Raw genomic sequence first — 144,179 nt, 5'->3', positions numbered from 1 at the left:
TAAGCCTTTAGAAGGGCCAAAATACTTCATATTTATGTACAACTCATACAAACACTCCAGTGAAGAAAAATATAAGGCAAACAAGGCCCCTTCCATCTCACAAACAGGTCACAAAATGTGTAGAAATGTGGGGACTTGGTCTAAGGACAAACAAGCCCCAGGATAGAATGAGAATAAGATCTCAGATCGTCTCACCAGGAATCCAGTGTGTCTTGCATTGGCCATCCTCAAACTAAGGTTTTATTCCTGTATTCAAATGTACCACAACATCCATTCTCTAGTAAATATTTTCATGTTTAAGACAGCATGATAGTAATAAATCAGCTCTGAAAGTCAACTACTATAAGTGTCATATAGTATTAGATCACAAACCAAAGCCAATTTTTCAAAGCATTTCCTGCTGGAATACCCACAACATTTTAACAGATGTCTTTTGGAAAGTTTTGAAGCAAAATAAGCCCCAATCAGCATATAAAATAAAACCAAAAAGAAAGTAAAATGTGGAGGGATGATTTTTTTCTTTTGGCAGTAAGAGAAAGGATGGGGAAAATCTTGAGATCTTTGGAGAAATAGCCACAAAAGTGAAGAAATGAACTTTTCTCACACACACCACTAGAAAGATTGGGATTTGGAAAATATTCTTTTATTATTCACCCCAAAAAAATGTCTTTGATTGCTTTTGAGTAGAATCTCTATTATTTCTTGTTCTGAACACCTGTCATAAGTATAACTCTAGCTTTTGTTGAAGCAGATTTATGGGAAGCAAGGGGAAAGATTTGAGAGTATAACTGATTGGCCAGCAGGGACAGAAATAGGGTGAAAGCATCAAAGAAGCATCTTTTGTCAGGGACAAGATGGGCATGACTGGTAGTGGCTGATTCTAAAATGGTGCAACTTAAAGTCTCAAAATCAGTGATTGGAAGGTCAGAATGGAAGCCTGGAAAAGGAAGGAGAAAAGTGTTTTTCATTTTTCTCCAACATTTTATTATGAAAAATTTCAAAAGTACAAGAAAGTCTAAAGAATTGTACAGTGAATGTGCATATATTCATAAGGGAGATATTATTTTTAATTTATTTGTTCCACTGGGGCTGATTTTTACCCTCATCAAAGAAATGCTCTTGAATGAATGAATGAATGAATGAATGAATGAATGAATGAATGGTCTAACAATCTTCCCACACACTTTCTGGGGAAGCCAAGGTTGTTCACTGCTACTGCTGCATGGAGTGGTAATTCCAAAAGCAGGAGACCTTATGGGTCTGCTTCTATAATCTGTTGTTTGGGATGTTTCTTGCTTATGCTGTCTCCTCCTTGCCTTATCTTTGACTTTGCACTGGATGTTGTACTGAAAAATTATATGTGGACATAATTTCATATTATTCCTCTAGAGAAGATTTTTTTTTGCTTATGCCAGGCACATGGGGTGCTAGCAGTACAACAAATATTTATCAAGCATTGCTGATGCAATAGGAATACAGTTATGAACAAGAAATGGTTCTTACCCTTACAAGTCTTACCCTGAATAAGCAATAGGATTTATTTAAATAGAACCTTTAAAGAATAATTTAGTTCATACAAGTTTGATCAGCATGCAGCCTTTCCTAACTTTATCCATCTGTACCCATTAAGGAGTGGCATGCTGGGCCATGAAGAGATGCCCTGAGGTAGCAGTTCTTTTGCAGTTTTATTTCAATGATAATTTAGAAAAAAATTCTATGAACTGATTATTACATTCACCACATAAAATCTAATCAGAAATAATCAGAATGATTTTACTTTCTTTGACCAAACACCCGGGAAAGATGATGCTTTAAAACACTGCACTAAGGCAGTTACTAATTCATGGCAGAAATAAAACCATACCCCTTTTGAATATTATAAATCAAAATACTCTAAATCAATAGACCATCTGCAGGGACTTAAGTGCTTGTGTCTAGGTGGTAGAACCAAAGAACATACTCCTTCCACACCACACACAAGCTCAAGAGTGCCTAATTTCATCCTTCACAAGCTGGAGATTGGAGTGACTATCAAAATAGTGGAGAGACTGATTAGTTGAAAAGGAATATTCTGTGAAGTGTGACCCACAGAGACCTTGACTTAATGATGATGACCCAAACTGAGCAGTCTGAGCTCTCTGGACTTGCTGTCCTTAGTCATTACCAGGTGTTACCTCATGCTTGTTTAATAGGATGGGGGGTTTCTCAAACAGATGAAAAAACCACTTATCCTTCACTCTTAGAAAAATTACTCAACAGGAGAGCTGACTTAGGAGATTTAAGACAAGTTACCAAAGTTAATATATTAATATCATTAGCATGTTTTCTACCCTGCAGTTTCCTGCTGTTTGATTTTTTGAAATCCTTTCATGAGATACCAAAGTCTTTGGTTTTTTTGGCAACAAATTCCTTTACCACATAGGCTTTGCTGTCATGGTCCATTTTTCCTACTTCCATGAGTTTTATCTCTATTTTTTATACCCCAGTGTCTTACTTGAGACCTGCACATCACTATCTGTGACTGATTCTTATGAGATACCCAGCTTAATTGTCTGAACTCAGGCAATATATACCATATCTATCAAAATTATCACTTTCAGTGGGGAAGCCATAGACCCTACAAAATCATTTGTCTTAATATCTGGATCAAAATTAACTGTGCCTGGGGAGATGGCATTTGCTCTGCTTAAAAATTAATGAGCAACCCAGTTAGTTAAAATTTAGAAACTTAGAATAGTATTAAATTTGTAGTGTTCCCCTCAAAAATGCATGTATGCCATAGGCTTAAGAATAATAAGAACCAGCATACGTCAGTACCATGCCACTGATTTAACCAAGAACTGCTTGTGGTTCCCTCTATTTGTTTTCACCTATTTGCACTAAGATGGTAAGTTCTCTTGGATTCTGTGGTGCCTGTTTCCTCCTGAGATCTTGAGTATGACACTTACTTTATTTGGGTTTCCCATCACTGTTAAAAAACAGAGAGCTGGCAAATTCACAAATAATTTATTAGAGCTCTTTCCATGTTGGCATCATGGAAAACTGAAAGGAAAATGAAATATGGCTCCTGACCTCTAGAAATGTGTAACTTAATAAATGAAAAAGACACATCAGGGATAATTCATGTTACATCAAAGTCATGCTACATGGAAAGTACTGTAATAGAAGCCTAATTGAATCCATCACTGACATGGTTTAGAGTTTAAAAGAGTTTTAATGTCTTTCTCAGTAGATACTGAAAAGGGGATTCTGGTTACCAGATTATTCTCCAAAGAAGACTAACTACATAATTTGTGAGTCCCAGTGAAAAATGAAAATGGAGGGCCTCTTATTCAAAAACTAAGAATTTCAAGACAGTGACAGCTGTAAAACAAGTGTGGAGTCCTTCTCAGTGCGGGGTCCTATGTGACTACAGAGGCCACATGCCCAAAAAACTGGCCCTGTCATCAAATACAGTCTATGAATATGAAGAAGAGACAACTTTTGAACAGTCCAGAGGAGGAATTTATACACAGGAAATTTTCTTACAAGTAGTTCATAGGAAAATAAACTCACTCTAAGGAAAGAAAATAATTCAGTCTTTCTCAAATTAGCAAATGGGATTGGGATCGAAGAGATAGAAAGTTAAAATTTGCAAAAACAATTTCACAGATCTTTCACAGCTACAAAGTAGGGATAATAATAATAGTGATAGTAGTAGCTGACACTAACATATAGAGCTTATTATGTGCCAGGACTCTTCTAAGTCTATTATGATATTTATTCATTTAATCCTCAAAACAGGCCTGGAGAGTAGATACTATTAGTCTATCCTACAGACGAGGGAACTGACCTTAGATAAGTTGAGTAATTGCCCTGGTTACAAAGCAAATAAGTGGTAGAACCAACATTTGAACTCGATCTACCTCTAGAATCTGTGCTCTTAACCACTATTTATGCTACTTCTCATGAAATAAAGATGGAGGGAGGGAGGGAGGGAGGGAGGGAGGGAGGGAGGGAGGGAGGGAGGGAGGGAGGGAGAGAAGAGTTATCTCATTAAATTCATTCATTAATATCATAGATTTGTCTTAACCAGGGTATACTGTGTGTTGTGAGCATGTTTTAATTTTTCCTTTTTTTTTTGCATTTCATGTTCATAGTTTAACAGCACCCGTTCGCCCTCCCCCACTGAGTGTTGCCACATGACCCCATGGAGTAGAAAGGTATTGGTTCTGAAAACATTCCATTGCACCCCATCGCACTCTCTCCAGACACTTTCACTTTCTTCTCTTTTAACTTTATGGCAAACTCTGTTGTTTCCAACTAACTCACAGGTATTCTTTTAAATCAATTAAAAGAGTGGGTGTTTTCCTAACTTGAATTAAATAAATATAATTTAGACAGCCATGCCATTCATTGGCTCTTTTTCCCATTTACTTCCCCACACACATACATACCCCTAAATTGCAAATAAGGCTCTGTTCAACATGAGCCTTACCTAACACTGCTCCTGGACTTTGTAGTTCGGAGGAAAGAAATTCCAACTGCCTTGTATTTATTAAAACTGTAAAGGTTCCGCTTCTCAAATCAAAAAAGACAACAGGACAAAAGGATTCTCTGGCAGTCAATTGTCCCTGTCATCATTAAATAAAAAGTGCTTTTGGCTGCTGGTCTGAGCCTGTAGTCAGGTCACTATTCTTTCTTTGTTTCCCAGTCCATTGTTATTCAAGGAAGGAATCGCTACAAAATGTGGCGTCTGGTGGTGGGGGTTTCTCTCCAGCTCTTGTGCTCTCTCCCTCTCTTTCTGTCTCCCTTTTTGCATGCACCAAACTTTTTTTTCATTTTGGAAGTTACCTAGGAAACAAAGTCTTTTGTGCTCCAACTTTATTTGAGCTATTCGCTTCCCTGGGAATCTGCACAAAAGCTGAAGAGAGAAAGAAGGTTGCAATGTTTTTACTAAAACGTTCATGGCGAACACATTTTTCTCAAGGGGGGGAATCATATCCTGTTGAGTGTGTTGGGGGGCTTTGCAGATACCTCTGACAAGGTAAGCAAATGCTGGGGATTAGTTTAAACAACTGGCTCTGGAATCTTCTCTTTAAGGGCATTTAAGAACAGTTCATTTGACAATATGTGAAATCTTCTGAGTCAACAGGGGATAATACTTCCAAATGTGAGGGTGAGAAAAAAATTTAATGGTCCTGACTTTAGGACAGAATATTATTAAAATCTAATGGAATAAGAGGAAAAAATATTTATTTGCTATAAATACCTGCCTTCCTCCAAATTGTGGAAAGAAATAAAACTAGGCTCAGTAGTGGAAACTAGGTTTTTTGATAATCTGAAATCAAAATTGGGATGGACCCTTTTCAATAACCTGAGCTAGGAAACCAACCCTGAAATCAAAGTCAGACAATATTAATATCTATCAAAGGTTTGGATGGAGAATTTTCAGATGTCATATGGAAGTCAAGGCCTTTAACTACACAGCTGGAAGAAAAGTTCAGTAGTGCAAAGCTGAAAGATAATAGACAAGGACTGTTTTACTCTTCCGAATTTGAAAAAGAAACCCACTGAACCCCACCTCCCAGCACCATTTATATTTTTCACTATAGTTGTGGGGGTATTCCTCACTTTTGCTTTTCCATGTGCATACGGTGTTTTTAAAATGTTATCCACAAACTCCACAGTCCGTCATTAAAATTAACTCCTTGTGTTTTAATCTGGCTTCTCGGATCAGGTTGGTATGCCCTTCAGGTGATGTGTTCTGGAATGCCTCCTGACTCCAGGTTTTCTGGCACGTTTTCCGCAATGTTTCATAGGCATCCAAATCACCTTCTCCCTTTGATCCTAGTCATCTTGAGCTTCAAGATTTTCAATAGGAATTTATGGCAAGATGGGTATCCAGAAAGTAGATCTACCTCTCACTGGATCAGAGACTCACATTTTTCTTCAGCTAGAAGTTTGGGGATTTCTGGCTACCTTGTCTCTTGTCTTAACTCCATTTGACCTGAAAACCATATTTATTTAACCCACTGTTTCCTTTTGTGTCACTTGATTATTGAAATTATAACTTTCAAGTAGTTGTGTTTACTAACTCTTTCTTCCTTTGACCTAAAAGCTTATTTCTGACCAAATCTTTCTTAACTAAACTGAAATTCCTTATATGTGTGTTTATGTATAAACCATGATGGTTGAGTCTGGATGTACTTCATTTGCAGTCCCATCCCCCGGAGGACGAAGATACAGATGTCATGTTAGGGCAGAGGCCGAAAAATCCAGTACACAATATCCCCTCAACACTGGACAAGCAGACGAACTGGAGCAAAGCACTGCCTCTCCCGACACCGGAGGAGAAGATGAAACAAGATGCTCAAGTGATTTCTTCTTGCATTATTCCCATCAATGTCACTGGTATCGTTCTGTTCTTTTCTTAGGGGCAGTTGGGTCAGAATATTCTGTGTAGTAAATATGTTCAAAACCTGTGCTGCTGGGGGTACCAATTAAGAACACTGCTTTGTGAACAAGTAATACCTTTTTATCAGAATACAACCCAGAAGATGTTCAATATGCTTTTGTCAGGCTTTGAACATCAATTTGCATATGTTTCACTGGGACCCTTGTTATGTAAATGATGGACAGTTTCTTTTTTTGGGGGGGAAAAAAAAGTCCCCAAATAGCTCTTTGGCCTTAGCAGACTGAAATAATGGAGAAAGCAGCAGTGATTAATCATATGATAATGATGCGTGTCACCGCAAGAAAGAAAACAGCAAACCCTGGGTTCCTAAAACTGCAAGTAATGATCCTGCAGACCGAGTATAAAATCTGTTTTCATGCTTCCTTGGATGAAGGTAGGCTTGTTTAAAAGATCGTTTAGGATTCTGCAGTGATTTTAGGGATTTTTGACCTAAAAATATATGGATTCATAGACGAAGGCTGAATTCTACATTAAAAGCCAGCAAGCCTGTCTTCTGTACACTCTGCTTTCCTCCTCCTGTGTACTGAGAGTGTGAATATTAGTCTAGGTTGAACGCAAGCCTGTCCGGACTTTTCTGGAAAATTTTATTGGCAGCATTGTAAATTCCAGAATTGGATCTGGTAATCTTTGTAAGTAAAATAATGTTTTAAAGTATTCTAACTTTCAAAGATGGAAATTAAGTGATCTATTTATTGGGCTTTCTTGAAACATCTTTAACAGTTACATTTTAACTTATTTACATATTGAAAATTTCAAAATGGCCATATTATGACTGATTTTCACCCCGATACCACATGACTAAAGATTGCATGTTATGTGAGATGCATTTTAGACACAGCTATTATTAACCCCACTCAGATCTCTCTCACATAAAGTAGGGAGCAAATGATGACCTGATATCTGGCATAGTTATTTCCTTCCTGAAAAAGAGTTCTAGTTGATCAGCTGGTTATGAGCTGGAGGTTAATTTTCCAGATGACCTATTCAACTTGTATAATAAATTATTCTAAGGATGTGTGCTTTATCTGATCCCCATGATCTAAATGGGATGGATTAGGGGAGTTCAGCTGTCAAAATGGATCATTTTGGCATCCTCATAAACTAACTTCAGTTCTGGGGACATCTGATTATTAGCAGCACCTGCTTTCTTCATGGCACTGTAAGTAAAATCTTGTTTTCAAATTTAGTTCTTTGATTTTGGGTCTTCCCAGGAAAAGGGAAGATCTGTACTTCTGCTTTATTTCAGGAACTCTCAGACGAAAGCTTAGATTATCTGTTGATTTCAAGAGCTTTAATGAGCAAGTTGTTGATTATGCTCATATAACACAAAGTGTTTGTGTCTATATGCCATGTGTTCTATAATTATTATGATAAGAATGAAGGATTTTAAAATTTTTGGTTGGAACTAAGAAAGGAAAATTCCATTAGTACGAATTCTCTGATAATATTGTAATTATTCATCATGTGATATCTCATACAGATTTTTCAAAGTGAGCTCTAGAAACTGTTATTACTGTGATGCTAAACAAAACTCAAACTGCTTCATTATATAGCTCAACAAGGTTTAACTTGCCATCCTACCCCATGCTTAACAATCAGGATAAATGATGAGACAACCAAGTTCCAAAGCACTTTGGTATCATGGCTTCCTGAGGCAAAGCTCACTCTGAAAACTCCATGGCACACGCTTGTGCCGGAGGAGTTTAAGTTCTCATCTCCATCCTCAGCGTTCTAGATTGGGCACGACTGAATGTAGTGTATCAATAATGTGGTTATGGAGACAGAAACTAACAGGTATCATGGTTTGCTCCCTGTGTTTACTAAAGGAAACACATACATTGTAAAGACTGGGAATTCCAGCTTTATTTACAGTTGGTACTGAAAGTAGATCCACTTAACTACAGAACTGGTGACTACCTTGAATTTTTATTATATAGTGATAAGACACTGGTGCTAAACCAAAAGGTGTTCAATTTAGTCAGTAGAAGAAAGTAGACAGTTATATGATGATTTCATCTCTAGGCTGTTGTTTCTCCCCAGCATGTGTGTGTTTTGGGGGATGGGCATAGTGGGTACAGGGGAAAAATACAAAGATACTTTTAATGAAGAGATGGGTCAGGAATGTTAGCTGAACTAATTCAGGTTGACATCTTGGCTATGAATCTACTATGCATAGATATCAGCTTCAGAGAGCCCAGAAATAGACCAGTAAATAGGAGTAACTAAAGATTTAATCCTTAAATTGTCATTTCTATGTGAAGGTTATTCTTTGATGTTATTTGTCTCTCTTTTTTTTTTTTTAAAAAGTATATCTTTATTGATTTTAGAGAGAGGAAGAGAGAGGGGAGAGAGAGAGAAACAGTAATGATGAGAGAGTCGTCATTGACCGGCTGCCTCCTGCATCCCCCACTGGGGATCGAGCCCGAAACCCAGGCATGTGCCCTGACCGGGAATCGAACTGCGATCTCCTGGATCCCAGGTCGATGCTCAACCGCTGAGCCACGCCCGGCTGGGCTCTCCTCTTTCTTTTGATTTTTCTTCTTGCTACTTTTGGCAGTTCAAGCTGTTGTGGAGAGCTGCGTTGAGAAGTAAAGCTTAATGTACTGCAGCATAATTTAAATAAGAGCTGAATAAGGGTTCCCTTATATTTGTTTACAGGCTTAATCCAAATTCTTCCTTTACTTCAATAAATATCACTGTGTTCCAAGGAAATGAAAAGGTGTTTGCCATTTCTGAAGGCTAATGAGATTTATTTGTGGGTTGCAGGAGTTGGTTTTGACAGAGAGGCTAGTATACGCTGCTCTCTTGTTCATTCACAATCAGTACTACAGCGGAGACGAAAACTGAGGAGGAGGAAAACCATCTCTGGTATCCCCAGAAGAGTCCAACAAGAAATAGGTGTGGTATAAAACTGTTACTGGTTAACGTTCTGTCGGGTGCCGATTTTAAAGAGATGAAATAGAAGCCAACTTTTAACCAGCTTACTTTGAAAAAGTCAATGCTATAACTTGTAGAGGTTTTAAAATGGTGTATATTTGTTTTGTGTTCAACAAGCCAGGTAGTATGACTTTTTAAGTCTCTGTTCTTGACTGAGAAGGTTTGACCTTATAGATTTAGGCATATACATTCAGGTTTTATTGCTAATTTTTAAAAGTTTTGTTAAGGTGGAAATTATGACTGAAAAGTAACAAGATTCAATGAAAGATTCATTTTTAAAAGTATACTTTTATTTGAAGAGATACATTTTTATGACATTAATAATTGGAAAGGTAAATTCCTAGCATACTCAATTAACATGATATCCTTGATGAGATTTTTCCTATTTTTTCTGTTCAATGTGTTTAAGATATCTCTTTCTGTGTTGTTTACTATTATTATTATTATTATTATTATTGTATCATCTTTTGTAAATAAGACTTTTATTTCCTATAGTGAATTGTAAGATTTTTATTTCATTATGTTTATATTACAAAATAAAAATGAATAGTGGCCAAGAAGATAAAATGGACTTTAGTTTAAAAAAATAGTAGTCACTTATTGGGACAAAGTAATTTGATATTGAAGAAAGAGAGAATTAACAAAAGATGTAAAAGCATATCTTTTCTAAATATATATACATACATATAGAGAGAATGTGTGTATATATTTATATATCTATATCTATCTGTCTGTCTACAGAGAAAAAGAGAGAGGCAGAGACAGAAAGAGATTCTCCAAAGCATTTTAACTCTTCTGTTTCTTTTTTTTAACTTCACCCGAGGATATGTTTTACTGATTTTAGAGAGAGAGAAAGGGAGAGAGAGAGGAAAAAATAGATGTATGAGAGAAACACCAATTGGTTGCCTCCTGTATGCGCCCCCACTGGGAATCAAACCCACAACCTAGCTTTGTGCCCTGACCAGGAATTGAACCTGCAGCCTTTCAGTGCATGGGATGATGCTCCAATCGAGCCACACCAGCTAGGCCTCCTAATTTTTTATGCTGATTTTTTTTTTTTTCTGTAAGTAAAAGCTCCAACATGCTAGCACCCAGATTTGTGGGCATCTCTCAGAATGTTTGTTGGTATGCTGTTGTATAAAATATCTCACTATGCTTTCCATGTACCCTAGATTCGGATGAATCACCTGTGGCCAGGGAAAGGAATGTGATTGTACACACAAATCCAGACCCTTCCAACACTGTCAATAGGAGATCTGGAACCAGGGACTCAGAGTGCCAAACTGAGGACATTTTGATTGCTGCTCCATCCAGAAGGAGAATCAGAGCTCAAAGGGGTCAAAGCATTGCAGCTTCCCTTTCACATTCTGCTGGCAATATTTCTGCGTTGGCAGACAAAGGTGACACCATGTTTAACACTGCAGCGAGCAGCCGCACAAGATCTCGGAGTCTTCCCCGGGAGGGTAATAGAGGTGGAGACACTGAACCCAAAGTTGGTCCTAAACCTTCAGCATATGAAGAGGAGGAGCCTTTTGTGGGTGACCAAGAAAGAACCCCTAATGATTGTAGTGAGGCTCCCAGTAGCCCAAGTGCCCAGGAACACCAGCCTGCGTTGGATCTGGCCTGTTCTCAACATCTGCACAGCCCCCAGCACAAGTTAAGTGAGAGAGGGAGGTCCCGTCTGTCCCGAATGGCTGCTGACTCTGGCAGTTGTGACATCTCCTCCAACTCAGACACCTTTGGGAGCCCCATCCACTGCATCTCCACAGCTGGTGTCCTCCTCAGCAGCCACATGGACCAGAAAGATGACCACCAGTCATCCAGTGGCAACTGGAGTGGGAGCAGCTCCACATGCCCCTCACAGACCTCAGAGACAATCCCTCCTGCAGCTTCTCCTCCCCTCACTGGCTCTTCACACTGTGACTCGGAGTTGTCACTAAATACGGCCCCTCATGCTAATGAGGATGCCAGTGTCTTTGTGACAGAGCAGTACAATGACCACTTGGATAAAGTGAGAGGCCACCGGGCAAACTCCTTTACCTCCACTGTGGCAGATCTTCTGGATGACCCCAATAATAGCAACACAAGTGACAGTGAGTGGAATTACCTACACCATCATCATGATGCCTCCTGCCACCATGATTTTAGTCCTGAGCGCCCCAAGGCAGACAGCTTGGGCTGCCCAAGCTTCACAAGCATGGCCACTTATGACAGCTTTCTGGAAAAGTCTCCATCGGACAAAGCTGACACTAGCTCTCACTTTTCAGTGGACACAGAAGGATACTATACCTCCATGCACTTTGACTGTGGTCTCAAAGGTAGTAAGAATTATGTCTGTCACTATGCATCCCTGGGCCCAGAGAATGGCCAGGGCACTGGAGCTCCTCCTACTCTTCCAGACTGTGCCTGGCAGGACTACTTAGACCACAGAAGGCAGGGGAGACCAAGCATCTCTTTCAGGAAACCAAAGGCAAAGCCGACCCCACCTAAAAGGAGCTCATCGTTGAGGAAGTCCGATGGAAATGCAGAGATTTCTGAGAAGAAAGAACCAAAGATTAGCAGTGGCCAGCTTCTGCCTCACAGTTCCAGGGAAATGAAGCTGCCTCTTGATTTCTCCAACACGCCTTCTCGAATGGAAAATACCAGTCTTTCCACCAAGCAGGAACCTTCCTGGATTAACCAGAATGAACATGGTATTAAAGAACCTCAATTAGACACTTCAGATATTACACCATTCAAAGAGGAAGGTGCTGATTCAACTCACTATGCAGACCTCTGGCTTCTAAATGACTTGAAAACAAATGATCCTTACAGATCTTTATCTAATTCAAGCACTGCTACAGGTACCACAGTTATCGAATGTATCAAATCTCCAGAGAGCTCTGAATCCCAAACATCCCAGTCAGAATCAAGAGCCACCACCCCATCCCTTCCTTCGGTTGACAATGAGTTTAAACTGGCTTCACCAGAAAAGCTAGCTGGCTTGGCATCTCCATCAAGTGGCTACTCAAGCCAGTCTGAAACACCAACATCCTCTTTCCCTACAGCTTTCTTTTCTGGTCCATTGTCTCCTGGAGGTAGCAAAAGAAAACCGAAAGTCCCAGAAAGGAAATCTTCACTGCAGCAACCCTCTTTAAAAGATGGAGCGCTATCACTAAGTAAAGACCTTGAACTTCCAATTATACCTCCTACCCATCTTGACCTAAGTGCTCTTCATGTCTTGAATAAACCATTCCACCACCGTAACCCATTGCATATTTTTAGTCATAATAAGCAGAACACAGTAGGGGAAACACTGAGGTCGAATCCTCCACCGTCCCTTGCAATCACACCAACAGTCCTGAAATCTGTTAACCTTAAGTCCATCAATAAGTCTGAAGAAATTAAGCAAAAAGAAGGCAACAATATGGAACTTCCCTACTTAGAGCAAAGCACTCTCACAATGGCTGCCCTGTCTCCGGGTAAGATTAGGCCACATATAGCTAAGAAATCAATATCACGTCAGCACTCCACTGAGGACAACATATTGTCCTTTTTAGACTCCTCTGCAGTTGAGACGGGATCAGATAAACTACAGTTAGAAAAAAAGCGTGCTTTCGATGTGAAGAATCATTGTGATCCTGAAACAGTAACCTCAGCTGGTAGCAATCTTCTAGATTCAAGTGTTACAAAAGACCAAATACATATGGAGAGTCAGCCTATTCCAGAATACACACCAAGTAAAAATTGTGACTTTCCCACAGAAGGATTTCAGAGGGTCTCTACTGCCCGCCCAAATGATTTGAATGGTAAAATACTACAATATGGAGCTGGTCTAGATGGAACCCTAGCACAGGTCCAAAAGGCATCCTCTGTAGATCGGGAGGAAGTTGTATATCCTGAGTCCGTGGATGTGCTCACATCTCAGTCAAACTCATCAACTAGAGCCACAGACATAAGTAATCAACTTAAGCATCAACTTGGGATGAGCCGCCACCATGACAAAGTGCCTGGGGATATCAGCTATGAAGCAGAGCTATCAACTGTAAATCCATGCCCTGAAAAATGTTCTGAGCAGGAAAATATTGCTTCAGGTATTTCAGCCAAAAGTGCCTCTGATAACAGCGGAGCAGAGGAGACCCAAAGAAGTGTGGATGAGGTTCCACTGAAAGGTCAGTTTGTCACTATGGAAAGGGGTGTCATGGCACTTCCTGAAATTTTTCTTTCTTACATTCCCCATAACATTGTACAGCCCTGGGGTGTTGGGATCCCTCTACTATTTCTTTTCCCTCATTAAAACAACTGAGATAAAAGCTTTTGCTCTTGAGGAACTAACCTGACAGATATCTCTCTCATTTTAAAAATGGCAGAAAGGTAATTTATTTGTCCCCTGAGTCAGTGAAGCACAGCAGTATGCAGGTGACTTCCTCCTAAAGATGCTTTTGTTCTTAATTTAAGAATCGTCACCAAGTGATGACTCTATGATTTCACCACTTAGTGAAGACTCTCAGACTGAAGTGGAAGGTGTGTTTGTGTCTCCAAACAAACCTCGAACAACTGAGGATTTATTTGCAGTCATTCACAGGTGAGGCAACAATACAAAAGGTTTTGCTTCTTGTGGTGCTTCTCGTCAAATGCAAATATAGGAAAGCCCTGTGTACATGTAATACATTCAGCAAAAAGAACAAAATCAAGCAAAGAAAAATTATTTTTCCAAATCAAATTGATAGACCTGTATTCAAGTTGGGAAATATGATTCTTTACATATAGTTAGGTTGACCTCAATTGAGAGACTTTCAAAAGAACTGCTGAGGGAAGATGTTTTTTCCCTAGGAAAGACATTCTGGAACAAGTTTTTATTTGAAAACTATTGTGGTTAAGTAACTTAGAGTGAAAGCTCAAACTCTAGTGGAATTTCTGACTTTTAAATAGCTTCTTGAACCTAAAAAACATGCTTAAAGCTATAATCCTATATTAACAGAGATAAGTGTAAGGTGATTCACTAAACAGAGCCCCAAATTTGAGATGGCAGTTTATTAAAGCCCTGCCCATATCATAGCTCAGAACAAGTCACCACTGCTCCCTTTTTTCATCTCTTCCTAAAACTTAAATTTCTTTAACAACACTGGCCTTCTCTAAAATTAATGTTCCATGTCTCACAAATAGGGGATGTCCTCTGGGCTGCTTTCTAGGATAGTGTGTCAATGCCGCCCTTTCAGATTCTCTCATCCTTCCCCTGCGTCCTTGTGGTCAGTGCCCAGATTGGCAAGAATACTCCTTACAACCTGTGACTGAACAGAGCAGGAACTAGCCCTTGGAAACTGAACCCATATCAGACCGAGCTATCCAAACATGATGTGACTACTCCTTTCATAGCTGTGACTGCTTTCTCCCACTAGTCCTTAGTGACTTAGATGGGACTCCCAAGGGAAAAATCTTGGGGACTTTCTTTTCTACCTCATGAAGTTACACTTTTTGAAACAAGTTCTTGCAAGTAGCTTATAATTATATTTCCCAGAATTCTACTTTTTAAAGGAACTTGGTTTTTCTCTTGGTGTGGTTTTCTTATTTAAAAAGAGCACTGCTGTTCAACACATTTTTGAAAGGAGCCAATCAGAAATGCCTTCTGTGTATACCCTATCAGGCACACTTCTCCATTCAGAGAGTGAAGAATTACTAGTTTATTCTTCTTTGCCCCTTGCATAGTCTAAGCTCCAGTTATATTCCTCTCACCCTACTTTAGTCACTTAGGACAAATGACTAAAATGCTATGTAAGTTAAAGAGCCAAATTCTTACCCCAAAGAACCAAATGCTAGTTTCTGGAATAGTGGATATAACGTAAGTAGTGGAGACAGAAAGTCCCAGAATTGAATCCCAATGCTGCCATTTCTCATCCAGTCTTGAGTCAGTGAAAACCTCTTTACTTATTCCCTTACTGGAAATGGAGAGACTTACAGCTCACGTTCTCAGTTTTGATGATAAAATAACATTTTGGTGTCTAGAATATGGTAGATGCTAAAAATAAATGTTAGCTTGAAACTCCTACCCTATTGGAGTGCTGGACACTGGCATACACAAGATAACCACAAATGTTTCAGTGAACCCAAATCAGCCTGGTCTCTAACTGCAAAGCTGACATTTTCTCTACCCTATGGATTTTTAGAATACTATCAATGAACTGAGTCACGCTGAAGATTCGCTGAATTTATACTGGTTTACTTATCAAGATAAATAATATGATGATGGGTACCTAGGCTTGGTAGACTTACTGAGTTTGTTAATCCAGATTTGCATTTGTATAGTATGTATGTGTGTATGTATGTGCAGCATAGTGACAAGAACAATTTTGTGTTTTTTTTAAAGGGAAAAATATTTGAATCTTTCCTTGTTCTTCTTGCAAATGCAATGCAATTCAAACTTGAATTGTAAGAAATTCAAACTTGAAAGGAGCATTTAACATAGAAAATGGAAATGCAGTCATTCTAAGATAGCTACCATTAAATATGGAGTATATTCCTTTGTATTTTCCCCATGTATTATAAACACATATATTCTAACTTGTATATTTTATATTTATATATTTTTTTCAATTACAGTTAACATTCAATATTCTATTAGTTTCAGGAGTGCAGCATAGTGGTTAGACATTTATATAACTTATGAAGTGATCCCCCTGATGAGCCTCGTACCCACCTGGCACAGCACAGAGTTATTACAGTATTATTGACTATATTCCCTATGCTGTACTTTACATCCCTGTGACTATTCTGAGAGTTTATACTTCATAATCCCTTCACCTTTTTCACTCAGTCCCCCAATCCCCCTCACATCTGGAAATGATCAGTTTGCTGTATCTTTAAGTCTGTTTCTGTTTTGTTTGTTCTTTTATTTTGTTCTTTAGATCCCACATGTAAATGAAATCATACGGTATTTGTCTTTCTGTGTCTGACTTATATCGCTTAGCATAATACCCTCTAGGTCCATCCATGTTGTCATAAACAGTAATGTTTCATTCTTTTTTATGGCCGAATAATATTCTATTGCATATATGTACCACAGCTTTTTTAGCCAGTTGTCTACTGATGGACATTTAGGTTGTTTCCATATCTTGGCTATTGTAAATAACGCTGCAGTGGACATAGGGATGCATACATCTTTTCGAATTCGTTTGTAGATTTCTTCAGATAAATAGCCAGAAGTGGAATTGCTGGATCATAAGGTAGATCTATTTTTAATTCTTTGAGGACCCTCCATACTGTTTTCTGTAGTGGCTACACCAATTTGTAATCCCACCAACAGTACACAAGGGTTCCCTTTTCTCCACACCCTCGCCAACACTTGTTTGTTGATTTATCGATGATGGTCATTCTGACAGGTGTGAGGTGATATCTCATTGTGGTTTTAATTTGCATTGCTCTGATGATTAGTGATGCTGAACAACTTTTCATATGTCTTTTGGCCATCTGTGTGTCCTGTTTGGAGAAATGTCTATTCAGGTCCTCTTCTCATTTTTAAAATTGGATTGTTTATTGGTTTGGTGTTAAGTTGTATGAGTTCCTTATAAATTTTTGATATTAACTCTTTATCAGATATATTATTGGTGAATATCTGCTCCCATTCTGTAGCTTGTCTTGTTTTGTTGATGGTTTCCTTTGAAGAGCAATGTCAAGGAGTTTGGTGTTTAAGTTTTCTTCTAGGAGTTTTATGGTTTGAGGTCTTATATTTAAGTCTTTAATCCATTTTAAGTTTATTCATGTATAAGGTGTAACCACTAAGGTGGTCTAGTTTCATTTTTTTGCATGTATCTGTCCAGTTTTCCCAACACCATTTATTGAAGAGAATGTCTTTACCCCATTGTATATTCTTGCCTCCTTTGTCATGGATTAATTGACCATATATAGGTATGAGAGAGAAGTAGAAAGACATCAATTGGTTGCCTCCCACACATGCCCCAACTGGAGCCAGGGATTGAACCTGCAACCCAGGTATGTTCCCTTAACCAGGAATCGAGCCCGTGACCCTTTGGTGCGCAGGCTGATGCTCTAACCACAGAGCCACACTGGCCAGGGCAAAGATATTTTAATGATGCTAATTCTATCTACCCATGAGCATGGTATATGCTCCCATTTATTTGTATCTTCTTAAGAATGATTTTATTTTCTTGATAGCTTACAGTGTACACAGCTTTAAGTGTTCCAGATGTGGTCTAGGTTTTCAGTTCTTCACAGAAAGTTGGCTTACTGATTAATACACTGTTGATGTTCCTAAGCAGCTATGAACAATGTTATTTGCAGCCCAAAATGGATTGACTTATTTAAAAAGTCACCTAAGAATTTTTTTTTATTTAAAAAGCAGACTGAATAGTATGATAGCACCCCCTCCCAGAGAGACACACACAACTATCATCCAAGCCTATAAACCAGCAACCGATGGCTAATCCTGTCCCATCCGCAGTTCCATCTACTTTGCTCTTCTAGTGTTCATTGGAATACCAGACATCATAGCATTATCTGTATTGCAAAGACAGATTTAATAAAAGAAAGCAACACTCCTTCACCGTCTACACTCTAACTGGGAGTGTAGGATTTTCTTATTCTAAAACATCCCAATAAGTGCTCCTCTGGAACGTCTAATCTCCACATTAGTCATTATTTGAAATGGCCATTTCCAGAATTTAATTTCTATCCGATGGTTATCAGAGAATTTCCCTCCAGCTGTGAGTACTACAAGGGCAAAGGACTGTATCCTACTCCTGATCTCCATGGCTCTAATACTTACTATCCGATCAGATAGGGCGCACCGAAATGCTCTTTAAGGAGATGTGTGAATGTGACTTAACACTTTCAGTTTTATAAAAATGTATCTGGACTGAGATTCTTCCTTTTCTTAAAAGGTCTAAAAGGAAAGTACTTGGAAGAAAAGATTCTGGGGACATGTCTGTTCGAAGCAAATCAAGAGCGTCTCTTGGCAGCAGTAGCAGTGGCAGCACTGGTTCTGTCACTTCACCCAACAGCAATGTGACTACCCCAAACAGCCAGAGGTCTCCTGGCCTTATCTATCGAAATGCTAAAAAGTCCAACACGTCAAATGAAGAGTTTAAGCTGTTACTCCTCAAGAAAGGCAGTCGTTCGGATTCCAGTTACCGCATGTCTGCCACTGAGATCCTGAAGAGTCCCATTCTGCCTAAACCTCCTGGGGAGCTCACAACCGAGTCCCCCCAAAGCACCCATGAAGCCCATCATGGGGCACCTGGGGCCGAGGCATTGTCCCCACTCTCTCCATGCTCCCCACGAGTTAACACAGAAGGGTTTGCCTCAAAGACCTTTGCCACCTCAGCATCAGCAAGGGTTGGACGTTCTCGAGTCCCCCCTGTGGCCAGCAGCAGCCGCTACAGTGTCCGCTGCAGGCTGTACAACGCGCCCATGCAGGCCATCTCCGAGGGAGAGACGGAGAATTCCGACGGGAGCCCGCACGACGACCGATCCTCCCAGAGCTCCACATAGGTGGCCGTGCCAGACTGGCTGTCAAGGCCAAAACCCTCAGTCGGCGAGAGTGGGAGAAGGGAACAGAGGACCAGGGAGAAGCCAGCATATCACGGGGCACCATCACTCGCTACCAATGAATTCCTAAATATTTGCTGGGGAACCAAGGTGGTTTGGTCTTTCTTGATTGTTTTCCATGTTTTTAAGTAGCTGCACTGTCTTTCATATATTTCTTTAGCTTAGTTTGATTTACCCAAGGTCATTCCTTTTGATAATATAGAATTTTAAAATGTCTGCTTTTCATGAAACCTAGAAAAAAAATTTCCCAGAGCTGCCTATTCAGAAAACAAAACCCCCACTGTCATAATTCTTACGAAGATGAAATTACTCTGGAGGTTTGGTATTTTTTTACATTAAAATGAACTAAAGCAAAATTTAGAAGAACTACACACATGTAAATACCATATTTTTGATAAAAATGTGTAAATAGATTTATCAATGACGAGTGGACATGTGGCCAATTATCTACTGCACACCAACTGTTTATAGAACACAACAGATAAAGTGTAATAATTGTATTCTGTGAATACCATTTTCATATCAAATACCATAGTTAAATGTCCACCAATATGATTTCTGAGTGATAAACCTCATATATGAATTTTAAACTGGTGAAATAAAGGAAATCTTGAGGTCATATACTGAAATGTGATTAATTTAAAATAAGGAATTCAGACCTAATCATTTTTGTGACAAATTGCAGCACCAAACAAGCTAATAATCACATGGCTATGATTTGCCATGTGGTGATTTGGACAGAATGAAAAGCATGCTTTTGATTTTTTTAAATCAATGAGAGAAATCATCATTCTCAATACAAAGCCCTGAACAACAGCATTTGACAGTGTCCTTTAAACTTTAATTTTTCAATGGATTGCTTTAAAGAGAATGAGCAGGGAAAACTAGTTAATTTTAGGTTATATTTTATATTAGGCTACTGGAGACATAAGCAGTCATAATCTAATGACTCAGATAATGTTAAAACTCCTTAAACAGTCTAGCAATTAGCTCCAGGTTCTTTAACAGAAATAAAACATAAGCATGCCACAGAGCTGTTGATTTATCAGTAAATACCTGCAATGAGTTTTCAGTGAAGCTTCTCTCTGTGCTGATGAGATTCGTACTACCTAAAAATTAACAGAAATGACACTGTGAACAATGTAGTTGGGAAATAGGTATGTGTATATGCATTATTTATATTCACTGTTAAGCTGGGAATGGGGAACAGCTCTGGTTCACAATGCTACATACAACTGAGTTTTTGTCTGATTTTACTATATCTGCTTGATGGCAAAAGGGGAGGGGTGGTGGGTGGGAAAGGAAATGTCAGGGCAAGCGCTCTGATAAAATGAAGGCAGGGAAACAAGCTGAATTACTTGAAATTACTTGAATTTTCTTGTCTTAAAACTGAAAAAAAAATGTAGTTACAAGTTGAAATCTGCAAATAGTTTTTACACCTCTGATTTTAACATGAACTGATGCTAATGTTTGAAATATGTCAGAAATATGAGCATTTATGTACTGAGAATATGTTTTGAATGGGAGAAGGTAGAAAGTGGAGAGAACTAAGGAGGGATATGGCCTATAAAAGAATATAATGCAATTAGAATGGTAGAACATACCAGAGTTACCAAGAAATTGATATGCAGCTGGCTTTAAGCTTATGCAAGTGGTATTTGGGAAAGTAGGATGTGTGAAAGGGGGGTTGTGGTTTTGATTTCATTCAATATGAAGGAGAAAGCCTGGTCTAAGAAGATGCTATCTTTCAGAAGAAACACTTTCCAAGATGTTACAGATTGAGAATTAGAGAATCTGATTGCTGTTGGGGTTTTTTTTGTTTGTCTGGAAAGAAAAAACAAGTCTGGCTTCTACTATTTGTTTTCACTATAAATTGTATTTCTTAATTTCTTGTCATCCTTGTATGTAAAATGGGTGCTGGGGGTGGTGGGGTAGATGAGGGAGAATGTGTGTGTGCGTGCGCGTGCGCACTCTCGGGCTGGGATAGATAAGCTACCTGGTAAAGGGTACATTTGAACATTTATGAAGTGTTATACTTTTTATTAAAAGAAAAATGTTTTGGGGTTTAAAAAAATGGACCATCATTTCTCATTGGAACCCATCAGTTAAGAAAACCGGCATGGTTTGACACCGCATTGGAACATGAATATCTTTTTCTCATGCTTTGAAAAGTACACTTGGCAAAATTTTAAAAATAAAGTTTTTAGACAAATGCGATAAGAAACAGTCATTACAAAAGGTGATCTTTTGTAATTTTCATAAAGCAGTTCGTTTGCAGTATGGCTTTGTGTAGTTAGGGGTGTTTTAAGTGTAAAGAAAGGTATGTGGGCTTTAAAAGTGATTCTAAATCTTGAATAGAAAACATGAATTGGCTTTAATAAATATGTCACCTTTTTATTATTGACATTAATTTAAGTAATGGTACCATGTATATTTTAAAATGCATATTGACTTGAATTGTGAGGCAATCAGATACCTTCTGTATGTAATGATCACAGAACTAACCCTTATAGTTTTACTTATTTTGTTTACTCTAAAATCTATAGCAGAGTTTCTCTATTTTATATTTCATAGATTTAAAAAACCCAAATAAAGATGGATTTTAAGTTCACTGTGGAAAATAGTATTAACAAACTGAATTTAAAAAAGGAAGGAATTCCTTAGTAATCTGGAATATTCTACATGACTTTATTACATAGTATATAAGACCACGATTTAGAGGACCATCTTCAACATCACTGCCATCTTGAAGCAGGGTACACACATTAGGTATTGCAAAAAACATCAATCCAAACTTTTCTTCTGTTGTTTGCACTGATGCTAATTTTTTGTTTTTTTATGTTTATACAACATGTCTATGTTGTGTGGGGGAAATTTTTTCCTTTTTGATTTTTTATGTTTTGGCTAAGTAGAGGACATGGACTAGTTATAGCAAACAAAACACACTGTTTGCTCTTGCCAAAGGTCAGTGAGTGAGTACATTTGCTGCAGTGGTGACTGGCTTAGAAAACTAGATCATGACAAAGACTTAAAACTATGAAGTGTAACTATTTTGGTACTAGAACCAGTTCATGCTGGCCGAAAAGACAATGGTTTATGGACTTGCATCCATTTTGTATTTTTGTAATATTTGTAAATATGAACTTTTTAAATTGTTGCAAAAATGATTTCTTTTGTAAGATGTTTTCAACGTTTACATTCAATTCAAGCCTTTGTATATTTTAGAGCTGTGCAACACCTTAAGTCTTGTATTTATTTTTAGTAAAAATGGTGACAGTTTCATTGTGAACCCCTCTCAAAAAAATGTACCAGGAAAGTTTGATTACCTAGAAAGTGTGTATAGAAACTGCAAATAAACGTGACTGCGATTAAACAACCGGTTTCTCTCTTTATTGTTATATAATTGGGGTTTCACAGACACAAGCATTATATAGGGAACTGGACATAAAGGAGGGGTAACTGCTATGGCAAAAGTATGAGCAAAATAATAATAATACTGTCTCTACAATGGGCTCTAATCTAGCTTTGTATTTGAGAGGAAGAAACACATTTCCAATGTCAGATATACTTCCCTTGTAGCCCCTATCTGGGCCAGGAAAAGATTTCCTGGCTTTACTTTGTAATATTCACCTTTGTTTCTGATTAAGTACTCAGACTGTGCCACACTGTGTCTCCTTCCCAAGATGGGCAGCCTCGCGATGATATATAGATACAGATATATGTAAGACATCATGCCACTAAATATCATGTACCCTTTATTACATAGCAAATTCATGCACCAGATACTCTTCTAAGTGCTTTACTTACTCTAACTCATGTACTCCCCATATTGTGCCCATTTTACAGGTGGGGAAACTAAAAGCACAGAGCATTACTTGACTTGCCCAGAGCCACAGAGCAACTAATTGTTGGGGCTGGGGTTCCAATCCAGAAAATTGGCTCCAGGGTCGGAATTTGTACCTAACCGCGATAGCTAAAGCCCTACCCCTCTCCCGCTCAAATTCAAACACTGAAGGGCACAACTAGGGTCCACGCAACCTCGACTTCTGTGGCGCATTATTGGGAGGGGGAGGGGCGGAATTACGTTAAAAAGAAAGCTTCCAAGCACCAACCACTGACAGAGTGGACGCCACGCGCCTGAATGCCACACCCCCGCGAGCTGCCTCGGGGAACCCTCCCAGCCACCGAACTGTTGCGCGCGCATGCGCACGTCGCTCCTGCGCAGCAGCCCCAGAAACCCCTCTCAGCTATGGAGGATCGCGCCTGCGGTCTAGCACCGGGTTCCAATCCCACCAGCCTCCGCGAACCGAAATCTGGGATGTCGGCCCAGCAGCTGCGCAGTGGGAAGCAAAGCCCCTTCCCTAGGCTGTCTCCTTAGCAACGTCCTGCTCCCCAAGGGCTACGCATGCGCCCTCGGGGTTGCTTGATAAACTGCTGCTGTGCGTCGAGGGCGGTCCCTGGTGCGTGCTGGGGTCCTGAGCATGCGGGAGGAGTTAGGCCGGACGTCACGTGATCTAGCTCGGCTTCCGGTGCGGCCTCTAGTGCGTCTTTGCCGTCGCAGCGCGGAGAGAGCCGCCGCCGTCGTCGCTGGGGGAGAGCCGCCGCCGCTCGGGGAGGGCCGCCGCCGCCGCTCGGAGAGGGCCGCCGCCACTGGGGGAGAGCCGCCGCAGCTGGGAGAGAGCCGCCGCCGCTCGGGGAGGGCCGCCGCCGCCGCCGCTCGGAGAGGGCCGCCGCCGCTGGGGGAGAGCCGCCGCAGCTGGGAGAGAGCCGCCGCCGCTGAGGGAGAGCCCCCGCCGCTCGGAGAGGGCCGCCGCCGCTCGGAGAGGGCCGCCGCCGCTGAGGGAGAGCCGCCGCCGCTCGGAGAGGGCCGCCGCCGCTGAGGGAGAGCCCCGCCGCTCGGAGAGAGCCTCTGCAGCCCGTCGCTTACCTTGTCTTCCGGAGGCCGGTGTGACAGGATTTGTCTCCAGAAAAGGTTTTATCCAGCGTCATTTTTCCCTCTCCTTGAACTCCCTTGTCTTGGGTGTGGGTGAGAAAACCGTTGAGCTATTTTAATGGCTGGGGAATTGCGGGGCGGGGTGGGAGGGCTCGGGGTGAGGAGAGAGGCTTTGCTGTGAGGGAAGAGGAAGAATTTGTTTTTCTGGAAGAACAAGTCTAGACTTAAATTTCAGCGGCGCTGAGGGGAGTGGGTCTGGTTGGTTCGGGCTGATTCCCACCGCCGCTCCCGGGATGCCTGGCCTGTGAGCTTTTGCGGTTTGGCCACTTGTTGCGTACTTGGTGCTGACTTTTGAGAACTAGTTGGTCTTTTTTCATTCTTTTTCGTCCTAGGCAGATCGAGGCATTGTTTTTTGAGGCTTTGATGGTAATCGGTTTTTATCAAAGGTAGTGCAGCCTCGCTGTTTTACTGTAAATACCTAAACGAGGAGAAAGAAAAGAAAGGTGTTAGGTTGAGCACGGTCCTTGGATAACTTCGTCTGTTGCGGATCCCTTCCTTCCCTACGCGGCTTTCCCGAAATTCGGACAACTCTAGGGTTTTAAACTGGTTTAATATTTCCAAGTCGTTATTTTTTTAAATTCTCACCTCAGGATATTTTTCCATTGATTTTTTTTTTTCCTTAGAGAGTGTGGAAGGGAGTGGGGAGAGAAACATCGTGTAAGAGAGACATCGTTTGGTTACCGCTCCCCCCCCTCCCCTCCGGTCCTTAACCGGTAATCCAGCCCGGGACCTTCGGGTGCGCAGGCCGACTTTAACCACCGAGCAACGCCTGCCAAGGCGGCACAGAGCTTTGTTTAAAAAAAAAAAAAAATAGAGTGGCTTGGCTGTTGTAATCTGCCCTGTTTGGCTATGTATTCCTTGCAGTTTGCTTTCGGGTGAAGGGTCGCTTTCGTCCCATCCCGCACCATTGTGGTAAGTTGACGGCAAGTGAATGCCTTGTACCTTGGGAGCAGAATCTTCAAATGACTTTTGAAAAATGTCTTTGAAATGTCTTTAATGTCTAAAATACGTCTTATAAAAACCAGATGGCTTTTTGGTCTTATGCTGTCAAGAATTTAGTTTTTCTATCGTAAAATATGGATGAGCATTTTAAGTAAACTCATTTTGCAGGATTTTGAATTTAAAGAATTATGCTAGTTTTGCAAAATTTAGTCATGGTCGGGCTCTAAGAAAATGTTGCACAAGCTTTATTTACCTTGTGGGAAGAAGGGAAAGGAAAACAAAGTTTTTGCTGTGCCTGCTATGAAACAAGACATGATGCTGATTGCTTAACTGTGTCATTTGGTCTTCACAGCCCTGTGAAGTAGATATTATTCCAACTTTACAGGTTAATAAATTAGGGCACACAGAGATTAAATACCTGCCTAAATCAAAATAATAAAATAATAGTAGCCAAAAGTGGGTGCCCTTGCTATGCTAGTCATTGTTCTAAGCACTTGACATATATTAATTCATTTAATCCTCGCAACTCTGTGAAGTTGGTACTATTATCCCCATTATACAGATTTTTTAAAGTAAGCACAGAGAAATTAAGTAAGTTGTCCAGAGTCACACAGCTAGTAAGTGGAGGAGGAACTGGGACCCAAACCCAGGTATTTTGGCCCCAAGCCTAAGTCTTAATGGTATTTGAAGTTGCCTCTCATGTGCGACAATTGCCTTAAAAGCATTAAAGTGAGTGTTCTGGTACTGGGGAAAGCAGTGTCACTTCCAGATGGGGTGACATAGTACCTTTGCTTTGTGGATCTGGAACCTGAATTAAGCCTGGAAGTTGAATAGTTTCTCCCAGGTGGAGACATGGCAGGATATCTTGGGCAGAAGGCATGACAGGAGTGAAGAGATTCAGAATGCAAGACAGGTGTTGATTTGTGCATGGGCGCCTCAGAGGTAGAAATTGAATGGTAGACTCAATGCTCGTGGCTTCTGTGTCTAGCTGCAGCCAAGTTTTTGCATTACTGTAATTATTCAGTAGGGAATTGTCTGATTGTAAGAGTGTATGACAATGGTTGGCAAACTTTGTCTATAAAAGGCCAGATAGTCAATATTTTAGGCAGCTTAGAGCCAAGGGACAAGTGGTAAGAGGTGACCTCTGAGAGGTGTGGAGGCTTCTGACTTTGCTTTGTAAGGACCTTGTAGACCTTAATAGGAGTTTGGATTTTATATTGTTATTGTTATAGAAGGGATTCCATGTGATTTGAATAATTAAGACTGTGTAAGGAAGACACATAGACTCTGGAGCCAAACTGCACCACACTTACTAGCTATGAGACTTGGGTAAATTATTTAAACTTTTTTTGCCTCAGATTTCTCGTAAAGAAAATGGGAATAATAATAGAGCCTGCCCTGTAGGGTTGTCAGGAATACTAAATGAGTTAACACATCACTTAAAACATTGCCTGGCAGAGTAAGCAGTAAAATCTCTCTTAGATATTATTATCTGTACCTTGTGTTATATTCCAAATTTTCTAGAGTGAAAAAATATATGTATATAAATCTATAAAACAAAATTGTTAGACATACAGTGAGAGTGTAAAATACTATTAGAGTTGGGAAACTTTTAACTTGCTATTTTCATTCTGTGAGAGTTCAGGTAGAGGTATAAGATTGCTCTGCATGTTCTTTGTAAGAGCAAAACTTCAGAAGTGGGACATCCATGAATAGGGACTGTTTAAGTGAATAATGGCTATCTGTGTGGTAGGAAACTAAGAAGTTGGTAAAGTGACTGAGGTATATCTAAAAGTATTGGTTTTGAAAGACTTCTTCCGCTATTGATTACTTTTGCCCGTTTTGTTGAATTTTAGATTGAATCATACCCTGTGTTCTCTTTTGTATCTGGCTTTTACTCAGTGTTATGGTTGTGAGATTAATCCTTATTGTGTATAGCAATAGTTAATTTCTTCTTGTTGCTGTGTATTATTCCTTTGTCCAAAATACCAGAGTTTAATTGTTCATAGTTTGTTATTATCTGGAAAAATACACATAGTCCAAAACAGTAAAATTTGTTTGAAGTTACAGCTCAAATTGGATGTATTTTATAACTGAATATTTCCCACAGTATTAGCCTACATTTATCTAACTTGAGAGTTAATTTTCCATTCTGACTGTCATTACTGGCCTCCATGTACCCTCCCCTTCCAGTGCCAGGATTCCAGCCAGGGTTCAAATCCCTACTACAGGATATAATATGATTACATTGTACTCCATGTTTTTTCCTATTTGCAGAGTTAAGTGACTCAGAACCATAACCAAGACTACATACATTTATTTAGGTTTAATATAAAATTTAACTATGGAAGCAACCATAGTCTTAGAGCTGAAATGACCTTAGGGATAATCTCACCCATTTTTTACCTGAAAGATGAGGAGGTGGTGTCTCAAGTGGTCTGCCCAGCCCACGCCCTGGTGGGGACCCAATCTGGAACACATTTGGAACACATCCTGACTCACATTTGGAGGCATGCTGGGGTTCCTTTACCAAACCAGTTAGGAATGGTGTTTTCTTGTTTCCAGCATTTACTCTGGCCTTTAAATTGTGAAGCATTCACTTCACAATTTGGAATTGTGTTTGATCTTGACTCTTATTCCTACGAGAGTGGGCAGTGTAGCCCTTCAAGCTTTAGAGGTTTATTCTAAATCATGAATGGGAAAATTATAAAATTCAACCAGGACTCCAATTTGAGTTGGCATTGTGAGAACATATCCATACAAAATTTATTAAGGTAGTGTGTAAAGTAACATTTTTATGCATTGCTTTTCAGGAATAGAAGGCTTATCAGCCCTAGGTGACCAAGCAGTTTCACAAATAAATTATCCAGCAAGTGTAAAAATAATTAGGTCCAACTCAGAGAAGTGAAGTTGCTCCTGTTGCACAACGATGTCTAGCTGCTCGAGTGAAGTTGATGTGGTTTGTATTTCAAATTGAAAAAAAATGTGCCTTTGTTCTGTTCATTGTGCTATATTTCTTTTCTAAATTGAATTTAATTTCAAGCAGATATCATAAGTGTTTAGTTCATGAGATGTGACAGTGATCTATAAAGCTATGAACATTCATATACAAGTTTGTGAACAGATACTAACATTTCTTTTGAGTAAATGCTCAGGAGTTGAATTGCTAGGTCATAGGGTTGATATAATTATAACTTTATGAGAATGTGCCAAACGGTTTTTCAGAGTGTTTGTGGCTCTTGTACGTTCTGTCACATTGTATGTTTCTAGATCCCTGAAGATGAATAAAAATATAAATTTTTAAGCTGTATATAATTTGGCTTAACAGAAAACACATTCTTATATAAGGATGTAGATATTACTGCCACCTAAGTGGTAAGGCAATTTTTTAAGTTACATCAGTCCTAACATTTTTTATCTTTGGAGATAATGTTAACTGCCTACAAAGAGTCCATTTTTTTCTGACATAATTATGTGAAAGCACTTGGAAACGCATAAGGCACAATACAAGGGTAAGATAGGATATTTTTATAAGTACTAATCTATAGCAATTCCATATTATTTTGGTTATATCATTTGAAACAGACATGCATAGCTTTATGCTTATTTTAAAATTATTCCTATAGTTCATAGTTCATTCTTAGAATAAAGAGTTAACTAAATGAAATTTAATAGTTATTTACTATCTATTTATTTAAAACATTCCAAAAAATATTTTAAGGTGATTTAAAGAATAACTTATCAAGAAAAGGTGAAGGGATTGAGAAGTACAGATTGGTAGTTATAAAATATTCATGGGGATATAAAGTACAGCATAGGAAATATAGTCAATAATATTACAATAACTGGTACCAGGTGAGTACTAGAAATATGAGGGGGAACACTTTGTAAAGTATGTGATTGTCTTAACTACCATGCTGTATACCTGAAACCAATACAAAACAATATTAAATGTTAACTGTAATTGAAAATTTTTTTAATTAAAAGTGCTCCTGGAAAAAAAAAAGCCTTGGTAAAAAAATTATGTAGAAATATCTGGAATTGAAGATGTTTTATGATTATTGTTTCACTAGCAATAATTAACTTACATACTTATTAATTAAAACAAATCTTAATCAGGAAAATAAAGGTTTAATAAACTTTTTTAAAGAAATAGGTACTCAAGTGTTTCCTATTTTGTCCATAGAGTGGCACTGTTGGATGGTTTAAAAATCCAAAGCCATGTAACATGGTTCTTTGTGATTAGAAATATTTGCTGTTATAGCAGTTCTGGTGCCAGATTACTAGAAGACGACTAGTCTTTCTACCCTGAGGTACACAAGAGGTTTTGCAAGTAGTCCCAGTCTTTTCTTGTAGTCATAGTATTTATTTACAATGGGCAAAGGTCCTTTAATACCACAGATAGGCTTTTGGAGTTTCTTGAAAGTGAAATTGAAGTCCTCAGTGTTTTTTTTTTTAGTTCGATCTTTCATGCTTCCTTTTAGTTTACTAATAAATCTTCCTTAGGTAAGAACTCGAATATCTACTTGTGATGATGATAACGGCGTTCTTTATGCATATGAACCAAAGCCTGCTGATGCATATGTCAATGTAAGTAATGTTAATTGCCATTTGCCAAATATAGTAACAGTTAACCATTTTAAAGATATTTAAATTCTTCATATACTGTAGAGCACCTCTAAACTACACTCAAAAAATATTACTCTCTCATGAATTTGTTTGCCTCCTTTCATTAGACATTGAGCATTTAACCATTTTACTTCCCTCTTTTTCTTATATATTAGTAGAGAATTGGGAGCAATACTCATTTTCAGTACAAAACTCTAAACGTAGGTCATTCTAATATAATAAATTCTTTTCCTTACTCCCTCTCTTAATTAGCAATAGTCATTTCTATTATCATTAATGTGAGTTTTTTATTTTGTCTCTGCTTTAGATTAAGATTTCTGAAATTCTAAAACGTTGGTAAAAAGTAAAAACAATTTAAATAAATATAAACTGTTTTTTATCCTTTATGTTCAGTTTGGCTCTTACAGAAGTAAACCATTAATACTTAATATTTAAAATCTTAGCAGCAAAGTGTTCTGTCTGACACATCCTATGAAGAGCAACAAAAAACAATTGTGGATGTCCTGAGTCATTGCCAGGTACCAAAGTTCTGTCTGTCAAATGTAGTTTTCCAAAGTATTAAGCTGAAATCCTCTTTATCTTATATAAGTATACAATTAGTTGAACTTTTGCTGTATTAAATTATTTATAATCATCACTCCATTGTGGTAACTTTTTTAAAAAAAATATATCTTTATTGATTTCAGAGAGAGGAAAGGAGAGGGAGAGAGAGAGAAACATCAATGATGAGAGAGTCATTGATCGGCTGCCTCCTGCAATGTCCCCCACTGGGGATCGAGCCCGCAACCCAGGCATGTGCCCTGACCAGGAGTCGAACCCCAATCGCCTGGATCCTAGGTCGACGCTCAACCTCTGAGCCACGCCCAGCCGGGCTTTTGTGATCACTTTTAACAGTTTCTAATTTGGATAGCATCTGTAGGTGAAAACTTTGAAATAGCAGTATGTAGATTTTATAGCTCCCCCCCCCCAAAAAAAAGCCCTTAACTGATTAAATGTAGTTATATCTATCTCATCTAGATTGTTCAATATGTAATTTCTCCAACATACTCTTTTTAAGGAAATTGGCTGATTTGGGTGAAATGTATGTAGTATGTGCCTAAATGCATGTCAAGATATCTCAGTTGAAACAAAATGACAGCCTACCTATTTTTACAAGAGTATATCTTACATAGTTTTGAAGGGATTTTGTAAAAAATATGTTGCTAGAGATAGATGTATGTAATTATCAAGGATTTTGTGAGCTGCATACCCTAGAGCTAATGAACATTTATAAAAAATGTTTCTTAACGTATCGAGTATCTTGAATAACATGAGTTAGCATACTTTGAAAATTAAAGAATATTTATGTGAGTATTTTTATTACTGAGAACAGAAGTGGAATGCTTAAAGGGAACATATCAAGTCTTCTGGGGAAGCTGTATATAGAGGGTGGGCCGTAGTGGGAGGGAAGGTTCTGATTTTGAGCAGCGCTATTCCTGGCCTGCCTTACTTAAGCATCCACAACGACTTAGGTGGACACTGCTCTGCCAGGGCATTCTGAGCAGTTGTGCAGGATGTGGTGGGATGTAGCACCTAGGATATATAAGAAATGCTCAGGTCCCAAAGTCATAGCCCTGGAATGGCCAGAAGGGATCCACTCTGTTTCTCCTAGTGTGCCAGCTCTCTCCTTTCTTCAACTCCTCTTACCTGTCTAGACCCTGTGGTGCAGCACTTTCATCTCTTCTTTTTTTTCCTTCCCCAGCATCCTCTTTAGTAAAACCCCAGCCCTGTGCCTGCTGGGAAGCAGAGGGGAGGACCTCTGCTGGAACCTGTACACTCACTGCCTGATAATCCTCCAGCAGCTCTCTAGTCGGCTCCTTCTCCCATCCCCCCACGAGCTCCAGGCACCCAATCCTTGCTGCTTGTTTAATGGAGAAAATGGAGGGTGTGGAGCAGAAATCCCTTCCAAGCCCTAATTCCTCTCCCCACAGCCAACAAACTTGCTTGGGATCCATTCCTCTTCTGGTGTCTTCCTCTCTGTAAGGCTAACACCTCTGCTGGTTTCTGTACCTGACCTTCTTTCCCTGTGCTCAGACACCTGCCTTCATGCGTCATCCCTCTCTCTCCTGTACCTTCAGCCTCTGTGTCTATCACTCTCAGCATATTCTCCCACAATTTAAAAAATGACTTCTTTAGCCTCCCATCCCTCCTTCACTGTCATCCTTCCTCCCTCCTTCCCTTAATAACCCAGCTCTTTGAATATCAGTTATGTTCACTATCTAAACATCTGACTTCCTGTTTTCTCTCTGGGTATTTTCGAGTACACTATTCCTTCTGCCCTGTGTGTCCTTCCATGCAACTTTACTAAGTGAACATGTCCTCATCTTTTAATTCTCAATGTAGACATTTGCCTGTCTGAAACCACCTGCCAATCTGGGTTAGGTCTTGCTCTTCTGTGTTCACTTAGCCTCCTGTTCTTACCTGTGCCACAATAGTAATAATAGTAATATTAATATTAATGGATGATTGAGTGTTGTTAGACCAGTCGTCATGTAGTATTGTTATGTTAGTATGAACAATACTATAGCACCTTGCTTTGTCCTCAAGAGAACTCAGATATCTTTTTATCCTGATTCTGTACATCAGGAAATTGAGGCACAGAGAAGTTAAGTAACTTCACCAAGGTCACAGAGCTAGTAAGTGGCAGAACTCTAATATTTAAACCCAACCTTATTCCCCCTAGAGTCTGCACTGTTTACCTTAGTGCTGTAGGCCAATCAGTGGGTCTTGCACTTGATTGGGCATCAGAATCACCTTGAGAGCTTGTGAAAACACAGATTGCTGCCTCCACTCTGAGTTCCCAACTTATGAGGTCTGGGGTAGGGCATTTTGCATTTCTAGCAGGAGAGCATTGAGGCTGCTGGTCCACGGTCCACACTTTGAGAACCCCTCCTCCAGGCTGCTACTCACTTTTTCTGTTGGAAGCATCTCTTTGTCTCTCTCCAGCTGAAACGGGAGTTCCTAAGGACAGGAGCTGTTTGGTTTTTCTTAATGTCCATGTTTCCAGCATCTAGCAAAGTGGTTCTGACAGGTGGTAGGTAGGCCCTCAATAAATGTTCATTAGAATGAGTGAATGAGGAAATCACTCTGGTCTATTACTTAAGTGTATTTTTTGCCTGAATGAAATTTCTGTGTATTCAAGAATTCTCAGGTTCTGTCAGTCACATGCCTGACTGGCATATAGGGATGTGTACTTAGAGATTTTATGGTGTTAATTGTTGATTGCATGATTTTAAAATGTTTTGAAGCCAGAAGTCACATCTGATATATTTGACTCACTGTTCTTTCCAGACTGGAATGCTCACTGCCTATTAGTTCATGTCAGCATCATATCGAAAGAGGTTCTTTGGCTTTTCAGTAGATTTGAAAATTTCTTTCCTAAAATAGTACCTTCCTTGATGTAAAATGACTCCATCATAAATGTGATGGGTTATAGGAATTGTGGTACATTTACTTTCCAGAATTAAGCTTCTTAAAATGCTTGTATGACATGGAGTAGTAGTGTAGGAAGTTTGCACTCCTTATGTCAACCAGCTGGGCTCTATGTCACCAACAACCAGGTATCAAGTCGGAAGCAAGACATTTCTGATGGCTTGAGAACTTTTCCCCCCTAGCAGTCAAAATTTGACTTAGTGGTATATTCTTATATGTTTTCTCTTGACGTAGAACCTGCTAATAGATTGTATTATTATAGGTCATCCAGGATGCTATTCAAAACCTGGATAAGAAGTTTGATGCCATTAATGGAAAGGTTTCAAAAATTTACCGTTTTCGTACAAAATTAATCTGGCAAAATCGCGTAAGTGTCATAAAAATATTTTCACAACTATAATAAACCTCTGGTTTCTGAAATTGCCCGTCAGTTAGAAGTGAGAGAGAACTAGTAAGTCTGAGATTGCAAGGCTGATCCTTACTTGTAGCAACAGATGGGAAACTAAACTAGGAAGAATGTTGAAGTTTAGGTTTGAGAAATGTATTAAAAATGGGTATTTTTATGTTTGTAACCATAATGTATAAAATGCAATCGAAAGGTAGGGTTGAAGAGGAATAAAAATCATACAATTAAGTAGAACATTAATCTTTAATAATAGAAAGCATTGTTGCATAGATAATAAATATTAATGTATTCACTACTTTATTTACTGTTTGCTCACTCACAGTTGGTTTATTATGCTGGGTTTCTGTCATTTCAGAAGCCACTTGGATATGCATACAAGCATTATACTTACCTGCTTTCTAGAAAGGTCAAATTGCAGAAAGCAAAGAAGAAGGATGTGCCTCTTCCCGCTTCATTCTCTTGTACTGAAAGTTATAGCCCAACTACACCAGTGAGAAGACCAACAGATGATTTCCAGAGCAATATTGTAGGAACATATTGCCCTTCACAGGATTCCCTGATAGAGAATCACGAGTCATACTACGATGACCAGGAGGCGCGCCTTAGCCAGAGTCCAACATTTCCTCCTGTCTACACACAGGCGGATCCTCCATATTACACTTCCACTGATCCAGTGCAGTGCTCCCCTGCTGCGCCCTGCTTTGGCAGTTCAGGGGCACACAGCACCGCTAGTGTCTTCTCAGCTGCCCAAGCTTCCACATCAGTACCTGCAGCCATGCTGGACCAAGGCAAATCCAGTCCAGCACACAACCCTGAGACGATGACTTACCCAACTTTGCTGGAAAATGAGAGCCTCGGCCATGCTGCCTCATCTCCCCGTGTCCCAGGTATCGTTGGTGAGTGTGAAACAACACGTATTACAAGTAGTACTATTTAACCTATATTCAACATCCTAGGTGCAAGCTAGTGGAAGCTGTTAGTTTCCTGTTTTGAGGGCTGGTTTTGGGTGATTCTCATAATGATGACTGTGATTCTCATAAATGATGACATTTATTAAGTGTTTGTTATGTGCTAGATACTGCTAATGAATTGACATGCCTCTTCTCCGCTAATACTCATAATGATCCTATTATGAGTGTTTCATCTTTTGTTTTTCTTTACCCTTTTCCTGGGTAAATACTCAGAATGCTCTTGAAATGGCCAGAGCCAGGATCATAGGAAAGAAAAGGTATACCTTTGGCTAATTCACACACAAGAAAGATCAAAATAATATTGATAGTCCTTGGTTAGAGAAACAAATCTTCCTAGGGAATTACAAAACCCACTTCTGTTATCACACACTATAGAGAGTTGAGTGCTCTAGTTGAAAAAATGAGTACTTGTCTAGACACAGAAATTTCGGCATGACTTATTGCACATCACAGCTAAAACTTTGTTATATGAGCACTTCAGTTTCATATCTCCGTTATTTTTTCAACATATAAACCTTCAATCAAAACAGCTATTACTGTGTAATTAAATTCAAAAGAAGTATTGAATGTAATGTTGAAATTACTTCTGATCTAGCTGAGCATAAAGTCATCTTGTTTTCTTCAAAATTCAGATAAGCATTTAAGCCTTGAGAGACAGGAATTTAAAGAGTAAAATGATGCTTAAAATATCAATAGTGAATATATAGGAGAGATTCAGTAAAGAACTAATTTGGTTCTCAAAGATAATGGGGTTTTTGAAATTCATTGATTAAAGTGAATAAATGTACGCAATTAAAAAACTAAATTTGGGGAATTTCCATTGTATTTAGCTAGTAACATAAGTCTAATCTAGACAGACCAATAAGAGAGAAATTCATTGAAATACTTAAAAAAGAGTAATAGGTTAGCTTAGATTAACCTAATTGACCCAAGTAACACATCTTTTGCTGTATTTGCGTGTGGCCAAAGAGGACTCAGATTGCTCAGTCTGTTTTATGAGCTTTGAAGCTTTAAGGTAACTTCTGAAGCTGCTTTTGTTGTTCAGGGGGAGGTCGGATGGGACACTCATGGGCACCCATCCTCACTTCATCTTTAAGCTTTCACTGGATTTTATACTTCCTTGCCAGGGTGCCTAACACGTTTCCAGGAATGAGACCATTACTCCCTACCTAACATCTCTTCTTTCAGGAAAATGATCAGGTCAGGTATGATTTGTCTCCCCCCCCCCCCCATTGAAGCTGCAGGTTCATCAGTTGGAACTGACCTGTATATGCTAAAACAAAACTTCCCTGATGACCCTTCAACTTGGACCGTAGAGGAAGTGATCCTGTTTCTGCAGCAAGCAGATCCTGAGACACTCGCCCCTCTCGCTGACATCTTCAGGCAACATGTAATGTATCTTTTGATCTGGTTTTCCTGCCTTTGAGTTGACTTCTGTGCAGGCTCTTCAGTTGGATACTGATTAGTGTGGATGGTGGGGAACCCTATGAAGTGATTTTTCCATATGTGTGACAGGTTACTTTGCTCAAAGTTAGATCCTTAAGTGGTAGAGGTTGGATCTGTGCTGTAAATGGGTACTCAAGTACCTAAAATACTGCAGGTCTTCAAGTTCTTAAGAGAAGATGGTTCAGCACACTCACTCACTCTCAGGTGCCTTCTCCTTTGTAATGACACCTGTGACACCCCACAAAGGTGTTGTCCTAGTTATGATGCCTGATGAATCCAGCAACTGACTCCATTTGGCTCAGTTCTATTAACCTTACATGGTTATTGACAGTTGGGGATGCTGATATTGTCCTGCCATTTACAAAGTAACATGGAATAAATTTTTTATAAGTTCTAATTTCTTTAATTTCTAGTTTTACATAATAGAAAAAGCATAGAAGGTGCCTAACAAAGGGAGTACTCGGATTTCAGATCTTTTCAGACAGTGATATATGATTCAGTAAATTTTTATTTTTAAACCAGATCTCATGAAAACCAAATAATAGGCTCCAGTGGCATCAGTTGATTAATAAAGAATTTAAGAAGGTTGCCTGTGTCTATCAAGTCAAATTTTATAGTTTTTTCCTAGTGGATAAAATTAGTGGCCACATATCTGATACACCCTTTTAAATAGGGTGCGAAAATCAATAATTAGTTTTGGCATCTTTTTAGCATCAGACAACTGATTAGCTCATTTACAGTTTGCATTGATGCTACCATACTCATTCCTGGCCTTTCTAAAAACATTAATGACCATCTGAAACTCATTTCTACCATTCACACTTTTTACTCTATCATAGCTATTTTCCCTATTTTATTCATCATACAGTATTTAAAATTAGGTAATTTGACACTTAGGACATTTTTAGGATATTAGGTTAAATATCCTTTTTCTTAACATTTGAAGTAAATTTACAAATGATCAAACGATGCTTCAGCTGTACAAATTATATCTTTTAATAGTTTTCATCAAGCAGATGCATATTCAAAGAATGTAGAACTGGAATGAGCTGCCCTCTAATTGATGTTACTTGTTCTTATATATAAAGAAATGACCATTCTGATAAAATATGAAAACATTATTAATTATTGTAATTGCCTTCTCTCCATAGGACATTGATGGGGCAGCTCTGCTATTGCTCCAGAGTGAAATTATGATAAAGTATATGGGGATTAAGCTGGGGACAGCTCTGAAGGTGTGCCACTACATCGAAAAGCTTAAAGTGGAAAAAGGCATTGAAGATTGAAAAATCGTTTGTGTAGATTTACATTGGACTTAATTCTGGGAGACCAATGCATCTTGTTGTAAAATCATTCTGCCCTTAGAAATGTTTGTGTTGAAGTTTTCTCTAAAAATTTGTTATATCTGGAATCGCAGAACTACATTGCAGTTTATTCTGCTTCTTTAGAAACCATTTAACACATTACTAGTAGTATATTCAAATTGGTAGTTGATTCTGGATATCTTTTTATTATTGTCATTGTATAGTTTAAAAATATACTTCATATGAGAAACACCTTTGATTTCAGTTAATGTTTATGTATAGAGCCAAAGTAGCTAAATCCCAAAGAGAAATTTAATAAGATCCATGAAAGTTTTCCTTAGAAGAGAATTTAAAGATACAACTGCAGACATCATCTCTTTCTCAAACACTTTTTGTCTTTTATAGCAGTGTTCAGTTTGTGTTCTACCCGTTTCCGAAAAGGGAATAGCCATATAAATTACTGTCCTTTTGTTATTTCTCTGTGTGTTATATTTCTTCATATTTAAAGAAAAAAATAACTTTATAAGCTTTCATAAATTGTTCCTACCAGTTTTTTGATAAATTATAAGATAGAATGGTTGTTTTATGCAATAGATCTTACAGTACAAGGGAGGTTTGGTTAGAGTCTGGTTATATTCTTTTCCATTCAATTTACATGTTTTAAAACTTTAAAAAAATATTGTTGAAAGTATTACAGATGTCCTTCTTTTCCTCTGCTTCACCCCCACCCCGCCCTAGGCCTTCCCCACGCTATTGTTTGTCCATGGGCTATAACTTTTAAAATATTTTGCATAAGCTCAGATATTTAGCCATTTATAACTCCCATCTCCCTGTGAAGATGCCTGTGTCCAAATTTTAAAAAGATGTATATTCATATGGATACTGTTTCATACTTATATTTTATTCTGTATCTGAAGTATACACACAAGTGAATCTGAATTTAAAATGGCACTTTGTACTTCTACATATAGTGAGATGTTTTTATTCTGTAATGAATATGCACATCATTTGCCATCACAAGTACTTCTCAGCTCACTCTTCAGGGTTTCCATACAGGAAAGTTCTCTGTCCTGTGCAATATATCTTTTCATTTGCTTTCTGAGCCAGTTATTCTACTAAACTTTGGAAGGTTCATTAGTTCTGATTTGTCATTTTGGACTTTAGAACTTTCAGGCAAAACATATTCATTGTTTTGTTATTTATTGCATTATTATATTGTATGACATTAGTTGTAATATTTATAAGCTATGAGAATTGGTGCTAATTGTATTAGCCATTTGTTGTAAATGTTCGCCAGGGGCCAGCATGTACATTTTCTTTTTAGAAAACCAAGTGTCCTTTACATTTATAAACAAATGCAACGATTTGCTGGGCATATGTGATCTAAAGAGTTAGTTATCTCTTTAGAGATAGTTTATCTATGTTACTCCTTTTGTGTTAAAAGAAGAGTTAGTTTATCTATGTTACTCCTTTTGTGTTAAAAGACAAAATTCTAATTTACACTTTTAACCTCACAAATTGTTTGAAAGTGCTGTGTCCAGCTGAACAGTCCTCAGGTGTTTATACAAATACTATGTTTTACAGTTCTCAAATTTTAAAATATAATAAAGTTAAATAACTACAAAAACTAGTGTCAAAGCCTCAGTTGTGATTTTCTGTCATCTCATTCCATTTATGTATGAATTGGTTTTATTGAAAGAGAATCACTCTAGTAAGTTTGTGGTTTTATATGTCAAAATACAGTGGCACCTTGGTTTTCGAATGTAATCCATTCCGGAAGACCAAGCTCTGAAACGTTTGAAAACTGAGGACTCAACAGCCGACAGCTGGGCCTCAGGATCCTGCCCTCAGTGGAAGCCGTGTGGCATGTTCGACTTCCGAAGCGGGTTTGAAAACCAAAATGATCTTCAACAGAGACATTCGAAAACCAAGGTACCACTGTATTCTACTTTTAACACTTGACCTCAGTCTATGGGTGAACAGATTCCTAGGGGTAAACGGCTGGTGTCTTGCACTGTTCCCCTGGGTTCTCCTTAAACGAGAACCCAGGGGAACAGTCAGAAGCTAAATCAGTGAGCTCTGTCCACAAACCCTTTGTTACTTGCAATGTTATTGATGGAGTGAGTTTGCTAGAAAATGCCAGGGCCCCCAGATTGTCCCACCTGAGTACAGTCTGGCTGGCGATTCTGGCTGCTCCTTCACCACCAGGGCCAGAAACCATACTGCCTCTCTGCCTTCAGCTCTCCCAGCTTACGTGCTGGGAAGGCCTTAGAGGCTCAGGGTTGGGGTTGAATTGCCTTCAGCATCTGACTCCTCAGCCCACCCGCCCCAGGAGCTGCTGCTCAGTGCCTGGGCTGTTGCTTCTCGACAGCCTGTCCTGTAAGTTCACTGAAGGTGACAGAGCCATAACAGGCTCCAGAGGTGATGCTCAAGTGACTAGAATGGGACATCCGTTTGCTGTCTGAGACGGGTGATTCAGAACCATTTTCTGGTTTGTAAATTATTAGTGCAGAGAATAGCATGTTGTGTTAGCCTCCTGCAAACTTGCCAGGCTTTTAAAATAATCTTTTCTCTAGTTTTGCCTCTCAGTCCACCTTGGACACTGTGTCTGTGGCCAGAATTTTGCAACCAGAGCTCTGAAGCGCTCTGGGCACATTGAGCATTTGCTTTCGTCTGCGTGATTTCTGATGGTTGGAGTATCTTACAGGACATATTCCAGAGAAGGATTTCCCAGACTTTTAAATCCGGCCACCTCTGTAAGCATGAAAAAGCCATGCCTTTCTGTAATATTATTAGAAATTAAAAATTCAACACCACAACTGGGAACAGTGTAATTGGGAGGAAAAGCGCTGCTTTTTCAGTCTGCAGAAGGGATTGTACTCAGTTGGCTGAGGAAATGAAGTGCATTTACATTTTGGGGCCTGTTTCTAGACTGTCATGCTGGGACCTGCTTTGTATCCATAAGTCCAGGGAATGACGGGGGCCTCTAGGGGAGGGAAACCAAACCAGGGCCCACCTTCAGAATGCATGGCAGACAGTGTTCCACTCCCTCCCGACGTTCCCCCTCTTGTCCAGCAGCTTGATGGGATTGATCCTTGAAAGCGCCTCTCCCCAGTGAGTGCAGACTCAGCTCGAGCTTGCCCACGTTTCCTGATACACACGAGACAACTCTGGTGTTACGGGACCACCTTCCCTAGCTTTAGGGGCAATATCATCACTGAGGGGAGATCCTTCAGACATAAGGGGCCGAGCTCCTCCCCTCAAGCTGCCTAGAACATCATTGAGGGGATTCAACATTCATGGAAAGGAGAGCCTCAGGCTGCTTATGATACAGCATGTGAGCGAGCCCCAAGTGGCTGTGAGTGGTGTCATAATACTTCAGTTACTCTGTGTCTTGCTCTTCAGCTGAAGGACTAAAGCCCTTAATTAAGCACAGTCATTTGGAGAAATAACCCCTCAGAGGCAAGGGGGCGGCCAGGGCAGGGTTATGGCCTCTGCAGGCCCTGCTTCACCTTTGACCTCCCCTCTTCACCTGTCTGGGCTGGCGTGGGCTGCTCAAGTCCCTTGATGCGTGGGGGGTGGGGTGGGGGAGTCATACTCCACCAGGCACAGAAGTCAATCCTTTGGAAGCAGATTGAACATGTAGCATGCTAGGTTTATATAAGATGAGAAAAGTTAAAGCTCTTTGACATTTAATGTACAGACTGACTAATGTAAAGTGTTCTAAAGTACTGCATGGTGGTGACAGTCATGACCACCCCAGTCCAAACTGCCCCCTGTGCTTAGAGGTACAAAGCCTGGAAGCAGCATTTCCCATACTCCCTTACCAGTGGGGTGGGTTCCACTCTACGAGCGGGAAGAAGGAAGGTCAGGAGAAGCAATCTTCCACTGCTGGCTGCTCAGGAGTCCCTTCTCAAACCCTGACTGGTCGACCTTCCTCCCAGTGTTGTCCTGCCCACTGTTTGGAGGGAAGGGTAGAAGTTCCACAGGGAGGGGTCTTTTTTTCCGCTAGTTTGAATAAACTAGTATGTTTAACCAAATGTAAAGCTTCTTTGATTGTGAGATATGCTATTGTTTTATGAACCAAATAGGAAAGAATGCCACCTATAAAACTATCACCATCAGTTTCAATATGCAACCAATTTCACAGATGTTAAGATGTGAAAAAACGAGTGACTTAAGATGCATTAAAAGTTAACTCTCCGAAGCTGAACTTAGAGATTTATAGAGATCAATGTAAAGAAACTGAGAACTAAACACTGACATTGTAAGCTCAGGTGAACCGCAAAAGAACAGAGCTGGTCTGAGCTTTGTAAGAACCACAGTACAAACGAAAACATAAGCAATCTAAGTGGTCTGCCCAGGATTCACAATTATTAAGACTTTGAAATGTGAAAGTCTATCCCCTATGACAAGCAAAAAGCCTTGCCACTAATGCTAGCTAGAATGACAGCATCACAGTTAGCAAGAGGTTTAACAATTTCCTTGCATGCAGCAAGGGAAAACAAGCTGGAATGATTATAGACTAACACAGTCTTAAAGACATGACATCCAAGTGCCACACTTAGATGTTTTTTAGATCCCGATTAGAAGAAACCAACAGTAAAAACGCATTTATGAGAGAATTCAGTAAATGTAATCACCCAGTGGATATTAGACAGTGATACCCATGGTATTATGTTTTGAAAGGGGGTTGCCCTTACCTCTTAGAAATGCATACTGAAGTTTTGCAGATGAGATATCTCGGGCTGTTTTGAAAGAATCCAGCAGAGAATAGGGTGTAGATAGAATGGAATTAGCCCTGTGTTGTTTTTTGTGTATGCCAGGTGATGACGACATGGAAGAGCATTACAAAAATTTCTGTATTCTTATGTGTTTGAAAATTCCCCCAAAAAAGTTTAAGTAAGTATTCAGAATATGAAAGCAAAGCTACCTGTTTTTTTAGAGATGTCTAAATTCAAGCAAATTCTGTCCATACAGAATTGCACTAAGTTGATCATATTTAAATGCCTTCCTCAAGATTTCTTAATATTAGCTGAAAACAGTTAAGCTGAGAAACACCTGTTCTGCCTGATGTGGTTAAAAAAGAAAAGGTTGAAGTAATATATATGTTATGTATATATATTATATATATGTTACATATATATGTTATATATATTATATATGTTACATATATATGTATATGTATATGTGTGTGTATGTGTGTGTGTGTGTATATATATATATATATATATATATATATATATATATATATATTATGGTTTCAAGTGAAAATGCATTCTTTGTTCAGCAAATACTATTGGAAGGCATGTAGAAAACATTGTGAAGAACTAAAGAGACAGGAGGCAGCCATCCTGCTCTTGCCATGTGCTGCTGTTGGAGGGCCCTCCCTGCTTCAGATCTACCAGCAGCATGAATCAAGAAAAGTTAGCCAAACCTCAGGCTCAGGTCCAGATAGGGGGCAAGGCTACAGCTCACAGACAGAAGAAGGTGGTACATGGAACAGCTGCAGTTGATGACAAAAAACTTCAGAGTTCTCTAAAAATGGCTGTGAATAACATAGCTGGCATTGAAGAGGTACACATGATTAAAGATTATGGAACTGTTATTCGATTCAACAATCCCAAAATCCAAGCTTCCCTTTCTGCTAACACCTTTGCAATTACCCGTCGTGCAGAAGCCAAACCAATCACAGAAATGCTTCCTGGAATATTAAGTCAGCTTGGTGCTGACAGCTTAACAAGTTTTAGGAAGTTAGCTGAACAGTTCCCTCGGCAAGTGTAGGATAGCAAAGCACCCAAACCAGAAGACATTGAGGAGGAAGATGTTCATGCTCCAGATCTCGTAGAAAATTTTGATGAGGCATCAAAGAATGAAGCTACCTAAAATCTTTTCTGGTTTTTGTAAGCTGGCATGGACTAGGGTTCACAAATCGACTATGTGGCTCCAAAGTTTTACAGACAGAGAGCATCAACTGTTACTAGTTCAATAATATAAATATTTTGTATATTTTAAAAAAGATCTGAAGAAACAGATACTAGCATACCCTGCACAATGTGGCAGGACTGCCATTCTGTTGAATGAAAATACAGATGTTCCTAAAACTTGTCAGTTTATGGCCTAACTTCAGGGTGCTTTTATGGAAGAATCAATTGTCAAAAAGGGAAGACCCTCATTGCATCATTAACAACCCTCCCCAAAAGCTGCCTCTTCTTCTCTTGAGCCTTCTGGTGAATTCCTTCAAGTATCAAGCCTGGTTGTTTCCAACTTTTTAGTACTCTCTCTTAATTTGGTTATTCCAGTTATTATTTTTCTAATTTTGTTTGCTTTTCAGCCAAAGGGATTCATTTCCTTTCCCTTCTTTTCTCCCTTATGTCTGAAGGATCTCCCCTTAGTGACGATAGCGCCCCTAAAGCCAGGGAAGGCAGTCCCATAGCACCAGAGTTGTCTTTCTTATAGCAGGGAGCACGGACAAGCTTGAACTGAGTCTGCACTCACTGGGGAGAGGTGCTTTCAAGGCTCAATCCCATCAAGCTGCTGGACAAGAGGGGGCACATCGGGAGGGAGTGGAACACTGTCTGCCACGCATTCTGAAGGTGGGCCCTGGTTTGTGTTTCTTTCCTCTAGAGCCACCTCACCCCTGGATCAGCCTGAGAGGACTTAGATACAAGCATGCCTCTTACATATATCTGAAAAAGCCCCTCAGGGTTCATTTTTGCCAATACATCCTGATCCACGTGTTTACAAATCTCTCCCTCCCAGAGAGTCCACTTAAATTAACACTACTGTGAATGAGGGCACTATGAGGTGGCTTTCAATACATCCTGAATTTCCTGTTATAACCTAGATAGTCTACGCACTTTCTAAGACCATGGCCTTTGCTTTAAGTGCCCAAATTAGTCCTTGACACTACATTAGCCATTGACATCACTGTTACATGAGGAGCTAGACTGGCTTTGGAAACTGGAAGTTTCGTGCTACACCCTCTTCCAAGTTTTCTTCTTGTTGAAGTGCTGCAAATAAAGTATCTGCCAGGTAAGTGTGTTTAGGAAGGTATTGTGATATCTTAGGATACTAGGCTGCTGGCACTAATAGTCCCAAAATGTATTATGTCTCCAATGCAATAGCAGCTTATTTGTTGCTCACAATCCCACTTGCCTGTGTTGATTTGGGAACCCAGGTTCCTTCCATCAGGTGGCTCCATCTTCTTCTGGGGCCTTGGGGTCCTTGATTCCAGGTGGTAGGGGACATACCTCACTTCTCTTCCCATTCCTTTGACAGGCTCGGCTTTGTGGCCACACCAGACTACAACGCTGACCAGAAAAGTCTGTGTGCCCAGGAAGATGGGTAAGTGGATATTTGGTAAATAGCCAGCAGTCTTGATCATCCATTGTGATCCTAATAACAAAACATAACACTATTACTTCTTTGAAAGTTGTCAATGTCCCTGTTACACTTCCTACCCCATTACACTCATACACCTGGCTCTTCTAGTCCATTCTCCCTGCTTTATGTTCTCCATAGTACTTAAACTTGGAGTTGCTTGTATTACTGTTCCCAGGCCTTGACTCTGCCCTTCCCTCTAAGAGGATCTTGCATCCCTTCCATTGCCATGGGACTGGCATTCCTCCCTGAAGGCAAAATCTAGTGCCCACCCCATTGTTGGCCCTGAATGCTGCTGCTTCGGCCCATGGGAGGTAAGTGGACCTGAAGCACATCAGGTGCCAGTAGCAGCTTCACAATGGCTTCTTGGTCATCTCTCTCATCCATTGCCCTCTGCTATGAGCACAGTGTGTGCCAAATAAAGGCTGCTCCTTCAGACTGGATTCTGGGGCAAGAAGGCACGTGGGGCTGGGCCAAGCCATCCCATTCCATCGTTTCTTATAGAATGTGTGGTTGTAACTTCCTAGGTTTTGGGGACTTAGTACCATAGCTCAAAAATATGGTGAAATATAGCTGATGCACTTCCTGACATTGTGCTTATTTGTACATTAGATGTCTTCCCCACTAGAATGAACTCTTCTTAAGGGCAGTGAGTCTCTCTAGCTTGTTTCCTGCTGTCCCCTGTCTCCATATTGGCACCTAGTACAAGGTAAGGCCCAATAATTTGTTGACTGAGTCATATTCCTGGGAATCCAATTTAACTAGATTTTTTTTTACCCAATTCATCCCAAGCCTTTCCACAAGTATGAGAGTTAGTGCCACAATTTGCCATTTGGCTTTAGATAATCTTCTGGTTGGCTTAACATACGAACTGCCAAGCACTGAAACTATAGGAAGGAAGAGTGAATTATTGGAGACTGTGTGGCTCTGAAGAGAAGCAAAAACTGTAAAGTTCCCAACTGGTCATCTGGTTTAATATGACATCTTGCTAGTGGGAGCCTAGAGACTGTCAATGGCATGGAGGAAGGAGGGAGAGTGGGCCTGGGGGAGCATGGGGAGGAGCTGGTCATCACAGAGTCTGCAGAGCAGGATCTGTGACCCTTCTGGCAAGGAGCACGGAAGCCAAGTTGTCCTCCCCACCCCAGAAGTCTTGTCAGGATTGTGGATTTTCCATCTACTGCTGCAAATTATCAGGATACCTGCTTGAGCCCCAAGCTGCCTGTGTTAACCCTCTTACTTTTACAATGGCCTAGGACAGTGATTTTCAACCCTTTTCATCTCATGGCACACGTAACTAATTACTATAATTCTGAGGCACATCAAAAACTGTATTTTTTGCCCATTTGACCAAAAAAAATGGGTATAATTTTGATTCATTCACACCAGACCGCTATTCTTGTGTTGGCTGTTGTCATTTTTTTAAAATTTGACAGTCTAAGGGAGAAGAAGTCAGTGCCCCTGACTAGTCAGGTATTGCAGGTTTTAAACATTCTTGTGGGCTAAGATAAAAAAAACCTGGAGGGATAGGGTCTCAAGGAAGGAAAGCACTGAGTGGTAAATAGCCTCCCTCTTCTCTCCTTCACTTGTTTTTGTAGGAGTTAGAATGTGGGTTTGGGTACTCTAACAAAGAGACCCCCCATTCCAGCAGCTTCACTAAGATAGAGAATTTCTCTCTTGTTGCCATGTTGATAGCAGAGGGCATTCCACATTATGAGGGATCCACCCTCCTCCATCTTGTTCTGCTTTCCTAGGCATGTGGCTTCTGTCTCTTGGCCCAGGGTGGCTGCTCTGATACCTGCCATTACGTTCACATTCACATACAGCCACTCCTGGCCTCTGCGGAGTTCTTACCTAGGAGGCCCTATGCCCAGCCCAAAGGCTCTTAATCTCAAAACCAGAGACCTCCTGGCTAGAAACAAGATGGCGGCGTAGGTCACAGCTGCCCCCGCCGCCTCCCGCAGCCACATCAAAATCACAACGAAAACCCAGAACCACCGTCCCTCAGAGCCTCCTGAGATCCAGCTGAACAGAAGCCCCGCAACCAGGGAGCCGAGGCAGCACCGAGACCGGGAGGAGGGGGAGACGCGGGCGGGGCGGGGCTGAATCCTGGAGACTCGGCCGCGGGCCCACGCCTGGTGCGGTTTAAACCAGGGAGGGGATCTCGGCAGCGGGGGTTTCCCGGAGGAGCAGGGGTCCCAGCCCCACAGCGGGTCCCAGCCCAGGGCTCCAGGCTGGGAAGAGACGTCCCCACACTTCGGGCTGTGAAACCAGCGGGGACTGTCCCTGAGGGTCACGGAGGCCGCGGGAGCCCCAGCAGCTCCTCTAAAGGGCCCGGCGCGGACTCACTCGGACGCTCCCTCTGAGCCCAGCGCCGGGCAGCAGCCTGAGAGGACCCGGGACACTCGGGGAGGGACTGACCTGCCTGAGATCTGGGCAACAGGCGGAGGGCGGCTTCCTCCCAGGCAGAAGGGCTGGCGGAGGCCATGGCTCCTGTGGCGAGTCCTCCCCGCACACAGCCGGCAGGCAGGCGCCATGTTTGAATCACCAGCACTTGGCCCCGCCCCGTGACTCCCGGAGGCCCTGCCCCCCCCACCTGCAGCTCATCCAGGCCATTTCCAGGGGCTTTTCTGTGCAAGTGGCCTCTTGAGCCTCATGCTTAGGACTTTCCTAAAATCTCTCAAACAAGCAGCAGCTGCCCCATGGGGCTTGATAAGCGGCCCCACGCCTGGCACTAGCGGCAGCTGCACTGGCTCATAGCTGGGCCTCTCCTGGGCACCTCCAAGCCCAGCACAAGGAGCAGCCAACTACGGTTTGCTGAGTAGCTCATGCTGGGGGGCCCTGGGCAAGGCACTGGCACAGGCTGACTTTGCACCTCCCTGGAGGCCCCAGGGATAGTGCACCTGGTGGTCAGACTCGACCAGGCTGGGTTACAACCCTACCACATCCATGAGTGACACACTCAAGGGGCCCACTTGGTGAACACCAAGCCCCACTGAAGTAAATCCTGCTCCATAGGGGTGTCTCCAGCACAGCAGCTCTTTGGCTGTAGTTGCACCTGGCCCTCACAGCTGATTGGCCTGGGGGTCAGTTCCTCCCAGGGACGCCAACAGCAACCAAGGCTCAACTACAACAGGACAGTGCACACAGCCCACAGGGGAGCACCTAGAGGGCCCAGCTCAGGGGACTGGGGAGGCTGAGCCACTGCACCCTACAAGTCACCTACTACACAAAGCCACTCTACATATTCCAGGAGACATAGCAGCTCTACCTAATACATGGAAACAAACACCTGGAAGCAGCCAAAATGGGGACGCAAAGAAACATGTCACAAAGGAGAGAACAGAAGAAATCTCTAGAAGAGGAACTAAATGAAATAGATTCAAGCAAGCTAACAGAGTTCAGAATTTTGTTTATAAGGATGTTTAAGCAGACTGTTAGGGAAATAACTGAGAAAATTGATAACATAATAAAGTACCAATTTGAAATGAAGGCTACAGGAACTGAAATGAAGAATAATTTGCAGGGAATCAACAGTAGAGTAGAGGATGCTGAGAATCAAATCAGCAATTTGGAACACGAGGAAACAAAAAACACCCAGCCAGGCAAGCCAAAAGAAAAAAGAATCCAGAAATATGAAAATAGTATAAGGAGCCTCTGGGACAACTTCAAGAGGCCCAACATTTGTATTATTGGGGTGCCAGAAGAGGCAGAAAGACACCAAGGAATTAAAAACCTATTTGAAAAAATAATTACAGAAAACTTCCCCTACCTGGAGAAAGAAATCGACTTACAAGTCCGGAAGCACAGAGGGTCCCAAAGAAGAGGAACCCAAAGAGGCCCACAGCAAGACACATCATAATTAAAATGTCAAAGGTTAAAGACAAAGAGAGAATCTTTTTTTTTTTTTTTTTTAATATATCTTTATTGATTTCAGAGAGAGGAAAGGAGAGGGAGAGAGAGAGATAGAAACAACAATGATGAGAGAGTCATTGATCGAGCCCGCAACCTGGGCATGTGCCCTGACCGGGAATCGAACCCTGATCACCTGGATCCCAGGTCGACGCTCAACCGCTGAGCCAAGCCCGGCCGGGCAAAGAGAGAATCTTAAAAGAAGCAAGAGAAAAGCAGTTAGTTACCTACAAGGGAGCCCCCATACGACTGTCAGCTGATTTCTCAAGAGAAACCTTGCAGGCCAGAAGGGAGTGGCAAGAAATATTCAAAGTGATGAAAAACATGGAACTACAACCAAGATTGCTCTACCCAGCAAAGCTATCATTTAGAATTGAAGGTCAAATAAAGAGCTTCACAGATAAGAAAAACCTAAAGGAGTTCATCACCAGACCAGCACTACAGGAAAAGTTGAAGGGTCTTCTTTAAGAAGAAGCTAATGAACAGAAGAATCTGACAAACCAAATAGATCCAGGGACATTGAGGCAGGCAACAGACGATCATATTTCAGAGGAAAGAGGGAAACGGGGTGGAGGGTGGGAAGAGATTAACCAAAGAAGTTATATGCATATATGCATAACCCATGGACACAGACAATGACAGGGTGAAGGCCTGGGGAGGGGGTGAGAGGGAAGTGGAGGGGGTCAATTGGGGGGGGGAAATGGGACACCTCTAATACTCTCAACAATAAAGATAAATTTAAAAAAACCCACAAAAAACAAAAACCAGAGACCTGATTTTGCAGAAAACCAGCATTGTCTGTCCCACACATATATTTCATCACCATTCACGTCAAGATGATAGTTGAAGCTTAAGTGATGGGTGAAAACTGTAAGGTAGAAAATGTGGCAAGGATGAGTTTTTTCAGTAGGTTCATAGCACGGGAGGCTGGGCGCAGGTAGACTGGGCTGAGAGCTGTAAAGGACAGGAACTTTAGAAGAGTTATGAGGAATTTGTCATTCGTGCCCCTCCAATGATAATGTAAATACAAGTGAATATTAGAATTTGTTTTCAATTATTTTTCGTTTTGGACTTGTTTCTTTTTCTCTCTCCGTGCCTCCGCAGCCATGGTGTGGGTTGCCATGAAAAGGGCCACCTTAGGGCAGCAGATTGCTCCAATTTTTCGAAAGCACATGCTCTGGCACTAAAGCCTCACCATCCCCCCACCTTGTGCAGCCCCCAGTAGCGCACCCCGCCCCCACCTCAGCCCAGACACAGCTGCTCCCCTATCCCCTAACCTGCCCCAGCACCCTCCCTATGCCACACCTCCACTCTTCACCCAGCCTCCAGCCTGCCCCGCCCCCTTCCCTGCCACACCATTGTCCTCCACAGTCCCCACACCCCATCCTTCCTCCCCATTTGCCTCTGCCACCACCCAGCCCAGATCCAGCCTCGCCCCTCCCCCCACTGTGCTTGTGTGTCCCCGTAGCCTCCACCACCCCTTCTCTCCCCAGCCCTGTGCTACGAGGAGGCCCGAGACTCAATTCCTGGCTTTGCTGGAACACAGTTTTCTGTTACTAAAGGGCACAGAGGCTCCTTTCTGAAAATTTGGGCCCTTGAGGATTTTTCAATCTGGATCTTTCCCAAGATGTATGATGCTCACAGGTTAGGTTTCAACAGAGACCAAAGTCACCGCCAAGTGCCTGTGTCATGTATCAAGACCATCATGTGCACGAGTGACCTGTGGTTGTCCTTGTGGCTGCCAGCAGAGGGCTCTGTCCCCCTAGCTCAGCAGGACTGGGCTAGGGTGGTTTCTCCCCCAGCATCCTGGTGGAGAGGCAGTGGCTCTTCTGACTTTTTGAAAATTCTTTTACTGCAAAGGCTCCCTTCCAGTGGTAGAGAGGTCCGCAGCTCTTACATGGGATGAACAAAGGATTCCTATTCTACGCTAACCTCACAAACCCTTTTCTGTACTTATTTCAAATACAGTTGGCCCCAATTTATCTAGAAGCTGGGTCCCTGAGAGGTTGCCCACATGCTAGATCATATTTAAAGGGTACTTAAGCAAGCTCTGTCATTGAAAGAAGAAACTGCTGTTATCTCTTGTAAAGTGAATTGATATTTCTAATCCAAATAAAGATTTATCTACTCTCAGACATCAGGTATTTATAAGACGGGTTTGATAAAAGGGAGTACAGCTCTATATGTTTACTTCTGAGGAAAGCCCACTTGCCCTGCTCACCAGGTTCAGGCTTCTGGTGCTGTACATCCCCATGAGGCCACTACAGAGCTGCTCCCAGAGCACGGCCTTCAATGGGCTGTGGCCTCTGGACAGGCCTGTCTCTGGGTCCCCTCTGAGAGCCCCAGGCCTGCCCTGGGGGCCTATCCATTGCAGGAGAGGAGGAAATGGTGGCCTGTGTGTGCCCTGGACATATGCATTATGTCATCAGTCCCCAAGAGAAAGGCAGCTGAGTCATGGTTTCATAGATTGGGAATCCAAAGCAGAGTGAGGTTTAAGAACAGGTACCACTTTGGGTCCATGGCCAATCTTGCCTTTGAGGTTTTTTTAATTCCAGTCCATGTTTTTTCTCCTTTTCTAACTAGTCCATTTTCTTGCTGATGGCCAAGTGATGAACCCTTCTCTTGAGCCAAAAGAAAGGAACATGAGATGACATGTTGCTTCAAGTAGTAGTCAGTAGTCTGGAGGAAGGCATGAAAGTGCCTAGCTAGAAACCTACTTTTGTGAGACAAAGTAGAATCTGAAAATATGCTAGCTGAAATTAAAAGCTTTGTAAAATCAGAAATTTCCACGACCTCTGTTGGCCTTCCTCTCTATTACCATTCATAAGCAAAGTATAATACAAACTAATTTATTGAGCACTCTGTCCTTGGTGCCTCAATCGTGCTAATTCACGTACTCACAGATATTTTATTATTCCCATTTTACAGATGAAGAAATGGGGACAAAGTTACACAGCTAGAAGGGAGTGGAGGTAGGAAGTGACCCAGACTCTGTAGCTCCAAAGCTAACAACTCCTAACTTCTACTCAGGCTCCCTAGCCACTTAGATGCAATGACACACACTATTCTTAGTTCTGACACTGAAATGTCTTGTGCTTAGGTATTTTCCACATTTCAAGACAGAAGGATGCCTGGATCTATAGGAGGATTTAAAGGTTCATTCTATCAGTTGAAAGAGTTAGAATATCCTTGTTTCATTATAACCCAGTGGGGTACATAGATGATGAATTGAGGCACAGAAAGAAAATATTGAACGTCTTTATATTTGTTTCATTCTTTAAAATTTTTGATTTTTGCACATATTTTATCATGTATGTATTTATAATCCATGCATGTAAGTTATAAATAAATCCACAAACTCTGAGGAGGTACATGCAAAAACATTTTCTTTGTATACCACCAGTGAGATTTTGACTATTGCTTGCTTTATGTTCTAAGTATATTTATATGAATGTAGAAACCACTTTTAAAGAATCCATCTTGTTTTGAAGCATAATGAACCATATGACTTAAAAGAACCAATCAGTACATTTTTTTATTTTTATTTTTTGCAAAGTGAATTATAAATTCTAAGTATTTCTGTTTTGTGCGTCTGGATTTCCATGTGCTGTACTGGTCTGGCTAAGAGGGACATACTTGTACTTTCTCCGTGTGCTCAGTTTAGTACACACATTTATTGAGGGTCCTGTAAATGCCAACCACTGTGTTAGGCATGTGAAATACAATGTCTTTGACTTTGGCCCTATAGGACTTTATGGTATAGTGGGGTAGACATACTTCCAATTGAATAGTGGACGAGATGATATAAGTATATACACATCACCATGGGAGGGCAGGAGATGGCTCTTAGCTTATATTGGAACAGTCATGGAGAGCTTTTGGAGGAGGTGTTGTTTTGAGAAAAATCTTGAAGGATTACCCAGAGTAAGAAGGTGAGGAGCACTCAAGAGAGGAACCATAGAGGCTTGTGCTGGCAACTATTAACCTTCTGTATTCCTGGAGCTTGTACATGGGGATAAAACAACGTTTCAGTCACAGAGGTGGTCTGGAGCATGATCTCAGAAGGTTGCCATGGAAGGCCTCTGCAGCATATGGGATATATCCAACACCAAAATCTTTTATGCAGCAGAATGACATGGTAAGACTTGGCTTTTATCAAAACTGTTCTGGCAGAAGTATAAAAGGCAGACTGGGTGGGGGGGGGGCTAAAATGAAGGCATGGTGCCCACCCAGTTCAGAGGCCATTTTAAAAGTCTAAGTAGAGGATGATATGGGTTGGGTCTAGAACTGTAAGTGTAAAGGAAAGGAATGATGGATTTGAGGGATATCAAGGAGGCAAAGTCAGCAAGATTGAGGATGTAGGAGGGGAAATCAAGGGAGAAGTTCTACCCTTCTTTCATGGGCAACCTGGAAGAAGGCAGAGTAGAAAACGCGCCAGATGGCTGGATGTAGGGCAGGGGTGAGGATGGGAGATGCTGAGTTCAGTTTTAGGGACAATGAGTCTGAAGTCCTAACAAAACACCCCTGTGAAGATGGCAGGTTGGACCTTGGGTATTTGAGTCTGAAGAGAGGGAGGAGGGGAAGGAATCAGGGCTGGAGATAGAGAGGAATAAACATAATAAAGATGTTGGAAACAACTAGGATCGGAGATGAGGTCACCGTAGGAGAGCACATGGAATGAGAAGCGTGCGCCTAAAGCACTGTCTGCTATAGAAAAAGAAAGATCCAGAGGCGCAAAAGGAAGAGGCAATGAGAGAGATAGAAGAATGCAAAGAAAGGTGAGTTAGGACAGCTAAGGAGGGAGAGAGGGGATAGTACCCTGTACCTCCAAGGGGTCAGGAAGGTGAGGTCTGAGAGGCAACCATGGCTCCCTGGGTAAGGATTGTCACTTGTAAAATTAAACAGAAGCAGCACTTCTAAGAGTTTTCAAAAAAGAAAAAGAGAGGGAGGGAGAAAGAAAGGAGCTGCAGTAAAACATTAATTAAAATGTCATTAATTTAGAAATTTGCAATGGCTCAAATGGGCTCTGCTGGATTTTGACCTTCATGATAGCAACAAGGAAAGGGTCCAACAAGTAAATAAGTAGGGCAGGCGGGCTGTAAGTGAAAAGTCTAAAACGCTGTCTTGTCCATATGGTTCTTAAACAAATCACCCTTGACCAGCATCCGGGAGAGGTACAAGGCAGAAGGGCCTAACAGTGCCTGAGCCCAGGACAGGGGCCATTACAGCCAAGAAATGATATATGAAAGTAAAGAAGACACTTTGTGCTTCAATTCAATAAGCAATTGTTGACACTTTCCCAGCTACTCTGCACTGTGGGCCAAAAGCTGAGGACACAGCAATCACTTCTACAGGGGCCTGTCTCAGGGAGCTTACAGCCAAAGCGCCGGAGACTCCATCAATAAGATGGGAGAGGCCTTTCCTAGCAGCCTCACTCCCATGCAGTGGGACTCAGAGAAGCCTGTGGAGGAAAGGAGCTGTGGAGGATCTTCCCAGAGGTGGCACTGAAGCTAAGCCTTGCAAGGAGGTGAGGAGGCACTTGCCAGGGAAGTAGGTACCATTTCATACTCTGGGTTAGGTTATGGATGATAGCCAGCAATGGCTATCCAGGCATGTCCTGCTGTCATGGAAGCTGAGAAAGGACACAATTGGAAGAGATTTAAAAAAAATTAAAAAGAAGAGAGACACCAGTGTGGACAGGGCACTGGGGACAGGAGAGTCAACAACAGCTAGAGACAAACAGGCCCCCCTTCCCTTGACAGCCTGGAGAGCATCATGTCATTCCAGCCCAGGCCAGCCACCAATGTCCATAGTAATGACAGACTGAAGGAAAGGTTTTCTCTGCTGAGATGCTTAATACATTTTGAAAAGATTCCCATTGAAAACATTTCCAATAAAAGGTCTCAGAGCTTAAAGAATTACACTGGCTCTCTCACTGTCTGCCTAGTCACATTCCCCAGCCACACAAAGAAAACATCCAGCCTCAAGTAGCTTTGGAGCACCCATTCACTTATTAAGTTGATACCCTCTTTATAAATAATGTTATCCCTGTGTCACCACCATCTCGCCAAGGACTTCTGCCAGACAAGACCTTATTAGCTGGTTTCCATTAGTAAGGTACTTGAAATCATAAAGCTGCATTAAAAACATAATTTCTTAACAATAACAATTAAAAAAGCTGTTAACACTGTGTGCCGGCCTTGCCTCCAGGAAGACTGAATTCCCCAGGACATTTCAATAGTCTCCACTGCCATTGTGGCCACCTTGAGGATTGATACCTGCTAACATCCTGTAATCAGGGGCTGAATCTTTGTTTAATGAGGATAATGCTTGGATCCTTGACTGTTTCTCTGCCCTGGGGCCCAGCCCCTCTTCTGGAGGAGGGAATGGTGGTTGGGAACCTGCTCACCTAATTCTGAGTTCAGAGGTCATTAGATTATATGTGCCCTGAATGCCCCTTCCATGCCTGGATAAGATGTAAGATAAAATAGTAGAAGGCACATTGCCCTGGTATCCAGAATCCTGATGAAGAAGGTGTTGAGTGGGATGGCAAAAGCTGCATTGCTATGGCATGTTCAGTGCCACCATTGTGCAGTAGCTTTTGACAACGACAAGCGCAAACCCTGTGAGACAAGGGGGCAATCAGGTAGGACTCCAGATCACAGAACCTGCTGTTTTGTGACATTTTTATACACTGGGAGTTCATGTGATTTTGTTTGAATTAAGAGGCCTGTGGCCAAATATAGTTTGATCCTGGTAGAGAAATGGTAAGGACCAAGCTGAAGGCCTGGGAATGCCTGTTCAGGGCAAACCACCTGGAGGAAGAGATTCCAGATTCTAACAAATGAGAAATGGGAGGTGATGTTCCAAGCAAAGTTTGGACCATAAAGAGAAACCTGGGAAAGTCAGATAGGTGGGGTCCAAAGGGAAGTGAGGGTATATTAACAGAAATGTAACTGATCAAAGATGGGAAGTAACTATTCAGTTCCAGCAGGTTTTGCTGGAACCCACAGTCAGTTTTCAATCTCTATCTGGGGTTCTTTTATTATTTTTAAAAAGGTGACATCTTTGAGATATAATTCAACCAGATAAAGTGCACAACTCAATGTTTGTTTTTTAATATATTCACAGAATTGTACACCATCACCACAATTAATTTTAGAACATTATCATCACCTACCTGGGGTTCTTGACTCTACAAAGTAAATGGAGAAATTGTGCAAAGAGCAACCAAGGTGACAAGAGGATTATAAAGTAGGAGCTCAGAGGGCACAAGAAGAGATGGGACTCTTGCGTCCTAGGGACGGAGGCTGCGGAAAGATCTGGTGTTTAAAATAAGGAACTACTAAGAGGAGGAGATTTGGCCTATGTTTCCATTAAGGACAAACAAAAACTGGGCTTGATTACAGCAAGAGGATTTAGGTAAAACATGAGGGGGGGGGGGAACACCCAACTTCCTGGCAATGTTTGTAAATTCTTGGGTTATGCTGCCCTTGGAAATAAGAATGATGAACGGTCATCACGGGGTGAGTTTTGAATAATGGGTGCTTCCAGTTTTGCGGTGTTGGTACAGTAATGAGGCATCCCTTCAGAACTAGCTGAGTGCCTGCCCTTTCTGTGAAGTGTCCAGCTGAATCTCGTTTACTAGGAAGAAGCTTCTAGAGAGCCCTGTTACATGCTAGATGAATGATGGTCCTTTGGATGGATTAATGGAGGTTGTCAATAATATTTTCCTGTTTGTATCAGACACATATTACTAAACCAGAAAATATGTCAGGAGCACCAGAGATCACACCTACATGTCTCTTTTCCTGATTGTTTCTTGATTAAATTCATTCTTCAAAGAATTCTGAACTCCTGTTGTGGGCCAGGTGTTCAGAGAGACCCTAGAGATAAAGCAGTGGTTCTTAACTGGGGGTAACTTCGCCCCCCAAGGTACTATGGGCAATCTGAAGACGTCTTCGTTCATAATCAGGCAGGGAGAGGGGTGCTACTGACATGTAGAGGGTAGAGACCAGAGATGCTGCTAAACATCCTACAGTGCCCAGGACAGTGCCTTTCAACAGAGATTCAGTCCCAAATTTCAATAGTTCAGAGGTGGAGAAACCTTGAGATAAAGAATTCAGTCCCTGCTCTCAAAGAATTTTGTCTGTTCATTTTGGTGTTTCTTTTTCTTTTGTTTTTTTTTTTAAATATGTTTTTATTGGTTTCAGAGATAGGAGGGAAGAGGGAGAAATAGAAACATCAATGAGAGAGAGACATTGATCATCTGGCTGCGTACTGGGGATCGAGTCCACAACCTGGCCATATGCCCTGACCAGGAATCCAACTGGTGACCTCCAGGTATGTGCCCTTGGCTGGAGTCAAACCCAGGACCCTTCAGTCTGAGGGCTCTAACTACTGAGACAAACTGGCTAGGGCAAGCCTACACTTTTATTTGAATGTATATATAGACTATAGTTGGGTAGAAAATAACCTACAAGTTGGGATTATATAGTAAACCTCAACAGTTAATTTCCTTTAACTTGAACCTGTTTGTAATTTCAACAGGGCATAGCAAAAATCTCACTTTACTTAGAAATCTCCTGGTTTAATAACAGTTGCAGATGAATTATTTGCAATATTTTGGAACTAGTTATTTCAAGCACTCATATGTACTACTTGTTATAAAATCAACCAATATGTTAATTAAAATAAAATACCAGTTTATTAAAATGGTACCCTAAGGACCTCAAATGCACCCTATTTTGTTTTGTTGATGTGGGAAGTCAGTTATTTGACTTGGTGATAGTGAGCTGTTCTGGAAAATTGCCTTTTTTATTTAATGAGGAGTAAAGTTGGTCAGAATGACCTCTAATACTTTTTTCCCTGCTGTTCAAGTTTTCGGCTTAGCAGCTTTTGAGTGTGGCTTTTAGAGGCTTGGCATCCCCATTCTTCAGCTTAAAATCTTCCCTTTACCATTGTGCCAAGTGCTCTGGGCATTCCATTTAACTGGAATGGTCTTGAAAATAATTGAAAAAAATCTGTAATTCAGACTCTTCACTAATTTATACTGGTTTTTGCCCCCAAAAGATCCAAATTCTTGTGGGTTCATTGAGCTTCAAACCCAATATTTAAGAATCATCACAAAGTACATACTTTTGAGTTGTTGATGCTTAAAAACTGAAAACAGAAAACTTTTGAGCCTCAATTTCTTCACTCATAAAATGGATTCTAAATACTTTACTGTTTTTTAAATTAATTATGCTATTTATGATTATTCATGACTATATTGACATGCTCTGTCAGTAACTGGCTACCTTTCAGTCTTTTTCCTTCCTTCCTTCCTTCCTTCCTTCCTTCCTTCCTTCCTTCCTTCCTTCCTTCCTTCCTTCCTCCCTCCCTCCCTCCCTCCCTTCCTTCCTTCCTTCCTTTGTTTGGAATTTTCACCATTGAGGACATATTTTTTCATGCTTAAAGTATGAGAGTTTTGCCTTTGAGTATAAACAAATTTTTTATCTCTCTTTAGGATTTTCTACTCACTGTCAAGGACTTCCTTGGTTAGGACATTAACTGTATCCTCATTAAATCTTTCTTTTTTCCTCTAGATAAACTAGTTTTTACTTTATCAGCAAAATCAGTATCCCCAAATACAGATATTTACTTGCTCCAATTTTTTATCATTTCTGAACTGAAGCGAGCTGAAGCCATCTTGACAAGTCTGAGCAAATATCAACATTCCTAGGGACTAATCCTCTTTTCTAAATGATTCTGAAAGGCTCTTTAGGTTAGTTGGCCTAAATGTGTGTGTACATGTATGTAGAGATGGATCATGAGAAAAAGCTTGATGAAAATCTTATATGGCTGAAACCTCCAAGTGGGTTAGCTGGAGACAGTTGTGAGGAGTGGGGACATAAGAGTCACCACAGCTACCTGCATCACGCAGAAAAATTATGGGGCCTGAGAGTTGGCCAGTGGCCCACTTTGTGAGCCCTGTGGCAATCACATGCCTCAGACCAGGCACCATGATTCCCGGCTGATGGTTCTTATTTAAGGTTTGTGTGAAAGACTGCAAACTTCTGACTGGGGTGGGAGCATGGCATTGAACTACCAGGGAATCCTAGGTTCCCTCTGGCCACAGCAAGCACCTTGCCCTTCTCCTGACTCCCTGGCCTGCATATAGCCAAGTAGATTCCAGTTTCCATTGAAGGCTGGAAAGAGGGGCAGGCAGAGGATGTCACTGCCCCAGTAACACAACCCTGGTCTCAACACAATACTCTGGGTATAGCCTGCAAAGGTCTCAATGAGCAAGTCTCCCATTGCTATAGCCGGTCCTCACCATGACAGCCTCTCCCCAGAAGCCCCCAGAGAAAAATAGCAAGGCCCATGGATGGGTGCAGCTGGGGTGGGTGGGGAGGCCTCTTGCAGGAACCTGTCCCCAGGCTGGAGGACAGCCCACAGTGGCTCAACACCCAGGGCTGGCTGTGGAGCCCACATTTCTCACCCAACTGGAGCTGACATCTGAAGAGAAAAGGGCATTGCCAGATACAACAAAGAGAAATTTGTCTTGAAGTTTTATAATGTAATTACAGCCTACCTTTCCACCTGTATGTCATTTTAAGCACTTGCTTCTAAAGGGCAATTGAGAACTCTGCTCCCTCGAAGCTGGAGGAGAAGCAGCTCTTGCCAGTACTCTGTGAAGCCAAGGGCCTTGCTGGCTGCCCAATGCTGCCGGGGCACCAGAAACAACCACAAACATGGTGAGAACAGATCTGGGGCGGATGGGAAATGCTAGTCCCTAGGCATATTTGTGTTGGTTGTATTTGAAACTAGAATATACATGCTATGCTCAGGAAACCCACAATAGGAATAAAATGGAAAAAGACTGCATCATGTAGAAGCTGAAAGGCTGGAGTCTGGCTGGGGCAAAAAAACTAGTTAGCCTGATAAGAAACAGCTATTTGGTTATTTACCATCGTGTCCCACTTGGAAAAAGAGATTTTAACAACACAGGAAAAGAGCAGGAAAAAGAAAAGCCATTCTGGGTGTATGGTACAGGACCAGCTAAAGCTGTAACCCTATACACAGAGGGCCTGGTAATAAAAGAACGGTCTTGAAACTGCTTTTCCTCCTGTTTGTGTTCACAGTAACAGCTGGATACATACTAATTGCAAGAAGTGAAAGAAAGAGCTTTAAGTCTAAAAGCAGGCATGCAATGATCAGACACCAAGTGTGAGGTGGCATCTAGCAAGTCTGTTTGAAATGCACACACAGCTCTTTGCTTGTGTGGTTGGCTTTAGTCTGTCTGAGGAAAGCAGTGCGCTTTTCCCTTCTCCCAGGTGCATCGCTTCTGCCCATCAAGAAATGGCATAAACAGGGGTTTTCAGCCTCAGCATTAGTAACATTTGGGCTGGATCGCTCTCTCTGGTGGGTGCTGTCCTGAACATTGTGGGATGCTACACACCAGGTGCCAGTAGCACCTTCTCCCCCAGCTGTGACAAACCAAAGTATCTCCAAGTATTACCAGATGTTCGCTGGGGGCCATGATCACCCCCCATTAAGAACCACTATGCTAAACTAACAAGATATGACTTTCTCTTCCCTCCCAGACCCCACTCTCAAATATCTACCCAGGGCCTGGAATATTGATGAGACATCTCTGCATCCAGCAGCAACAAACATTCTTCTCTTTCTGAGTGGTCTTCCATAATGCTTTTGACCTGCAAGACTTCTAGTCATTCAGAACAATGCTCTTATTGTCCTTCAAAATAAGGTCCTTGTCAGATAAAAATCATCCTTTTAGAGACATTTGTTTTCGTCTACAGAAAGTTCAGACACAGAATTCTACACACCAGGGTCTCTGTGAACTAGAAGTGGCCATGGATACTTGAAACTCATCTCCTCCAGAGGCAGAAAAACAAGATGGCGGAGCAGGTCACAGCTGCACCCGCCGCCTCCCGCAACCACATCAAAATCACAACTAAAACACAGAACCACCATCGCTCAGAGCCTCCTGAGATCCGGCTGCACAGAAGCCCACAACCAGGGAGCTGAGGCAGCACCGAGACCGGGAGGAGGGGGAGACGCGGGCGGGTCAGGGTTGATTCAGAGACGCGGCCGCGGGCCCACACCCGGTGCCGCGGGGAAACCCGGGAGGGAATCTTGGCGGCGGGGGTTTCCCAGAGGAGCAGGGGTCCCAGCCTCACAGCAGGCCCCAGCCCAGGGCTCCAGGCCAGGAAGAGACGTCCCCACAACTCAGGGCTGTGAAACCAGCGGGGACTGTCCCTGAGGGTCGCGGAGGCTGCGGGAGCCCCAGCAGCTCCTCTCAAGGGCCCGGCGCGGACTCACTCGGACGCTCCCTCTGAGCCCAGCGCCGGGCAGCGGCCTGAGAGGACCCGGGACACTCGGGGAGGAACTAACCTGCCTGAGATCCGGGCAACAGGCGGAGGGCGGCTTCCTCCCGGGCAGAAGGGCTGGCGGAGGCCATGGCTCCTGTGGCGAGTCCTCCCCGCACAGCCGGCAGGCGCCATGTTTGAATCGCCAGCACTTGACCCACACCCTTGGCCCCGCCCCGTGATTCCCGGAGGCCCCGCCCCTCCCCACCTGCAGCTCATCCGGGCCCTTTCCAGGGGCTTTTCTGTGCAAGTGGCCTCTTGAGCCTCATGCTTAGGACTTTCCTAAAATCTCTCAAACAAGCAGCAGCTGCCCCATGGGGCTTGATAAGCGGCCCCAGGCCTGGCACTAGCGGCAGCTGCATAGGCTCATAGCTTGGCCTCTCCTGGGCACCTCCAAGCCCAGCACAAGGAGCAGCCAACTACGGTTTGCTGAATAGCTCACGCTGGGTGGCCCTGGGCAAGGCACTGGCACAGGCTGACTGTGCACCTCCCCAGAGGCCCCAGAGACAGTGTACCTGGTGGTCAGACTCGACCACGCTGGATTACAACCCTGCCACATCCACGAGTGACACTCAAGGGGCGCACTTGGTGAGCACCAAAGCCCCACTGAAGTAAATCCTGCTCCATAGGGGTGTCTCCAGCACAGCAGCTCTTTGGCTGTAGCTGCAGCGGGTCCTCACAGCTGATTGGCCTGGGGATCAAATCCTCCCAGGGACACCAACAGCAACCAAGGCTCAACTACAACAGGACAGTGCACACAGCCCACACAGGGGAGCACCTAGAAGGCCCAGCTCAGGGGACTGGGGAGGCTGAGCCACTGCACCCTACAGGACACCTACTACACAAAGCCACTCTACATATTCCAGGAGACATAGCAGCTCTACCTAATACATGGAAACAAACACCTGGAAGCAGCCAAAATGGGGACACAAAGAAACATGTCACAAAGGAAAGAACAGAAGAAATCTCTAGAAGAGGAACTAAATGAAATAGATTCAAGCAAGCTAATAGATACAGAGTTCAGAATTTTGTTTATAAGGATGTTTAAGCAGACTGTTAGGGAAATAACTGAGAAAGTCGATAACATAATAAAGTACCAATTTGAAATGAAGGCTACAGGAACTGAAATGAAGAATAATTTGCAGGGAATCAACAGTAGAGTAGATGATGCTGAGAATCAAATCAGCAATTTGGAACATGAGGAAACAAAAAACACCCAACCAGAAGAGCAAAAAGAAAAAAGAATCCAGAAATATGAAGATAGTATAAGGAGCCTCTGTGACAACTTCAAAAGGCCCAACATTTGTATTATTGGGGTTCCAGAAGAGGCAGAAAGAGACCAAAGAATTGAAAATCTATTTGAAAAAACAATTACAGAAAACTTCCCCTATCTGGGGAAAGAAATCGACTTACAAGTCCAGGGAGCACAAAGGGTCCCAAACAAGAGGGACCCAAAGAGGCCCACACCAACACACATCATAATTAAAATGCCAAAGGTTAAAGACAAAGAGAGAATCTTAAAAGCAGCAAGAGAAGAGCAGTTAGTTACCTACAAGGGAGCCCCCATATGACTGTCAGCTGATTTCTCAGAAGAAACTTTGCAAAGCAGAAGGAAGTGGCAAGAAATATTCAAAGTGGTGAAAAACATGGAACTACAACCAAGATTGCTCTACCCAGCAAAGCTATCATTTAGAATTGAAGGTCAAATAAAGAGCTTCACAGATAAGAAAAAGCTAAAGGAGTTCATCACCACCAGACCAGCACTACAGGAAATGTTGAAGGGTCTTCTTTAAGAAGAAGCTAATGAACAAAAGAATCTGACGAACTAAATAGATCCAGAGACATTGACGCATGCAACAGAAAGAGGGAAGTGGGTGGAGGGAGGGAAGAGATTAACCAAAGAAGTTATATGCATATATGCAAAACCCATGGACACAGTCAATAATGGGGTGAAGGCCTAGGAAGGGTGTGGGAGGGAAGAGGAGGGGATCAATTGGGGGGGGGGAAATGGTATACCTGTAATACTCTCAACAATAAAGATAAATTTAAAAAAAGAAAAAAAGAAAGTAACTCATCTCCTCCAACGCCACACCCTTTGCCACATTTTTACAAATGAAGAATCTAGAGGCCTAGAAGGGGAAGTGACTTGCTCAAGGTCATACATATTCCTAATCCTCCTTTTGTGGGTGTATAGGCCAACAGAATTCTTCTTCACCAACATTCCTGAAGAGCTTAGGTCTCTAAACACAGAGAACTTGTAGAGCTTTACAAGCAACAATTTGGGCCAAACCATGCCAGTTAAGGAATGCAAATTTTACAAATGATAAAATGCTGCAACCAATTAGTGCAAACAAACATTTATTGTGAAATATTCATCCTACCCTTTATTAGGTATTACATCATCAAAGCACTTTGTGGCAATGAAAATAGCTTTTTTTACCCCTCTGATTCACCCAATATTCCATTAAAGCTGCAAAAAATGTGCAATCTGCTTGAAAAATAGGTTGCTATTATTTACTCATTTGTGAAAAGTCAAAAATTAAAAAAGAAAATGATGCTAGCTTACAGGGCCTCTACAGCCAATTCGCCTTCCTGCTTCCCAACTACTCCCCCAAATAATTAACAAAGATAATTTGTTTTAAATGCTTTTTTATAAAATCAATGCACCTTTCCCCATATTATAATCATAAAAATTTTAAAAATCCTTTATTTACTTTCTTGGAAAAAAGGTGGCCAGCCGTTGTTTTTTTATTGGGAGCATGTGTATGTCCTGGGAGTTCACTTTCTTGAACTTTATGCTCCGGCTTTTGACAGGTTTTCTAAGGGGCTCCATGTTTCCCATAGACTCTTCTCCTTGGCTGTTGATGTCGTAGCCCTGAAACACGGAATCTTCTCTTTTGAAAGAGAAGTTTTTGGTGGACACACCCGAGAGACCTTTAATCTTGCCACAGAAGATAGTAGGCATGGCATCTTCCACTGAGACGATCACCTTGGCCACCTGGGAGTTGCTCACCATCTCAATGTTATTTTCAGCCTTGACCTCGCCACTGGGCTGGCTGGGCTGGCTGAGTGGCTGGGCAGTGTCACTGCTGCCCACATGGCTATTCATCATGGCTGAGGCCTCATGGGGTGTGGCAGGGGTAAAGGGCATGTCCATGCCTCTGGGCAGTTTTTCCAGCACCGTGTGACAGGGGCTGTCCACTGACCTGCTGCTCTTATACAGAGTCTCAGAGGGAGGCTCAGACTTCCGGTGGGCTGCCAGTGACAGGTCTAGGGCTGCATCCTCCTGGCAGATCAGGGGACTGACTGAGCCAGCCTTGAGCCAGGGCACTGATTTCATGGAGAGATCCAGGGCCTCATTCTCACTCCCCATCTTGATGACGGTGTGGCGGCTGAGCTGGAAATACTCCTTGGGCTGGAGGATTTCAAAGGGCTTCAGTTCCTCCTTCTCCAGAGGGGTCTGGGTGCCTTTAAAGGGGTTCAGGCCGAAGGAAGATGGTGGCTTGGATAAACTGGGGCTGAATTTGGACTCAGAACTCTGAGGCACTGGGATGGGGATGGGAATGGGGACGGGCACAGGCAAGGGGACGATCACAGGGTAGGGCACCAAGAGGGTGGCCGGTGGGACCAGGGGGGACAAGGGGGAGTTAAAGGGCTGGGGGGGCACAGGGGCATATCCAGGAGGAGGCTGACAGGGTGGGGGACCAAGAGTGCTCTGTGAGGGAAACAAATTCTGGAGCACAGCTTCAAATGGCAACGTGGGCTCCTGCGGCTGGCTGGGGATGCGCAAGTCCAGGAGCTGGGGCTGGGCCTCCCGGTTCTCGGCTGCCTGGAAGAGGTTGTTGTGGATGGCACTGGAGGAGCATGGGGCCTCCTGCGGCAGGACCAGAGGGGAGTTGAGGTGCTGAAAGACATGCTGCTCCAGCACCACAGGCAGCTGCACGGGGCCCTGCGTGGTCATAACATAGGTGGCATTGCCGTTAGGATTGAGCTCAGGCGCGGAGCTTCCCTCCACCTGCATGTGAATGGGCATCACCACTGGGCTCTCCCCAAGGCACAGGGGCTGCAACACGGTGGCGGCCACTTTTAGAGCCATGCCGCTCTGGGACTCGGCTGGGGGGTTCAGGATGGATGGGGCCGGCACCGTCACCAGCGCCTTCTTTACCAGGTCTGTGGAGTTGATGTTCCAGGCCTCCGTGGTGATCAGCTGGGCCATACCATTCTCCAGTCTGTTATTGGCCAAGGCTGGAGAGGAGTTGGTCATGTCCATGGAGAGGTTCTGTGACTGCAGATCATCCATCACTGGCCTCTGATGCCACTGACCTGCAACATAGAACACACAATATGAATCTTCTTTCGGAGACAATTTATAATTGCCTTAAGAGCTCTCTTCACATCTTTTAAAAGTTTCCATGTCTTAGTTAACCAGAGAGCACACCCATCTCTTCATGTATACATACATGTTATAGGCATTTCTTAATATATACAAACACACCCATGTGATCAGCTTTGCTTGATGAGCCCCAATTTAACAGACGATTTTGATATAAACACAGATGATGTAATGACTAAATTGCCAAGTGGGGTTAAACAGAGTATTTTTAAGCCTAATACTCAGCTTATATGTTTAGCTTTCAACAGACACAAAGATTCATTCCACATTGCTCTATCAGACAGTTAAGATATGCAGAGATTTGACTCGTTCAAATTCAAATAGGCAGCAGAGTCTTTCCTTTAAGAAAAAATCCCATCACATTAGAATATTCTGTGAAAATGGAAGAGGACCATCCCAAAACTGTAATTGAAAAAATCTAAAAAACTAAAAATAAAAACCAAAACTCTCTAGTAATAATTCTTCCAAAAGAAGCTTGATAAGGGGAAGAGCAGTGCACTTACACAAGGGAGTCATTACAGCTGTCTCACCATCTCCCTCCAACCAATGACATCCCCTGTCCCCCCAGCTCTCTGCCAGTGAAAATGCAAAACTTGCATGAATGCTTATCGGGGCCAATGTCACTTTCCCCAATCAGCTCATCCATCTGACCTGTGACCTCTCCTAACTTCCAGCTGTCAAGAGTGGATGTTAATCATTCTAGGGCTGGGGAAATGGAACACTTGTTGGAAACAAGCATCCTCAAAGGTGAGATACACTCTCCTGATGTCCGCAGCATCTCTGGCCACCTTTGGAGAGGCCGAAGGAACCCAGCACAGGTGCTTCCTGGAGGAAGCAAGGCTACAGCTGCCAATATGGCTCTCCATGGAATCGAGTCCATTAGCCTGGTTACCATGGAGAAGGCAGGCACCATGTCTAACTCCAGGATCTGTATAGCCCTGGAGTCTGGTTGGCATCAATAATAATTCAATAATCCTCAGTGTCACTGTGCATCTCTGATTCTAGATCTCATCTGTCTGAGCTGTCTAGACTTCAGTGCTGTGATCATCTAGTCCTCTGCTTACCACCAAATTACCAACACAACCTCCAAAACAAGAGAGGCAGCCCAGCACACCATGGGAATAGAAATAAACAAACAAAGCTTCGCCTTATGTGTGCTATTTTCCTTGTAAGGAGTTACATTCTGAAGAAGCCGACCTGGGGCCTGACTCCAGTCAGTGACCCACCCGCTTCTGTGCCCCACTGGGCACCTACACCAGCCATGTCTGCTTCCCAGGCCTCCTGCTTCCAGAGCATAGCACAAAGCACTCATTTCACCCTATGAGCTCCCATACAAGTGGACTTTTTATATGAAGATTCATTTAAAGCTTACTTTAAGAAGTGAAAACACTTGACCATTCAGATAAATTAGTCTATTGTTCAGGTCCTAGAGTCCATCTATTTTCTCATGTGGACATTTGACACTGTCTAAGTAACACACACACACTCACACAAATAACCTAATACCCTCACCCTTAATGCCCTCAGCCACATCCTAAACAATCCCATGGGCCCCCTGAAGTGCCTGCACCAACTCAAACGGAAGGAACTTGAGAATATGACTGTGAGCCCCACATTGACCCAAGGCAGGGTTCCTGAGACTACCTCAGGCAAAACCTGGTTTCTGAGCCAGAAAGTTAGACAATAGCCCTGGGGCATGTTGGGAGTCTCTCTCAGAAGCTCAGATCCTGTTCCCAAGAGAGGTCTGATTTTATTTTGTGAACTGAATGCATTTTCTCCACAGAAGCAACTATCAAGACAACCGCAAGGCCCCCGGTCCACAGCACCAAGTGCTCCTGAGCAAATGTTTTAGGACTGGGTACTTGGTATGGTGGGCAGGGGTTAGTTATCTCATAGCAACTCAAGGCAGGGGCCATTGCCTCCATGCGGACCCTGTGAGGACCCTAAGACTACTGGGGGAGGTCTCTGGAAGGTGAATTCAGCCTCAAGTGAAGCCATCTCAGTGATTTGGGCTACAATGGACAGATTCCACCCGCAAGACCCAGCTGCCCCAGTGAGGGCTTCAAAGTCTCCTCCTCTAGTCTCCATCCCAAAGCAGGAGTTCTGGAGAGGTTGGGGGCCCTGGCCCTGCTCCTGGTGATGCCCCCTACAACCCCAATGGCCTGTAGATGTGGCCTGCTTTCCTCTTCCACTGAAATAAGCCCCATGTAGGTTTTTTCTAGCAAGACAAATTTCTTCTTCTAAAGCATTCATTTAAAGTGTGTGTGTGTGTGTGTGTGTGTGTGTGTGTATGTATATATATATATATATATTTTTTTTTTTTCTGATAATTCTCTGAAGATATGTGTTTCCCAACTGTAGAGTCTCCAAAAAGCTTTGCTTTTTGTGGAGCCTGTACACAGTTATCAGTCATTTCAGATCAAAATTGGGTCATCTGCGTCCTTGTGGCTCAAAGTGGGGTCCTTGGAGCAGCAGCAGCATCTCCCAAGATACAACATGGATATGGATATGGTTTCACCATTCACCTGATATGCACTAAATATCTAAGAGGTAATTCCAACTGGGTTAAAAATGGTTTTGCTCTCCCAATAGGGTATAATAATTGTCAATTACTTGCTCTAGTGATTAAATTTTCTGAGCTTTAAACATCAGCACAGGGCCTTTTTACTGAAGCTGTGAACATAATTACCACATGAATGTCTTCCCAAATTGTTTAAAATACACAGAATACACAAAATAGTCACCCACTTTAAGGCCGTTTGCCTTTTACACCCAGAGATCTACGCAGCTTTCCAAAAGGATATGACTACCCAGGTTAGGTTTGAAAATGAGCTCCCCAACATGTTAGTTAATTTATTAAAACAGTGGTGGCCATGCAGTTTATGACTGAGTCTTACCTTCATGAAGATGGATAGTGGCTGTGGGGAAGTTCTGTCGGAGAGAACAGAGTGAAAATCTTAGCTTTGATGTGATACTGGTGAAAAATGGAAGAGGTGGGCAAGTCGGGCAGAGGAAGTGGTGGGTTGGAGCATCATAAACTGGCCATTGACACCAGGGAACACCAAAGTTTTCCCAGAGAGTGGAGTCAGGTAATCGAGAGGTGCCACAACACTTAGTTATGTTCCTTTTATCATCTTATCCTTTTGATTCCCATTTTCTATTTTATAACATAGGTAATAAATACAGGAAGACATATATAACTTAATAATGTGTATATGTTGAGGGGATGTTTAACTTTTTTTTCTGATAGGAGTGCAAGAATGAAAAAGTTGTAACTCAGCCAGAGAGCTGACACTCTCAAGGCCCAGTGAGAGTTACAGGGTCCCCCCTGCCTGAACAGGTCTTGGGGTCACTGGTGCAGTTCACCCTTACCATTTTTCAGAGCAGGAAACTAAGGGTCACAGGTTAAGTGAGGCTCAGAGGTTGTAGAGTTTACCCACTCCCAGACCTGTGCTCCTTCAAAAGCCCAGTCCCTCACCCATGGCTTTGGTTTCAAATTTCTCTTGAGCCTAAGGGGTCGCTTGCTACATCTCTATCTTTATCAGAGTTGAACACCAAAGTATGTGAGATGGTCTGATTCAACTATCAAAATGTCAAACAGAGTTTGATGGGTGAGGTTCTTGATTAAAAAAAAACACACAAAAACACTTGCGTTTGTGATACCTAATAGACAAGAGATTGAAATAGAAGAGATATAATTCAAGACATACATACACACAAGCTTTTTATAACTGTGAGAAAGACATTTTATGTACCTGGGACTCAGTTTCTTCTTCTGTAACATGGGATACTGCCCCACTCCCATGGTGGGGTCGAAAGTTAACTCTGGCCTTCCTAGAGTGAGTAGTGTTTGCTGAGGAGTCAAACCTGGCCTTCTAGGAATTGCTGCAGGCCATGAAGGATGGGTAAGGGTGGGCATTCTGGGAGAATTGGAGGGAAGAAGGAAAGTGCACAAGGGGGTGAGGAAAAGGGCAAAGCTGAGGTGGGTCTGGTTGGGCCACTCCCATGACCACTGAGAAGATGCCACTCCCCACCCTCCGCACTCTGAAGGCCAGGCCACAGGGGGATGAAGGGAGCAGCTTGGAGGGAGGGACCAGGAATGGTGAAAACGGAAACATTGGAGAACAGAGTCAGGTTCTTCTCAGAGTTCTGGTTTGTCTTTAAACCAGGCCAAGGAAGGAAGGGAAAGGAAGGGAAAAGATAAGAAGACCTCTTCAGTTTCAGTTAGAGCATGGTTTGTTTCTCTTGGGACTAAACTTCCCATTGCAGGGCAGTCTCTGTGGTTTGAAGACATCAGAACACTGGCAAAGAACCCACTATGTGCCAAATGTGCATACTATGTGGTCTCTGTGGAATCTCAGGTTAGGACTGGGCCTCAACAAGTAAACAGGTTTGTGCAAAGCTGGTTGAAAAGACAGGTAATAAAGCTGGACAAATCCAAAGAGTACAGGAAAAACTTCACGACTAGAACCAACAGCTCACAGGCCTGTTTTTTTTTGTGTGTGTGTGTTTCTTAATCCTCACTTGAGGATATTTTTTCCATTGCTTTTCAGAGAGAGTGGAAGGGAGGGAGGGAGGGAGAGAGAGAGAGACAGAGAGACAGGGAGACAGAAAGACAGAGAGAGGGAGGAACACCGATATGAGAGAGACACATCGATTGTTTGTCTCTCGATGGGGGCTGAGGATCGAGCTGGCAACTGAGGTATGTGCCTTTGACCAAAATCAAACCTGGGACCCTTCAGTCCGCAGGCCGATGCTCTAGCCACTGAGCCAAACCAGCTAGGGCAGGCCTGGTTTTCTATTGATGGCCTTGAATGGGTTCCACCAGAGCAGAAGAGGGATCTGGGAGACTGCCTTGCCTCCTTTCTCACCCATGTAGAGAGTGTCAGCTGTCTTTGCATTTCCCATCTCATTTCATATTCCTGATGACCTCCAGCCTGCCCACAAAGGAACTATGGCAGCCCTGGGGCCTCGCAGGCCTTGGTGTAGGACTGGAATAGGAAACCAGGTTCACATCCATTCATTTATTTATTCTTTCAAAAACTATCTGAGCACCTACTGTGTGCCAAGCAGGCATTTCTTACTCCTCCACCTTGGCACTGTTTTCTTCATAGGCCCATTGCCTTCTCTCTTGGCTCAATTCCCAAATTGTTAACAATTTGATACCCTGCCAGGATTATCTGCTCTTAACAGGGCTCCTTCAAGGCCCATATTTCTTACAGAGGTAAAGGAATAGTCTCTAAAGAAGAATGTTAGTCCCTAGACAGCAGTGGAAAAAGACTTTGGTGCAAGGATCTCTCTAAGGTAGAGAGGAAATGCTTATTCTCCAGAGAGATCTGCCTCTGAAACGAAAGGAAAGAAGTGCCCTCCTCAGGTCCTGGTGAACCTCAGTTGAAGGTGAGAGGCGCACCTCAGAATCACAGGAGAAAATCATGAAGAACTGCTGTTGGTGGCAGGGGACACTCACCTGGACAGTGGGCTGTGAGAGTCGGTGAGAATCTGTCTTGCATCCAGCCAGGGCCCCAGAGCCTTCAGCTGGATACACAGAACCCCTGACACCCTCAGGTGCTGCTGCCGGAGCAGCCATCTTGTGCACAGCTCACGTTTAAGGTCTCCGGCCAGGGTGTGTCACCTTAAAAAGCTATGGTTTTTGGAGATTTTTCTGGCAAAAAATAAACCTCTTAAACATGGAACAAAGAGCAGGGTGAAACCTGCCTCTGGAAGAAAAAATACTTCTAATTAGATTGAAATACAAAGGTTAAATTTTTGTTCTGGGAAAAGGGCTGTTTATAATCCTGTGTCATTAGCAGGACATTTTCCAGAGACTAGTGTGCCAGAAATAGACCCTCTAAGGGGTCACTGGAAGGAAGGGGTGTAGATTTGTGAAGTACAAAGGACTAGAGTTCAGATTTTCACTTTCTTCTAGTGCATGCGGGCCCCTCACCAAACACTGGCACTGAAATAAACAGTGCCAGCCTCACCCTGGGCACTGGGTCCCCTGTGAGAGTGGTCAGAAGTACAAGCTTTCAACTCAGACAGGCATAGGTTAAAATTTCAGCTTTGTCTTCCTTTGCTAGCTGTGTGAACTTGGGCAAGTTAGTTATAAGCCTCAGTTTCCCTCTGTGCAAAATAGGGATTTAAAATAAGACCTGGGGTGGTTGTAATAATTGTAGGGAATAATTTATGTAAAGTAATTGGCACAATGCTGGCACATGGAAAGTGTTCAATAAAACATGGCTATCATCATCACCATCACCATCATCATCACCATCATCATTGTTGTCATCTCGTCACCAGAGTCATTTTCATCATTATCAGATCCACTGATCAAATTTCCTCTGAGCATCTTTAGTAGTGTAATGCTCCCAATAACTTTGTACATTCAGTTTCTAAGTTAAAACCCTGTTTGTTCAAAGATTCATTTTAAAATCAGCTGCTAAGAACTGGGAAGGCATTTACCATAGAATTTATGTTACACTTGATGGTGAGGTTTCTGCAAAAACTCACTTAATCCCCAACATAGCTGAAATATTGAACATTTGCATTGAAAATAGGAAGCCAAGCTGTTGCAGTATTAGAATAAAAGACAGTGGTAAAACAATTAAATAAATACAAAGTCTATTTCTCATTCGAGCTGAAAGGCTGGGGGAGAAAGAAGAGGCAGCCAGAGCCTTTTGTGTGTTGAATACAGACTCATGAACACGTAGGGGTCCAGAACGAGTCTCCCCAGAATGTGCCACCCTAGCATGCTGATTATTTCGTGCTGAAAACAAAGTCCAACAAGGTCAAGAAGAAGTTTTGTTTGTTGGTTTGTTTGTTTTTTCACCTCTTACTTTACCTGCTTAAAGAAATTCACCTAGAAAAACCTGCTTCAGGAAGGGAACCTCAGCTTATTCCCCTCAGCCCATAGGAACTAAGTGTGGCCCACAGGGAGGATCCAAGCAAGTCTGTTTGTTAGGTTCCCGTGTCCCATTGTTTCTGGGTGGTCCAGCAAGAATTTGTTTACCGAATGTTTGCTTCTTCTCATCTACCTGTAAATTGCCAGCTTTCCCTTCAAAGTACCAGACCTCTGCCTTCTTCTTAGTCCAGGTAAATAAGCCTCAACTGCCCAATGTATCTTGGGGTCCCATATTTTTAGGGAACCCATACATGCACATATGTAATAAATTCGGTCATTTTTTCCATAACATAATCTGTCTCATGTTAATTTATTAGACCAGTCAGAAGAACTTCCAAGGGTGGGAAGAAAAGCATTTTTCTACCCCCACAAACATTGTAAGGTTCTGAAGTTACTGCTGATTGGCTATGATATATAATTTCACTTCAGATCCTACGGTTTTCCTTCTGGTTATTGACACAGGGGCCTAAATAGCTCTCCTTTCCAGCTCAGCAGTGAGATTAGGGTCATTTTTTCACTCACAAGAGGAACAAAAACAAGGGAGGGGTGGAAGAGGAGAGGAAGAGGCTAAGGACAAGAGGGACACAGAAAGCAAAGAGATTTTCTAAGATAACAGGGCAAGAGTTGAAGGAAAGAGTGGGGAAGGGGGAGAAGATTAAAAAGTGTGTGTAGGTCCAAATGAGTGAGAGACTGCTCAGATGGAAGTGATAAAAGAGAAACTGGAAAGCTATAAGGAAAGCACTGAATCGGCATTATTCAGGTGGCCACAAGGGAACGCTGCTGAGCTATAACAATTGGTTACTATGCAGTGTGGTGGGGGGAGAGGTGGAACTGGAACTTCTTAGTAGAATGAGAATGTGGGGAAAATATGAAATTGTTCACCAGTACTAGGAGGTACATAAGGAAGGTGATCCATATTTGGGAGAAGCTTCTCCCAGGCTTTAAAGCCACTAAGCACATTCACTTGTGACTTGGCAGTACTGTCAGTCCTAGAAAAAAAACCCACGTAGATTTATCTTCTTTTGGTGCCTAATCTTCATTTTTGTTTATCTCTTACTCCTCCTTGGGCAGTTAGAATTGGGTTTCCGCCATCAAAATTGGGTTTACCAGAAAGAAGTTGATAAACTCATTCTCTCTGAGGTCTATGACTGATAGGTTCAAGAATTATGTTTCCTTGATTGGCATAATCAACATAATTCAGCCAGTAATAAAGCTATGGACAAAGAAATGAAACTCTAATTGAGGGATTTCAGATACCAATCATGGGGTGGGGCCTTCCTAATTGTTTTGAAATCTCTCCATACAGACAAGGGCCTACAACTATGACCAAGTTTGCTGATTCCACTAAAAGGCACTTGAGATTCCAAAAGGAGACGTGACATAGCCTCAACCTTTAAACACTCGTAGGTAAGAGAGGAAGTGAATGCAAGTCAATTCTTCATTCCCTTATAGACTCAATCCATAAAGACTTACTGTTCACACACCAGGAACCTCATGAGTATGTGCCTGCAAGGTCCAGAGATTTTAGCAGTATCTGGAATTGTCCTTACGTCATGGTACTTCATGGTCCTTACTTACCCTGTTACTGAACTGGCTACCTCCTGCAACTCTGGTTTCTGTCTTAACCAGATTTCTATGCAGAGGTTAGGGGCTCTCAAAAGATTGTGCTTCCCCAGGCCCCTCCCCCATGCACAACATGCTACTGCAGTGCTACATCCACAGTGGAAACTTAACAACCATCACCAATAGTGGTAGACATGGTGAGGGGTGTAAAGAGGGAAGCTTGGCTTTTGGTGAATCCAACTGGCTAGTTATCTTAGTGGGGTTCCCCCCTCCCAAACAGGCATTTGACTGAAAGCAGTTTATTTGGGAGAGGATCACAGAAAACACCAGTAGAAGAGTGAAGCAGTGAGACTGGGAAAGGGCTCAGTTCCACTGGGGATGCTGGGAGACAGTGGCGAACACATGCCTCAGAGTTGGCATGTTTATTCACCAACCCCCATCCATTACTGATCAAGGGCTGCTCCTGAAATGTGTGTTAATTCCTTGGCATTTCCAGCTAGCCCAGCATGCAGGCCTAGTGTGCTTCTGAGACCACAAGATTTTTTAAAAAGTCCTCCGGGAGAATCACAGGTATTTGCAGTTAACAGTCTTTGGTATATATAGTCTGATGGGATATAGGGGCAGAGCACCAACCATGTCTGCTTTACACCAGCCATGCCCTGGAACGTTTCAGTGGTTATGTGAAGACACAAACATCACCAATTCAGGCCACATGACAAGGCATTTCCCCAACGGCTGACACTTTCTACTTTCTATGACCCCTGTGAAGAAGACACTCTGTTACGATAATCTCCAAGCCTGGTAAGACAGAAACCAGAGTTGTGGGAGGTAACCAGTTCAGTAACAAGTAAGGACCATGAAGCACCTTGACATAAGGAAAATCCCGGATACTACTAAAATCTCTGGGCCCTAAAGGCACATACTCATGAGGTTCCTGGTGTGTGAACAGAGGAATCAGCTCACATGAAGTGTGCCTCGAGATTCCATAAAGAGCCAGGCACACAAGGAGGCCAGGAATGCCTCTCTCCAAAAGCAAAACAGTCCAGAGATGAACAGCTTGGCTAATGTGTTCCTTTGGGGCTCTTGAGAAAGTTCTTTTAATCATATTTGTGCTGGCTGGAATGCAAAATGTTCCTGGGATGAGTCACAGAGGGAGTTTCTCTTCTGGTGATCTTCTGTTCCAACTCAGGGACCAAAAAACAATAAATAAATATATGCCACTTCACTTCATCAGCTGCATACTCCCTAAAAATAATAATAATAATAACCTCGACCCAAGAAGTACGCAGACAATGCAGAAAGAAGAGGGTGGAGAATGCTCATCTTTTAATCAGGGAGACTGCTTTCTGGAATTGTTTTGTCAAAAGCACCCCTCTGCCTGGAGGCAAGCCTTCTTAAAAGCAGAACAATGCACTCTGAAAAATCTTAGGGTTGGTCAGTCTTTTGAAGTCTGATAAATTCACTATATTTATTATCTTAAAGCAAGTATGGTGGATGCAGCTGATACAGCATAAACAGTTGGGGTTTATGCTGTGTGACATCTGGCTAGTTGACAATGAAGATTATAGGTGTTATTTCTTATTTCTTTGGTGGGGGAGAGTTCTCCTTGAATGTATGTGTTTATACACACACACACACACACACATACACCTCCTCCATGGTGGATGAGTAGAAAGGAGGCCACCTACTGTCCCTCTAACACTTGAGGCGGATCTCCAAAGCAAGATTCATGGTGATTCTCCTTTGTCCTCACCTGCGCCACCTCTGAGTTCAGTCATTAAACCTTTATTCCTGGAGGTGACATGTGAACTGGGCTTGGACAGATGGGTAAAATTTCAGCAGAGGAGATGATGGAATGGGGGTGGGGCAGAAGCACAGGAGGAAAGGCACAAGAGGAATAGTGTGGAGACTGGACAGCAGGCTGCGCAGCTGAAGCACAGGGCTGGGGAGGGCTTGAGGGAGAGGCAGGGTGCTGTGAACATTAGAGGGGTGTCTGGCTCTTCCAAAGGGTGTTAAAAATTGCCCCTCTGCCTGGCTGAGCGTGGCTCAGCGGTTGAGCATCGACCTGGGATCCAGGCTATCAGGGTTCGATTCCCAGTCAGGGCACATGCCCGGGTTGCGGGCTCGATCGGTGACTCTCTCATCATTGAGGTTTCTATCTCTGTCTCTCCTTCTCCTTTCCTCTCTCTGAAATCAATAAAGATATTTTAAAAAAAAATTGCCCCTCAACAATGAACTTTGTCCCCCAAAGGATAGCCAACTCAACGAACACAATTTTGATTTCTTCACAGGCCCTGATGAACAATAAGAGGCCATGGTGCAGTGCTGAGGAAGGTTGAGAGGAGGAGAAAGGATATTAATTGGTAGGGCTATTCTAGCTCTCTCTTCTCTCTCTCTCCATTTCACTCACACACACTCACAAGGTGATATTAATAAACTATTTATTAAGATGTACTTATTATGTGCCAGGCACCCTGCTAGGTATTTTATATTCATTTTCTCAACTCAGTTTCTCAGCAACTCCAGCAGATCAGTACTACCTTGGTGTGAATTGGTTTGTTGGATTTTTTGTCTTCTTTTTTTCCAGGAATAGAACTGTGAGTCCCCAGGGAATGGTTGTTTCGATGGGAGGGAGGGAAAGAGTTTTCTAGAATGTGAACAACATTCAGTGCAGGAAAGGCAGGTCTAGGGGAGGTAAGGAAAAGACACGGCAAAGGTTCCTGGCTCCATATGTAGGGGCAGGAAAGGCAGGGAAGCCTAGAATTCCTTGACCTTCTGTACCTGGAGTAGGCCCATCCCTGAACTTCCCCCTCCACTATTACCAGAGCAACTAGCCATTACTGGCCTTGAAGGACACAGGTACTTTCATTTCTTCTTGGAGCCCAACTCTCCCTTCCTATGCCTCTGGACCAGCTTGCATCCCAGTCAGGGCTTCACTCCTAGCCTTCCCAGGAATATACAGGGTGGGGCATAAGTAGGTTTATAGTTCTTTCTATGGAAAAAAATACAATAATTAATAAATAATAACACTGTAGAATACACTGTTTCACGTACCCACAACTGCAAACCTACTTTTGCCATACCCTGTATTTCATCTGTGGCTGGCTGTTCATCATACCTGTTTCCTCTTCTGCCTGACTACCTTTCCCAGCCTCCCTTGCAGTAAGGGGTGGCCATGTGCCTGAATTCTAGCCAACATTATGAGGGTAGAAGTGCTGTGCACCACGTCCTGGCCTGGCTCCTACAAATCTTCCTTACATGGTGCTCTAATCTCCTTCTCCTTCCCTCAGCTTGATGTACAGGGACCTCTTGGAAGCCACCTGTTGGAGATAGCAGAGCCAAGGGCATGCATATCTGAGTCATGGTGTGAAAGAGAACCACTGGCCATCAGGAACATCCATTTTGAGCTTTATGTGAATGAAGAATAAACTTCTATTGTGTTTGAGCCCTGGTACATTTTCGATTTGTTTGCAGTGGCAGCTAGCATTACCTTAATTGACATGCTGTGTACAGGGAGTGCTGGGGGTACACTGACTTGCAGCCTCAGAGCATCCTGAATGCCACCAGCTGAAAGCCAGACTGAAGTAGCAGCCCAAGCGCCCAGAGCCCAATTCTGAGCTTCCACGTGCTGACTTTTCTGTACTAAAAGCACTGATATCCTTGGCTGTTCTTCCTGACTTGAATGGATTTATTAATATGGGTTCGAGACCATTCTTTGCTTGGTTCCTGCATAAATATCCACTGAATCTATTTCATTAGCATTCATAGAGCTGGTGGGGTTGGGAGAGGGCAGGGGGTGTGGAGCTGCCTTCACAGAGCAGGAGGAGGCAGGCCTACCAGCAGCCTTCTCCCCTCCCCCAGCTCTGCAGGCAGCCCTCATCCATGTGAGTGGGTGGGGGTGGGGGAGGGAGAAGCAGCAGGGCCCTGGCACAATACAGGCAAACAGACCCCAGGGAGTTGGCATGCTTGGCATCTGACCAGAGGGAACTGCTAGGACCACAACACTCCCTTCTCTCTTTGTACCCTTGGATGTTTTGTTGTTTTGCAGAACACGGAGGCCTGGGATTTCTGCCCTTTCCCCAGCCACACCGGAGTCTTTCTAGGAAAGGTTTCTGTGGATTTTCCCTTAGGGGAGCTTACCATCTATGGCTCAAGGATCTGGGCCAGCTTTCCCTTGGTGCTCTATCTACATAATTGATTTTCTAGGCAAAAGACTGCCCATTCAATAGTATCCTTCCATTCCACCAACCACTGAAATTTCACCACTAGCAAGCTCATGCCTTGTGTTCAACATTATTGCCATCTTTCTGGGTTCCCTTCCAAAATACTGATCCGTCTAAAGACTTTGGGTCATTGCCACATTAGAGTGAATTGACCAGAATCCTTTCTACATAGTAAGGGCGCCAGCACCTACAGTAGGAACATTTTCTGTCTGTTCCTTAGGTGAAGCTCTAACCGAGTCAGCCAGCAGAGTTCCAGTTATCTATCGCTTCATTGCCATCAATGCTTGAGGCTTGGCTACAGAACACAGGGAGTATTATAAATGTTCTTTTGGTGGTGAAATGGGTGGCTTGCTAATTAGCATGGTGAATGTAAGAAATAGGAAAAATTAGTGAAATTCAAGATGCATGGATAGCTAAAATATTTTAGAGGTATTCCTCATTTTGTATGCATAGGGCTGGAGAATCCAGGAAAGCCCGTAGCCAGCACCCCAAAGATGATTTTGATACTTGCCACCTAACTGGCCCCATGCTTGGCAACTAATTGGTTGCCTACTTAGGTCAACTAGAAGGAAGCAAAATTCTGCCTTAGAAATGTTGTCATATCTGTGTTAAGTGGAAATTTCATACCACGTGTGGTTACAGCAGCTGAAAGGACAGCTGGCTGGGACTCCCTAACACAGGCCCATGAACTGGTTTGTGCCTGCTGGCTACTTACACATCAGATTTTAATTGTGTGTGTGCAGCACAATCTGCCCTGAGACTAGCTGTCAGTGTGATTCAGAGCTCCCTGTGCAGGAGCTCCCCTCCTCCACTCTGACTCTCTGGCCTGATTCCTCCTGCCCAGCCTGAGCCCTCTGGGGCTCTGGCTCTAAGATTGCCCTGAAGCAACCCACAGACAACCCTTAAGACTGGAAAGACTCTGCTTCAGGGACAGGATGGTGAGCAGAAACCTCCTGTTTGTAAAAATGTAACACTTGGTTTCCTCTCCCATAGGACCTTTATAGTGTCTGAGCTGGCATTGACTGACATGCTTGAAAATTCTTTAAAATAAAAAAGTAAGGAATCATATCATATCCATTAGAACAACTAAAATTAAAAAGCTTGTAGCATGTCTGCCTGGTGTTGCTCAGTGGTTGAGCATTGACTCATGCACCAAGAGGTCACTGGTTCGATTCCCAGTCAGGGCACATGCCTAGGTTTCGAGGGCTCGATCTCCAGTAGGGGGCATGCAGGAGACAGCTAATCAATGACTCTCACCATTGATGTTTATATCTCTCTCTCCTTCTCTCTTCCTCTCTCTGAAATCAGTAAAAACATATTTTAAAAAAAAAAAAAAGCCTGTAGCACCAAAAGTCAATGAGGATATGGAGAAACTGGAACCCTCGCTGGTACATTGCTGGTAAAAAGGTACAGCCACTGTGGGGACCTGTCTGGTAGTTTCCAGTGAAATTAAACAACTGCTTACCCTCTAGCTCAGCAATTCTACTCCTAGGTATCTTCCCAAGAGAAATGAAAACATATTCACAAAAATTTGTATACAGATGTTCATAACAGTCTGGTCATAAGAGCCACAAACTGGAAACAACCCAAATGTCTGTCAACAGGTGAATGGATAACACACTGTGTAACACCCACCAGTGGACCTCTACTCAACAATAAAAAGCAGTGAACTCCTGCCACATACCATGACATAGACAAGTCTCGAAAACACTGTGTTGAGCGAAAGAAGCCAGATACAAAAGTGTACATGCTATAAGATTTCATTGGGGCAAAATCCAAAAACAGGCCAAAAAAATGTATAATGATAGAAATCAGAAAGTGCTTGCTCTGGGGAGGGGGCATAGGGAAGGACTTTTCTGGGGTGATGGAAATGCTTTTATAGCCTCTTTCAGGTTGTGCTTACACAGGTGCACACAACTGTCAAAACTGATCCATCTGACCACTTAAGAATCATTGGATTTTATGTTAATTAATCCTTGACTTAAGAAAATAGATATTGAAAATATTATCAAACTACAAAAAAGAAAAAAAGAAAAAACAAACACCTGAAGTGGTTCTGTGTGCCTGCATTGCGAATTGTGACCAATTTTGAGCGTAGTGGAGAGAGGGGAGATGGAGCAGAAGCTACTGGTAGGCAAGGGGGTTCGGGTACCACCTGGGCACCTGCCAGGGGCTCTTTACCTCAGGTACAAATGAAGGAGGCAGCACAGTCAGCCCCCAAACAAACAAATCCTCAATGAAACAAAAGAACAGAGGCCCCAAGGAAAGCTGGCTAAGAGTGTGGGATAGCTATCAGGCCTCGAGCCAAAACCACTTTCCAGGAAATGGCAATATTTTTGTGTTTGGGAAAGGGGAGGGAGTATTAAGGCAAACAAGAGCCAAAATGCATTGGTCTTTGGACAACTGCTGCCCAACTAAGGGGCCCTGTGGGGGAGGCTCCAAAGTGCTGCTACTGAGAACCTCCTTAGTGGGTCTCCAGGGTAGGGCACCCAGAAAAGCACTGGCTGGAGCAGAAGTTGGAAGTTTCTTAAGGGCAAAGGTCTCTTATTTTGTAGGGTGAAGAGGAATCTTCTATTTTCCTAGTAAGAGGCCTGGCAGTCCCATTTGCCCTAGTCAGCCCACAAACAGCCCAGGGCAGTTTTATGAGGTCCTGGCACCAGCATAAGCTTGCAAGTCAGGCCGGCCACAGACCCTGGCTCTGCCCCTTCAGAAAAGAAAAGCAAGGGAGTAGATCTGTATGGCCTCCTAATTTTCATTTTACAAAAACCATCTAGTACAACCCATTTTTCAGATGAGGAGACAAAGGCTAATAAAAGGCAATTTGTCCCAGGCCAGCATCTAGTTAAGGGCAAGATTATGGTTACAATTCTCCTCTGTTTAAGGCTGTATGCATCTTCCAAGACAATATACTGGCCCCAGGCCCTCAAATGTTTTGACTTCCACAAAATGCCTCCAAGTAATGAGGTGACTAATAGTATATTGAAATGGTGTTCCTCCAAGCAGAAGTTCTTTAACACACACACACACACACACACACACACACACACACACAAATATTTACAGACTAATTAGGATTTTGATGACTAACTAAGATTCTTTAATGGCCCTAGGACCATATCAAAATCTATGCTACTATTTCCAAGTTACTTTCTTATCAAGGGTGATATTAATTCTCAAGAGAAAAATCAAGGATGTGTTAGTGACGTTCTTTGAAATTTGAGTTGAATGCTATGATCATATAAGCAGAAGCAAGAATTTTTAGGTTATTTTTTTCAGTAATCTAAAAATAATTAAGAAATATACAAGTAGTAAGTGAACAATTTTACACATATTTTAATGCCATTCCTTCAGTCCAATAAACAACAAGAATTCTTACTCCTAATAACGTGCATGGAAATACTAAGGTCAAGGTTTAAAGGCTCAACTACTCCCTCCTTTCTTTTGAAACTCTAAGCCAGGTACTAGATAAAACCTGGAGAATGTGGAAAGACACTGGAGTAAGTCTCACCTGCATTCCCTCTCAAGCCTTCAGGGTAAATGGATTTCTCAAATCTGTTTTTCTCTTTCACTGGCTAATCCCTTTCTTCCAGGAGGAGATTTCAGCCCTCTACTCTGCCCCTGGTTTGTGGCCACAGAGCCACGTGCTGTTTGCATCTTGTATCCCCACACTGAGCTCTGCTACAACTGCAGAAATGATGACTCAACAGGTCACAATCGCTGACTTCCTAGAGCCTCTGACTCTCCTGGGAGAATAAGCAGATGAGAAGTTCTACAGATTTTCAGAGACAAAGTCAACCTGTTCCTGAATCACGCTCAGGCTTTCCTCTGCCTCTCATTTTTCTCGAGAGGAGAATTCTGAAAGTGTACAGATGTAGCAGTGCTAATGGCAGAGAGGCCTGACATCTCTTGGTGCAGGTAAGAACCATCTGCTTTTCATTACTGAAACTATCTCTGCAAGACTAAGATAACTTGGCCCAGTGGGTACAACTAAAGTGACTCAAACTGTAGGCTGAGAAGTTGTTGAGAGATACCCTTGCTAAGCTCTCTGTCTTAAGTCACTCTTGCCATTATGAGAGTGATGGGACGCTTGTAGAGCTCACAGGTATGCCCACACTCATCGCCCCTAGTTCTAAACTGAGAAAAAAAATACAATGTCGAAGCAGAACAAATCCAAGATAAACCCTTCTGACTTGTAGAGAAGAGCCCTACTAAATGAAATAGATGTCCAGCTCAGACTGGCTGTGGGAGCAGGGGCAAGTTCCTTAACCTCTCTATGCCTCAGTGTCTTCATCTGTACAATAGGAGTGATAACAGTATTTATGCCACAGGCTGTTCAGGGGAGTGAGTTAACAGGCAAAACACTTAAAACTGATCCTAGCACACAGTTAAGCACTCAGTAGGGGTTAGCTATTGTTATTATAATAAAGATAGGGAGCTAAAGACCCTCACTGTGAAACACTAAATAAATGAGGTGAGAATTTCATTTTAAAGTATAAATAAGCGATAAATAAGATGAAAAGAAGATGCTTTTTCTTCTTAGCAGTTTTTAGCCTGGCATGGTGCTGACCTCCCATGGTCCACTGTAGGCAAGGTGTGCAGGGGACCAGTAACTGCCATCAAATCTGAAGTAACAAGTGTAAGGTCAAGAGCAGAGGCAGTGGGGGCACTGGCTGGTGGAGGGTTTTCCTCGGCCAGACTCTCGGGGATAAAGAATAGGGGTGGGCAGTCAGCTGAGGCTGCACCTGAGACTTTGCTGGGGCACACTGAAAGATCTGGATACCCAGGCCACACCCAGACCAATAAAATCAGAATCTTCCATGGTCACCCTGGCATCAGGGTTTGTTAGAGCTCCTTAGGTGATTCCAGTGTAAGGCCAGGGGTAAAAACCCCACCTCCAGGTCTGGACGCCCTTTCTCCTAACATGAATGAGTGCTTATCCTGGTTGGTCCTCAAGAGACCCAGACACACAGTTTCAATCCTCTTCACAGAGACAGAGGAACCCACGAATCCCCAACCAGGGCAGGAATTGATTAGGATTTGTGTGAGTCCACAGTGCCTTCAATATAGTAAGTGCTGAATCAGTAAGTGAATGAATAGACACATGGTTGAATGAATGAATGGATGAATGAATGAATATAGCACCATAGGAAATGTATGCTGATATGGAAATAAAATTGGTTAAAAACTTTCTGGAGGACAACTTAAAAGCATTCATACCCACTGACCCAGAAAATCTACTTCTTGAAATCACACCAAGGCAATGCAGGCCCTGGCTGGATTTTCTCCCTGGTGCCTACAGTTCTGATTAAAGAGAGATCTGTGGGCGACCAGAGGGGAAGAGTAGACGCTCCAGGGCAACTGTGCTCTTGCAATCCCATTTCTGTGGGGAGGTGGGAGAAGAGCACGTTTGGACAAGGCCAATTTTTTTTGTTTCTTTCATTAAGGTTTGAGATTTGCACAGAATTTCAGATAAGAACTCACCTTAGACCCCAGAGTTCAGTGGCACAAGCTCAGAAGAGACTTTTCTAGATAGGTGAAAGATTATAAGAGGGTCCTGCCAGCCAGTTACCTAAGCCATCAAAATAAATAAATAAATACAGTAGCCATGGCTGGGTGGCTCAGCTGCTTGGAGTCTCATCCAGTACACCAAAAAGGTTGTGGGTTCAATTCCCAGTCAGGGCACATACCTAGATTGTGGGTTCGATCCCCAGTTGGATTGCTTGCAGGAGGTAATCAATTGATGTTCTCCCTCACATTGATGTCTCTCTCTCTCTCTCTCTTTCTCTCCCTTGCTCTTTCTAAAAATTAATAAACATATCCTCATGTGAGGATAAAAATAAATAAATAAATGAATAAAATCACAGTAAGGCAGGGACGAATGTCTGGTTTTGAGCAGATCAATCCTCTAACAACCTGCAACCAGGACAAGTTAACTGCAAAATGTGTCTTCAGGTGGTGAATGAAATGACTCAATTGTGCCTGCCGCTGTGAACAAAGGTGTTGGCATTGTGCCAACACACTGAAGATGGGTATTTAACTTGGGGAAGTTAAGAACCTTCCCTTTCTGAGAATGGGATACATTTGCCCTTGAGTCCATCTTTAAGGCACTATACATCAGGGTGAATCCATTTGTCAACAACCAAGGCCTACAGATCTCTCCCTTGCAGGTGAAGAGGGGCCTTCTCCACTATGTATGCAATAGCATTAAAATGAAAGGGCTTTGAATAAGAGGCTGAAATTAAGAGGAACAATTTTTGCAAATATGCCTTTAAAAAAATCAAACTATCCCATCTGAAGCTTTTAAATGTGTTTGCATGTGTATGTACTTCTTAAGAGAAAATAGAATCATCTTTAAATTTAAAAACATTCCCTGAGTAAGACCACTTATAAGAAGTATAGTCCAGAAAAAATATTATTCTTGTGTTACAAAATCAAAGCAGTGGAGGAAAAAAAATCAAAGGGAACGATCCATCAGAAAAAATGTCAGGGTTCCAAAATGCTGTGGGAGACCACATAAAAAGCACGGTAATATTTAAGCTTGTGCTAAACATACTTTTTTCTACAGTCACTTTTCACCAAGTGTGAGTTTATATATGCTTCCTTAAGGTTTTATTCTGAGGGATTTCCTATCATTCTTGGGCTTAAAAGTTCAGACAAGGTTAAGGAGGTAGGTGGACTTTGGAAGTGAAAGGACACATAGAGGACAGCAATCAGAACATGGCACTGAGCTCGCTGAGGTCACTCCTCTGAGCCCTGCGTGGCCCACTTAGAAGGGGCCTGGGTAGTTCTCCTGTGCTGTAGGCAGCCCCAGCCTTGGCCAGCCATTCTGCAATGAGCATGGGTCATGAATGGCACAGGGGCCCAGGGGCTGGGTGTCGCTGGACCAGCAGTGTCCCACAATTGGAAAATCACCAAAGAGGTTGATGATGGGCATGTAGTGATGTATTAGATACTAAGGGTGATGTTACCATTACCACCATCACTATGACCATTGCAGTAAGCCTCTTACTAAAGAGAAAATAAAACCAATTCCCTGAAAACTTACCAAAGCAGTATAAAGAAATGTTATTCAATTATTGATCCCTTCAAATGCAAATGCCTATTTCTCGGTGAGACTGTATGTTCTAAAACCAAAAGACAGGGAGTTCAGCTGCTATTCCCTCCTCCACTGCGATCGCTGTGGTTTAGGTCATGTTGACCTCCATATGGCCAGATCCACTGAGACAGTCTCTTGGCCCTCATATTACTCATCTCAGCAGCATTCCACACAGTTGACCATTCCTTCCTTCTCTTCAAACACAAATCAGATTGTTTCACTCAGCTGCATAAAACTCTCCAATGGCTCCTCACTGTACTTTAAACTAAAAGGCATGCCCTATGGAACCAGCCCCACCTTAACCCCTCCAATCTCATCTCCTATCACTTTCCTCTTCCATCAGAATACTTCTTTTCCTAGAAGCTACCTCGCTTTTTCCTGCCTCAGGGCCTTTGCACAGGTTGTTTCCTCAGCTTAGAATGTCCTTTCTGCAGCTGGTTCCTTCTCAGCCTTTAAGTTTCAAATCAAAGCAGCCTCCTTAAAGAAGATTATTCATTTGGATGAAGGAAGGGAGGACCTTAGCGGGGGAGAAGGAGGGAGAAAGGGAGAGGGACAGGGGCGTAGAAAGGGAGGGAGAGAGAGAGAGACAGAGAGAGACAGAGAGAGAGAGAGGGAAGACAGTATTCCCAACTAGTGTGCCCAATGACACACAGCTCAAATTCCTCAGAGAAGTACCCCTAAATTTTGAATAATGGTTCTATTGATTTCAGCTACAGCTGAGGCCATATAGATTTGATCTGCTTGCTGTCAATGAGATATTGAGCTGATGAATGATGCAGAGTAAAGTAGCCTTCAACTTCTGGTGAATGGGCTTCTGATGAAGCACTGTATAGGCATGACCATTGGGATACTGAGAACTTTTCTTGGGGATTAGATAGGACAGCACGGCCAGGGCAGTGGGCTCTGCTTCCACAGTGCTGCCTAAGGCTGAGAGTAAGGAACGGAGCCTGTGACACCCCCTGCCCCACCCCCACCCCTGCAGGCCAAACTGAGTGCCTTGAAAGTAGGGGTGGGGCCTTGTTCAGCATCCAGTAAGCATTTGTTGAATGGCTATATTTAACAGAGGTTCTTCATCCAGACAACTGATGTTCTATTCACAAAACACTTATTAAAGTGCTTATTATGTGCTGGTACTTTTCTAAATGTTTGTGAATATTCGGTCCTCACAAACAACCCTACAAGGGGGATGTTATTATCATCACCACTTTACAGATGAGGAAACTGAGGCATGAAAAGGATAGGGCACTTGCTACGAGGTGGTGGCAGAGCTGGGATTTGAACTTGGGCTGCAGCACTGTGTACCAAGGACAGGCAGGAGGGAGGGTAGTGTGGAAAAAGGGAAAAGAGGAAAGCTGTGAACAGTGGGTGGTGAAGTCTCCCACACTTTATACGCCTGAGGGAAGGGGGGGGGGACTGTGGGAATCTTGCCAGCATTTTCTACAGTGCTCCTTCCCCAACAGCAGATCTCTTTTCCTTTCCCATATCTACTACAGGTCTAGGCCAGTGGTTCTCAATCTGGTGCCATTCTGTCCCTGTTTCCAAGGGGACAGTGGGCCATGTTTGGGAATATATTTTGTTGTCACAACTCAGGGGTGGGGATTCTACAGGCATCTAGTGAGTGGAGGCCATGAATGCTGCTAAACATCCTGCAATGCACAGGACAGTCCCCATGACAAAGAATGATCTGTTCCCAAATGACAATAGTAGTAAGGGTCCAGAAAATTAATGAAAATGGTAGTAAGGCCAGTAAAAGAAGACCCATCTGGGAATTCCTAAGAAATGACAGCCTGGATCCTGCTTCACCACTACAAAATCTGAAGGGCAGAAGCCTTCCTGCTTGTCTGCCTCTCTGCTTGTCTCCTGGCACCAAAGCCACTCCCTCCTGCCGAGAAGCTAAGAGCAAGCAGCCCTTGGCCCACATGGCACACAGCAGAGGCTGCTAATACCCACTTCCTTTGGCAGCTTCTTAAGACTCTTGGCTTGGAATTTGGTATTCCATGAGCCCTTTTTCTTAATTACATTCTAGAGTTAAGGGAAACCTATGTGTATGCAATTCAGAAATAAATGATCCTGCCTTTGATTGCTCTCAAACATGCCAGATCAGAACAGAATGGTGGTGTTCCTTAAAATAGATTATAGAGGTCTCTGTAGAAGCAAATGGACCTTGACAAACCAAGCTGTGGCTGGACCAGATCTCCAAGCTGGACCCCAGAGCAGAGCCCAAGAAATTTTAAAATGCCCTTTATAGATCATAAGAAGAAAACTCAGGATCAGACTTACGGTAGAAGAGAGTGGAGCAGAACCAGGTGACGTGATAAATTCTGAAGGCCTGAGCTCTGTGACCTGGGATCATCACCTCACCTCTCCCACTTGTGAAATGGAGTTCGAAACATCCCCATAAAGATGTTGTTAGGGTCAGTGGGGGAGGTTGTAAATGGGCCTCACACTGTATGTGGGTAAAAGTAGTGGCTTGTTAAATTTTTGTTTGCTCACTCCCTGATGTCCATCCTTTTATTTTTTTATCGCTATTTATCCTTTTAATCATCTGATACCAGGATCCAAAAGGGACCCAAAAGCTATTTATGTTTCTAGCCTACAAACCCAAGAGCAGTTAGATGTCCAGAGCACTCAGTAGAATAATAACAAACAAAAATAAATGTTGAGAAGCACTGCATGTGACCTGATTTGAAGGCATTTGAAGGAATCATATAGTTGATTGGATTTCAAAATTGGGCTTCAGCTAATAAAAAAACGTATAATCTAGAGTCTATGGCAAGATTCTATTTCATGGTCATTTGTGTGACAAAAAATTGTCTGGGATGGCATGGGTAAGATCCAGTCCAGAGAAATGGACCAGGCCAGCAGTTCTCAAACTGAGTTAATCATCAAAATCCTCTAGGCCCAGCCAGCATGGCTCAGTGGTTGAGCATTGACTGATGCACCAAGAGGTCACCAGTTTGATTCCCGGTCAGGGCACATGCCAGGGCTGTTGTGGGTCCAATCCCCAGCTGGGGGGTGGGGGTGGGCAGGAGACAGCCAATCTGATGTTGATGTTTCTCTCTCATCAATGTTTCTCTCTCTCCCTCTCCCTTCCTCTCTCTCTCAAATCAATAAAAACATATTTTAAAAATCTCTGAGTATGCAGAGTCTCTGTCAGACCTCCAAAAGCCTAACCCAATACATCTGATGGGGTCCAGGACCCTGCAGGTTCCAAACTCCCCCGAAGTGATTCTAAAAGCAGCCAGATTGGATTTAGGGACCTCTTGAAGAGGTTTCTAAATTGTGTGGAGCAATTTACCAAGTACCGGGCACTAACCCATGATCCTTAAATCTCTCCCAAGATCCTTAACCAAGATGTTTCCCAAGCATTGTTTGAAGCTGCCTTTGCTTTAATATCTAAGAGAAGGTTTTTAGATATGGCATTTGTTTTCCTCCCAGCAAATGCTCTACATCATTACTACCAATTAAGCTAGTTCATTTAAGAGCTTTGCATCCATACTTGTAAAACCCTCCTTTGCTCATCCAACTTTATGTCTAAACAGTGCAGCGAATGGCTGTACAGTTCCATTTGTGAATTCCACTCTTGTGAATGTATTTCCAAAATTGTTTCAGAATTTCTTTGTCTGGGAAAGCCAGCACTGCTGGTTTTAATAAGAACATGGTTTAAACAGCTATCCAGGTCACTGAGATTTCATGACTTCCCAGAACACAGGCAGCACACAGCACCCAGAGTACCTTCTCTTTTTTAATTCTTATTGAATTTATTGGGGTGATCAATGAAATTATATAGGTTTCAAGTATACAATTCTATTACACATCATCTGTATATTGTATTGTGTGTTCACCACCCAAGTCAAGTCTCCTTCCATCACCATTTATGCTCCCTATACTCTCTTCTACCTCCCTCTACCCCTCCCTCCTTTCCCTCTAGTAATCACCATGTTGTTGTCTGTATCTAAGAGGGTTTTTGTGTGTGTGTGTTTATGTGTGCTTAATCCCTTCATGTACCTTCTCTTTTTAAAACAAAGACTGCCCACGCACAACTCCACCCTTTCCTCTTACAAAGGACTCTGTCTTACTCCCTTCTCCCAAAGTTTTCTTTAGAAAGTATAACCTGGTTTAAAAGAATGAAAACTAAGGTTAGACCAAGTGAAAAGCAAATCCTGTCCTCAGGTTAAAACTCATCAACATCACAAAGTAATTCACAACAGTGGCTAGCACCCAGTAGGTGCTCAATCACTAGCTGAGTAAATGCAAACTATTTGATAGAAGTCTGGCACCTCCGTTTATGAAAACCCAAACAAGAATTCTCAGACATTCCATAGCGTTCACATTTGAAAACATGATCTATTACGTAATCAACAAAGTAAAAAAGAATTTTATTTTTAGCTACTGAACTTCACAGGGAAGATCCCAGTCTTATTTAAACTTTGCTTTCATCCCTAACCTTCAAATGACACTCACATGATTTACTTTTTAAATTTGTATTTTTTTAGGAAAAGACTCAAAGATGGCCTTGAACATATTTAAAACAATACAAAGCAACAACAACAAAAAAAGCAGATGGTAAAAAATCATAAATCAGGACAAGCATGCTGAACAAGCTACAAAGGAAGGCATCGTCAAACTGTAAAAGAGAAGAGGCACTTCGTTCCTCATGGCTAAGTCTCCGTTATTGCTTCCTTGCAAAAGAAAGCTCAGAGTGATCTAGGGGAGGGTATCATCGTCCTTCCTTAAACTTTCACAATCTAGACTGGAAAGAGCTGCATGATAATTGGAACCCCCACAGGGTCAGTACTCAGAGCAGGTGGGTGGTATGTTGCTTCTCATGTGATAGAAAAATAATGGTTTGGAAGAATTTGTTATTGTATTTTATTTTTCAATTACAGTTGACATTCAATATTATTTTGTGTTAGTTTCAAGTGTACAGCATAGTTGTTAGATAATCAGATACTTTATTATTATTATTTTTTGTATTTCAAGCTTTTATTGAGTAATGTTAACTAATCAAGAGACTAAATTCTGTCTTCATCTTTTTGTATTTTTTTTTCAGTTTATGTAAATTTTTAAAAATTTATCTTTATTGTTGAAAATATTACAGATGTTCCCTTTTTTCCCCATTGATCCCTTCCACCCCTCACACACTCCCTGCCCCAGGCCTTCACCACACTATTGTCCGTGTCCACAGGTTATGCATGCTTGCATATAAATTTTTTGGTTAATCTCTCCCCACCCACCCACCAACCCCCACCTTCCCTCTGAGATTTGTCAGTCTCTTCCATGCTTCTATGTCACTGAATCTATGCAAAGTGATCTCTGTTTTTTTGTTTTGTTTTAAAATATATATATATCTTTATTGATTTCAGAAAGAGGAACGGAGAGGGAGAGAGAGAGAGAGAAACATCAATGATGAGAGAGTCATTGATTGGCTGCCTCCTGTATGCCCCCGACTGGGGATAGAGCCCGCAACTCGGGCATGTGCCCTGACTGGGAATCGAACCGTGATCTCCTGGATCCTAGGTCAATGCTCAACTGCTGAGCCATGGTTGGCCAGGCTGATCTCTGTTTTATTTATTTATTTTTTTAAATATATCTATATTGATTTCAGAGAGAGGAAAAGAGAGGGAGAGAGAAAGACATAGAAATATCAATGATGAGAGAGCCATTGATTGAGCCCTGACTGGGAATCGAACCCCAATCACCTGGATCCTAGGTCGACGCTCAACCGCTGAGCCATGCCCGGCCGGGCTGATCTCTGTTTTAATTGTACAGTGGCACAGGTAGGGAAAGAAGAAACAAAAAAATAAACAAAGAAAAGTAACCCAATGTATGTGCGCTGTTTGTAACACATGATGAAAACTCTTGTCTAGAAAAATCTTCCATCCTTATTTTTTCTATAGACATCAATAGAAGAACACCCCTAATAGAAACACAATACCCTCTAGGCTGAAAAATACAGTAATGGCCACATTAATGATATTTTGGACAACCATGGACTACCTATATGGGGAGGTGCCATAAGATTATAAGGCAGCTGAAAACTTCCTATCTCCTAGTGATGTCATAGCACAACGTATAACACAAATACTACTGTGTTACAGTTGCTTACAGTATTTAGTACAGTAACATGCTGTACAGGTTTGTAGCCTAGGAGCAATAGACTGTAGCACATAGCCTAAGTGTGTAGTAGGCTATACACCATGTATGTTTGTGTAAGTGCACCCTATGATGTTCACACCATGATGAAATCACCTAATGACCCATTTTTCATTATGTATCCCTGTCGTTAAGCAGTGTGTGACTATGCAAGAAAGAGATTCTAAAATTCAAGACCCATACTACTTGGCTGTCTTCAACACTGTACTAAATGTTGGGGCCATCCCATGGAGATAAGGGCTTTAAATTGGGGGGAATTTGTTTTGTTTTGTGGGATCTGTGTGATGGCTGGGTGGAAAGTAAATTATCCAAGGGAATATATGCCAATAGGTATCTGTGGCATGGATGGATGGATGGATGGATGGATGGATGGATGGATGGATGGATAAAAGAAACTGCATGGGCTAACCTTTCATATGTTACAACAGGTGCCATTTATTTGTAATGCATTAAAAGGGTTTTTCTTTTAACCAACAATAACTGACCCTCTTGGACAAGAACACACGTCCATTAGTTTTAGATATTTTAGGAGTACACACTATTCTGTTGCAGCACGACTTTTTGATTTTTTTAAAATATATCTTTATTGATCTCAGAGACAGGAAAGGAGAGCGACAGAAATATCAATGATGCGGCATGTGCCCTGACCGGGAATCGAACCCCGATCGCCTGGATCCTAGGTTGACGCTCAACCGCTGAGCCACGCGCGGCCGGCACGACGCCTTGCTCTTAGAGCCATTTATAAACATACTGCATTATTTTTATTATTATTAATATTATTATTATTATTGCCACTGGTCTCATATTTATTTTTTCAAGTTTAACAAAAGAAGGGGAAAAAAAAATTCAAATTCGAGTTTCTTCAGAAGAATTTTATTAGTTTACATATGGTGTGTCAACCCTTGACTTTTCCTGTCTTACTTTGACACAGAAACCCATTTATTCGTATTCTTCGTCGCCCCATATTTCATATATTGTAACATTGTTCTGTGGGTCTGAAGGCATCTCGAAGGTCTGCGCCTTGTTGTTACTGCCAGTTGCCATGGCGATTTTCAGATTCCGCACCTTGGACACAAACTGCACTAGGTCCATCTCGAGTTGGTTTAAGGTATTGAAAGCATAGTCTTTGCTGGGGGAAGCACACTGGTTTTTCTTCAGTGGAGCAGGAACAGAAGAACCTCGAAGGCCAGGAGGATTCTTTTCCTTACTCTTCTCACGATTTCTTCGAAACTTCAGAATCACATACACCACAACACCAAACAGGAACCAGAGCCATTTGCTGGCTAGCCAGCTTTGGGCGTGCTCCGGTAGATTCTGCCTAATCCGGAAGTGCCCTCCGCAAGGCACCTTTCTCGGGGATTCTTTCACGTTTTCCCTCAGAGAAGAAAACAAAAAGGCATACACACACGATAGGCACACAGGCAAGAACACGATCCATTTCACAGTCCACATGGTGAGCAGAGATGGCGGAGGAAACTGCTCATGGAGGTTCTGTCTGCCCTCGCGCTTTGAGACTGAGTGCCGAGGCCGAGTCATCGTTGATGTCACAGAGGCCCGAGCCAGGAGTGGCTCTGGCCATTGTGATGATGGCAGGGGGAGGAGAGTGAGGCTGACAGTGCTCCAGGAGGAGGACTTAAAGGGAGATGGAGACATTTCCAGCAGGCAATAAAAAAGAGAAGACGGGATGATGGATTTCCATGTCCTTGCTAGTCTTTCTGACCCTCCTGGTGCTCTGTTGGCCAGGCCTGCAATTATTTGTTTTTATTCTTTTTAAAAATTTATCTTTATTGTTGAAAGTATTACAAATGTTCCCCTTTTTACCCATTGATACCCTCTATGCTGCACCCCTCCCCCCAGGCCTTCACCACACTATTGTCTGGGTCCATAGGTTATGCACATATGCATGTAAATTCTTAGGATAATCTCTACCCACCCACCTCTGCATTCCCTCTGACATTCCTCAGACTGTTCCATGCTTCTGTGTCTCTGGATCTATTTTGTTCATAAGTTTATTTTGTTCATTAGATTCCATATATGAGTAAGATCATGTGGTACTTGCCTTTCTCTTAGCATACTACTGGCTTATTTCACTTAGCATAATACTCTCCAGGTCCCACCATGCTGTCTCAAAGGATAAGGCAGCCTTCTTTTTTACTGCTGCATAGTATCCCACGGTATAAATGTCCAAAAGGATGCTTGATATGATTTCATTATTCTTGAACATGTAGAGACTTGTTTTCTGTCCTAACATGTGGCCTATCTTTGAGAATGTTCCATGTGCACTTGAGGAGAATGCATATTCTGTAGCTTTGGAGTGGAATGTTCTGTAAATGTCAGTTAAATCCATCTGATCTAGTGTGTCATTTAGAATCACTGTTTCCTTGTTGATTTTTTGTCTGGAAGATCTATCCAGTAAAGTCAATGGGGTGTTAAAAGTCCCCTACTATGATTGTATTGCTGTCAATCTCTCCTTTAAAGTCCTCCAGAAGGTGTTTTTATTTTCAGCCTGTGTAAGTCTTTTGTTCTGAGGTGGGTCTCTTGTAGACAGCATATATCTGGGTCTTGTTTTCTAATCCATTCAGCTACCCTATGTCCTTGGATTGGAGCACTTAATCCATTTATATTTAAGGTTATTATTGACAGGTACTTATCTATTACCATTTTATTTCTTTATGCTTATGTTTCTCGTTCTCTCTATTTCAACTTCTTATTACATCAGTCCCTTTAACATTTCTTACAATGCTGGTTTGGTGGTGATAAACTCATTTAGGCTTTTTTGTCTGGGAAGCTCTTTATTTCACCATCTATTTGGATGATAGCCTTGCTGGATTGGGTAGTCTTGCTTTCAGATCCTTGTTTTGCATTACCTTGAATACTTCATGCCATTTCCTTTTGGTCTGTAGAGTTTCTGATGAGAAATCAGCTGACAGCCTTATGGAAGCTCCTTTGTACGTAACAGATTGCTTTTCTCTTGCTGCTTTTAGGATTCTCTTTCTCTTGAATTTTTGGCATTTTAATTATGATGTGTCTGGGCGTGGGCCTCTTTGAGTTCTTTTTGCTTGGGACTCTCTGTGCCTCCTGAATTTGTGTGACTTTTCCCTTTACCAGGTTAAGGAAGTTTTCTGCCATTATTTCTTCAAACAGGTTCTCTAGCCTTTGCTTACTTTCTACATCTTCTAGTTTTCCTATGATGCGAATATTGTTATGTTTCATGTTGTCCCACAGCTCCCTTAAACTGTCCTCTTGTTTTTTAATTTTTTTCTTGTTTTTGTATCTCTGATTGAGTGTTTTTCTTCCCTGTCTTCTAATTTGCTGAGCCAATCCTCAGCTTCCCCTAATCTACTGTTTATTCCTTCCAATGTTTTTTCTTATTTCTACTATGTCATTCTTAATTCCTTCATAGTTTCCATTTGTTTTCTCATGCTGTTGAGCATCCTTATGATCAGTTTTCTGACCTCTATATCTGATAGATTGCTTATCTCCATTTCATTTAGCTCTTCTTCTGGATAATTCTTTTGTTCTTTCATTTGTGGCTTGGTTTTTTGTTTGTTTGTTTGTTTTTTGTCTCCCCATTTTGGCTGCCTGTTTGGATTTGTTTCTATGTATTAAGTGGATCTGCTAGGACTCCCAGTCTTCTGGATTTTCTCAGGTGCAGGCCAATGTCAGACAATGTTTGTGACTGGCCTTGGGTATCCTGTTTGACGTTTTCAGCATTCTGCAGCTTGTCGTTCCCTCTGCTGGGACTGGGTGTGTTTGGACAGGACCAAGATGCATACCAAGGTCTGCTTTTCCAAGCACAGACTCTATTTGGTCTCCACTTTTCATCCTTTGTTATGAGAGTGCTCTCCAGCTAGTCCTCAGTTGCAGTTGATTATTCAGGGTGTTTTTGTCTATATTTTAGTTGTAATTCCAGTTTGGTCCTGGGAGAGTCAGTGTAGTTTCCACTCAATCCGTCACCATCTTGCAATCTCTCAACATACTACATTATTAACCCCAGTACATTAGCTCTGCCTCCCCCACCACATTTTATCTACATGACCCTAAAACATGCAGAAGGTTTGCCAAGGCATGCTTATCAATGTGAATTCATGGGCATGGACAACTCCAAGATGAAGACCTCCTGCTCACCCCACAACTGGATGCTTCAAACCACCCTAATAGGTGCTCTCTGAGTAGGAGGCAGGACTGGGGATCTAAGCAGCACAATGGATTACATCAATAGACCTAAATCTGTGTACTTCCTTATCATCTCCATGTCCACACTCTGTTCCACAGCCAATTTTTGGTGCATCAGAGTTTGCTGTAAACTGCTTTTCTGAGCAGCTCTAGAACTTTGTGGATATGCTAAGGAGACAAAGTGGATTGTCTTCCCCACCTATTTCATAGCCTCTGGTATTTTCCCAGTTAAAGCACTCACTGCCTTATCTTTATCAAAGCAAGCATTGCACTGGATTGTAATCACTTCTTTAAACTCCACCTTTCTCTCTAGAAGAAGTACTCTGGAAGGGGGGAGGGATCATTTGTGCTTTGTTGATTACCACTCTATCCCCCAAACCTTGCAAGGTGCATGATGTGTAAGTTCAATAATATTTGTTAACTAAATGAGTGAAAAGATGTCCCTCTTTTAGGGTGACCAACTCTCCTGGACTGGGGGCTTCCAGGACCTCAGACTTTCTGTGCTCAACTGGCAACAGTCCCAGGCAAACCAGGATTGTTAAATGGCTTATGCTCTCTGTTTCCAGCTTGCAGACCCACTCCTCCTGAGTTCCCAACTCTGCCAAACCTATATGTACAGCTGCTCGCCTTACCCATCAGCTGAAAGAAGGGGGCAACCTTCTAAGATGACAACCCTTTGTGCCCCATTTCTGCCCAATGACAAATGTCTACCTTAGCTGTACTGCCTGATCAGCTTCTTTATGAGAGATAATAATAGTTTATTTCCCAGATTCAGAAAATGGGAAGGTGTCAGAATGATCAGGAATGATGCCCCAATTTAAGCTGCGTCCCTGAGTCTACTCAAAGGTGGGCATGGTGCCAGGTACATGGGCACTCCAAGTGAGAAATGGCTCCTCTCCTAGCTGCCTTCAAACCCAACCTGAGACCCTTCCAATCTCTTTGCTAAGCTATCTTGATATGACTGGCCAAGGCCCAGCTCACCTCCCTTTCATCTAGCTCAGGGTCAAAGGAGGTGAGGTAATGAAGCCACCTCTTTCCCACAACACAATCCTGTCCTTCAGGATATGGCACGCTTGCTTATGTGATGGTGAATGGATTTTGCCACCAGTTTGGAATAAGTTCACCCAGGGGCACACCATTCCTGCTTATTTCTCCGATGCTCTTCTATAGACTATCTAGAAATATAAGTTAAAAATGAAGGCAAGGGGGAAACCGGAAACAACCCAAATGTCCATCACTAATACATAAACTGTGCTATATTCTCATAATGAAATATTACAGAGCAATAACAGAATGAATTACTGAGACATGCAACCTTGATGAGTTTCACACTGAGTGAAAGAAAACAGACACCAAAGGACTTTATATAAAGTTCAAAAACAGGTGATGATTTTCAAAAACTGTTAGAAGGCCAGATAGTGGTTACCTTGAGGGCAGGAGAGGGGAGTTATATTGATTGGGAAGTGAACTCTTTGCAGGGATGGAAGTGGTCTATATCTGGATTTGGATTGTGGCTATATGAATCTACGTAATGGCAAACGTATTAAGTTGTACATTTGACTCACCCTCTCAGGAACACGCCCATGCCTTTCCCTTCCCCCTCTCTTCTTCTCCCCAGGCACATTACCTTTACCTTTCCTTCTCCTAAGCTCCAAGGGCCCTTCTTTTGCTTCTGTAACTTGTTTCCTGAGCCTATGTAGCAGAGCTGGCTGACTTTTACTACCTCTGTAATTTTCTAAATAAACTTTCTCTTATAATTTGATAAAAAAAAAAGGTGTACACTTAAGGTAGGCTCACTTAACATACTTTATATGTCAATTAAAAAACTAAAACGAAACCAAACAACAAAAATACAAAAGCAATGGAGGAGATAGTGTCACATGATCCAACAAGCCCTGTCATGTAACCCCTAGGAAGCTTTCTTACCTCCTCTGTAAGTACATTCTTCTCCCTACCTGCTTTGGCTGTCAGATTAAATTAAAGGCAACAGAGTGGGGTGGTCGTTCAATCTCATTTGTAAATGTATGCTCAACAAAGGCAACACAACACTATCAATCTCAATGAAATCAGGGTTTGTCAAACTAAGAATCTGATTTTTTCTTTTTTTTAATAAAAGACAGCTTTCTGCATTTAAGACTCACTCTCAAATATATTTACAGCAGCTGTGTCTCTCAGCCTATTAGTCAAGGGCAGGCACTCAACCAGCTGTTTGCTGGATTCAACTTACCTCTACATGATTATTTCAAAGGTCGTGTATATGTTAATTTACTACCTGGTTGTTATTTAAGAGGATTTTATTACATCATTTTATGTTGATTTATTTTTTCCTCCTCCTCTAGGAAATTCTGTATTCTAAAGCAGCAAATGGTGGGGTACTTCTGGGTAAGTATGAGACTTCAAAGAAATCACACTGTTGTCATTTTTCAAATCAAAAAATGAATACACACTGGCAATATGTTTTCATTGGACAGGGTTATGATTGCCATTTTCTGGAGCTAGAAGAAAGAAGGGGCTTAAACAAAAATTGTTCATGTGAAAAATAAAAGAAAAAAGGAGAAAAAGCAATTAAGAGAGACACCCACAGCTTGCCCTATCTAAATTATTTGACAGTAGCAATGCCCAGTTGGTGAATTTCACAACATTTAGGTCTTAATAATTTGATTTAAATTACATTTTTCCTGGGGGCAACCTAAAGGCTTAACTACTTTAAGTCTCCACAGTTTCATTTTCTATAAGATCTGTGTGTCTGACAGTATCCTAAAGCTGAAATAATATGGGAAGAGCCTGAAACACCAAGAAGAGAAAAAAGAAAGTTGAGAGAAGGCCAGGTTAGAGAGGTGAGATGGTTCCACCAATACAGCTTGTAGGAGGGGAGGGAGGATGGATGGAGTGGGATCCTATGCATAAGGCCATTCCATAGGAGTTACAGAAAAGGATTGGTGCTGCTGCTTTAGGGAGGAAAGTGGTGATGGGAAAGGGAAATGACAGAGAGCCACAAGCAGAGGAGATCTGGAGAGATACATCTCTGATAAAAGAACTTCTTGACTTTCAAAGGAATAGTTCAATGCCTCCTTTACTTTTCACCAGCACCTGTATCTGTGAGGCCTCACCCACATGTGCTCCTGTAGGAGAAGAAAGTGACTCACACTCAAAATTGTCAGTGAGTGATCACCACTGTTCTGATCAAATGTCACATCCAGGCACCCTTACGCTGCCATTCAGAAATCTATTAGCAGCCTAGCAGAGTTAGGAACTTCCCCGACCTACTTTTACCAGAAACGGGAAGCTTCTAATTCTGCAATCTGTGAAGAAGCAAAACGATTAGAAAATGTGTTTGGTGTTGTGCCAGATCAACTCAGGCAAACACAGCCCTGGGAAAAGGTTAATAGAATGTAACTTAACCAGCTTGTGTGCTTCTAAATATGTAGGGGTTGGTGAGAACCAGAAAATAGGGAGTTCTTCAGAACCCAGAACATGTCTTCCCCCTCCATCAGCCCAACTCTTAGAGTGAGTTTATCTGTGCCCTCAAATCCCCACTTCACACACCTCTACTCCAACTGTGTCCTTCCACAGATGAAGTGTTTTCTGTATGTGCAATGTGACAACCTGCTCTTCCTAAAGTCTCCAGATTGCCCCAGCCCCATGGAGATAGGTCTGTATGCTTATTCCTCCGGAACCACAAACTCATACGTAAATCATCCAATGTTATATAGAATTATAGCTCTCGGCCCCAAACTCCATCTTCCTCTTCTGTTCCCTTTCTGAAGTCATGTGGAAAAACACCTTTTCAAGAAAAGATTATAAAGAAACTGAACAAACTGCTTTGTGTATTATGATTTTTCTCCCTAAAAGGATTTATCTTAGAATTCTTTTAGATATGTCCACACCTACATTACAACTGCACTTTGGAAAATCAAAAACAAAAGAAAAAAATTCATTCAGGAGTCTTGGGCTCTCAACAAATAAGAACTATTTATTTTATTTTGTTGTTTTAATTTTAGAGAAAACCTATCATGGCAGAGATATAGTTTTTGTTTTTTCTTTTTTTGCTTTGTATTTTATAAGTCATTTTCCTTGGGGCTACAGAATGGTTTGGAATCCCTTTAAATAACAATGTCCACCCCCATTCCTCTCGCCACCCCCATATCCCCCACCCAGTGGGTGTTTTAAATGATTCCATTTACACACACCTTTTTGCAGTGTCACATCCACTGTGCACGGTATTGGGAACGACAGTGACAGAGAGGGAGCAATGGGATGAAGGCAGTCTGCTTTCACTGCAGCTTGAAAATTAAATACTATTTATTACTGTCCTCCCTTGGGTCAGCCACTAATCTCAAACTTCTCCACAGCAAAGCTACCTGGTGGTGGCTTGGCTGAACACTGAATGGGTGATGCAAGTGGTGCCATGGAATTTGCAAAATTCTCAGACAAAATTAATGTATGTACCAGAGAGCATTTATTTAAATTTTATTTTTCAATTACCATTTACATTCAATGTTATTTTGTATTAGTTTCAGGTGTACCACATAGCAGTTAGACAATTGTATACTTTACAAAGTGGTTCCCCTGGTATTTCAAGTACTCACCTGTCCCCATATATAGTTATTACAACATTATTGACTGTATTTCCTATGCTGTACTTTACATCCCCATGACTATTCTGTAACTACCAATTTGTACTTCTCCATATCTTCACCTTTTTCACCCAGTTCCCCCAACTCCCCATTCCTCTGGAAACCATCAGTCTGTTCTCTGTATCTATAAGTCTGTTTCTATTTTGTTTGTTCATTTTTTTTTTTTTTGGCCCTTTAGATTCCGAATATAAGTGAAATCATATGGTATTTGTCTTTGTCTGACTTATATCACTTAGCATAATAGCCTCTAGATCTATCCATGCTGTTGCAAATAGTAAGATTTCTTTTTTATTGCCAAGTAATATTCTATTGTATTATGTACCACACCTTTTTTATCTATTGATGGACACTTGAGTTGCTTTCATATCTTGGTATTGTTAACAATGCTGCAATGAACATAGGCATGCATATATTCTTTTGAATTAGTGTTTTCAGTTTCCCAGAGATCATTTTTTCTTAAGAAGGAGCATGGCTTCATTTAGGATTTCCCCCTGTCAAAGCAGGCTTTCAGGCAAAGACTCAAGTGCAGATAGTTTTGTGGGAGGAGGTCCCAGATTGCTCTGGTGTGGGGGTGGGGATGTGAGCCTGGAAGGGTAGGCAGACCGCCCAAGGTGCTTTAAAGAACAGGTGTCTGCTGTGGGCAGAGATCACTTCCTCTTGGAGTTAACCTCTGAGCTATCCCCTTGACTTGGGGTGGAGTGGGGGAAAATGCTGGGGTCTATCTCCTAATTTCATTGCAGCATTGGTTGGAGGCTGACCCAAGGCACTAACTCCAGCACCTCTTGTTTGCCAAACACTGATCCAAGCATGCTCCCATGGCTAGCACAGAAGTCTTGTTGCCAAGAGCTGAAGGGGGTGGCAGTGAGCTCACAGGTAGGTGGAATGAGTGCCAGGGACATAGAGGTCAGCCCCTAGAGCTTCTGTAGATAGAGGATCAAGGGTGTGGGTGCTGCAGACTCCAAAACATCTCAAAACAACCACCGTGGAGGTACAGGCCTAGTCATTCCTCTTCATTCCCTAAAATTCCTCCTGGTGACCAGGGTCAGGCAACAGGTTGGATTTTCCCAAGGTCTGAGCTGCCTCAAAGTAAATTGGGTATCTTTCGGAATTTTCTAAACCCAGCCCTACAGGGGGTCCCAATGAGAAAATCTTGGAGCCTGAATGATAACCCATGGACACTGCACCAGCCAGTGGTCTTTCCAAAGACGCCAGTATACCCCAAATGAGTAATTTTTACACTGGGAACCCTGGTTCCATAAATATTGTAATCCTTATAGATGATGTCTGTTTTGCAGCAGAACTCTGAGTCCCAGAGAGCCTGCCACTCTCCCACACGTGACATTCTCTTCTCCCAAAGACAGAGAAGTAGTCAGATTCAAGACAAGCTGCATGCATGTTAACTGCTTCATCCTTCTTGGGAAACCTGCTGAAGTAAGTTGGTGGCTTTGTTGTTATTTGATTTTTGCAAGCTCTATCTCTGTCAAATGCTATCGCAGGCAACATTAAGACAGCTCTACATATGGCCACCAAAATACGTGCTCAAGAATGTTCGTAGCAGCTTTATTTGCAATAGCTCCAAACTGGAATCCACCCAGATGTCCAATAGTAGGAGAACAGATAAACAAACTCAGATACATCCATACAATAAGATACTACACAGCAATAAGAAAACACAAACTGCTGATACAGGCAGCAACATGGATGGATCTTAAAAGCACTGTGCTAAGTGAAAGCAGCCAGGCACAAAAGATTATATACTTCATGATTCCATCTCTATGAAATTCTAGAACAGAAAAAAATTAATCTATGGAGTCAGAAGTCAGAATCGTGGTTGTCTTTGGGGGATGTTGACTGGGAAAGGGTTCAAGAGAGCTTTATGGGGTGCTGGAAGTTGATTCTATTTTGATCTGAGGGGTGGTTACATGGGTGTATATACATGTAAAAATCCATCAGCACTTAAGATTTGTGCACTCCATGAACGTTACTGTTTTGTTATGTATACCGCAACAAAAAGATAAACCAGAATAATACTTTTAAAAGAATAATAAAACAAAATAAGATAGCTCTAGAGAACACTGCCTCCCTCCCTCTACCTCTGCCAGGTAATGCTATGAAGAGCAGAGACATAAGTGCTTCTCTAGAGCTTGGCTTCCTAAGGGAGAAAATGGTCTAGAGGGTTCTCTTGAGTGAGGCTGGCATTTTTGCTGCAGGAAAGAGGGAAGACAGGAGGAAAAACTCAAAGTGAACAGCATGGAACCTTTGTTAGACCATATGAGTGTCTCAGGGGATTTAATTGGTGCCCCCTCAAACATATTCACATATAGTACAGTCACACACTACCACTGTAGCACACCACACATCCCCACACAGTCACACACACAGAGCACTGCACACATTCACTACACATCACACATAAGCATCACATTCACATACAAAATCACATCACACTGCACAGATACACACACACAAACAGGATATGTTCATCTCTCTCTGTCTCTCTCTTTTTCTTTCTCTCTCTCTCTCTAACACACACACACACACACACACACACACACACACACACACACACACACAGGAGGTAGCCCTTCTCGAAGATTCAACTCTTAGTGCTTCAGCACTGTTTGGGTGATCATCTTCCTCCTCCTGCTGCCAACCACAGCCACTGTCATCACCATTATTATCATCGCTATTGTTCTAGGATCATCTCTCATGGACATCTCAGAAAGCACACAGATGTGCCCACAGACAAAGACACCTGCCTGGAGCTTCCTGCTTACCCCGAAAGCTGTTCAAGCACATCAGATTTATGCCTGGTTCTGAGGAGTGGGTGCCCTGCAACCTTCAGCTCACCCCATCAGGAATCTTGTGGCAATGGCTGTACACCTCCCTCCCTCTTTTCTTTCTGGGTTATTGGCCACTGCCCCTTCCTCTGAAAGGAAGCCTTGCTTCACTTCTTAGTAAGGGACAGCATCTTCCCTGGAGCCCAGATCAGGCTGGTCTTCCAGACAACATTGATCTCATTACCAGGAGGCCACAGAGAAACCAGCCAACACTGCAAAAGTACCACCTTGTCCTACTGGAACGCCAGTGCTTCCTCACTGTTAATCTTTGCCATGGGCTTGGAGCATATCTGCATCATTCTAAGAACCTAGAAACCCTTTCTTCTACTGTTCTTTGTTATCTTTTTTTTTTTTTAATATATCTTTATTGATTTCAGAGAGAGGAAGGGAGAGGGAGAGAGAGAGATAGAAACATCAATGATGAGAGAACCATTGATCGGCTGCAGCCCGCAACCCGGGCATGTGCCCTGACTGGGAATCGAACCCCGATCGCCTGGATCCTAGGTCGACGCTCAACCGCTGAGCCACGCCCATCTGGGCTGTTCTTTGTTATCTTAACTCGAAGAACTAAGCCCATTGAGTCCATTTCAATAAATGTTGACCATCTGGACCTTCTATAACAATAGGTCTCCACATGTGGAAGACAGTGAAACATGCCTGTCAGTGTCCTCACAATTTCCCTCTTAGGATTCTACCTCAAAGGGGGAGGCACAAGCACGTTTGTCACAGCTCTTGTGTGTTGTCAAGATTGAGAATAGCCTAAATGATAAACAACAGGGAACTGGTTAATTATTGCAGATCATTACATAGACTATTACTAGTTGTTGCAAAGGATGACACAGATTGGTATGTCCTGACATGGAAATAATGTCCAAGGAAATTATTTAAGGGGAAAATAACTGAAAAAGTCATGTGGCGGGAGAGAATTTAGATTTTGTATACACAAAGTGAACTAAGGTTTGTCGAATATGTGCATATGTTAAGAGCTTATACCAGTTTTCTCTGTGAAGATTACAGAGGGTTGTTATTTTCTTTGTTTTGGATGTCTACAATGTTTTCATTTTTAAATGTGTTGCTTTTCCCAATCAGAAATACAAGATGAGAAACTAAAATGTCTTTTCCTAAAGGTGCATCACAGCTCCCTACTCATAATTTTTAAAATCATGGGTTACATATACTCAGAGGCAGCTGGACCTTGAAGCCAGGCAGCCCTGGATGAATAGTGGGTCCAGCATTTTCCAGCTGCAGGCCCTGGGCTTATGAGTTTGCTTTGTTGAACCTTCTTTTCCTCCAACATCAACAAGCCTCATTGAGCGCCTACTCAGTGCCACTCTCTGTGCCAACTCTGGAGGCTATCATAGTGGACAAAACACTCACCTCCTTTCCACTTGGAGTTGTATCTACAGCTGTAAAATAAAAGTAACTTTGCAGGCTGACTGAAGGGATTATTATTAATGTAAAGGATTCCTGGCACATAAAAGGCCTTTGAAAACTGTCAGCTACTTTTTTTAAACACCTGAGGAGTATGACTTAGTTAAGGTAGGATAGGCCTAAGAAATCACACTTGTAATGGCTCACTAATGGAAGCTTATTTCTTATTTATGTAACAGTCTAGGGTGGGGGCTCCATACCAGGCACTTCCATTTCATGCAATGATCCTCCCCAGGCAGAGTAGGCTCTGCCACCTTCCAAGGTTATACTGGGACTTTGCTCCATCCCAGACAGCCAGTGGGTGAGAAAAAAGCATGGAGAAAAACCTAGAAAGAGGTTTTTTTTAAATTGGATCAGAGGTGCACACAGTTGTTTCCACTCACATCCTATTGGTCAGAACTAAGTCACATGGACAGCAAGGGAGGCTGGGAAATGTAGGCTGGCTGGGTGCCTGGGAAGATGAACAAAACAGGTTTGAGGGACTAACCAGCAATTACTGCCATGGTGAATTAGAGGAAGAAATACACACCGCAGTGACTATGTTTGTGTATTTATTTGTGTCCAGTCTGCAAAAAGCCAAAGCTCTGGGAAGTTCCAAAGCTCTTCTTTGCTGAACTTTTAGTTTTCTGGAAGAATTCAACCCCTCTTTTTTATTATCAAGGTTGTCTTGCCACCATCTGAGATATTACCAAAAAACAACACCAGCTCCCAGCTCTGATTTCACAAGATTTGAGATGCTGTCAAAAATAAATGCCAACTCATCAGATTTTGTGTGAAAGAGATGCCAACACACATATAACTCAGACTAAAAGCTGCAGACGGGAGTTTTACTGTGCATACATTGTCACTCCTCCTCTTCTAAAGAGCCTTATATGCCAGCCAGTGAATCCATGAACTTAATCAGGGGAACTAAGAGGAAATATAATTTTTTTCCTTAAGTGGGTGCTTTGCAGAACCAATACTTATGTGTCTGTCTGTCAGAAGCTTACATTATAGAATCAGAGCATTAGAGATTAAATTCTATAGTTTGGTTTGCTTTTGTCATCCAGAAGATTGCAGAAAGCCCACAGGTGAGGTTGAGATAAGGCAAGATGCGTCCAACGTGGTATCATTCATTCATTCATTCAATATATATTGAGTGATTCCTCAGTTACAGTGGATCCGAGGTTGAGGCTATCAAGATAGAAGGCCCATTCACTGTCTAGTGAGGGAGCCAGCTACTGGACACACAGTTACAATGCAACAAGACACGTACTTCAGGGGAAGCACGTGGACTGACAGTGGCAGTGCAGGTTATTAGAAAGGCCACTGATTCTTTGCCATTTCTGATTTACTAGGCACAGAAGCATAAAGTAACTCATCAGAAAGTCTCATATTCATTAGATGAACCAACTGGAAATGTGAAGAGAAAGGTGACATTCTGGACCCCCAAAGGCTCTTTATTTATGCTGTCATCGGAAAGAGAAGTGGGAAAGATACTAGTAGCTACAGATTTTGGACCCCTCCTGTGTATCAGGCATTGTGCATACTTGTCATTCATCTTGCCAGGCAGGTATTACCACTGCCCATTTTACAGATGGCATTTCTGAGGCCCAGAGAGATTAAAATACTTGCACCATTATGTAGTAATTAATTAATTCTGCAGGCCTGGGAATCTGGTCTGTTTGACTCCAAAGGCTGGGCACATTTCACTGCCACCCCTCACTGCCTCCCCACATGGAAGATCAGGGGAAAGCAGACCCAGCAGATAGTGGTGGGACCTATGGCTTAATCAGACTGCTCTGGAGAAGCTGCAAAGGAAGGGGAAAGAGGTTGTCCTCAGGAATCAGTGCTTACCTCCTGGAAGTAATGTGAGAATAGACTCTCACCACTCATTCATCTATTTAACAATATTTATGAAGCAATGGCAAGGTGCCAGGTGCTGTTCTAGGTGCTGGTGATAAGGCAGCGCACAAGATGGGGGAGGGGGACAGTAGGAGAGTGGGGAGTAAGTATGTCCCCAATTTCTGTCACACATGAGAAGTAACAAAGTAGATACCTTTTCATTCTTGATGTTGAGAAATGTATGTTAGAGATTTGGGGGGCGGGGGATCAATTTAAGCCCAAGACGACATTCCATTGTGGAATATACTTTCCAAATCTAGAGAAGATAAAGGATATATGTATAGAAAAAAAAGACTTTTAAGGACATGAACCGAATACACTGATAGTATGATCTTTGGGTGGCAGGGCTACAAATGATATTTATCCTCTTCTTATTGCCTTCCTATATTTGTAAATTTTCTAAAATAAGTATTACTTTTATAATCATAGAGAAACAAAATTTACTAAAATGTTAAAGAAACTAAAGCTCCAAAGAACCAGAATCTTCCTCTCTTGGCATTTAGGCGGTAACTGACAAGTTAGCCAGACAGGGCGATGCCTCACTCTTCTAGTCATGCCGAATGATATCTTATTTCAACACACTGCCTGATTATTTCAGAATTCACTCACAGGGGTAGCCACAGGAGGAAATATACACTCATCACTGAGATATTAGGTACTGAATCCTGAAGCTTAATTTTTCATTAGGGCATTGTGCCATTTTTCAATTAAGACAGGTTCATCGTTTTTTTTTTTTTTTAAAAAAAAGTGGTGATGTGTAAAATGTCATTTCCTTCCTTAGCACACTGGTTTATGGATTTTATTTCTTAGAACACTGGCCTATAGATTTTATTTTTAATTGATTTCCATGTGCTCCTAAGAGTGGCAGAGAAACTAGGCTGGTGAACTGTGTTGCCAGTGTTCCTGGTGCTGGAAAGGAAATGCAGCTCTGTGAGAACAATGCTTTGGAAAATCTGTAAAACCCAGTGGAACACACCTAACGCTTGTATGAAAGGGCAGGCATTACTCACAGCGGCTTTGACAGTGAGAACAGAGACTAAAAAGCCGTCCAGCCCTTCAGCAATGAATGTGCCTGGATGATTTGGCCAGGTCTCATTTAGAAGCCAAGAAAAAATTGTCTAATAACATTATGATATAGTGGATGCATTGCATTATCTTTTTATTAAAAGTATTTTCTATGTTTTTGAATAAAAGAAGATTGCCATCACCCCTCCCCCACCAAGTATAAATCTAGAAATGGAAATACCCTCACTCAGATTAACAGTGTCTGTGAAGGGCTTAGGGTTCTTAGCATAAGATTCTGTTTACTGCTAGAAATATTCTTTCAGAAAAATAGAAGCAATAGAAAGACCACAGGAAACATCTGTGTGTACAAACAGGCCAGCTCATTAGGAATAAAAATGCATTATGCACCATGAAGGTCTAAATATTTTTATTAACATAGTTTATTAACCAAGATCTAAAAAATAAGGTTCTCTAAGAGTCCCCTGTCAAATGCTTTTTTTTAGTATTTTATTTTATTCTTAGGAGAGAAGTAACTCTGAAATCTTATCTTAGATTTTAGCAATGAGTTTTCTATTAAAAGTTATTTCTTTTCCATCTCAGGCTGAGCAAAGCTCTGGGCCAAGGGGGTTAGAGAATTTGTTTCATAAAACTGACAGCTTGGCAAGCATTCAATCACTCTGCACTACACAGTGCGGGAGAATAAATAAGTCTTTTTCTGATGCTGCTCCAGACACATTACGATGTATGTTCCATAGCTTTATTCCTTCATTCGTCCTGTTTGCCTCCTGCAGCAACATGGAAAAGGGGCAGAAAGCACATCAAAAACTACGACAAAACCGAGGAGGAAGTAATATTAATCAATCATGCTCTCATTTGGAAGTTGGGGGGAAATAAGCACTTGGATATGCTGTTTTAGTGGTGGTACCCAGTCTTCCTTTCCAGAAGGCCAATACTTTCAGGGGACTCTCAGTCATTTTGTTGAACTGTCTTCAATGCTTTTGGACACATGTCTTTGCAAGATCCAACAGAGGCTTTAATAGGGCAGATAAGGCCAGCTTGGTGGCTGCCTTTGGCAGAGGTGGTGTCTAGGGCAGGCTCCTGGCTCGCAGTCTGGCCATCGTTCTGGGCAGCAGAGACCAGCCTTCCCCAAATCCTGTACCAGTGGAAACTTCCTGTCTAACAGGCCTAACTCAGAGCAGCCAGGGAAAGGAAACCATTACAGAATCTCTGCCCTCCTCCCTAAAATATTACAAGGACTTTTGGGGGGGGGGGTGCTACTCATACACAAAGCTGTGACTGAAAAATTCCTGTGTGAGGCACAATTAATCCACGCTATTGGGAGATAGTGGTTATTGTTGGTGAAGGGTAATGAAGAGGATACGAGGAGGGGGGCTTCTGGGGGTTGGTGTGGCCCCTGTCTCCATCAGGGTGCTGGTGACAGGGTATGCTGTTTGTGAAATTTTTTCAAGCTGTACACTTAATAATTCATGCACATTTTTGTATGTATGTTAGGATTTTAGAAAAAAATCTGAAAATTAAAATCTGCAATGGATAATTTTAGGACTTCTCCCATCCATATAGCTGGCTGTAAAAATCAAACATTACCAAGAAAAGAAAAAACCGTATCCGCCCACTGCTTAAAACTTCTGACCTACTGAAAGTGTATGTGAAATAGAAAGCCTTTTTAAAATGCTGATACTATTATTTAAGCTTTTACCCACCATGTCCTTTATGCTTGGGAAAGAATATAATGTAGGCATTTTTGCTGTAACTAATATTCATTCCTCATTGCATGATATAGACGGGCACAGAGAAATGACAAAGCTCATTTTCACTCTCAGACTTGTGGTAGGAGTTGGAGGCTCTTTCCAAAGACCCAAGTCCCATTTGGGGTCTTTCTTGCTCTTTCACTCTCTCAGCCATATGGCCAGAGGAATCCCATCATGACTTTTTTCATATTTCCCTCTATTTTCCCTTTTCTCTTTTATTTCCCTGCACTGAATTCCTCCTTATTTCTGCTGCTGCATCAGAAAAGACTCTGATGCTTTTTCCTGTCATTGTGTCACTGGTGTTAGATGAGTATGTCACCTCACCCTCCGATTCTCTCTGCATTTCGGAATGTACCTGAAGGTTTGTGCCAGGCCAGGGCTTCACAGGAAAAATCCATTTAGTTAGCTTGCTAGTCCAGGGCACCTCTGTCCTACCACTTACCATGCTGCCTGCTTACCTACTGAGGTTTATTTTGCAAGAGAAATAGTTGGGGTGGTGGTGGGGAAGGGAAGCTTTTGAAGATAAAAAAAAGTTGTCCTTTGGCTTCAAAGAGTTATGAATAAAGGAGGACTAGGGATGCCTTGCAAATTAAGATCCAAATGGCCTACTGTTACAAATGACTCCACATTGTGCTGCTCTTTCTAACCATGGTTTCCAGGAAGCAGGAATGCATTGTGTAAAGAAACTGGCTCACCTAAGACCCAGTTTAAAGTATTCTCACGTCTGGTTAAGGAGTTGCAGGTCCCAGATGTCAGCAGGTCCAAAGAGTTTGTTCAGTCACTAGAAATCTACCTGAAATGTCAGGGAGACTCCCTCAGATGAGTGGGAAGAAAGCAGAATGGAGTTCTCTGGCCCTTATTTTAAGAAAAGCATGTCATTCGGACCCAGAGAAGCTCTCGGAAAGGGCTTGGGATATGCTCTTGCTTTTTCTATTACCAACCTCCCTTTCTGCTCTGCAACAGCATCACTGTACTGAGTTCCCAGGCTGAACTGAGTCTCCACTGTTTTGGCCCCGACCAGCTCAGCTGTCCATGTTGCGACACTTCCCTTGGCTGGTGGAGTGACCATCTCATCCCAGTTTGCCCAGGACTGCTCAGGTTTTAAAGCTGAAAGTCCCATGTCCCAGGACCCCACACCCCCAATCCCAGGCAAACTAGGACAGTTGGTCACCCTAGTGGCAGGCCACCAGCCAAACTCCTCTCCTTCAGCTTGGCTTAGTCAAGGCCTGACGCAGCAGGATTACCCCATGTGCCCTGATGCTTACGAATTTGGACTTATTTAAAGTATATGAATTTGGAAAATGTATTTAAAGCTGCTGACTGAAGGTGCTCCTGGCTGTTGACTGTGTCTGTCAGGATCGCTTTTTCCCTCCCAATTCTGGCCTATTCATTGTTTTCATCACTCTCCCTTCAGAAATCGGGGCTCAGATGATTACATGGGCAGTGCCAAAATTTTCTGACCACTCACCTAGCTCTGGGCTACCCCAACCCTGGCTGCAAAGGGAAGGTGGGGCCCAGGTATCCACTCTCTCTCCCACACTTAGTTCCCTGTCCCATCAAAGGCCCTAAACAACAGAAACTGGGGTGTTGTCATAATTTACTTTGTCAATCAGCCATTACCAAGTCCTACAGGGTCAATACTTCTAGAATCCAATCACTTGCCTCTCCATCCACAGCCACTATGCTGCTTCAGTTCAAGTTCATTGCTCTCTCTCCCTGGATTACTGCAGCAAAGCCTGTTTTGGTCTTCCTTCCCTCCTATCCCAGCTCATTCTCCACTAGGGGAAAAAAACAAACACATAAAGTAGATAATGTCATTGGCCTCAGGATAAAGTCCAAGTTCTTTATCAAGGTTTAATAGCTATTTCTAAACATTACTGTGGGTTTAAGTGAGAGCACGTATATTAAATTCCTGGCCAGGTGTTTCAGCTCCATAGTGAATTTGAAAAACTTGGAGTGCTTCACTCAGTCCACAGAAGTGGTAAAAAGGGTGGGGCATTTGGCATTGACAACTACAGAGAGAGGTAACAAGTGACAGATTTGAAGGAAGGGAAGAAGTGTCCCACACGGATGATGTATGAAGAGCTTCGTGGCCAAAATATCTGAGATGGAGTTGAAAGTGGGTCTGATTATAGGAAAGTAGGTCTCATTCTCTGATGAGTGGTGGTGACAGAGACAAGAGGGACAGGGCTGGGGCTCTACTGGTGTACTTGGATGTGCTGAGCTCTGTCGTGGGTGGATGGCACAGAGCTAAGTAGAAAGATGGAAGTACTCAAAACACAAGAATGTGACATTTCACCACTGATTAATGGGGACAGAACCCATGTAAAAGCAGGAATGAAGACTTCAGTTCATGCCTTTGAAGGCTTGCTTTTAGAAACAGACATACTGGGGAAAATATGTGTGTTTGTACTTTTTTATTAAGCATGTTATATTATCAGCATCTAAGTGCTACAGAGCACATTGCCAGGGGCCAAGGAGCTGGGTTGTTATAGATTGTGATCAAAATGAACTTTAGGACGTGTTGCCTGGCTCAGGAGAATGAATGCTGGTATAACACCAAGCCACACAAAAAAGAAAAAAAAAGAAAAAGTAAAAGGACACATGATTCCCGCTCTCAAAAAACAGGACAAAAAACAAAACAAAGAGGGAGAAACAGAGACAGAGAGAGAAAACAAAAAAGCATAGGTTTTGTGGGAGAAAACACAGGTCTGTGCACACTTAGGAAAAAAATGATTCCACATTACTTTTATTTTTACAAACATTCATAAGAACAACCTAATAGCGGCTTTCATGAGTAACTTCAGTTACTTCTTTACACTTCTATTTTTTAAAAAAAACAAGAATAACATTCTCAGCACTGATGAAAACTAGATCAAAAGTCAAGGTGGCCTCATTTGGGGGGGGGGGATTTCTTTTTATTTTTTACAACACTAATGTCATAATCCCCGTGATAGTCCATTACATGCTTCAGTGTTCTTTATCTAGAAAGATTCCCAAGAGATGTTATAAACTTCTTGCAAACCTCCTCCCATATAAGAAAACAAACAAAATCCAGCCCAGAACAGTTTCACAACCCGGAGACATCTTCCCTACTGAAGGCCAGTCATGACGGGAAGAATGGGAAGAGGGCTTCGTGTATGGTGTTTTATTCTAACTAATTAGGAAATAGGGAGTCACTGAGTGTTCTTGAGCTAGAGTGACTGCTTTAGCCAGAGGAATAGCAAGAACAGGAGACAGATGGAACAGTGAGAAGACTGGAGTCACACCCAGTGAGCCCTGCTGAGGCTTACACTCACGGTGGTGGTGGGCAGAGCTGAGGACAGGAGGGAGGGGGTCAAACCTATGCAAACTGTCAGCAGAGATGACATCAGGAGCCAGGGATAAAGGGTCTAGGCTCCTAGCACTGAGGCTGTTTGCTCACACATTATGTCCAAGAGGCCAAATTTCCCCTTCAAAGTCCTCTGTTGAAGCAATTCCGTTTGGACAAAGCCAGCTCTCAGTGAGTGATGGTCAGAAGAGTCGGGTTAGGGACTTGGAGCAAGACCTCTCAGGTTGGTTTTTCTGGCTTAGGAATCATAACAAAGGCTCCCCCTTCCTGATCCACTCAGGCCTTCTGGGTGAATCTCAGATTTTCTAATGTTTCAGATGAATAACATTTTTTTTTAAATGGAAGCTACAACAGGAGTTAGACAACTTCTGACTTTGTCAAAAAAAGATGTTAAACTACAAATGCCATGTACTATCTTAATTATTCATAAGAGACCTTAACACTAATAAAATTAGGAAAGGTCATTTTTGAATAAAGGGCAGTTCTGTAAAATGGAAAAGGTTTAGCTCTTTTTTTAAAAAAAGAAAAAGAAACATACTACATTTTCACTTTACTTTACTTTCACTGTGAATAGGTAAAAATTTTGTCCTGTGCAGGCAATGGTCTGCAAGCCTGGTTTGTGGGAAGCAATGGTTTATGTGACATTCTAAAATGGTTCACTGTGTGATTTAGGCTGTCAGAACCAGCCCTGATGACCCCAAATCCAACTGCCCAGCTCCTAAGAGCAAAAACAAAGCTGAGGTTTCTGGTGTGGGTGTGTCCAACATGAACAGGCAGTGCGGAATCAGTCTTTACTAGCCTTCTTAAAATGCAAGTGATAGGCCACAAAGGATCCTAGAACAAATGGTCTCATATTGATATATTCATTCACATTCAATAATTTCATATTTAGTCTAGCGGGTTAGTGATATTTTTCATAAAAGGAAATTGCAGCCAGAGCTAATTGCTCAATCTGAAATGTATCTCGACATTGTTTAGATGTTGGAAAGGAAATGGTAATATTGTAGAGTTTCAGCAAAGAGGAGGGCATTATTTTTTAAATGTAAATGTAAAATTAATAGAAAATGTGGCCCCATATAGTTTTCAAGCTTTGACATATATGGTCGAAGAAAGAGCACCCCTATTTTGAGTGTTCCTTGACATTTTTCTTATTTCTAAAATGCAAAAGGAAATTCACCAGCACAAGCTCAATCCATTTTCATCCATTGATTTGTTAACCAATCAATGGCCACTGTAGTCTGAATATAATAACACCCGTTTCTATGAACCTTTCCAAGCAAGGCTGAGTTCAGCTAAGTTTAATAAAGAGAAAAACAGCAAGGACCATCTGGAAAACACTTCCGGAGTCGCAAAAGATAGTGGCAGCCTTTGCCCAACCTGCTATAAATAAGTGTCTCAGGAAAAAAAACACCCGATTTTCAAATCTGTTTCTACTTAATACAGCTGCAATAGAGTTTATTTAGCTTTTCCCTATAGCAGGAAGACTGTTTTCCTTTTTATGACAAGGGTCTAAATGTTTTTCACAGCCATTTCCATTGCCATTATTTTGAGGAACAACATACCACGCGGACCTGTCTGTTTGTTTCTGCAGCACACAGCAGTGGCCCCAGTGGCCTCTGCACCACAAAACTGGCCTTCAAAGCCCAGATTTATGATCCTGTTTCCTCTCTCAGTGTTGCAAACATCACCCAAATCCTGGCCTGCAAGGGGCTGGCAGTTTAGAATGACCAAGTGTCACGTGCAGCAAATCAATTATTTATCTGCCTGGACCCAGCATACTGTGGATGTCTGCCAGCTCATTGCCTCTTCCTTCCCGATGACAAGGAAGGGTCAAATTACTCTTCAAATGAAGCTAGTACTTGCCAATGACAGCTTGGCAACCCCCTACACACTCACCTTTCCATCTTTCCTCACTGGCTAAGCTTGCAAAGGAATTCCTCTACACATGACACTCCAAACTCCTTGAGACACTCTTTGGGAAAAAGCCTCGCCTATCTTGGATGGCTGCAAAATGAAGTGGCCCCCATTGATGTCTGCACTGAGTATCTGCCCATACCCTCGAGCACCCCTAAACATCCATCCCACTCCGAAGACTGGCAGGGCAGGGTTGACTCCAGGACACTGTCCTGTGTAATGAATTATCCACCTCTCTCTTTTCCCTTTGTCCCCCAAGGGCCCATCCCATTTCCATGCATGGGTGGGTCAGGGTTCATCTCCATGACACCTTCCCTGTGACTGCATGCCCCTCCTTTGTGGCCTTTCAAGGGACCATGAGAAAGATGATGGCTGAGGGCTTGTCCCAGCGACTACATTTCATCTGTTGCTGCTGACTGCAGGCATTATCAGGTTTGTGGTGCCCGAGGGAGCCCTGCTGAAGTCCTCTTTCCCAAGGAGAATTGCTGCAAGGAAACGAATGTATGTAAGAGGGACAAAAATTGGAAGAGGTGGTGGAGATCACCTGAATTTGAATTTCCAGTCATTTTGAAAACTGCTCCATTTAGCCACCATTGACTTTCTCAACAGTACTGAAATTAGTGTTGAGGAGAGGGCTCCCACATTCTGAAATAAGTCTATTCCAGTGCTATGAGCAGAGCTCTCCCAAGTACACTAAGGGGTTAAATTAATTGGTTCAGGTTAAAGATGTTATAGGAGAAATGACAGTGGGAAGGGGATGGGGGTGGAGGAAGATGCATGATGGCTTTGAAGGCATGCCTGGAATCAGGTGCATTTGCAAAAGAAATTAGGGAGAAATAAATCTGTTCTCTTTATGAAAAACCAGAGAAGCCATTAGTTATTACAATGTATCCCCCAATTACCTATGACTTATTCAATGCCTGCCTTAAAAATGACGCAAAACAAACAAACAAAACAAACCTCTGTGTTCATATACTGTTATAGACCTTCTATCAACCTTAGAATTAAATCAGACATGTGATCCACTTCCAAATGTTAATTAATCACCCCCATGAATTGTATATATAAAAGTCAGAGGGGGAAATTGTGTCTTTTATTATTTCAAATTTAATTTCCCCAAAACCAAAACTTACTTATTAAATCTTGGTCTAGATCACTGGTTCTCAACCGGAGGTTATTTTGTCCCAGAAGGGACACTTGGCAAGGTCTGGAGACATTTCTGATTGCCACAACTAGGGTGGGGGGTGATGCTACTGGCATCTAGTGGGTAGAGGCCAGGACTGCTGCTCAAGATCCTACAATGAATGCACAGGACAGCCCCCACCGCAATAAAGAAAGATCTGACCTAAAATGCCAACAGAACCAAGGTGGAAAAAATGTGCTCTAGATAAAGACAAGTATGCTTGGCATTTAATATTGTTATCATTGGCAGTTATCAAAGGCAGAAGACCGCATTGTCTTTGAAATCTAAGGTTGGCTTACATATATGTCAACTAAGGACACATTTACTCCTTTTCAGAATAAAGGAAACAGGGTGAGTCTCAGTCTGAATCTAGGAACATTAAAGAAATACTGTGACCATGGTGGGTGTAGGTAGGGTGCGTTTTAAATGCATAATTCATAGGTCTAAATGGAAGGAAATTAATATCGCATAAAATGAAATGATTATCTAGTTATGTTCCATACAAAACCAAAATCAATACACTGTATCTTACTTAACCTGCAATTAGAGTTAAAAACACACACACACTAAAACAAGGAAATGCCATTCTTTCCCATTTCTTGCTAACTGGGTACACATTTCTGAGCATGAGGCATTAAAACAAAAACAAGCAGACAAAAACCTTTATTTTTAAAGCAGATTTTTCCAGAGCATAAAAAGCTTCCTGAACCATTCCATTTTATTTACTGTAGATTCAATCAGTCTTTAGTGAGCAAAACATGCAGCCCATTCTCTTGGTTATGCCTGCTTGGCTTTCCAAATGCCCTCAAAACTGGGATGATGAATCACATACCTTGGCCCCAGTATGCCAATTAATAGTAATCAAATAATTCCACAGAGCTAAGACAGGACTTTCAGCCCAGAGAGAGAGAGAAAGAGAGAAAGAGAGAAAGAGAGAGAGAGAGAGGGAGAGAGAGTGTGTGTGTGTGTAGGGGGGTGTCTGTGTGTGGGGGGGTGGAGTCCTTCAGCTAGTTGTTTTCAGATGGTCTTAAGAGCAGGTGTTGCGATTCTCTAAAATTTCTTTAGTTCTCTTTGGCTCTGCAGTGCCCCCAGCATGGGGATGGGCTTTGATCAGGAAAAACGTATGTACCTAGAGTTGGCCTAGAGCATCCAGGCTTAATCCATGTTGGAAAGAATGGCTAACAGCTATGCCATTTCGACCCTTCCAGGCCACTGCTCCTTTCTATGAATTATACAGCTAAAGTCGCCATACACACAAAGGCAAAAATAACAACAACAACAAAATGCCCAAACACACCCAGTCTTGGCTGCCAGTGAGGCCTGATTCTGTTGCTGAAAAAGAATAGTTGCTACAGTGCAGCTGGAGGAGCTTTTCCAGGGAACTGGTAATACCCTGGCTGTTAATGAATTATTTTTCGCCAGAATGTCGAATTCTTCCTGTGCTCCAGTAAACATTCTGCTTCTGCCATGGGAAACAAAACCAGCTCCTTCCAAGGAGCTCAAGGAGGTCAGCCAAGGGTCCCCTGTGGGGGCAGCCCCCTTAGGAGCCAGAGCCACAGGCGCCTGACCTATAAATCACCACATCCCCAAGTTCATTCTTTCAGCTCTTTCTGTCTACTTGGGCCATGCCCAGTGCCCAGGCAAGGGCCCAGGAAGACCACAGTGCCACTGCCATTCCCTCTAAATTGTCCCTTGGTCAGGTTTCCTCATCTTCAGCACCACGATGTGTGAAACTGGGCTTCCTTGCATTTATTCTGTCTCTCTCACAGTAACTGATTTCCTTGCTCTTGTTTTCATCAAGCTGTCAGGAGATGACTATGTATGTTCTCTTTTATCCTTTCTCTTCTCTAAGATTGGCCCCAGCCCCAAATAACCCACTCTCAGTGTTAATGTGTCCACTTGGGACACTATTCTCCAAACACAAATCCGTGGGAAGGCTATTACTAGATCAGGTGTCAAGGAAATCAGTTGCTCAGGCAGGAGACAACTCTCCAATGGGCAAGGACACAAGCCAGGGGGAAGGAAAAGGGGCCACTTTCTTCCAGCCAGTCCTATCCTCTACCCCCACCTTGTTCTCTTGTGAACATTAAACTTCAGGAGGCCACATTCCTAACGGAACTTGACTGAGCAAACATGCTCATAGGTAGGTTTGGCGGGGGGCCCTATAAAAATGATACCTTAGCTACCAAAAATCTAAGTCATCTGACGACAGGCTACTGTGTCAGTCCCATGTCTCCCATCTGCCATGGAGATGGAGAGGGTTTATGTTCCCCCCAAAACATCTGGAGATGTTGTGAGGCTGAAGGCACAGTTTGGTAGTTAGTTTGCTCTGGAGCAGTGCTGTGTAGTAGAAATATGTATGTAATTTTAAAGTTTCTAGCAGGCATTTAAAAAAGATTAAAAGAAACAAATGACATTAAAGTTAATACTATGGCTTATTTAAATAATATATTCAAAGTATTATCATTTCACCATATAATCAATATAAAATTATTAATAAGCTATTCTGCATTGCTTTTTTTGTACTAAATCATAGAAATCCCATGCATATATTATCCTTATAGCTCATTCTACTTTGGACTAGCCACCTTTCAACTGCCCAATAGCCACATCTGACTAGTGGCTACTGTATGGGACAGTGCAGACATAGAACATTTCCATCACCATAGCAAGTTTAATTAGATAGCGCTGTGCTGAAAGACCAAACCAGTTGTGGGAAGAAGAGTGACAGGTGAGAGCAAGATGGACTATAGAGTTATTGGAGCCAAGAATTACAGCAGAGCCCTGGCCGGTGTGGCTCAGTTGGTTGGGCATCATCCCATGCACTGAAAGGTTGCTGGTTTGACTCCCAGTTAGGACACATGCCTGGATTGTGGGCTCTATCCCTGGTAGGGGGCGTGCAGAAGGCAGCCGATCAATGTTTCACTCTTGAATTGATATTTATCTCTCTCTCCACCTCTCCCTTCCTCTCTCTCAAAAAATCAATTTTTAAAAATCTTTAAAAAAAATAATTAGAGCAGAAATGGGAACTGCAAGGATTGCAATGTTTAGGAGCCCCCAGTCCTACCTCTAAGTGGAGATTAAAATGGGCTTTTAAGAAAGGCCCAGGGCCCATGCTTGCATAGTGAGTATAATCATTACTCAAGGCATCTGCTAGAGCTGCCTCCATCTTAGCTCTTCCTATCTGTTTAAGGTAGGGGATGGGACAGAAGAGCACCGAAATCAAGTATGTTTTTTCAATAACAATTCTGGGTTTGCAATCTAATTTGCTGAAGCAGATACAGAAATATGATCAAATTATGTGCTCCTGTGTCTGAGCGTGCATGGGAGTTTGTCTTTGTGTTTCTGGCTGGAGAGAAGGAGGGTCACGTGAGAAATACAGAAGTACTAACGTGGCCACCAAAATCACCTCCTCATCAGTGGCCATTAGAACACCAGAGAGCAGTAGAATGAAGGGACTCATCAAAAATTGTGAGTCACAAAGGAAACGCCTTGAGTCTGGAAAGAATGAGATGATGGGCATCCAGGCAATCAGGTGGGAGAGAGAAGTGATAATCAGAGACATTCTCCAAAGACAAGAGCTGCCAACTCTACAGCGAGGATGCCACCCTGATCCCTAAATCAAGCTTAATTCAGAATCCCACACAGGCTTTTGTGCAGGGGAGAGTACAATTAACCATCTCCTCCTCTTGTTGAGAGCCTTGTTCTCTGAGGTCTCACTTGGATTCTGATAAAGGAGGCAGCAGAGTCAAAAACACCTCATATATGGATTCAAATCCTTGCTTTTGCAATGGCTCCAGAATTTCTAGGGGGTTAAGACTGCCATCTGGTTGGAAGGGGGCTAAGGGACTAGCTTTGACAATGCATTTGCATAGCAAGACCCCACTTCATTTTTATTTAGAGTTTGTTTATCTGAGGCAGGTAAGAGTCAGAAATACCTACCCACCCTTTGGTCTCACTATGGGCCTCAGGCTAATTACTTAACCTGTCTCATCCTCAGTTTCCTCATCCACAAAGTGGGAATGCTATTGCCTGTCTTGTATCGACTTGTCAGCTTAGAACTACTTTGGGCATGACACCAGAAATTCAGAGTCCCCAACCAAGCATTAATAGCTCCAGATTTCTCCTTGCAGGGTCTCCCTTGACAATGACTTACAACTCCTTCCCCAGCACCATTCACTCTACCAGCTCCATCATTTAGTCACTCAGCTCTCACTTAATTAGGTATTGGATATTCCAAGATGAAAAGGCAGTCTTTTCACCTTAATTAGTTAGGGACTATTTGGGGTCTATCTACTTGGCAAATACACCCTGGGTGACTGGGTTGTGTCACTGGTAGGCTCCCGTAGCCCTTAGTTACCATATTTTGTGAATGGGTAGGGGATGAAGACTCTGGCCTTTGGGATAAATAAGAGACTTGGGGGAGGGGTAGAGGGACAGGTTGCCCCTTTATATCATAACCACTAAAGCCTGGAATCAGACATGCAACTGGAAATTTCTCTGAACCTCAGATTCCCTATCTGTAAAATAATGCCTCTGTCACATCACGGATTCCCCCATGTGAAGTGTTTGGCAGACAGCGCAACAACAAATGTCAATTCCTTTCTCATTTTATTTCCCTCCATTACCCTCCTCCCCCAAAGCTAAGGTTAGGGAAGGAGCCAGAGAACAGAAACTTGGTATTTTCTGACTGGAGAGTCACAGCACACTGTATGTGAATATCTCCCCATTCAGAATACCTCTGTTCTGGGTCCAATGGATTGGGGGAGGCCAGTCCTATCCAGTTCTGGGTCATTGTAACTAATGCTGTATCTGTCTCCAGGTGCTATAGCACTCCCAGGAGCACACCTCCCATTCTTTCCTTTTTCTTTCTTGCTTTTCAGAGGCCCTGTCTCAGAGGATCTGTTTTTTGGCAACAAGATTTTTTTATTTTACAGTTCTTACCCAACTGCCCACCAATCAAGTTCTCATATTGGCAACTGGCATCACCTGGAAAGCTGTTTTCTCTTTTAATCCTGAGATAGAAAGATTTTCCTGGGCGGAGCCTTGCTGCCAGAGGTCTGGGGCTTCTTTGCATTATAAAAGACCCCTGCCTGGTGCTGGTACCAAAGCAGCGGGTACTCTAAGTTCCAGCCTGACTTGGCTCACAGTGCCCTGGCACCTTGTGGATGATACTCACATGCCTATTCAGGGGATATTGTGTGTATGGGGGTGATGAGGTGGGGGTGGGTTTGCTGGTGGGTGGGTGGCCTCTTTGGGCTTCAAAGGGGCAGAAGAATTTGGATGCCACCAGGCTTATGAATGTGTGCCTTCCAGCCCACCCTCAGCTTCTGAAGGTGGCACAGCTCCCCATATTCCCCTTTGAGAAGAAAGGGTACGGACAAAACTGGGTGGGGGCATAATGCTGCTCTAGTGAGTGGCTCCCACCCACTAGCATCCTCACCGTCTTCCTCCCACGCTGCCACCTCTACTGTAACAAAGGCACATCGCTACACATTTTCAAACTTATCAGAAGTCTCTTGGTCAATTGACTAATGATTCTGATGACTCAAAAAGAGGAAGAGAGGCATCCAGAAAACGGTGGGAAAGATTCCCTGGGAAAAAGCACAGCAAACGTTACCCGATGCATGCAAGGCTAAAAATTGTTTTCTCCCTGCTGGCTGCTTTTCTCTCTGTTCTAAAGAGAAGCTTCCAAGGACAGCTAAATAAAGGGATCACACCAGAGGACGAGAGAGAATGCTAAACCAACAAAAACAAAGACCCAAATGAAACAGAGCGAGCCATGAGAATCTGCGGTTATCAAAACTTTGTTTGGCCGTATCTATTTATCATCGCTGCACACCCGGGCTCTGCGGAATATCATTCTGTTGATGTCACTTATCCTCAGCAAAATATTTACACATCCTTAAAAATGCCAGATGAGGGGGGCTGGCCTGCGCACTGCTGCAAGCCGCCCCCCACGCCCAGGCGCGGAGTTCTGGAGGCGGGGGCATCACGGAGGGTGGCTCCTGGGGGCACAGGTAGGAACTACGGACAGTTCTCGGAACAGGGCCACCCGGCGCTGCGCCCTGCCCTGCCCACCTCTTCACCTGACTGCAAGGAGCAGCCACATCCCCGATATGGTGTCAGCGCCTCCCCCTCCTCCCCCTGCCTTTCTCATTGATTAAGTTCTCAAACCATTGTTAAAGCCCGGTTGCTTTTCCCTAGAAAACTGGGCAGAATTCATTAAGCTTCCCGGTGCCACAAAAGGAATATTCATAAAAGTTTGGCAGGCAGAAAAGGAGGCTGACTGCGTGCCACAGGGTGAGTGACAATTCGCTCCTCCAAATCCACCTTCTTCCTCCGTGCCCCATCCGTCTCTCCATCCACCCGTCGTGCCCCAAACCTACTCCAGGGACTTCTGATAGGAAAACACAAAGCAGCAGCTGTTTGGCAACATTTCTACCCCTCGTCGGCAACTGTGGTGGGATGCCATTTCCCCACCCAGGCGGAGCTTATCCGGAACAATAGTCGGGCTTTAAACGGCAAACAAGCAAACAGAGCACAACCCCAACCCCGAAAAAGCCAACGCGATGAGAAGCAATAACTCCCTCCGCAGCAAAGGCACCGCGGTAACACACGCAAAAATGCAGCGAGAACGCTGCTCGTGCCTAACATGGCAGAAAGCCCGAGCCGGTGCCGGCCACCCTGAATCTGGGCATTGGGGGGCAAGAGGGCTCCCGGGTAGCCGACACACACTCACCGGGCTCCGGGAGGATGCGGGGCTGGCCAAGCGTCACAAAGGCTAGCCCAGCGTGATCTGGCAAAACCCAACTTTCCACCCGGCTCGCCAGGGCCGCCAGATACGTCAACAGAATCCATCTTTCGAAGGGCCTGGAAGGCGCCGGGTTTTCCGGGCCGGGACAGAGCAGCAGAGCCAGAGGCGGCCCCGTGCGGTGCCCGGGTGCGGAGTCCGCCGCGCACCGCCCTCTGCGCCCGATGCCAGCGCCCGTGGCGGCCCGAAGCCCACTTCGGGACCCCACGCCCCACTGGCCCGCGCAGCCTCCCGGCCGTCCCCAGCCCGCTGGCAAGTGTGCGGCCCCAGGAGCAGGAGCCGGAGAGGGGCCAGGAGCCGCCGCACCGGTAGCGGCATCAGCCTGCGTCCCCGCCCCCGCCCGGCCCTTCCCGCTGGCTCGGGCTTCAGGGCGCCGTCCTGCCCCCGCGAGCAGGCCCCTCCCCGGGCGCCGGGCCCCTCCAGGCGCTCCCAGTCCGGCGCGCCCCCTGCTTCCCAAGGCAGGTCCGCACGAGGAAGGCGAGGGGGGACCCCGGCTCGCATGGGGGCGCCGCAGCCACTACCTCGTAATCGCAGCCGCCGCCTCCAGGAAGCCGCTGGGTGGTCAAGGGTGCAAGAACTCTCGGGTCTGGCCCTGCCGCTGGCCTCCTGAAGGGGGTGCGTAGTGGTGGGAGCTGCCGTGGCCGCTGTCACCGAGCTGCTGTCGCCGCTGCCGCTGCCGGTTGCGCGTGAGCGAGTGTGCGCCTCTGTCCGGGCGAGTGTGTGACTGCGTGCGGCGCCCAGGCTTTACTATATACACCAAGGGGTGGGAGGAGGCGGGGAAGGGGAGGGCTTGGGGGAGGTGGCGGAGGAGGGGGAGCAGGAGGGGGGCGAAAGGGTACCCAAAGAGGCGGTGGTGGAGGAGGGACAGGTGATCTTGCCCACAGGGAGGGCGTGGTTGTGGGTGGCAAGGGCTGGCAGCAGGAAGGGGCACCCAGGGCGTGAGGCGGGGGTGGGGTGTGGGGGGTGGGCCGATGTGGAGAGCCGGCAGAGCGGGGATCCGGACAGGCCAGGGACCATTCTAGACCCCAGGAAGGAGAGGAGAGAGAACCGAGCCCAGGAGGGAGGGAGTGGTTGACTGCTGAAGGTGGGAGAAGTGGGAAGGGTCTGGTGATCACCTTCTAAAATGCCAATTGTGATACATGTGGAAGATCCTTCTCACAAGGTGTGAGATTATTAAAGACAAAATTAGTCCACGGACATAATTTCATTTCCACAGAATTGCTTGACAGGTGATTGATTTATTAATCTAACATTTATTAAGCACCTAGTATTTGCCAGACACTGGGCTAAAAGCTGGAGTTACAGAGATCATGAATATATGGTTCTTAACCAGTATATAAATAACAGGTATCAGCAGTACTATTGATCATTTTAAAACAAAATAAAAAATCTAAGTACTATAAATGTTTTAACAGTACATAGGAAGCAACTACATTGGTTTAATCAATCCCTGGAGATGTAAAGATTATTTTCTGCTCATCAAAACAGGATGAAGATATTTAAGAGAGAATGGCAGAGCAGAAATTACTTTAATCAGAGCAGAGAGCAGTCGGAATCTAGCTGGCCTTTGCATGTTCAAACCTCCTCTCTCAGCACTGTAACTAATAACCATGACTTAACCTCCTGTAGAATTTGGGGTGGCCAAACAGAAATACATAGAGAGCAGCCTGGCAAGTTTATAATTAGTATGAGAACCTGAACTTGTGTTTAAAAGGTTCTGGTTTAGCCTTGTTTTGTTACGAGAATAATGCGGTAGAAAGCAGAACCACACTATGACTTTCATGGACACTTTGCCTTTGTGGACCCCTTCCTCCATAAAAAATAAAATTAAAAAAAAATAGTAAAAACTATGTTTTTTTTCAATTGCATTGGTATAAAGATGAATATATTAATATTATATATTAAAACATTTTCTTCAACCTAAAAGATCACATTTTCTTCTGATTTTAAATGAAATTAGAACATTTCCATGGGCCCCTAAAAACATTGTGGGCCCCATGCACTGTGCCTACTGCCTCTGACAGAAAAGTCAGCCCTGGTGGTACCATTCCTTAATAGTGAATTTTCTCCTTTGAAAAAGGAGAGTTAAATTAAGAGGTGTCCAATCAATATAAGGGCAGAAAGACACATGGTGCAAGTTTAAGAATTGATAATAATGAATATCAACAGAAAGGACCAGTTCCTACTTTTTTTCAATCAAGCTCTAGGGTTTTAAATGAGCTGTGAGTAGCTAATGATACTTGTAGAGATATCTGTCTGTGAATGTGTCTTCAACCATTTCAGTATCCGAAGACTTCCTCTATGGATCTCAGAGCTGTTCTGACCAGGTATGTGAGGGCTCAGTTACCAGGATGTAGCTTGAATGCAACTAAAGACACAGCTGGGCAATTAAAGTAGGGCAAGTTCATGGATGAAAGATCCATAAAGGTTTTGTGTGTATTGAGGGGGAATGTATGTATAAGGTAGGGATTGATATCCTGGAAAGCAATTACTAGCTTATTTCTTTTGTTGGCCTCATCACAACCCTGGGTTAATGTTTGAACCTCACTGGCAATTGTGATTCATATTTGCTGCCTTTTGAAGTGTTTATGTTTTCAGGAAACACTATCTTGATTCATATTGATGCATAATAGGCATCATGGCCCCCATTCCCAAATAAATGTACATTGGCACCCCTCTGTATTTTCATCGTGGCTGCCCTTGCAGAGAGAAGAGAAAAAGAGGAGTCCAGAAAGAGGGTCTGGATTGGGGTGGAGGAGTTGTTTTGGGACAGAAATAAGACATTAATATGGAAGAATTGTGTTGATACAGTTAAAGGGATGGCTAAGAAAATGGAGATAAAAAAGGAATTGCCCAACAGAAGAAAAGAACAAAACAAAAACAAAAAACCTTCCAGAGGTGCTCAGGTGATTTCTGAGATCTGTAATTCTAATATTTGGTGATTTTAAATAAGGATTGAAGAAATTTCCTATCTCAGATCTGATTCTTTTATCTCTATCCTGCTTCTCTTATAGAGCATCTCCTCATAATCTAGTTTTCACAGAGTTCCCAGATGGGAGATTCACTCATTTATCCAATAACCATCCTTTAAACACTTGCTATATGGCAGTCACTGAGCTAAGGACTGTGGTTAGAGAAATAGTTAATGGAGGGTTGCTGACCCCAAAGAGCTCACAGGCCAGTAAATAAAGTGTTAATATTACAGTGTGACACTATGTGGTACATGAGGAGCTATGAAATGGGCCAGGTGAACATCAAAGGAGGGACATATCCCTGTACTGGGAAAGGGTAAGTAATGGCATGGGGCAGGACAGCAGAAAAGATTACAGAGAAGGTGATGAGAGCTGAGCATTGAGAGATGAGCAGGAGTTTTTCAAAGTGAGGGAAAGGCATTACAAGTGAAGGGATGACAGCAAAAAGGGGATATGTAATCAAGGCCAATTACTACCATGGGCAAGTGTAGCTCAATCCTGCAGACAAACTCTTGGACATGATACAAAACACCCACTTCAGAATTGTCCCACTCAGAGGATGACGATTTTCTGGGAATTTCAACTTGCCACCCAGTATTGGAAGAGAATCCTTCTCAGGTATAGGGAAAGGATACTGGTTGGCAACTTGGAGCATGTTGGAATGGTAGCATCCAAGGGATATGGGTAGAGCACCATCAGTGTCTGCTCCAGGGAGTTCCGGTTAGGACATATTGAGTTGGGAGTATATATTGGGTAGCCACAGAGAAAAGTAGGTATTTGCAAGAACAGGCCTGGAGTTCAAAATCTAAGCTGGAGACCTAGATTTGGGAGCTGTTGGGCCCTGGGTATTAGATGAACCAGTGGGTGTTGATGAGCTCTACAGAAGACATATGTTACTTAAGTTGATGGCTGAGCCCATCGCCCTTGGCCATACCAACATGATTTGATCTGATCTAATCTGCAAGAACATCATTGTGAATTTCTCTAGGAGTTACTAGAAGCCCTGAAGTTGTAATGCCAGTTAAATCTCATGGGTGTGAATGTGTCTGGGGCAAAGGTTCTATTGCTTTCATGAAATTCTTAAGGGGTCTATATTTTACTGAAGTTGAATAATGTATTTAAAATGGAAACTCTTAAAAAAATTGTTAATGCCCAATCATATTTACTAGATGATTGAGTGACTGAATGCAGGTGGGCATTTAAATACATAATCACAATGAAAATAGATTAATACTGGAAAAAATGCAAGGGGTAATTAAAGCACAGAGGACTGAAATCAAACCTAGGCTCAGGGAAGATGATGGAAAACATTCAGAGAAACAATCCAGCAAGAATGATATTTTTTAGCTACGAAACATTCAGAGCCTGTGAGGTAAGGGAAAGGTTTTAACCATTTTGATAGAACAGAGACTTCTAATGTTGTTGGCATGGGGGCTTCAGTATTCTTTATTTAGAGATTTCATATGAACTGTATTATGCTCTGATTTTATATCCAAAGGGCATAATAGAATTCATATGAAATCTTTGCTAATTTAGCAATACTGAATCAAAGGATATGTGAGTTGGTCCTTCAGTTAGGCAATCAACAAGCATATGCCAGGCAACTATTACTTTACAGTAGTAAGTTACATGCTAGAAACAGTGGGTAATAAAGTACTGACCCTGCCCTGCACTGGTCTTTTATAGTCCACTTGTAGCTCTGTCATCTCACAGTCAGGAAAGCATTGGATTTCACAGGATTGTGGGAAATTGTCAAGAGTCAGAAGCAGGCTCATTATAAAGGGCTCTGCTTGTGGCTGCTCCATTCTGCATTCCCCATTCCTCTTTCTAACATAAACACAATGTTGTTCAGGTATCCATCCCTTTCCTACAAAACCACATACCTTAGAATTTAATCCTAGCTTTAGGGTGGGGCTTATTTGATCTGAAGCAGATGACATCCCGTCTGCTATAATTTGGACCAAATAGATGAGAAGAGAGATTTGCTGGGGGCATTATGGGTTAAGTTCTTTCAGGAGAGCCACCCACTCTCTCCCAATGAATGTGAAGATAACGAAACCGCATTTGGAACTGGCAGTAAAAACATGATGCAGGTGTCCATATACTGGATTATCTAAACTGGGGCACTACTGAGAGTAAAAGGGGTTGCTATTACTAATTATGTAAGGGCCTAAGGCATAAACTGGGTCTTCAAAGCAAACCAGGATGGATGATAACTATGATGTTAGGAGCCAGGTCTAGGAGGGACCTGATGCTCTAAAGGCAGCACAACAGAAAATAAAGAACCTGGAACTCTGATGATGTTGTTGAACTGCTAGAACAAGCAACCACTTCTGAAGCCACCACAACTTTCACTTCTTGTTATATAAATTATTATACTTCTTTCTAGGTTAAGTTTCTTTGAGTCAGGCCTCTACTGCTTGCATTAAAATCATCCTAAGACATACATGCAGTTGCAGGATAGCTTGTTTTGTTTTAGTCTCAGATGGGGTTCTGGAGTCAACAGATCTAACAAAGGGATAGAGGGAGGAAGTAGGTCAGGAATTGATATTTTAATCTGACTTTAAAGACAAGTGAAGGGAATCATCTAACCTAGCACATGGTTGCTTTGAATCTGGAAGGCCACTGTACACTTGGCAGTTTTCATTTGAGTAGCACCTTAGCGGCACACTCCTGCCTCTGACAAGGGCTAAGACTTCTGTGCCCAAGGCCAGGGGCATTTATCTCTATTTCTTGTTCTCTCACTGCTCTGAGTGGCTTTGAACCAGCTGTTTCACTCTGTGGACTTGCATCCCTTATACCAGGAGCAGGTCTTCCCCCGATGTTGTGTCTAGTCTTTCTGACTTGACTGTAAGCAAGTACTTGACTGTGCCATGGTGTACATCTCCCACAGAACCTACCTCAGTTCTCTCTGCAGTGGGCCCTCAATAAGTAATGGTCAAATTCACAATTATTTCCCCTCACGTCTGTGGTCTCTTACTCTTAAGGAGCTTCAACATCCCCTATCTTGTCCAAGTCCTAACACACCTTCCTTTTCTGTGTGGAGGGAGGAAGTGGACAGAGGGAGTTTGGGGTTGGAGCCATGTGACTGTCACCTGAGGCTATCAGGGTTTGTCCAATCAATGGAGAGCCCTGCACAAGCCAAGTGAGAAGCCAGATTGCATGAGACAGACTAGAGTCCATATAGGTCACCAAGAAAGGACTAGAAACAAAAATTATAGCCTGGAGAGAGATTTGGAGTCAGGGGCATGAAATAATATGGCAGTGGATTTTGGTTAAGGGGAAAATAGACCCAGACTTGGTTTTGATTTGGAGATCTGAATTATTTTGCCAGATGGGATAACAATGCCACCTATGGCATGAGTGCCATTGAAATACAGGCATATCAAGGACCAAGGATAGACTGGTTCAGAAATGACCCCGCACTGCCCAGCCTTCCAATGGGGTAAATGATGCTCAAAGGAGGGTGGGCAGGAGAACTGGACACACACACACACCTTTACACATGTCAAGTCCTATTCTCTTTCCTGGTGTCAGGGTTACTTTTTCCTTTCTTAAAAATTTATTTACAAATTAGCCGAACTGATCTCCCAGTAAGAAAGCAAAAATCAGCAAAGTTTCCCTGAAGTAATGAGCAGTGATGATGAGAATATTATCCAAAACAATCATTAAAAATAACTGCTGAAACACTCCAAGGCAAAAGTGTTTATGTAAAGGGGACGACAAGCAGTGGCCCCTAAATATCTCTAATCACTGAAACTACAGCCCCCTGTGCCTGGCACTGTGGTGAGGGCAAGAGTCTATCTGTACAGTTGTCTCTTAGAAGAAGAGCTGCTGAGGACTTTCTCAGCTATCAAGCCCATCGGCTGCTGGAAATGATTAACTGTCCCATAGATACTCCCTATCTGATCTAGCTAGCACACAGTGTATAAACAAAGGAGAATGTGGTCGTTAATTTCACAAATGGTCTCTGCCACAAAATGCACTGCGTGTTCCTGCAACCTTCAGTGTGTGGGTGATGGGTCAGGTTTGTCCTGATTCATGCATGGCAGGTTTCTCCAGTGTAACTGACAAGGTTTCCCTTACTATAACTGTAAGAAGTGGAAGGAGTTGCAAGGTCACCTGTTTTCAAATAGGACATCAAGGTATAATATAGAGAGGATTTAAATCATGTAATTTTTCTGCAGTTAAGAGAAATTCTCAAGTTATGGAATTTTATTTTTTTCCATTTTAAATCATTTAAAATTTTCAATTACAGTTTATATTCAATATTATTTTGTATCAGTTTCAGGTGTACAGCATAGTGGTTAGACAATCATACCAAGCGGTCCCCCCTGATATTTCCAGTACCCACCTGGCACCATACATAATTATTATAGTATTATTGACTATATTTCCTATGCTGTATTTTATATCCCCATGACTATTCTGTAACAGTCAATTTGTACTTCTTAATCCCTTCACCTTTTAAAACCACCCCCAACCCCTCTTCCATCTGGCAACCGTCAAAATGTTCTCTGTATCTATGAGTCTGTTTAGAAATTTATGATTGGAACAATTTTATAGAAGGAGGAAAAGAGAGCATGAGCAAAACCTCTCTTGCTAGGATGGCTAGCAGTTTTTATTGCTGTCCTTTGCATTTGTGGCCACACTGTGCCAGGTCAACACCCAAGTGCTCTCATGAGACTGCTCCCTGTCAGCTCTGCTGCCTCAGCCCCTCTCAGGGGAATCCTGATGCTCTTTACCCCCAGGATGATCCCTGCCCAATTTCTGAGCCAGACCACCCATGTGCTGGATCTGGGATGAAGCTGGTCTCTCCCATTAGATCTCTCGTGTTCCTGAGGCATCACTCAGCCACCAAGCTATAGCATTCTCCAGTTGTCCTCTCCATGACCTTCTCCCACATTGGCTCAGCCCTAGGAGTAAGGTTCTGGGTCTGTTTCTCTTCATAGCTCTCACGTCTTCCTTTGGAAATGTAGTTCCACTGCCTAAACCCACTCACCAAAATGTCCCCATCAATCTCTGAAGCTCACATTGCAGTTTGCATGGGATAGAGTTGGTTTCTTATTCATTGATGTCCTACCTTGAAGGGACTGCCCCAAAACATGACAGGAGTGTTGCATAAATGCTGACCACTACCATCCTGGATTATCTCTTTCACCACTTCTATTAGATGGGTCCTTGTTAGAGATTTATAGTGATTGATTTTATTTTTTAAGAACAAATATTTTATTTGCAAATAGAGGTGATCTTTTGAAAATCACAACATTATTGCTTTAGAAATTATTCGTGGTAAAAGTAGAAATACTGTAGAATACATATAATTTATTTTTTTAAGTAATTTTTAGTATAATTAAATTTCATTAAAAATTAAATATAAGTATAAAAGGCTATTCTATCTTCATGATGAACATTCAGTCATAACCACTCTCAATGATCCGTATATTTCCTTCAAATTTTTCTCCATAACATTTACCCAAGTGAAATATTATTACCCATGATTTTAGTCCTTTTATCTCTTAATATCTTCAACCAATAAGCATTTTCTATAGCGTTCTAATAGTATTACATAAGCAGAGTATACATTTTCAATGGCTCAATAAACAATTTCATTAAGTGGATTCACCACCATATACTTAGCTTTTCTCCTACTGTTGGAAGTGTGGGCTATTTCCAAATTCTGCTGTTGTAAAGATACAATTAGTATCTTTGTGTATATTGATGTTCCCATTAATAATAATTATTTCTCAAAATAAATACACAGCTGTAATATTTCTGGGGCACACAAAGAAACATTTACATGCTGCCAATCTGATTTTAAAAACAATGTTCCATTTATAACTCCAAATATGAGCTCTGATAGTACTTGCCGTATGGATACTCACTAGCCTAGGCCTACATATTTCTCATTTTTTAAAAAATTTATCTTTATTGTTGAAAGTATTACAGATGTTCCCCTTTTCTTCCCCCATTGATCCCCTCTACCCCACATCCACCCCACCCCCAGGCCTTCCCCATACTATTTTCTCTGTCCATGGGTTATGCATTTATGCATATAAATTTTTTGATTAATCTCTCCCCACCCACTCCCCCACCCCTGCCTTCCCTGGGACAGCATGGATGAAACTGGAGAGTATTATGCTAAGCAAAATAAGCCAGTCAGAGAAAGACAAATACCACATGGTCTCACTTATATGTGGAATATAATGAACAAAATAAACTGATGAATAAAAAGGTCCAGAGACATAGAAGCATGGAACAGACTGACGAATATTTCTCATTTTGTATTAAACTATATTTCACTGATTACTAGGGAGGCAGGCCACTTTTATTTGTCTGCTTTTTACTTATGTACTTAAGGGAATTGTCAGTTTATTGCTTTCATTCGCTTATTAATTAAATCATAGTGTTTGCATTTTATTTATATGTCTTTTATTTAGTACAAAATGTATTAATAAATATCATAATTTATTGTCAAAATAAATTTCGTAACAGCAACAAATAAATCCCAGAAGTTAGATTACTATATCACATGGTGGTTCTATTTTTAATTTTTTAAGGAACCTCCATACTGTTTTTCAGAAACTCTGTACCAATTTACATTCTTATCAATAGCATACAACCTGGCCAATATTTGTTATGTCTCGTCTTTTTTATAATAGCTGTCTTAAGAGGTGTGAAATGATATCTCTTTGTGGTTTTGATTTGCATTTCTCTGATGATTAGTGATGTTGAGCACCTTTTCATATACCTGTTGTCTGCTTGTATGTCTTTTTTGGATAAATGTCCATTCACATTTTTTTGCCCATTTTAAAATTGATTTGTGGGGTTTTTGCTATTGAGTTGTATGAGTTCCTTACATATTTTGGATAGTAACCTCTTATGTTATATACCTTAGATAGGTGGTTTGACAATAATTTTCTTCCATTCTGTTAGGTCACCTTTTCAGTTGGTTGTTTTCTTTGCTGTCTAGAATTTTTTAGATTGATGTAGTTCCACTTGTTTATTTTTGCTTTTGTTGCACATCCAAAAAATCATTGCCAAGACCAATGTTAAGGAGCTTCTTCCCTGTGTTTTCTTCTCGGACTTTTATGGTTTCAGATCTTGCATTTAAGTCTTTAATTTGTTTTGAGTTAATTTGTGTGTATGGTGTACATTCTTTCACATGTGGATATACAGTTTTCCCACACCATTTATTGAAGAGACTGTCTTTTCCCCATGTGTATTCCTGGTGCTCGTCAGAGATTAGTTGTGTGTATATGTGCAGGTTTATTTCTGGGCTCTCTATTAAGTTACATTGTTGTTGTTGTTTTTATGCCAGTACTATATTGTTTTCATTACTGTAGCTTTGAGATATAATTTGAAATCAGGAAGTATTGTACCTCCAGTTTTGTTCTTCTTGCTCAAGATTGCTTTGGCTATTTGGCTTCCATTTATCCTTGGGATGCAAGGATGGTTCAACATATAGAAATCAATAAAGGTAATCCACTGCATTAACAGAATGAAGAATAAAATCCATATGACCATGTCAAAAAATATAGACAAAGTACTTGACAAAATTCAACATCCTTTCATGATAAAATCTCTCAACAAATTAGGTATAGAAAGAATGTACCTCAACCTAACAAAGGCCATATATGACAAGTGCACAGCTAACATCATACACAACACTGCATGATTAGGAACAACATGAGGGTGCCCACTCTTACCATTTCTATTTAACGTAGTACTAGATGTCCTAGTTAGAGCAATTAGCAAGAAAAAGAAATAAAAGGCATCCAAATCTGAAATGAAAAAATTGTCTGTTTGTAGATAACATGGTACTATATAGAGAAAACCCTGAAGATGCCACCAAAAAAAAAGCCACCTGTTAGAACTAATATATAAATTTAGTAAAGTTTCAAGATATAAAATCAATATACAAAAATCAGTTGTTTCTATATACTAACAATGAACTATCTGAAAAATAAGGAAACAATCTCAGTTTCAATAGCACCCAAAAGAATAAACCACTTAGGAATAAATTTAACCAAAAAGGTGAATGATCTATACACTGAAAACTATAAGACCATTAAAAGAAATTGAAGAAAATACAAATAAATAGAAAGATATCTTATTTTCTTGTATTGGAAGAATGAATATTGTTAAAAATGTCCATACCACCTAAAGTGATCTACAAAACCAATAATATCTCTATCAAAATTCCAATGGGATTTTTCACAAAAATAGTAAAAACAACCCTCAAATTCATAAGGAATCACAGAAGTCCAAAAATAGCTGAAGATATCTTGAGAATGAAGAACAAGTCTGAGAGTTGTTTTTTTTTTTTTTAATCATGAATCAATGTTGAATTTTGTGAAATGTATTTCCTGCATCAATTAACATTGATTATCTAACTTTTCTTTACTCTGTTGATATGATATATTGCACTGATTTATTTTTTAAAAGACTTAATTTTTTAGAGTTTTAGGTTCAATTGAAAGAAAGGTACAGAGATTTCCCATATACCCCTTGCCCCCACACATGCATAGCCTCTACCATGATCAACATCCCCACCAAAGTGTTACATTTGCTACAGCTGATGAGTCTACATTAACACATCATAACCACCCAAAGCCTGTGATTTCACTCTTGGTGTTGCATATTCTATGGATTTTGACAAATGTACAATGACATGTAGCCATCATTATAATATCATACAGAATATTCTCACTGCCCTAAAAATCCTCTGTGCTCCATTTATTCATCTCTCCTCTGACCCCCAACTCTTGTCAACCACTGATCTCTTTTACCATCTCCATAGATTTTCCTTTTCCAGAATGTCATATAGTTGGAGTCATGAAGTGATGGCTTCTTTCACTTAGGAATATGCATTTAAGTTTCCTCCATGTCTTTTCATGGCCTGATAGGTCACTTCTTTTTAGTGCTAAATAATATTCCATTGTCTGGATATGCCACTATTTACCCATTCAGTTACTGAAGGGCTTCTTGATTGCTTGTAAGTTTTTGGCAATTATGGATAAAGCTACTATAAATATCCATGTGCAGGTAAATAACAAGGAGTATGATTGCTAGATCCTATGGTAAGAGAATGTTTAGTTTTGTAAGAAACCATCAAACAATGTTCCAAAGTGACTGTACGATTTTGCATTCCCACCAGCAATGAATGAGAGTTCCTGTTGCCCCACATCTTCACCAGTGTTTGTCAGTGTTCCAGATTCCGGCCATTATTCCTTCTTGATGCTTCAAGATTCCTTCTTTTTATAACTTTCTTTCTTCTTGAAGAGCTTTAATTAACTAATATTTAAGAGTAGTTCTGGCAGCAACAAATTATCTTAATTTTTCTTCATCTGCGAATGTCCTTATTCCCCTTCACACCTAAAGGATACTCTGGATTGGCAGTTCTTTCAGAATTTGAAAAATATTGTACCACTTCCTTTTGTGCTCTGTGGTTTCAGATGAGAAATCCACTGTCATTAGAATTGATGTTCCCTGATAGTTAATGCATCATTTCTCTCTGGCTGCTTTCAAGATTTTATCAGTTTTCAGAGGTTTAACTATGATGTGCTGGTATGAATTTCTTTGAATTTATCCTGTTTGGGGTTTGCTCAGCTTCACGTATTGTGTGTTTTCTTTTGCCAAATTTGGAGTGTTTTACATCATTATTTCTTCTAATATTTTTTCAGCCCCAATCTCTTTCTCTTCTTCTGGGACTCCAATGATATGAATTTTTTCTTATTGTTCCACAGGACCCTGAGAGTCTGTTCATTTTTTTCCTAACCTATTTTCTGTCTCTTTCAGATTGGATAAATTTTATTTATATGTCCACAAGTTCATTGATTCTATCTGCTGATAAAGTTACTTTACTATTGAGTCCATCAAGCAGGTTTAAAATTTGGGGTATTACATTTTTCAGTTAGAAGATTTCCGATCATCTTTTTTCATACCGCATATTTATTTTCTGAGGTTTTCTGTATTTTCATTTATTTCAAGAGAATTTGTTATTGCTTATTGAAGTTTTTTTGTTATGGTTACTTTACTTTAAACTCCTTGTCAGGTAACTCCAACATCTGATTCATCTCTGTGTTGGCATCAGTTGTCTTTTTTTCATTGAAGTTGTGATTTCCTGGCTCTTGATTTTCAAGTGAATCCTGGACATTTTTACTATTATATTGTGAGACTCTAGGTCCTATTTAAATCCTTTATTTAAGCAGGTAGTCACCTGTTTAGTTTTAGCATGCAGGTTTGAATGATAACTTAGTTTTCAGGGTCTTTGCAGTATTTTCTGGTGCTGCTGAGACTCCCACTGGTCCCTGGTGGCGCTCCCTAAGGGGTTGCCCTAGGCAGGGCTAGTTGATGTCTCTGGCTCATAGGGATGAAGATAGTTTCCTAGGCCAGGCAGCTTCTTGTGTGTGGCAGAATCTCTTGCCAGTGCCAACCTGCCACTTGGTGTCTCCAAGCAAAGGAGTTTCAGGTCCAGCAAAGGAGGAGAGCACTTTCTTTAGCTGATAGTTTTTAGCGAGGCTCCTGATCCATCCCCTTTGCCAGTGCTATCAGGCTCACCTGGTGTTATCAGAGGGCCTACTGCTTGATCTGGTAGATGGATGAGCCTACCTAGGCAGCCCTGTGTTGTTAGGTTGGGGGTTTGGGAATGCCAGGCCTGGGTTGCCTTCTTTGTTTGGTGGGGCCATGTAAGACATCCTGTTGCTGTCTTATTCTTTCTGTCCTGGGATCTCAAACCAGCTTGATTTCCTCTTCTTACCTTTCAGAGTGCTCCTTTGGTTGCCTCTTAAGTTCTTTCTAGGGTTTACAGTTGTACTTAGTAGGGGGAGCAGAGGAAATGGGCCTAAACCATCTTGTCTGAGCCAAAATTTCTTTAAAATTTTTAATTATTTATTTTAAAACTAAAGAATAATTGAAAAAAATGATGGTTGCAATTATTATATGATTGATATGAAAATAATTTTGTCATAGAAATAAAGGGCATTTTAAAAAATGATCTGCTCCAGGTGTCAAATATACAACTATGCCATTGAGAGTGAACAAAGTGAAAGGAGAGATTAGAAAGATTGTTAAGAAGTGCCTTGAAGCCAGGGGTAGACAAAGTGTTAAGAAGCTGAGAGGTTATTATTATATTTGTTTTATGATGGGATTGGAAACCAGAGGATCTGCGGCATTAGGTTGCTTGCCCAAAACTGCTTTGGCATTTGGCTGCAGGATGGTTACAGAATTCAGGATTATGACATTCCAAGACCATGGTAACAGCACACTGTTTCCCAGGACGCTGCTTTCAAACTCCAAACACAACATTTGCTAGAAGATATACTAAAACAGTCAAGTAACTTTTGCCTATCTGGCAAATGAACAAAAAGTTTCAATAGAAACAAGTGTTTGCTAAATTTGACCAGTATTAAATGTCTGTTACTGTCTCTTAATCATCCTGTCTGGAGGCAGCTTAATTAAAGTTCATGAATTCATTTCAAGGTAATAAACAGTAAAGTGCTTACTCCTAGAGGGAGAGTATTCAATTATAACTGGCATTTGGATAAGTTTGTAAAACCATTTCTTACGTCTTTCTTTAAGCTTCTGACTTCTAGAATTTATTCATAACAATTTCTTATATGTCACTTTTCTCTGAGTTTCACTTGCCCATGGTCACTTCCATATAAACTAAAACTTTGTTCCTAAACGTATATACAAGATTTCAGATAAAAGTTGTCCACTTTCTCATTAAAAGAGTCTTTCATTAGATCTTTCTATTTAATGATATCTATATCCCTGCCTTTCACAGGGTCAATTTTTAGAAATCTAATGAAAGCCTCAAACACATTTATATGTGATTTATATATAAAAACATTATACTTATATATGAGATATATTATTTATATTTTTTCAAAGAGAAATGTTTTTAAGGAAGAGACCTTAAAATGTTTTTAAAACTAGAGGGGCGAGAAACAAGATGGCGGCGTAGGTCACAGCTGCCCCCGCCGCCTCCCGCAACCACATCAAAATCACAACTAAAACACAGAACCACCATCACTCAGAGCCTCCTGAGATCCAGCTGAACAGAAGCCAACAACCAGGGAACCGAAGAAGCACCGAGACCGGGAGGAGGGGGAGACGCGGGCGGGGCGGGGCTGGATCCCGGAGACGCGGCGGCGGGCCCACACCCGGGGCGGCGGGGAAACCCGGGAGGGAATCTCGGCGGCAGGGGTTTCCCGGAGGAGCAGGGGTCCCAGCCCCACACCAGGCCCCAGCCCAGGGCTCCAGGGCCGGGAAGAGACGTCCCCACAACTCCGGGCTGTGAAACCAGCGGGGACGGTCCCTGAGGGTCGCGGAGGCCGCGGGAGCCCCAGCAGCTCCTCTTAAGGGCCCGGCGCGGACTCACTCGGACGCTCCCTCTGAGCCCAGCGCCGGGCAGCAGCCTGAAAGGACCTGGGACACTCGGGGAGGGACTAACCTGCCTGAGATCCTGGCGACAGGTGGAGGGCGGCTTCCTCCCGGGCAGAAGGGCTGGCGGAGGCCATGGCTCCTGTGGCGAGCCCTCCCCGCACAGCCAACAGGCAGGCACCATATTGGAATCGCCAGCACCTGACGCACACCTTTGGCCCCGCCCCGTGATTCCCGGAGGCCCCGCCCCTCCCCACCTGCAGCTCATCCAGACCATTTCCAGGGGCTTTTCTGTTCAACTGGCCTCTTGAGCCTCATGCTTAGGACTTTCCTAAAATCTCTCAAACAAGCAGCAGCTGCCCCATGCGGCTTGATAAGCGGCCCCAGGCCTGGCACTAGCGGCAGCTGCACTGGCTCATAGCTGGGCCTCTCCTGGGCACCTCCAAGCCCAGCACAAGGAGCAGCCAACTACGGTTTGCTGTGTAGCTCATGCTGGGTGGCCCTGGGCAAGGCACTGGCACAGGCTGACTTTGCACCTCCTGGGAGGCCCCAGAGACAGTGCACCTGGTGGTCAGACTTGACCACACTGGATTACAACCCTACCACATCCACGAGTGACACATTCAAGGGGCGCATTTGGTGAACACCAAAGCTCCACTGAAGTAAATCCTGCTCCATAGGGGTGTCTCCAGCACAGCAGCTCTTTGGCTGTAGCTGCAGCGGGTCCTCACAGCTGATTGGCCTGGGGATCAAATCCTCCCAGGGACACCAACAGCAACCAAGGCTCAACTACAACAGGACAGTGCACACAGGCCACACAGGGGAGCACCTAGAAGGCCCAGCTCAGGGGACTGGGGAGGCAGAGCCACTGCACCCTACAGGACACCTACTACACAAAGCCACTCTACATATTCCAGGAGACATAGCAGCTCTACCTAATACATGGAAACAAACACCTGGAAGCAGCCAAAATGGGGAGGCAAAGAAACATGTCACAAAGGAGAGAACAGAAGAAATCTCTAGAAGAGGAACTAAATGAAATAGATCCAAGCAAGCTAACAGATACAGAGTTCAGAATAATGGTTATAAGGATGCTCAAGGATATTAGTAAGAGTATGACGAAAATAATTGAGAAAATTGATGACATGATAAAGGACCAATTTGAAATGAAGGCTACATGAACTGAAATGAAGAATAATTTACAGGGTATCAACAGTAGAGTAGAGGACATACAGAATCAAATCAGCAATTTGGAATGTGAAGTAGCAAAAAACACCCAACCAGAAGAGCAAAAAGAAAAAAGAATCCAGAAATATGAAGATAGCATAAGGAGCCTCTGGAACAACTTCAAGAGGCCCAACATTCGTATTATTGGGGTGCCAGAAGGGGAAAAAGAGAGCAAGAAATTGAAAACCTATGTGAAAAAATAATTACAGAAAACTTCCCCTACCTGGGGAAAGAAATAGACTTTCAAGTCCAGGAAGCACAGAGGGCCCCAAACAAGAAGAACACAAAGAGGCCCACACCAAGACACATCATCATTAAAATGCCAAAGGTGAAAGACAAAGAGAGAATCTTAAAAGCAGCAAGAGAAAAGCAGCTAGTTACCTACAAGGGAGTATCCATAAGACTGTCAGCTGACTTCTCAACAGAAACCTTGCAGGCCAGAAGGGAGTGGCAAGAAATATTCAAAGTGATGAAAAACATGGAACTACAACCAAGATTACTGTACCCAGCAAAGCTATCATTTAGAATTGAAGGTCAGATAAAGAGCTTCTCAGACAAGGAAAAGCTAAAGGAGTTCATCACCACCAGACCAGCACTACAGGAAATGTTGAAGGGTCTTCTTTAAGAAGAAGCTAATGAACAAAAGAATCTGATGAACTAAATAGATCCAGAGACATTGACGCATGTAACAGATGATCATATTTCAGAGGGAAGAGGGAAGGGGGTGGAGCGTGGGAAGAGATTAACCAAAGAAGTTATATGCATATATGCATATATGCACGACCTATGGACACAGACAATGACAGAGTGAAGGCCTGGGGAGGAGGTGGGAGCAAGGTAGAGGGGGTCAATTGGGGCAAAAAAATGGGACAACTGTAATACTTTCAAGAGTAAAGATAAATTTAAAAATAAATAAATAAATAAATAAATAAATAAATAAATAAATAAATAAATAAATAAATAAAACAAGAGACCTCCTTCCCCAAAAAATCCTCCAATAAAATTACCTCCAAATGAAACTAAATTGCAGAGAACATCCTGGATGAAATTTAGACCTTCATTACTCAGTACAAAAAGTCTACGTATTTTGGCAAGTACAATTGGGCTGTGATTATTTATTATATTGAGCCATGGGAAACTACTTACAGGAAATAGATTAATTATCTTTGGAAGATCTCTTAACACTATCAAGACATTGGGCTGCCATCTCACTCACCCAAACATTTTCTCCAGCACATTAAATGTCTTCCTAGAATCCTGAAAAAGTGAACCAAGCTTCCAAAAATGTCCATTTTGCAGTTAGCTGACACTTCTGCTTGAGGCGCAACTGGTTTCAGGGATATTAGCTTCATCCTGCACGTCTTACAGTATTTGTGGTAAAAGTTATAATGCTTTGGTTACTTGAAACCTCTCCTGACAGCTGAGCTATTAAATCATGAATCTAATAGGAGGTGAGATGACAAGGATTTGGATTTTAATGATCAAGTTCATAAGTCACAGGTGCAAGAATTTATCCAACAGTATAAATTATTATTCAACTTGCAAGAATCTAAGGGTCAGAGTCACAAAATATAATTCATGATATACAAATGATTCACCCAGAACAGTGATGCACTCATTTATAAGGCAGGTTCTAACATCTATAATTCTGAAACTCAGGGCAGCAGAAAGCAAGTCTACCCTCACAAACCTTAGAAGAAGCACTAATATCATTAGTGTTTCTCATTTGTTCTTCAATATCATACCATCAACTGATGCTTCAGAATACTCCCCTACACTCAATACTGCCCTCATGTGAACTGAACAGGTAAAAAGTCATTGTTATTTTCTCGGCAGTGTGGCTGGCTCTGCAGTGCCAAAGCAAAGTGGAGAAATGATTATTTGATGCTAAATAATCATTTGATTATTTCATAGTAAAGAACTCAAATTATTATTGTGACCCAAATGTCTCCTGGGGGATATGGATGAGGTTGAATTAATTTTTTAAAATCCTGACTCTTAACTCCACCCAATATTTCACAGTCACCAGTTCTATGGTTTGAATGTTTATGCCCTCCAAAATTCATATGTTAAAATCCTAACCCCCAATGAGGTGGTATTAAGAAGTGGGGCCTTTGGGAAGTGATTATATCATGAGGGCAGAGCCTTCATGATGGCATTAGTGGTTTTATAAGAGACCCCATAGAGCTCCCTTATTCCTTACCCCTTCAGAGAGAAGTAGGAAGTCTGCAACACGAAAATGCGCCTTTAGGACTGGACCACGTTGGCACTCTTATTTTGGATTTTCCAGTCTCCAGAACTGTGAGAAATAAATCTCTGTTGTTTATAAGTCACCCAGTTCCTGGTATTTTTGTTATAGTAGCCTGAACAGACAGCTTCCTGAAAAAAACCCCATCCCAACCAAATATTCCTGGGTGTCCCTGAAGGGATTTCACAGGGAACTCATGAACCAGTATGGCACCTGTGGGCCCCACTCATCCACTATGCTCCAGTCTTGCTCCTTTCCTGCAATGGCGTCCCCTTGTCAGTGTCATCTACTCAAAAGTGGAGTGAGGGTCTCAGATTCCCAGTGCTACTGCAGTTGGTAAGATTCCCAACTTCTCTGCCAAGTGCACTCTCTTGCTATGCTCTCTAAATGGTCCAAGGTGAAACAGTAGAGAGACTTTCTGTTTTGGGCAGCAGTCCAGAGAATGTCTCTCTTCTTCACTGTGTGATATTTGCCACCAGAGCCCCAAAGCAAAAATACTTGTGCTCAGTCTCATCAGAGTGACTCATAAAAGGCTCCTTCCCTGTTGGATCTCAATGATACCTTTCTCCACTGAAGCTCAAAACCATTCTGTCAAACCAGGCAAGAAGAAAAATCCTGCCTTCTACTTTCTTTTCCTCATTCCCAATTTCTCCACCCTTCTCTACCTGCACACCTCATGCATGTAACTCCTCTTTCTTCCTTCAGACACAGAACTCAAGAACTCAAGGACTCATGGACATCAATTCAGAGAAATACTGCCCACCCTCCCACACTCTCTTTGCCCAGTGTTAAGCGATTCTCTGTGAGACAGTATATTCTTTTTTTTAATTATTGTTCGAAATATTACAGATGTCCCCCTTTCCCCCTCATTGACCCCTTCCACCTTGCACTCACTCCCCGCCCCAGGTCTCCACCACATTATTGTCTGTGTCCATGGGTATAGTGTATTCTTTATTGGCCCCAATCCTCCACTTGGCTTTGGCTGTTTAGACATGGCCTTAGATTCTTCAGACCAGTGGTCTTCAAAATAGGGTTATCATACTCAAGGGTGTAGTGAGCAAATGTTAAAAGGAACAGATAGATAGGTTGAGTTTTACTACTGTTTAATAGATAGATTGCCACCAGTGCCCTCCCTCAATCTGTATGAGAAGGTCATACATCCCATGTGTTTTCTGAGGTATCCTGGAGAAGGAGTCAATGTTCCATACTGGGAATAGTTGACAATGGAGCCCTCATGTGATCATTCCTCTCAGCACTTTGCAAAGCAGTACAATTTATATGTTCCTGGTTAGATGACATTACAAATTATGTTATCCAGTTTTAATTAATAACTTTCAAAATTGGCAAGTAACTTTAAAAATCCCTGCCAAAAAAAACATAGATAAAGATACAACCATTAACTCAAGCTCACAAAAGTATAGAAAAAAATGGCAAAGTTGATAATCCTCCCACCCTAGTAGTAGTTCAGTATCAGCCATATTATATAAAATAATGAATTCTAATCAGATTACTTAAAAATAGAAATTGTCAAGGAGATCATTTAAAATATGTTATTAATAATTACCTTCATTTGGAGTCCCCCCAAAACAGACCCACCTTTTGCCCCAGGTAGACAGAACTGGGCCAACAAAATTTGCTAAGTCAAGAGTTTTTTGGATCCATTTTAGCCATTGGTAGTTAACACATCAATGGTCTGTATCCATCACTTATAGTGCCTCCAGAATATTAAGCTTCAAGAAGTGCTAGAAGAGTCAGGGCCATGATGCATCTGTCCTAGTATTCTGTTCATGCCAGGGGAACCAAAGAACAGGTTTTGGAAGGTTAGGTCTTTCTTGCAGACTTCAAAGCTAGAAAGGTATTACCAAAACATATGAACTCTGATCAGCCATCCAACCTCAATCAACAATTGCTGACTGTCTGTGCTAGGGCCTATATTAGATTAGGGAGGGAGGGAGGGAGGGAAGAGAGAAGGAGAAACATCATCCCTGGCTTCCTTAAAAGGTAGCTAACTTTAGACAAAGCTGCACATGGTGATTGCCAAATGAAGCAGACAAACTTGGAGACTTCTCAAGAGCTGAGATCAAAGTCATGGTGATCAGGTAAGTATCCGGGAAGAGGTGAGATCTGAGTGAAAAAGTATTTTCAAACTTGAATGCACACCAGAACTAGACTTAAAATCAGATTGCAGGGTCTCCCAGAGATTCAGATTCAGTAAGTCTATGGTGTGACCCAAGCATTTGCATTTCTAACAAGTTCCCAGGTGATGCTGATGCTGCTGGTCCAGGGACCACACTTTTGAGAACCACCTCTCTGAAGGATTTTAGAAATGTAGAAGGGAAAGGGCTATCAAGGGCTGAGATGAGAAAGTGTTAAGAGGAATAAGGTTGGAAAAAGTAGAAGACATGTTTAGGAGGATTCTGAAGTGAAGGGATTGTGTAACAGAAGAATGGAAGAAAAGAATGTAAAGATCTGTGTGAAAAATTTGGAATTTATCCTGGGATTTTAACTGGGAGTCATTTAGAACAAGTTCAGTTTAACTGGGAGTCATTGAATGTGTTTGAGTAGTGACATGACATGCTGAAAACCTTCTTTTAGGATTTTAATCTGTTTGCAATATATTCTGTGATGTGGAGAAGGGGAAGGAAAGAGATGAATGCAGAAAGGGCGTGTAAGAGCTTATGGATTTATTTAAATTATTTAAAAGTTTATTTTATATACTGTTTTTTCCAAACAGAGGTAAGGAAAAAAGTGCTTCTCAGGGGGCTAAATTTTGATGAGAAGCTTGTGCCGGCATTCCTCTTAGAAAAGAAGACAGAGGAAAACAAATGGAATTTGAGATTTGGTCTCCCATTATTCAACTTTTCCTAAAAGGTGACAGCATGGAAATCCTCAAGTCTGCTTGGAATCTTTGCCAATCTGATGGGAGAATCTGCAGATTTTCAAGCAGTAAGTTGATCCATGGTGGCCTTCAACCCAGGAGTGAGGAATTTTCTGTTTATAGTCTTGATTCAAAAAAAATCCAAATTTGCCCCACCCTGGAAGTACATCACTAAGGGGGAATTTTCCATGTTTAAAAATGGTTTATAATAAGATCACATTGAAATTTTCTTCCCTTTTTTTGCCTCTGTGAAGATAAATGCAATGTGACACTGGTTCTACATCAGGCAAGAGAATTGTGCTCTGAGGACACACACCCACACCCCACTGAGCATCAGCCAGGAGCTCTGCTCTGAGATGCTCAGGCACATTTCTGCATGAAGCAAAATC

At 42.3% G+C, this 144,179-nt stretch overlaps 4 protein-coding genes and 1 pseudogene across 15 annotated transcripts in view; 3 read left to right on the top strand and 2 right to left on the bottom strand.

The window, feature by feature from the left end:
- NHS (NHS actin remodeling regulator) overlaps nt 1-22,298 on the top strand; it is a 322,109-nt gene extending 299,811 nt beyond the window's left edge. For 2 of the 4 annotated variants that reach the window (XM_081126602.1, XM_081126604.1), the window contains exons 4-9: nt 4,140-4,202; nt 6,201-6,393; nt 9,224-9,355; nt 10,567-13,545; nt 13,832-13,958; nt 18,268-22,298. In XM_081126602.1, coding sequence (XP_080982728.1) covers nt 4,140-4,202; nt 6,201-6,393; nt 9,224-9,355; nt 10,567-13,545; nt 13,832-13,958; nt 18,268-18,877 — 4,104 coding nt within the window. In that variant the 3' untranslated portion in view covers nt 18,878-22,298. The remainder of the gene's footprint in view (nt 1-4,139; nt 4,203-6,200; nt 6,394-9,223; nt 9,356-10,566; nt 13,546-13,831; nt 13,959-18,267) is intronic. The other 2 variants (XM_081126603.1, XM_081126605.1) reach the window with 1 other exon arrangement.
- A 1,153-nt stretch (nt 22,299-23,451) lies between these two features.
- SCML1 (Scm polycomb group protein like 1) lies at nt 23,452-38,726 on the top strand. Of its 7 annotated transcripts, none has more exons than XM_081125856.1 (8): nt 23,458-23,906; nt 27,683-27,828; nt 29,376-29,459; nt 29,942-30,016; nt 33,232-33,336; nt 33,731-34,262; nt 35,591-35,736; nt 36,944-38,726. In XM_081125856.1, exons 2-8 carry the CDS (start codon nt 27,799-27,801, stop codon nt 37,076-37,078), a joined length of 1,107 nt encoding a protein of 368 aa, XP_080981982.1. In that variant the 5' UTR covers nt 23,458-23,906; nt 27,683-27,798; the 3' UTR covers nt 37,079-38,726. The 7 variants fall into 7 exon arrangements, with proteins under 7 accessions (XP_080981985.1, XP_080981984.1, XP_080981983.1 ...); XM_081125855.1 differs by having other exon boundaries at nt 35,585-35,736; XM_081125854.1 differs by having other exon boundaries at nt 23,459-23,906; nt 33,731-34,271.
- Nucleotides 38,727-42,508: 3,782 nt separating this feature from the next.
- Nucleotides 42,509-42,967, top strand: LOC308551397 (transcription factor BTF3 homolog 4-like; the record flags this gene model as incomplete). Of its 2 annotated transcripts, XM_081125901.1 has the most annotated exons (2): nt 42,509-42,876; nt 42,936-42,954. In XM_081125901.1, 2 exons carry the CDS (start codon nt 42,509-42,511, stop codon nt 42,952-42,954), a joined length of 387 nt encoding a protein of 128 aa, XP_080982027.1. The 2 variants fall into 2 exon arrangements, with proteins under 2 accessions (XP_080982027.1, XP_080982028.1); XM_081125902.1 differs by having other exon boundaries at nt 42,509-42,967.
- Nucleotides 42,968-63,111: 20,144 nt separating this feature from the next.
- RAI2 (retinoic acid induced 2) lies at nt 63,112-122,794 on the bottom strand. The gene is made up of 2 exons (XM_081125799.1): nt 122,597-122,794; nt 63,112-65,085 (listed from the first exon to the last, which is right to left on the bottom strand). Exon 2 carries the CDS (start codon nt 65,060-65,062, stop codon nt 63,473-63,475), a length of 1,590 nt encoding a protein of 529 aa, XP_080981925.1. The 5' UTR covers nt 65,063-65,085; nt 122,597-122,794; the 3' UTR covers nt 63,112-63,472.
- On the bottom strand, nt 92,031-92,627 carry LOC308551090 (protein FAM209 pseudogene; annotated as a pseudogene). The gene has a single exon. The product of its transcript is annotated as a protein FAM209 pseudogene (transcript).
- Nucleotides 122,795-144,179: the final 21,385 nt, after the last annotated feature.

This window comes from Miniopterus schreibersii, assembly GCF_964146895.1.
Source record: "Miniopterus schreibersii genome assembly, chromosome: X".
Taxonomy (NCBI): domain Eukaryota; kingdom Metazoa; phylum Chordata; class Mammalia; order Chiroptera; family Miniopteridae; genus Miniopterus; species Miniopterus schreibersii.
Note: the sequence above shows the minus strand (reverse complement) of the source record. Positions and strands in the feature narration are given on the sequence as shown.

Excerpts from the sequence above, each read along its gene's own strand:
- SCML1 (XM_081125853.1), top strand. The coding sequence starts at position 27,799 with ATGTCTAGCTGCTCGAGTGAAGTTGATGTG. Across the intron at positions 30,017-33,231 it reads ATGTCCTGAGTCATTGCCAG|GTCATCCAGGATGCTATTCA; the intron begins GTACCAAAGTTC and ends GTATTATTATAG. Across the intron at positions 35,737-36,943 it reads CTGACATCTTCAGGCAACAT|GACATTGATGGGGCAGCTCT; the intron begins GTAATGTATCTT and ends TTCTCTCCATAG.
- RAI2 (XM_081125799.1), bottom strand. The coding sequence starts at position 65,062 with ATGGATGATCTGCAGTCACAGAACCTCTCCATGGACATGACCAACTCC.